At 38.7% G+C, this 106,584-nt stretch overlaps 3 protein-coding genes, 10 long non-coding RNA genes and 1 pseudogene across 15 annotated transcripts; all 14 read right to left on the bottom strand.

The window, feature by feature from the left end:
• Positions 1 to 11,434: 11,434 nt before the first annotated feature.
• On the bottom strand, positions 11,435 to 20,489 carry LOC129447886 (cell adhesion molecule CEACAM6). The gene is made up of 9 exons (XM_073872039.1): positions 20,429 to 20,489; positions 19,965 to 20,288; positions 14,628 to 14,900; positions 14,268 to 14,522; positions 13,765 to 13,885; positions 13,492 to 13,532; positions 13,246 to 13,268; positions 12,769 to 12,921; positions 11,435 to 12,590 (listed from the first exon to the last, which is right to left on the bottom strand). Exons 1-9 carry the CDS (start codon positions 20,472 to 20,474, stop codon positions 12,534 to 12,536), a joined length of 1,293 nt encoding a protein of 430 aa, XP_073728140.1. The 5' UTR covers positions 20,475 to 20,489; the 3' UTR covers positions 11,435 to 12,533.
• Positions 20,490 to 21,224: 735 nt separating this feature from the next.
• Positions 21,225 to 64,553, bottom strand: LOC141367377 (cell adhesion molecule CEACAM6-like). Its single transcript, XM_073872718.1, has 5 exons — positions 64,035 to 64,553; positions 63,072 to 63,347; positions 62,712 to 62,966; positions 21,397 to 21,510; positions 21,225 to 21,301 (listed from the first exon to the last, which is right to left on the bottom strand). The coding sequence occupies exons 1-5, from the start codon at positions 64,120 to 64,122 to the stop codon at positions 21,225 to 21,227; spliced, it is 810 nt and encodes a 269-aa protein (XP_073728819.1). The 5' UTR covers positions 64,123 to 64,553.
• Positions 22,974 to 26,317, bottom strand: LOC141367225 (uncharacterized). Its single transcript, XR_012371496.1, has 4 exons — positions 26,112 to 26,317; positions 25,333 to 25,544; positions 24,794 to 25,244; positions 22,974 to 24,278 (listed from the first exon to the last, which is right to left on the bottom strand). It is a non-coding gene; the product is annotated as an uncharacterized lncRNA (long non-coding RNA).
• LOC141367354 (uncharacterized) lies at positions 27,905 to 30,084 on the bottom strand. Its single transcript, XR_012371710.1, has 4 exons — positions 29,878 to 30,084; positions 29,099 to 29,310; positions 28,560 to 29,010; positions 27,905 to 28,044 (listed from the first exon to the last, which is right to left on the bottom strand). It is a non-coding gene; the product is annotated as an uncharacterized lncRNA (long non-coding RNA).
• Positions 30,505 to 33,851, bottom strand: LOC141367226 (uncharacterized). The gene is made up of 4 exons (XR_012371497.1): positions 33,645 to 33,851; positions 32,866 to 33,077; positions 32,326 to 32,776; positions 30,505 to 31,809 (listed from the first exon to the last, which is right to left on the bottom strand). It is a non-coding gene; the product is annotated as an uncharacterized lncRNA (long non-coding RNA).
• Positions 34,273 to 37,623, bottom strand: LOC141367227 (uncharacterized). The gene is made up of 4 exons (XR_012371498.1): positions 37,412 to 37,623; positions 36,633 to 36,844; positions 36,094 to 36,544; positions 34,273 to 35,577 (listed from the first exon to the last, which is right to left on the bottom strand). It is a non-coding gene; the product is annotated as an uncharacterized lncRNA (long non-coding RNA).
• Positions 38,040 to 41,384, bottom strand: LOC141367228 (uncharacterized). The gene is made up of 4 exons (XR_012371499.1): positions 41,179 to 41,384; positions 40,400 to 40,611; positions 39,861 to 40,311; positions 38,040 to 39,344 (listed from the first exon to the last, which is right to left on the bottom strand). It is a non-coding gene; the product is annotated as an uncharacterized lncRNA (long non-coding RNA).
• LOC141367229 (uncharacterized) lies at positions 41,807 to 45,152 on the bottom strand. The gene is made up of 4 exons (XR_012371500.1): positions 44,946 to 45,152; positions 44,167 to 44,378; positions 43,628 to 44,078; positions 41,807 to 43,111 (listed from the first exon to the last, which is right to left on the bottom strand). It is a non-coding gene; the product is annotated as an uncharacterized lncRNA (long non-coding RNA).
• On the bottom strand, positions 45,573 to 48,916 carry LOC141367230 (uncharacterized). Its single transcript, XR_012371501.1, has 4 exons — positions 48,711 to 48,916; positions 47,932 to 48,143; positions 47,393 to 47,843; positions 45,573 to 46,877 (listed from the first exon to the last, which is right to left on the bottom strand). It is a non-coding gene; the product is annotated as an uncharacterized lncRNA (long non-coding RNA).
• Positions 49,339 to 52,684, bottom strand: LOC141367231 (uncharacterized). The gene is made up of 4 exons (XR_012371502.1): positions 52,478 to 52,684; positions 51,699 to 51,910; positions 51,160 to 51,610; positions 49,339 to 50,644 (listed from the first exon to the last, which is right to left on the bottom strand). It is a non-coding gene; the product is annotated as an uncharacterized lncRNA (long non-coding RNA).
• On the bottom strand, positions 53,105 to 56,449 carry LOC141367232 (uncharacterized). Its single transcript, XR_012371503.1, has 4 exons — positions 56,244 to 56,449; positions 55,465 to 55,676; positions 54,926 to 55,376; positions 53,105 to 54,409 (listed from the first exon to the last, which is right to left on the bottom strand). It is a non-coding gene; the product is annotated as an uncharacterized lncRNA (long non-coding RNA).
• Positions 56,872 to 61,180, bottom strand: LOC141367233 (uncharacterized). The gene is made up of 4 exons (XR_012371504.1): positions 60,011 to 61,180; positions 59,232 to 59,443; positions 58,693 to 59,143; positions 56,872 to 58,176 (listed from the first exon to the last, which is right to left on the bottom strand). It is a non-coding gene; the product is annotated as an uncharacterized lncRNA (long non-coding RNA).
• A 22,774-nt stretch (positions 64,554 to 87,327) lies between the features above and the next one.
• Positions 87,328 to 103,221, bottom strand: LOC129447888 (cell adhesion molecule CEACAM6). 3 transcript variants are annotated; one of them, XM_073872041.1, is made up of 6 exons: positions 103,067 to 103,221; positions 102,581 to 102,901; positions 88,975 to 89,247; positions 88,615 to 88,869; positions 88,015 to 88,134; positions 87,328 to 87,922 (listed from the first exon to the last, which is right to left on the bottom strand). In XM_073872041.1, exons 1-6 carry the CDS (start codon positions 103,113 to 103,115, stop codon positions 87,867 to 87,869), a joined length of 1,074 nt encoding a protein of 357 aa, XP_073728142.1. In that variant the 5' UTR covers positions 103,116 to 103,221; the 3' UTR covers positions 87,328 to 87,866. The 3 variants fall into 3 exon arrangements, with proteins under 3 accessions (XP_073728142.1, XP_073728141.1, XP_073728143.1); XM_073872040.1 differs by having other exon boundaries at positions 87,351 to 87,922; positions 88,015 to 88,137; XM_073872042.1 differs by lacking the exons at positions 87,328 to 87,922; positions 88,015 to 88,134; positions 88,615 to 88,869; positions 88,975 to 89,247 and adding exons at positions 97,224 to 98,106; positions 98,306 to 98,560; positions 98,666 to 98,941.
• On the bottom strand, positions 99,211 to 102,118 carry LOC141367234 (E3 SUMO-protein ligase ZBED1-like; annotated as a pseudogene).
• Positions 103,222 to 106,584: the final 3,363 nt, after the last annotated feature.

Genomic DNA, 106,584 nt, shown 5'->3' on the forward strand with positions numbered 1-106,584 from the left:
TTTGAATAGTTCCTAACGTGGTAGGGAATGATTTGTGTTTTGTAAAAATTGTGGACAGTCAACACTGACAATGACGATATGATATATCACATGATTAGGATTACAGTTTAATGTTTTTGAATCACAATATTTCTGGATTCCCCCAACATGCATTCAGTGTAAGTTTCCTCAGTGATGTGTTTATGTAGTCGCTGAAACATAAAATAATTCTCATACAACATCTTACAAACCTTCCCACTGGTGAGATCTAATGCTGCTCCTATAAACAAATTTTATCCGGTGGCTTGTCTGATACACAGAAAGGAAAGTCACGTTCAGCATTTGCTTTACTATTGCTTTGTAAATTGACCTAAACTAACCCTTAACAGTACATTCACATGATTTCTTATAGGGCAAAAAAATCATGAATCAATGTTTTAAAAATCAAAATTACAATCGCTGGTTGTTATGTAATTAATAATATGTATGATGCCTTTTCTGTTTAGCTGACCTTGTGTATTAAACACTTAGGCTACCCTCACAACAATGACACAGCAATTACAATAAGATATGATCAATGACTAAATATAGGCACACAGTTTCAGTACAATCACTGATTAGAAATATGTTTCATTTGATCATGCTAGTATTACTCAACTGCAGTTACATAATCTAATACTGAGATAAGGAGCATCAATGTTTGATTTCAATTATTTGACATGACCGTACTCAATATTGAAGATAAGGGTATTTATATGGTTATATGTTTATATTTTCACAGAATGTTTTATGTTATGTAGGATGATACATTTATTTTCTCTGAAAATATTTCTTCAAAAGCATTCAATCAAAAAACTGGTTCAAACTGCCATCGTAAAGCACCTATTATCTTAAGATTGTTTTGGAAATTGGCTAAGGCTTTCTTATTATTCACTTTAGATGTTAGCAGCATATTCAAAACAATGACATCTTCCGGTTCACAATAGATGATGTAATGTTTAGATGCAATAAAGAAGGTAGGTGTGGTGTCATAGTCAGATCCACTGACTGTATAAAGTGAATTTGGGTGTGTGTTGTATGTTTAATTTATGTAAAATTAATGTTTTAAGTTTTTGAGTCAATGAATTCAACTTAAAGAGCACTACACTTTAGCAAAATCTCCAATTAACACTCTTACCCCTGATTTCAAAGACAATTGCTTAAGTCTAGTCCAAATCTAAGACACATGTTTGAGCTGTCTTAACTAAAAATAACTTGCACTGACAGATCTTGAAACAAGCCAGTGCTTGATTTATCTTAAGATACAAACCAGTAACGTCTTTTTGTAAGCATGTTTATAAAATATGCTAAAAGATATTAATTTAAATAAGGCCTAGTCCTGGGTTTAACTAAGCCTTGTCTGTGAAACCAGGCCTATAATCCAGATGGTGTGCATTGTAAAAATGTTGCTGTAATTATGCAGCTGGTTGCCAGTAACTTACTGTAGAAGATAAAGACTGAAAATGTTTCATGTTTATTTAACTTTGAACAAACTGTTGCCAATAAATAACTAATAAATGTAAAATCTACAGTAAGTTACAAGCAGCTAGTTAATACTGTAAATTCTACAGAATTTTTTTTACAGTGTACTGTAAAGATAAGTGTTGAAAAAGTAACATTGATTTATTGTTGAAGTTAACGAGATAATGATGTGATGAATGAACATTATTAATAAAGACCTGCTGCTAACAAACAAAAATCACTGAAGAAAAGATTAATAACAAGAAGTCACCCTACCATACAGGTTAATTTTTGTATCTTTATGGGTATGCAACACATTGAAATGTTGTACCTTTTGGTTATACCATAAGGACCTATTGTGTAACTTAAAGAAAAAATTTTTTACCATTGAAATGTTAGGAGTACAAAACAGTTAACTGTGTCTTTAAATATATGTACTGTACCTGGTCCAGTAATGTACCCAAAAAAGGTACAGCATTGGTTTGTTTTTTTTGTATCTGTAGAGGTACAAAACACTTTAGTACCAGCGTACCACGCCAATGACAGAAAATGTATAGTTTTAAACCTTTTTTTAGTGTAACAGTGATTAGTTTTACGTTTAGTTGGGCACTTGATCCTTGATTTCCTGTTTTTATGCAGCCTCACGAAATTTCGTTATATAGTCAGGTAATTTTTTTATTATTTTTTTGTGATATTTCACAACTGTTTTGTCCTATTTTCTTATCATTTTCACTTCGGTTTAGAGTTAGATTTACATAAAATGACATCCCTACCCAAACCCAACTCTAACCCTAACGTCAGGCGACATATATAAAAATAAATCCGAAAAAATAGTATAAACCAATACATGAAGTGACATTCTAATGCAAGCACCAAATCTAACCCTAAACCGAAGCGACAATGGTTTGAAATAGGAAAAAGCAGTTGAGTTACCAATACGTGATAATCACACGAAAACATGAATTCGTTATACGATCACGAAAAAACGCAAAAATTCGTAATAATAATATCACGAAAAAAATCAAAAAATTACGTGACTATATCATGAAACCTTGTGAGACTAGTTTTTATAACTGCCAAATCAGTCAAAATTATACACTGTAAAAATTTGCTGTAATTATGCAGCTGGTTGCCACTAACTTACTGTAGAAGATAAAGACTGAAAATGTTTTATGTTCATTTAACTTTGAACACTATGCATCCGTGTTATCATGGTTTCTGTGAAGAATACATCAAAATTACATTTTGTTTATTAATTTAACACTGGATGTTTAATTCTAATTAACTTCAAAATTTAAAAAGTTCTTGACTTAAAATCCACTTAAACAAATCAGTTTCAGTAAAAGCAAAAATTTTGTTTTGGATCACACATCTGACGTTTGGTCTGACATCATGACGCAATTTGTTGACTGTTTGAAACTGTTACTGTATCATGTTAAATGCAAAACTATAGAGAGTCTGTTTGAACAGCTGTGAAACAATGCCATTGTACAAAACAGTGAGCATATAGCCCTACACCCTTTTATTCCCTTTATCGAAACCTAACATTCTTTATATCTTTTTGTCATTTACTGCCACCCATCCTGCACACACCTTGGGTAAACTCACCTACCGTTCTGTCTCATGATCTCTTTCATATGTGCTAGTGCGTTTGTCTATAAAAAAAACCTTCTAAAAATGTACATCAGACATTGAGCGTTCAATGCCGTCACTGTGAGCTATTGGAGTAAACAATGGAAACATTGCTGAGAACTAAGGCTGTCTGTTTTCAAGCACTCCATAGATGAGGCTGCTATTACATAAGTAATGGGTGCTGCACCTTAACTGTGTGACTTGCAAACAAATAAGCAGATATAAAGTAATGAATAATATATTCAATGGGAAAATCAGAAAATACTCGAACACATTAAATGGCACTGGCCAATAGCGCCCTCACAAGACTACACTGATGATGACAGCACAATGATCCAAGACAAGTGCTATTGTTTATGAAATCTTTAAGAATTGGTCAGTCACAAGTCTTGATACAGATAAAGATCAGGATATCAAACACTGACCTTTGTAATTTCTTACATGTTATCTGCAATTAAACAACCTGTAAAAATATATTGTTGTACTTTAATTTCTATGTTTAATTAATTTAAAAATTACAATAATTTAAACTTTCTTACCTAGTGAGGAGTTGCTATAAATTCTAAAAATGAAGTTAAAAATATCTTAAGCTAATTTATTAATAATTATATAAATTATATAAACTTTATTTTGTAATTTATAGCAACTATTCACCAGTCAAGAAAGTTGATTTAATTATAAACTTAAGTTGATTCAACTTAAATATTTAAGTGCAACCAGGATTTTTTAACAGTAAAAATGCTGGGTCAAAAAGTTGAGTCAAATGTGGACATATAAATAACCCTATTTTGGGTTATTGTTACCCAACTTGAAATAACCCAACTTTTGGGTTTGTCCATATCTGACCCATACAACATCCAAACATTTTTTGTAATAAAGACTGAAATGCAAACAGCAAAAATATAAAAGGTAATGTACAAATAATTATTTTGGCTAACAAACGTAATAAAAAATCTATATATTTATGACATTTAAACACTCTGCCATGACATAAATGTACACAAGGTGGCAGCAGTACATTGTCAATCTATTCTTTGCTTATTAGTTCCCGTCACCTGTCACAGGTGAGATGGCCTGCTTGCTGATTCAAAGCAATGCAGATCTATTTCGACCTCACTCAGACCGTCACCACGGTCTTACCTTGAATGATGCCATTCTGCTAGCTCTCCTCGAGACCTAATGTAAACAATGTCAGATGACTGACCCCAAGTGGTTGGTTCCCTATAAAACATCCGGGTGAACCGAACACTTCCTCTTTGCCTTTCTCGCCTCTTCAGAGACCGGTTTTTGAGAAAATCTGCGTGTATACGTTGATATTGGAAATCTTTAACTTACCCCATTCAATCCGTCACTATTGTGCAGGCGCCTGGTGCCCCTGAGGATTGCGGTAAGCTAATTGTTTTTCCTTTCTTCTATTTTCAGGTAGGTGGTTGGTATTATTTACATTACAAATGAATGAACTTGATTCATGTTAACATTTGTTTTTGTAGGGTTTGTGTTCCGACGCTAATTAGCGTACGGATGTGGTGAGTATTTTTTGTGCTCTTGTTATTTACATCAGTAAAAGGAGTTTTATTGTTTACCCGCTGATCTGCTGTTCGCAACGGAGAGGGTTCTGTCGCCTGTTTTTGATCTGTGCGTTCGCGCGTAGATAGGTGATTGTACAATAAACAAATTATAAATAATAAGTTATTATATATATATATTTATATATATTATATATATTTATATATATTTATAATATTAATTTTCTTTGCAATTTATACATATATTATCTCACTGACTCCATTGTCTGCAGGGGTTCAGTGAAATTAGGTACACACTTTATATATAGTATTTGACAGACTTCTGTGCGCAGGAGTAAAGTATTAATATTTTTCTGTGTTATTTGAGCGACATCTGTCCGCAGTTGTCTTACAATCATGAGTAAGCCCGTGTGCCGTTATTGCCACGCTATCATGCATCCTCGGGATGGACACCGGGAGTGTCCATCATGTCTGGGTATGTCCCATTTGTTGGAGGACATCGAAAAACCATGTCCGGCTGCAGCTGACTTTTCTCTACAAGAGAGAGTGCAAAGAGCTTCCCTTTTTGGTCGAGCAGCTCATGATAGAGGAACATCAGGATCAGAGACTGATGTTCGCTCCCCTAAACGGAAAAGGGTGCATTCTCCTGTTAAAGGCCGTGATGGACCTAGCTGTTCTGATGGAAGGAAGTCAGGAGTTACAGACCCTCAAATGGACACCCAGATGCAAATTCTATCAACTTTACGTGATCTGGCTGGGAAAATGGATAATTTTAGGCCCCAAAATATGGGAGTAGGTACACAACAGCAGACAGTTCCGTCTGTTGTTTCTGAAGATGATATCTCTCTAAATCAGGGAGAAAGAGGTAACACCCCTGACACCATTTCTTTACATGCTCATGACTCTCTTTTTGGTAGTGATGATCATGATGAGACTGACGAAGATCAGGAAAATGAGTCCAGGTCTTCTGTTACTGACAGTACACAACCTGACATTCTTACCAGAATTCTTAGTGCTGCAAGAATTTTGGGTCTGGAAACCCAGGCTGAGCCATCAACGACACCAGCGGTGCAAGGAGTGTGGGCCGGAGTCTCACAGTCTCAACCACCTGTTTCGATCCCTGTTGCTGAGGACTATTTACAAATGCTAAGCAAAGCTTGGAAACATCCCAAAGCTGCACCCCAGTTCAATGCCGGTTGCAGACGTTTTGCTAACATACAATATGCTGCAGAAACAGGCATGGGGGGTATGCCAGCGGTAGAGCGTGAGATGGCATCTTTAACATCTTTGGGTCTAGACCGGGTAACGGATGACCCACGCTGTCCCCGGAAAGAGTGTGAGAAGACCGACAATTTAGTGTGTCGAACCTACAACTCAGCCACACGTGCAGCCCGGTCTGGTAATGCTTTAGCCATAATTCTAGCTTCTCTACGGAAACTTGTGAATCCAGAGGATCGGGACATTATGGGTTTGGTCGATGCAGCCTTGGTTACGCACGCCCAGCTTACTAGGGACATTGGGGCGTCTATGTCATCTGCAATCCTTTCTCGTAGACAGATTTGGCTAGCACAGACATCGCTGCCTGATACTATCAGGAAGGAACTGACCCACATGCCCGTCACACCAGGCCGTGTGTTTCATCCAGATTCCCAGACGACACTGGATAAAGCGGAGCAAGCGCGGCGTAGAAGAGATTCAGTGCAACGCACGTTTGGTTCCGTCAAGGCAACTAAACAATCATATCGAGGCTCTCAGCCCTCTTATCATCCTCATTTTGGTCGGTCAGGATCATGGGAGTTCAGCAGAGGGCAGAATACCTATTCCCAGAGGTTTGATAGCAGTCAAAGTGCCAGACATGCACCTCGGCATTCACAAATGTCTCGTTTTCGTACATCAGGAAGAAATGCACCCCAAAAGAAGCAAAACCCCAGGGGCTCTGGCCCCTATGGGGGAACTGCATAGCAATCCTGGGAGAGCGGCCGGAATCTGCTCCCAGCTATGCCTGGACAGTTGGGAGAGAAAAATTTCGGATCGTTGGGTACTCGCTACAATAAAAAGCGGGTACAGAATCCAGTTCCGGCGACGACCCCCTTCGTTTTCAGGGATTCACGTAACTGTGGTCAAAGACTTAGTCCAGGCAGAAATTTTATCCAAGGAAATAGCAACACTCCTGGAGAAGAAAGCGATTACTCAGCTACAACCCTACGAACAGCACACTGGGTTTTATTCGAACTATTTCCTTGTGCCCAAAAAGGATGGTGGTCTCCGACCCATCTTAGACCTAAGGCGCCTGAATGCGTACATAAAAGTGTTGCCGTTCAAAATGCTGACCACTGCCCAAATTCTGGAGGCTATAGAGCCAAACGATTGGTTTACAACGCTAGACCTCAAGGATGCATACTTCCATGTGCCCATTCATCCAGATCACAGGAAGTTCCTTCGCTTTGCTTTCCAAGCTCAAGCATATCAATTCAGGGTCCTTCCTTTCGGCCTTTCCCTCTCTCCACGTGTATTTACCAGGGTGGTGTCAGCCGCCCTTTACCCTCTCCAGGCTGTGGGTATAAAGATACTCCCATACCTGGACGACTGGTTGATCTGTGCACAAAGTCGGGACCAGGTTGTAAGAGATACAGCCGCTGTTATCAACCATATACAGGAACTCGGGTTTCGTTTGAACCACGAGAAGAGCCATGTCGAGCCACGACAAGTAACCATATTTGTCGGGTTAGTTTTGAACACATTAACAATGACAGCATCTCTGTCCCCACAGAGAGTAGCAAGTTTATCGGCCCTGTCGCAGTCGTTCCGTTTAGGCAAACGGATGGAGCTGGCACAGTTCCAGAGATTAATGGGGACAATATCGGCAGCGATAAAGGTTGTACCCCTGGGAATGCTCAAAGCACGACCACTGCAGTGGTGGATCAACAAATTCCAACTCCACCCCAAATTACACAGACGAGTGAAGTTGAAGATTACACGGAAGTGTGTTCACGCTCTGCGTCCTTGGATGAGGAGCAGCAGCTTGGGGCAGGGTGTTCCTCTGGGGAATATACCAGAGAGGAGAATGGTAGTGACAACCGATGCTTCCCTGACAGGTTGGGGAGCTGTCTGGCAAGGAAGATCGGTCAGAGGTTCATGGAAGTTCCCCTGGACCATGGAACACATCAATGTGATGGAGCTGAGGGCAATCTATCTGTCTTTGAGACAATTGATTCCATTCCTACAGGACAAGCATGTCCTCGTAAGGACCGACAACATGTCGGCAGTTTATTACATCAATCATCAGGGAGGAACCAGGTCATTGCGCTGTCTTCAGGAAACCAGGAGACTTCTCTTCTGGGCCCAACCGAGACTCGCCTCTCTCAGGGCAGTCTATATACCCGGAGTAGTGAACCGGGCTGCCGATCTCCTCTCTCGAACTGGACCTCTCCCGGGGGAATGGCGATTACACCCGGAGGTGGTGCATCTGATATGGACCAGGTTTGGAAAAGCCCACACAGACCTGTTCGCATCAGCCGAGACAACACATTGCAAGATGTGGTTCTCCCTGAACGGCCAAGGTGGGCCTTTGGGACTGGATGCACTGTCTCACGAGTGGCCAAAAGGCTTACTATACGCTTTTCCTCCTCTACCATTGATTCCTCATGTACTCAAACGAGTGGATCTGGGGTATTGCAGGATTTTACTGATTGCCCCGAAATGGCCAAAGAGACATTGGTTCCCACTTCTTTTACGTCTGGTACGAGGCCATCCGTGGCCACTACCAATCAGAGCGGACCTTCTCTCTCAAGTGGAAGGTCAGATCTGGCACCCGAATCCAGCCACGTTACAGCTTTGGGTCTGGCCCCTAATCAGCCCTTCTCTTGTCAATTAGAGGAAGCAGTAAGGAAAACCATAAACAATGCTAAAGCACCATCCACTTGGGATAACTACTCAAGCAAGTGGCGTGTTTTCTCTAACTGGTGTCAGGACAAAAACCTAGACCCCACGAATTGTGGTCTTGATTCGATTTTATGTTTTCTTCAGTCACTTCTAGACTCAGGAAGAAAAGTTAACACAGTAAGGGTTTATGTGGCGGCTATTTCTCATTTCCACAGTCTTGTGGAAGGTTTAGCAGTTGGTAAGCACGTCTTGATTACTCGATTTCTCAAAGGGGCGCGTCGACTCTATCCTGAAAAAAGGCTGAGGTCACCATCCTGGGATCTTCCCATGGTTCTCCAGTCATTAACTAGAGCCCCATTTGAACCACTGGCCCAAGCGGATCTTAAGTCACTAACATGGAAAACAGTTTTTCTTCTGGCTATCTGCTCAGCAAAACGTGTGGGCGAATTACATTCTTTAACAGTGAGTGAAGATTGTCTAAGATGGAAAGCAAACTATTCGGGGGTCTCTCTTTGGCCAAACCCGGCTTTCCTGCCTAAGGTTCTTAATGATCGTACGATCAATCAAGTGATTGAACTTGCAGCCTTTCAGCCTGAGCCTGATCCTTCTTGTACAGACCTTGATCTTGCCACCTTATGTCCAGTTCGAGCACTTCGCACATACATTGAGCGGACACAGTCATTACGACATTTACATACTCAGTTGTTCTTGTGTTTTGATAAAAAAAGTCTTGGAAAACCAGCCTCAAAACAGCGTCTATCACATTGGATAGTAGACACTATTGCACATGCATATACTCCAGTCAAAGCTTACCAGTCCCAAGGAATCTGGTAGCTCATTCTACCAGGAGTCTGGCCACTTCCTGGGCAGCACTTAAAGGGGTGGCACTAATGGACATATGCACAGCAGCATCATGGAGTTCGCCTTGTACCTTTGCCAGGTATTACAGAGTCAATGTGGCAGACCCTGTTTCGATTGGGTCCACAATCCTGCTCTCGGCTGCCAAGCAAGGAGGTGAAGAAGGACAAGCTTCCATCCTTCGTGACCTTGATGGCACTAGTCATCCAAGGTAAGACCGTGGTGACGGTCTGAGTGAGGTCGAAATAGATCGTAAGTTATGGCTATAACTATGGATCTATGAGACCGAACGATGACCGTCACCATTTCTTGTCACTCAGGATGAACTGAGGCGTTCCAGGCAAGAGGAAGTGTTCGGTTCACCCGGATGTTTTATAGGGAACCAACCACTTGGGGTCAGTCATCTGACATTGTTTACATTAGGTCTCGAGGAGAGCTAGCAGAATGGCATCATTCAAGGTAAGACCGTGGTGACGGTCATCGTTCGGTCTCATAGATCCATAGTTATAGCCATAACTTATGATATAGCAGTGGCGAACCTTGGGTACTTCAGCTGGGCCTTCAAAATATGCAATGAAGTGCCATCCATAATACTAGGCTATTCGTATTTTGTTAAATCATACAGTGAACGTGTAAAATATCTGAGCACGCAAAGTTATATAACAGAATGGGCATGTCTGCCTTTAAATGCAGTTTTAAAGTTTAAAATTACTTTAATCTAACTGATAAACACAAATACAGATTCTGCTGCTCTGTAATGACAGGGGCTCTGTAAATTTGCATTTAACAAGCTTAAATTAAGTTCTTTAATTTGTTTTTTATTTTTTGGAAATATATATTTAGCTGTAGGATACCTTGTTAATCTTTTTCATAAGGGGAAATATAGCACCCTGCGTTCTCAGTGCACCTCCTTGTGGCTTATAACTGTTGTCGGGTATAGCGAGGTAAAAAATATTTGAATGTTTTCGCATTCTCTCAGATTTAGTTAGGAAATGATATTGTATGTAATTCGGCGTCGTCTGTCAGTCATTACTATATCCTCGCGTAACAAGTGAATCTGTCAGGAAATAAAAGTATAATTGAACCCATTATTTTTCTCGTGTTCGCGTCATATGCAGGCAGCAGGCTCCTCTGCACGCGCTTCTCCCAGCTGTGCTCTTCACGAGTACGCGCTTAAGTTATTTCGTTTTTACCTCAGCCCTATCAAGCTAGCCACAACGTCAATCACGTTTTCCGCCATTTACCTCAACCAATCTCACCGCAGAAATTCGGGCCATTAGACTGTATTAATATTAACGGTCTATGATCTTCGTCTTTTCGTGTTTTATGGCAGCTCGCATCCAGTTTGTTGCATGATTAGGACTTCATGAAGGCTTACAATGTTTTGTTTTTTGCCCGCCCACTTGAAATCAAAACGTGATTGGTCGATTTGCCCGTCACTCTCCACACCAAAACACATAGCTTGGCCTTCCCTGGGATTCATGAAGTCCTAACCAATGGATGAGCCAGATAACCGGGCCTTAATAGAGACAGACGATTCTGATTGGATTAGATGTTTTCATGACATGAACCTGACAGTAAGCTTAACGTTAGAACATAGATGAGAGAAAATATATTACATGTATTGTATTAAATTGAATTAAATAGAAATAAAAAAATGTAAAAACATATTTTTATTGAATATTATTTATTTGTATTATTATAATAAAAAATATTTTTATAAATTTTTTAGGCCTTCTCTGAAGGCGTAGAAGGCCCTGAAGGTTCCCCACTGCGATATAGACATATTGTATCACAGTTGGGTAAATTGTGCTTGTTGTGTGAACACAATTTCACTCTTATTGTACTGTTTCTTTTGATGTTTTAGCTACTGTATAAAAGTGGAAATTATAAACTTTTAGGTTCCTGCTCAGCATTAGTCCATGATGAATACAGTTCTCTCATTGTTATCGCTAAACAAACACAGTCAGGGTTAAAGTTTAACTCATAACATCTGTTTTATCAGTTGTGTGTCATGTGTTATCATGCTGGCCTATAAAAAAGTATAGAAGGTGAAATGAGGAAGATGTGACATTACTCTTTATTTTAACAGACTGAAAAGGAAAATGGTGATGGTAACTGGCCTGACAAATGTCTCTCTAGTTTCAAATTATTAATTTTAAATTAAAAGACAGTAGTTACATTACATTCATTGCAAGAGATAATGAACAATAAATTAGGTAATACAAGCTAATATGGTACATGGACATTTTTTTATATATTATACTTTTTTACATTTGTTTTATTAAATAACATGTAATTTAACCAAAAACAGACTACTGACTACCAAACAAAATGCCATTTACACTGTAAAAAAATGTAGCATGAAGTTAAAACAATTTGGTTTTGCAAGTCAATTCAACCTGCTTTTTTAAGTTTGGACTTAAAAAAGTTAACATAACTCATAAAAACAAGTTGAAATTGTTTAACTTAATTTATTAAGTTAAAGTAACATAAAAATATATGTTGATTTGACAAAAATTCTGCATTTTGGTTTTACATTGTTTTTGCACATTACATAAGCGTTTACAATTATAGGTCAATTGAGTCACAAATGCAATCTCTGCTCTTTACTATCTACTATTACAGTTTTACATTCTTTTATCAGCAAAGTGCAAAAAGACAAAGAGGAAGATCTTTTCATTTCTGAAAAACGGTATGTGATTTAAAAATAAATAGCAGAATCTCAAAGATCATTTGGCATAAACACATTTGTAAATCTTTAACTATGAGGTCAAATTTAATCTTATACAGTAAAAATAAATCTTAATTGGCCATTCCAGTCCTATAGAAATCAGCATTCTGTAGGCACATATGAACACTTGAATACCAATAAAGTACATTTTAGATATGTATTATAGGATAAATATTTGTTCTCATGGTCTTCATAAAGACTTATAATATTTTCATATCATATACTGTATCATTTTAAAAATAGAAGATTTTATTTTTCAACCCGCAGGTCATTTTGCATTCAGTCAAATACAGTACCAAACTTAAAATGCTGTATTTCACTTTTACAATAACAACTTTAGGGAAAAAATGCTTTTACACAATATCTTAAATGTGCAATATTCAGGCATACTCTGTGAACTCAGATGGCGTGTCAGTTGAGTTTCATTTCCTCACCTGTGCATAGGTGATTCCTTCTGGTAATGAGGAGGGGTTTAATGGCTGAATGTAGACATTAAACAAACATGTCATAAAATCAACTAACCAAATGACTTCCTTATTACTTTACAGCCAGGCTAAAGGACAGAATATGTTCCACATATACAGTAAAATTTTACTGTAGCCAAAGCACATTAATGATTTTTTCCAAAGGGCTAGATGTGCATACAGTATTGCTCACCTGACTTCCATAGGGAGGTGGAGGAGCTCTTGGTTTCCCTGAGACTCCATGTGTTATTTGTGCATACTCTGTCCTAGATTCATTCATATTCCCTAGATTCACTCCTCCTCCACCAGCCTTCGATGCATGACTGATATCTACATAATTCAACTCCTAGGAGAAAAACACTGATCAGCTAGTTGTACAGTGTGCTTTTCTTAACATTACATCCTGATGAAATGATGATGTCACCAGAGATGAGAAATGCCATAAACTTTTTAATTATTATCTCAATGAGATAAAAGAGTCAAAAGACAGACCACGTTGAATAACTTTGATCTCAATCTACTACTACTTGAAAAACAAGAATAATTTAGCCTTTCCTGTGTGTTGTGAGATTTGCGATTTGGCAACAGTCTTACAAGTTTAAATTAGGTATCCATAAAAAATTAAGGTAATGTTATGATCAGGAGAAAACAAAAACTGAAAGTCACTTACAGCCTCTGGATTTCTATGAGATGCTGTTTAAAGAAAGAAAGAAATCATTCAATTTTTTTCTGACAGCAAAATATCTATTTAGATTTTGATTCGAACAGTCAATCTGAAATCTGTAATGTGTTGATTATCATTGTCAACTTGCTTTATTTATTGAAGATATGACCCTCAAGAAATCTAGTTTGAACCAATATAATAACTGAATTAAATGTGTCATATGTTAGTATTATGAATTCATAACAAACATACCTTTATTGGCTGGACCTTTAACACTCAGGCGTACTTTTGTACTAAAGTGAAAAAATTGTCACAAAAACAACTTTTGCATGTTTGCACTTATATCATGATCTCTTAAAATTAAATAATGTCATAAATGAATGTTATTGTAATAATTTAAGATTTGGTCTAGATTCACAAATCAGATGTCTGACTAATGAAGCTGGATAATAAAATAATTTATTCAAGTTGACAAAATTGCTTTTGTGATAATGATTAGAAATTACACAATGAGGTTTTACTCACCGTTTCTTTGTTTTTACAAAGTAGAAAATCAAACCACAAATGCTTGCAACTGCCACTAAAACTCCAATGACAATTCCAACTATTGCTCCTGTTGACAGCCCTCCACCTCCATCACCAACTTCTTCTATAGCAAAAATAGAAGAAACATCAGACAGACGTCATGAACTGCACACAAAAGTAGGATGTACAATAAACAAATAAATAATAGAAATAGCATAAATAATGTTCACACATTATGTTTACACATATGAATATATATTCTGTTCTATCCCAAGCCATGCTAGCAATATAAAATAATTCATAATTCTATTTTGCAGCCCCTGTTATCCAAATAAATGAATAGAACATTACAACTGCAAACTTGAACTGAGGTGTACACACAAAACAGAAAAAAGAGTGTTCTTTACTATACAAAAAATGTATGTAAAATACCTTAATATAAAAGGTGGAATATTGTCAAAGCTATGGTTAACATCACAGTTTTCTACAAAAGTTATTCTTACCTTTAACTACTAATAGATGTCTTTGAGAGACATTTATCTCTGTGACATCATTGTGGGCTGTGCAGATGTAATCTCCACTGTGTGTGATGTCACTCTTATCAATGGTAAATGTGTTTGTGGTTACACCGGTGTCTGATCCATTAAACCTCCAGGTGAATGAAGCAGAAGGTACAGAAGTGGCAGAGCAAGACAGTGACACAGGACGGCCTAAATCCACTTCATTCGGACCTTTAATAAAAACATCTTCTGGTCCATCTATAACACAGACAAGAGACTCATTGTTAGATGAGTAAACAGAGCATTAAAGAATTTAGATATTTCATCAAATTCAAACACAAATCTTGATGTTTAACTGCTCACAGTTGATGATAAGTCTGAGGTTTGCAGTATCAGAGCTGGCAGGGTTTCTTAATGTACATTGATATTCTCCACTGTCTGATCTGATCACTGGACTGATCAACACTGATCTGTTATCAGATGAAAAGGTGATGTTGTTGATGGATGTCAGTGGATTATTATCTTTCATCCATTCCACAGAAGTGATGTTGCCGCTTCCTTCACAGGTTATGTTAGCACTTGATTTGCCTTCAATTAATGATTCTTGTGGACCAATGATTGTGGTGGATACTCTTTCTGTTTGGATAAGAGAGAAAACACAAAACACTGTTTGTTTCTAAATAAAGCAAGGAAGTCTATTGTTTTGATGTGGTTTAATTCTAGTCATGGATTCCTGGTTTCTACAAATATTGGTAAATAACAAAAAGATCTGCATAATGGGCCTCCTCACAATTCTATTGACTAAGCTCAGTGTTACTCATTGGGTGGCTTGCGAGCCTCATGTGGCTCGGCAAGCTTTAATTTGTGGCTTGCATGGCAGTAAATAATACGGTGATATGATCATGCAAGGACGTGTTTTTTCTGTCTTTTCTGCTCTGGACGCAATCTGCATTGAATATTGTCACTGAAAAAAATATGCAGCATGAAGTTTAACCAACTTGGTTTTTGAAGTCAATTCAACCTACTATTTTAAGTTTTGGCTTAAAAAAGTTGACATAACTTCAAATAAATTAAATCCAGTTGAAATTGTTTAATGTTGATTTATGTTTCATTTATGTTAAATGAACCATAAAAATATTGTCACGGTAAAACTAAGGAAGAACCCAAACGCAGAAGATGTACAAAAATAAAACTATAAATTTATTAACAGAACACAAAAACCCACGTGGGGGTAAAACAGATGGTAAATCAACACTGTGGTGGAACACAAAACACTGGAACACATGAACACTAAATCAGGAACAGATCTCAGAAACACGGATGACATGAACACTGAATTTAGACAACGAACGCGCACACGACAGAGAACGAGAGGGCATTATAAAGACACCACATCAATGGGGAACAGGTGAATATAATTAATTACGTAAGACACGAGTACATAAGGGAGTAGGGTAAAAGTGACGAGACACTGGGAACACGTGACACAAATACATAATGTGAACACACGTGTCCCCACACAAAACACAATGCTGCCATTACCTTGCCCTTAGAAATCAGACCTGAATCTTACACCAAGGTCTGGCAAGGCCATGACAGCGACAAGACACTGGAAACACGTGGAAGCCACACACACAATATGACTCCCCGTGTCCCCACACAGAACACAATACTGTCATGGTCTTGCCAGATACACTCAGACCCGAGTCTAGTACAAAAGGTCTGGCAAGCCCATGACAAATATATGTTGATTTAACAAAAATGCTGCAGGTTTTTTACAGATTATGTTCAGGGATGACAGATTGAGAAGCAGACTGACTGGATGTACTTTTAAAAATTTGCGGTAAAAGTGGCTCTTCTACTTTGACCTATCTCATGAAAAAAAATAGTGAAAAACACTGGTGTAGTTTGTATTCAAGCACAGCTGTCATCTGACAATACATATTAAATTACAGTTTACTTGTTTTTCTCATTTTTGTCCACTAAGAAAATGTGTAATATAATGAAGTATTGGAAAGCAGTTGATATTTTTATCATGCATAACTGTTGGGGTAGGCTAGCAATGTAATCTTGGGCTTACAGTATCTTAAAGATATCTTAATTATTAAGCATTTTTCAGAATATAAAACCAACGGTCTTCTCCAAATGCAAGATTTTTGAGCAGCTGCCTGACCTCTCCTTTCCAGATATTCCAACCATTGCAAATTTGACAGAGACCATACAAGGTAGAGTTGTCAAAGGTATTGATGCAATCAGGTGTTAGTGCACCTCTCCCTGACAAATTTATATCCACCTTATTTTTAAAGTAACTGTGGGCGCTGCCATCTTTGAGCTTCTTTGTGTAAGACTTTTGGTGAGTGACCTTCCCATTGTAAAGATACTGGTATGCCGCTGTGCCACTTTAACACCTGAACACACAGGAAGACGCCCCTGCCCCGACAGAATGAGTGGCAAAACATAGAACAATATGCCTGGATTTTTAAAGAAAATGGCAGTATAACAGACAGTTATCAGCTTAAATTGAATTTAGATGGCCTTGACAGTGACCCAAACAACCATTAGTCCGGGGACCTTGGCATGTGACCAGACATCTCTTTTCCCAACATATATGTTTGTCCTGCCTAATACTATGGCCGCTACAAATTCTTCTCTGTTCTGTTTGCACAGTAGATCACACAACAACGTCCCCCATTTTAGATGCGTTTTCCACAATACATGCTAAGCTGTCGCTCAGACTTTTTGCCACTTGGCAGGTGTAACTGCAGTCACTTTCGCCGAAGATGATGTCACATGCATACCCTTTATTGAGAAGCACCCCCATTGTTTTATTCTAGGTAAGAGAATCCAAGCTATGAGCAGAGTGACGTAAATGTGACGCATTACATAGTTAACCCTTTAGTGTTAACCAACGGCACTATGGTGGGAAAGGCATAGGGCCCTATTTTAACGATCTAAGCGCATTGCCTAAAGCATACAGCGCAACATCTAAATGGGCGTGTCCGAATCCACTTTTGCTAATTTAACGACGGGAAAAATGGTTTGTGCGCCGAGCGCATGGTCGAAAAGGTCCTATTGTAATGGGAGTATTTTGGGCGTAACGTGCAGTAAACCAATGAGAGTCACAGCTCTCATCCCCTTTAAAAGCAAGTTGCGCTGGCGCTATGTCTAATCCCTATTTAGATGACGGACTTTGTAAACTCAAAAACTAAGCGGAGGTAGAAGATCCCCAGTTTAAGATTAATGTTAAATAATTGTGTTGTTTTTTACTTGTATTGAAATTGTTATTTTTTATTAAAACCTTTAAAACCCGTTTTCTTTTAGTCATGGAAGTAAAAAAGCAGGCTTGTAATTGCTTTAAATGTATGGCTATCCAATATCATCAAAACATAATTTACAAGTAGGCCTATATAAGATAAGGTTTTTACTCTAAAAATACTTTATTTGTAACAAACAGGAGATAAAGAATTTACAAACGGCTCTTCGCACGTTTCAGCACTTTGGACAGCGTTTTTTTAGCAAAGAGTTTTTTTTAAGCATTACTTAAAAATGTTTCTCATCTCACCATATCCGCAGGTACAGAGTCATCATATACAATAAATCCGTGATGTAGCATTAAAAAAAAACATTTAAAAACAGATGCATTTGTTTAAAGCAAAGCATTTATTTACTTACCAGGCTGCAGGTGAAGCAGCTCTTTGCGCCTTCTAACGTCTCATGATTAGTCCTCATTTATGTCCAAGAGACTCAATAATAATCTTTTGCATTCAATCCTTTAATCTTTCATATTTAAAAGCATTTTTGTGCTGCTGCGCATTCATGTACTTTGTGATTAGCAAACCCGCGTTGTCCTCCCGTTTATAGGCGCATATTACTGCGCTCTTTAAATAACAAAAGACATATTGCGCCATTGACTTTAGACTTTAGACTAGGTTTTTGTTGGTCAATGGCGTAGTCTATTTTAGTTGCCTCAAAATAGCAACGCGCCAACAATGCGCCTGAACACACCTCGTTTTCAGACCCGAACGCCCATGGGCGCAAAAGGGGTCGCAAATGCATTTGCTATTTAAACAACGCGGCGCTAAACGTGAAAATTAGGGTGGAAACTAGCGAAAGACACTTGCGTCGCACATTGCGCTGCATTGCGCCGGGTGTAAGATAGAGCCCATAATCTTTACTATAAACATGCACACAAAGAACATTTTGATGTTTTTAAATCAATGCATTTCATTTTAGTCTGCCTGCCGAAATCTTTTGTTTCGGGTTGCATATGATTACAGTATTATAAAAAATAAAGTTATATAATGTATTTTTTAATTATAATATTTTTATTTTTTATTTTTATTCTTCAATTTCTTTTTTTGTTGTTTTTGTTTTTATTAATATTGAATGTTTTATATGAATCTCACAAAATATGTTGTAGTTATGAGTTTTAAGTCAGTTTTATCCTAATTGTTAGACTATAAAAAAAGTCCTGTAAAACCTTAATCAACTTACTTAAAGCAATTTGTGTTGGTTTTTGCAGTGTGCAAATGCTTATGAACTCATATTAGCACGTATTACTTTCTCTAATAGAGAAATACACACTGTGTATGACTGTTTAGTTTAGTTTATTAGTTTATAATGACGTGGACAGTCCCTTTTGATAAAAAGAGCAGCTTTAGCCTTTACGACTAATTTCCAGCTGTAGTCTCCGGCCAGATTGTTAATAGGCATACATCAAATAAAATACATTACAATCATATTTACAGCAGGGCTAAGCAAGAGGGAGTAAGATGTACAAACGTGTGACACACAATTGAGGCAAGCACCAATTGCAAAAGCATAAAAGCAGTTCATGTATTTAAAACAGTAAACATTTCACATACAAAATAATCATACAGAGGCCACATTGAAACACATACAGACCTAACATTAAGTCAGGCAACAGAGATCTGATGGCAGCAGCATGACCATGTCAGATCAAATACATATCAAATCTGTCTGATTAATGTGTGCATTTATAATTAATGGACAGCCAGTTTTTAAGGTGTGTAGTAAAGTTGTAATACGCATGCATATCTTTCTTTATAGTGGGCAATGAGTTCCAGTTTTGTATTGCTGTGACAGAAAATGATAATTGACCAAATGTACTTTTCCTGAATGGGATTAGAAGGTCACCTTGTGCGGTGCTTCTGGTGATCTGATTGCTATTATTAGGTTGGATTATGAATTAATTAAAAGGAGAGGTATTATGCAAAATTTTGTAGACCAGACAGATGTTTTTGTATTTGATTACATCTTCCCGGCATAGCACTGGGCAATTTAGACTGTTCACTGAAAACATGAGCCTTTCATGTGCACGAGAAAGATGAATAATCATCAACTCTGTGTTTAAGTCTGAGTTGAAAGAGAAAGTTGATAACTAGAGTCATAAAACAGATTAACCCAAATTAACTCAGGTTGGATTTGTAGGGTTTTGTCAACCCAAAACTTACTCTGCAACTCAACTTGCTTTGTGCTCGCTTTGTATTTTTCCCACATCCTTAAATCTTGTTACATTTACAGCATATAAAACATTAAATAACCAAATATTTTTGTTTATTAAAACAATCCTTAAAGTACTAATCATAAAATATATCCTATAATATATTTTCATTATCCCTACCACTATCAATACATGCTTTATTAAGTCTGCTCAAATAATAGTTATAACAGACTCACCATACATTTTGAGTGAAGTTTGTCCTATATGGGTTTGAAAATCACTTGTTGCTACAGTCAGACTGTATGTTCCAGAATCATTCAGCCTCAGGTTCTTGAGCTCCAGTGCAGCAGTGGTGGGGTCCAGATCAACTCTGCCAACATATTCTGGAGATACTAAAGTTCCAGCAGCGTTTGAAAGAAGAATAGTAACACCTCCAAAACCCCATTGAATTGAAGCAATCTGTGAAGAAATATATGGCGGGTCTTCAGGGACGAGCACTACGCTTTTTCCTGTTGCCCCATTAAACTCAGGAAACTGCAGATTTTCACCAAAACATTGTCCTGTTTCCAACAAGAAAAGATGTTAAAACTTTTTGAAGATGTGTAGTAAAAGGCAGACTGACTTTTATTGTTCCTTGCAGTTAACTACAGCTTACATTATGTTTATCAACACAAATTATGTAGTTGTTTTAAAGGCTTACCAATGCACAAGATCAACAGAGTCCCACACAAACCACGAGGAAACATCCTGATTGAGGTCTTAGTCACATGTTATCTTTAATATATACATCTCATTTTTAGTTAATGATAAACTCTTGTTGTAAAACAAAGATCAAGCTTTGTGCCACCTAGAGCTATGGTGCTGTGGAGTTGACATGAGTCATGTTGTCTATTTGTATAAACAATAACTCACTTCTGGAAACCTCTTAAAAAAATCTGGATTAATTAAAATTAAATCATATTGTAATGTTTCAGTATTGCTTGAGGGGGTGAGGTTTTTAAATAATTACTTGGAAATAAAAGAAATCCATATGTTTTTGTTTGCATACAAGCCAACAATATTCAGAATCTCCTAAAATTCTGAAAACAGAGCTGAATTTGTTACAGTGAGCGTGTAAAATCTATATTTTTTAAAAGTAATACAAATTTAATTGAAAACAAAAAATACATAGGCAAGACTCCAGTATATATATTTACAGTGGGTGACATTTTGAAAGTCAATATCTGCATAGAGATCTTAACACCAAATTACTACCCAGCCCAGGAATACAAACAGCACAGTAACATGAAGATTCCTTTAGATCAGAGCCTTAAGATTGTGGCCCCACTCAACATTGAAGCCTCATACAATTCAGAGAACATAGCTTCAATATTCTTTATGTTTGAAATAAAATAACTTTAATTAATTGTTATAAAATTTGATCATAAAACACAGCTAAAAGATTTAATTAAAAATAAAATGAATATGGCAGGTTACTCTAGGTTAGTTTTAAATATTCAAGGTGGATTTCTACTTTTAAAGTCAACGTTTTCATATATCGTCTCAGCATTATTATTATTATCCAGCCCAGAACCTGTGGATTTAAAAAAGAACATATAAGATGTCACACATACTAACAAAATGTGATTATATATTACAAATTATACAGTTTGCCTCATTATTACTTACTTTGTCTTTGTTTTATAAAGTAGAAAATCAAACCACAAATGCCTGCAACTGTCACTAAAACTCCAATGACAATCCCAACTATTGCTCCGGTTGTGAGCCCACCTCCACCACCTTCTATAGCAAAATACAAAAAAAGCTTTTCTGTGCTCAGTGTCATGTACTGTTAACAATTGTTACACTTTATCCCATCAAGTAAAATGGCATTTTAAACCACACTTTAAAAAAAAGATTTCTGAAAGATTCTGTATCTGGCTGTATGGTTACAAGAAGCATCCACAAAGCATTGCACACAAAGTTCAGTGTATTAAAAAAAGGTCCCAGGCCAACGAGTAAAAACCTGACCGTGTGGGACTCTTGTCCGGTTACTAACGCGGTCAGATTCTCTTTTCCTTTTCCTACTCTCTTCCGAACGCGCTTTCTTAACTTTTAAATCGTTTAGCATCACGTCTCAAATTCGCGCGTGCAGTTGTTGTTATAGGCTTGATCGACTTCATGCAGCACTGCAAGAACCAACAGCCGGATGACGTCAAAGTGGCATCTCGGATCATTCTCACGGTACTTTGATGTCATCTGGCGGTCGGTTCTTGCAGCGCCACGTGAAGTCGAACAAGCCTAACGTGTGTGACGTCGTTGCTGTAAAGCAAGTCGTGATTCTCGTGAGATTTGTCAGGGGCGGATCTCTCAAGCTTGCATTGCTGGTTTTTCTAGCGGCGTCCTCCCCGAGCTTCAACAGGAGGATGATTCACCCTACTATGACTTTGTTTACCACCGAAATAACTTTGAAGCTGTTATATTAAGGTAAAATAACTGCATGGTGTGTCTTTAATGCTTCTTGTGGACCAATGAGTGAGGTGTCAGATGGTCAGGGGATCTCTGGATAATCCGTAATTTGTTTGTAATTATAAAACGAAAATACAGTTTTTATGTTTTTTGTTTCAAAATGGAAAACCAAATAACCGTTTTTGGTGTCAGAATCAAAAAAACGAAAAACGACTAAACCAAATTCAAATAACGGTCCGATTTTGGTTTTTGGAAATTCCTTTTTTATTTCTTCGTTTGAAGATCTACATTAAAAGAATGACAGGTTGACCATGTGACCCAGCAGCCATATCACCCTGTAGCCCAAGACGGCTTGCCCACTGAAGCTAAGCAGGGCTGAGCCTGGTCAGTACTTGGATGGGAGACCACCTGGGAAAGGCTCATGACCCCTGCAAGTACATATTGCTCAACCCTGGGATCGATCGAAAGTGATCAAAGCGGATGGCGCCAACGCTGGTTAACGTACTTAAGTGTTATTTACAGAAATTGTAAATTTACAGGCCTAGTTGATTAAAATCCACTAATCTGTTGAATGTGTTGTTTATTATTTTCATAGTTTGAGTTGATGTAACTGATGAGATTCATACAGTCAAGTGAAAAAGTTTTATTTTTTTGGACTGAATTAAGAAAGGTTGTAATGTATCAGTGCACTCTCTTTGTCTGGAAGACTTCTACTTGCTTTGATGTGTTTTATTTTACACTATCCCACCCCTTCTGAAACCCAAGCATACAGGACAGAGACTCCAACACACTTTAAATACCTTTACAACTTTTATTTTTCACCCAGAATGTGTTTCATTTAAAAAGCAATGCATGAAAACACAAGTAAACAAGATCTGTTTAGTTTAAAGCTCTCTCACCACAACAAGGTACAGATCTACGAGCGAGAACACGAGACAAGACGAGAGACAAACATTTACTACCATTTGCAAACATTAATTAAACATGGAGCTGACATACATAAATCACAAGGACACGCACACATAAATAACATTAATAATAACCAAAAACACTTAACAGTTAAAAACACAAACTTGTACTTAAGATAAAAATAAACAATTGGTTTGTACAGGCAAAAGCCCAATAAAGAACAGGATTATCCAAAGACTCAGGTCACCAATCAACAAATAAAGGCTCAAGCCATTCCTGTCTCTTAAATTTTTTTGTGTGTTTTCTTTGGCAAACTTTTGTTAAACATGAAACAGACAAAGACATACAAACATCACAAAGTCATGAAGCTGACAAAGACAAACAACACGCATGACAAAAACACAGATTATCTGAACATGAACAACCATTAAAGGGTATGTAAACTGATTAAGGTTAAAATTAATGAGGTTAGATTGGCCTTGACATTGAACATAGGCCAGAACATGTTTGTATAAATAAAGATACTATAAAGTGCACTAAAACAGCAACATAAATAATAATAAAAAACAAACACAAGAATATTCTTAAGTTAAACTGCAAAGTGCATTTTGTTTACTTTTGAACTATATAAATCAATAGATTGTACTTGCTGAAGCACTTTAAAACAACAAACAAGCCTCTTTCTCTCTCCTACAGATGGCACAGGAGAAGTGGCATCACACAGGTAAGTTATTTACACAGTTCTCCTCTTTTCCAACTCGTACAGCACATTGTTAAACCCAGAGGTGGTGGATTTCCTAGTGGATGGACAGTAGGAAAATATCTTCTGGGTGCTTACAGACACTTTTTCCTTGAAAGGTGTGTACCTCTTCCAATGTCCAACACAATTAGGCACGTGGCAAGCCCCACTGCAAAGACTTGTTAGGCATGAATCCCTTGACTGTTGGGGCTGGAGGTACAAAGCTCCGGGCTGCACGATGGCCCATGAAACAGGATGGAGGGAGCCTGTGGCTGTGCGGGGAGAACCAGCAGTATGGGTGCTGTCGACATAGGGGGTGATCATAGGTGGGCGCAGCAGGCTTTGGCTGGAGGTGGGTGGACGCAGCAGGCCTTGGCCGAGTGGAGGAGGATGATGCCATGGGCTGAACGGGCCGGTTCACAGCAGGCACAGGCTATGGCTCTTCAAAAATAATCTGGAAATATAAAATAAACATGTAATGAGTATTGTAAGGAGTATTGTAATTTCCTAAATAAAGATAGCTCCTCCCCAAAGAGCACAGCATGAGATCACCATGAAGGCTCGGGAAAACAACTCTCTACGATTCACAGTTGACTTCCCACCGAGACCATTTGGTTTTCAGAGATCACACTTTTAGGATGTCATACATTTGTATTCTCATTCTCTCAAAGCAAACTGTACATGAAATGCCACATGCACAAAGAATCTGAAACTGATCTTATTTGTTTTCACTCAATGCAAGTGGTTAATGGTCTCACTCACTCACTACAATGTTAAAGTTTAAGCAAACTTCATTCAATGTTGATAGACACCTCCCATCTTAGGCATAAATGTTTGTCGTTGGTTTCCACCATTTGGGCCTACGGATGGATGGGTGATATATCCCCCCCCCCCCCACAGTATTGTTATGATGTGTGCGATTTGCTTTCCACAGCCAACAGGTGAAACAAAGTGCTTATGACAACTTACCTCCGCTTCTCACCACGCCCATCCAGCCTCATGATGAACATGCTGGTACTGGACCTGAGGCCGGTCTGGTGTTGTGAGGGATGTTGGCAGCACAGGAGCTTCCGGGAACGGTGCATCCGACAGCACTTTCGGGTGAGGCATCCCCTTCGGCAGTACCGTCGCCCCGTAGTATTTTTCTCCTCCCTGGCAGTGAAAGATGAGATGGACTTGGTATTTAAGTTGGGCAGTGAAATGGCAAGACCGCCAAGGATGGGGACTTCTCGAACTCTGCAATCCTCTTATACTGTCCCTTCAAAGAAGCGGTGACCTGGCTGAGGTGAGCTGATTGGCTGGTGCTCGGTTCTTCAGGAGGAGGAGGTAGAGGAGGCGACTGTCCTTGGTCCCCTGTGCCGCCTGAGCGTACGTCATGCAGCCAAACTTGCTCTTCTGAGCTGCTCTGAATCCATTGTCACTGAAAATGATATTATGAAATGTTGTGTTGGTGTGTTAGATGTTTAATTATCTATTTCATCATAGGTTTCAACTGCTATTGAACTCACCGACCACAGTTGTTATCCACATACACACCCTTTGGATCAGGAGTGTTGGCACGGCAAAAGCGGGCGACCAGACCTCTGGCTATGCGTACGCAATACCTCTCGGACCCGGACAGCACCACTGTGGTCAAGAACTGACCCCACTCATTCAGCACGATGGTGACGTACTGCACGGTGCCCTCCCTGGCCGTTGTTGTAGATCCTACCTTGAGAATCTATAAAAACAAAGCAGAACATTCATTGTGTGGTGTTTATCAACAATCAGTCTGTTCCATATGATCACATTGATCATTAACATCTTTACACTTCTAAAGCATATTTACACATCGAATTTTAACTCCACACTATTGTAACAGCATCTCTATGGTCTTAAGACGTGAGCTAGAGTGTCTGATGACGTTTTTGAAGTATTTCCAGGGAATTTCAGGTCATTTCATCGGCGATTGGTAGCTCGTTAATTCATTTCCAATGCATTCGGTTAATATATAGTATATATTATTTAATATAAGCATATTTAAGCTCTACATTTCGAGTCCACACATTAGTAGTACATTTGTCAAGGTCTCAACATGTAAAATGAATAGTCTGGTCGCATTTAAAACGCATTTCAGAGATCAAACCTAGCTATTTTGATGTAAACAAGTGGTGCTAGCCTAGTCAATCGGTGGTCTCAGTACGGCGCTAATGAGATATTATCATGTAAAACCTTAAATATCAGGCAAATTATTAAAAAATATAACGCGTTTCATTTATAACTTAGCACATAATTATAACAAACGTACCTGCGAGTAAACAAACACAGTCCATCGGTCCTCAATGACAACGAATCCAAATGTGAATATTTACTAGTCCTGAATAAATTAGATGACGTTTTCCGATCCTCGCTCAATGATTGGTCCGTTGAGCGCCGAGCTCTGCTCAGCATTGCTCAACCATTGGCTGATCGCTGCTCAGCTCTGCTCAGCTCTGCTCAACCATTGGACGGCTGCCGATCGCTTAGGTACTTGGAGGGGAACTTGCTGGAATACCGGCTCATGACCCCTGCAAGTACATATTGCTCAACCCTGGGATCGATCGAAAGTGATCAAAGCGGATGGCGCCAACGCTGGTTAACGTACTTAAGTGTTATTTACAGAAATTGTAAATTTACAGGCCTAGTTGATTAAAATCCACTAATCTGTTGAATGTGTTGTTTATTATTTTCATAGTTTGAGTTGATGTAACTGATGAGATTCATACAGTCAAGTGAAAAAGTTTTATTTTTTTGGACTGAATTAAGAAAGGTTGTAATGTATCAGTGCACTCTCTTTGTCTGGAAGACTTCTACTTGCTTTGATGTGTTTTATTTTACACTATCCCACCCCTTCTGAAACCCAAGCATACAGGACAGAGACTCCAACACACTTTAAATACCTTTACAACTTTTATTTTTCACCCAGAATGTGTTTCATTTAAAAAGCAATGCATGAAAACACAAGTAAACAAGATCTGTTTAGTTTAAAGCTCTCTCACCACAACAAGGTACAGATCTACGAGCGAGAACACGAGACAAGACGAGAGACAAACATTTACTACCATTTGCAAACATTAATTAAACATGGAGCTGACATACATAAATCACAAGGACACGCACACATAAATAACATTAATAATAACCAAAAACACTTAACAGTTAAAAACACAAACTTGAACTTAAGATAAAAATAAACAATTGGTTTGTACAGGCAAAAGACCAATAAAGAACAGGATTATCCAAAGACTCAGGTCACCAATCAACAAATAAAGGCTCAAGCCATTCCTGTCTCTTAAATTTTTTTGTGTGTTTTCTTTGGCAAACTTTTGTTAAACATGAAACAGACAAAGACATACAAACATCACAAAGTCATGAAGCTGACATAGACAAACAACCAGCATGACAAAAACACAGATTATCTGAACATGAACAACCATTAAAGGGTATGTAAACTGATTAAGGTTAAAATTAATGAGGTTAGATTGGCCTTGACATTTAACATAGGCAAGAACATGTTTGTATAAATAAAGATACTATAAAGTGCACTAAAACAGCAACATAAATAATAATAAAAAACAAACACAAGAATATTCTTAAGTTAAACTGCAAAGTGCATTTTGTTTACTTTTGAACTATATAAATCAATAGATTGTACTTGCTGAAGCACTTTAAAACAACAAACAAGCCTCTTTCTCTCTCCTACAGATGGCACAGGAGAAGTGGCATCACACAGGTAAGTTATTTACACAGTTCTCCTCTTTTCCAACTCGTACAGCACATTGTTAAACCCAGAGGTGGTGGATTTCCTAGTGGATGGACAGTAGGAAAATATCTTCTGGGTGCTTACAGACACTTTTTCCTTGAAAGGTGTGTACCTCTTCCAATGTCCAACACAATTAGGCACGTGGCAAGCCCCACTGCAAAGACTTGTTAGGCATGAATCCCTTGACTGTTGGGGCTGGAGGTACAAAGCTCCGGGCTGCACGATGGCCCATGAAACAGGATGGAGGGAGCCTGTGGCTGTGCGGGGAGAACCAGCAGTATGGGTGCTGTCGACATAGGGGGTGATCATAGGTGGGCGCAGCAGGCTTTGGCTGGAGGTGGGTGGACGCAGCAGGCCTTGGCCGAGTGGAGGAGGATGATGCCATGGGCTGAACGGGCCGGTTCACAGCAGGCACAGGCTATGGCTCTTCAAAAATAATCTGGAAATATAAAATAAACATGTAATGAGTATTGTAAGGAGTATTGTAATTTCCTAAATAAAGATAGCTCCTCCCCAAAGAGCACAGCATGAGATCACCATGAAGGCTCGGGAAAACAACTCTCTACGATTCACAGTTGACTTCCCACCGAGACCATTTGGTTTTCAGAGATCACACTTTTAGGATGTCATACATTTGTATTCTCATTCTCTCAAAGCAAACTGTACATGAAATGCCACATGCACAAAGAATCTGAAACTGATCTTATTTGTTTTCACTCAATGCAAGTGGTTAATGGTCTCACTCACTCACTACAATGTTAAAGTTTAAGCAAACTTCATTCAATGTTGATAGACACCTCCCATCTTAGGCATAAATGTTTGTCGTTGGTTTCCACCATTTGGGCCTACGGATGGATGGGTGATATATCCCCCCCCCCCCCACAGTATTGTTATGATGTGTGCGATTTGCTTTCCACAGCCAACAGGTGAAACAAAGTGCTTATGACAACTTACCTCCGCTTCTCACCACGCCCATCCAGCCTCATGATGAACATGCTGGTACTGGACCTGAGGCCGGTCTGGTGTTGTGAGGGATGTTGGCAGCACAGGAGCTTCCGGGAACGGTGCATCCGACAGCACTTTCGGGTGAGGCATCCCCTTCGGCAGTACCGTCGCCCCGTAGTATTTTTCTCCTCCCTGGCAGTGAAAGATGAGATGGACTTGGTATTTAAGTTGGGCAGTGAAATGGCAAGACCGCCAAGGATGGGGACTTCTCGAACTCTGCAATCCTCTTATACTGTCCCTTCAAAGAAGCGGTGACCTGGCTGAGGTGAGCTGATTGGCTGGTGCTCGGTTCTTCAGGAGGAGGAGGTAGAGGAGGCGACTGTCCTTGGTCCCCTGTGCCGCCTGAGCGTACGTCATGCAGCCAAACTTGCTCTTCTGAGCTGCTCTGAATCCATTGTCACTGAAAATGATATTATGAAATGTTGTGTTGGTGTGTTAGATGTTTAATTATCTATTTCATCATAGGTTTCAACTGCTATTGAACTCACCGACCACAGTTGTTATCCACATACACACCCTTTGGATCAGGAGTGTTGGCACGGCAAAAGCGGGCGACCAGACCTCTGGCTATGCGTACGCAATACCTCTCGGACCCGGACAGCACCACTGTGGTCAAGAACTGACCCCACTCATTCAGCACGATGGTGACGTACTGCACGGTGCCCTCCCTGGCCGTTGTTGTAGATCCTACCTTGAGAATCTATAAAAACAAAGCAGAACATTCATTGTGTGGTGTTTATCAACAATCAGTCTGTTCCATATGATCACATTGATCATTAACATCTTTACACTTCTAAAGCATATTTACACATCGAATTTTAACTCCACACTATTGTAACAGCATCTCTATGGTCTTAAGACGTGAGCTAGAGTGTCTGATGACGTTTTTGAAGTATTTCCAGGGAATTTCAGGTCATTTCATCGGCGATTGGTAGCTCGTTAATTCATTTCCAATGCATTCGGTTAATATATAGTATATATTATTTAATATAAGCATATTTAAGCTCTACATTTCGAGTCCACACATTAGTAGTACATTTGTCAAGGTCTCAACATGTAAAATGAATAGTCTGGTCGCATTTAAAACGCATTTCAGAGATCAAACCTAGCTATTTTGATGTAAACAAGTGGTGCTAGCCTAGTCAATCGGTGGTCTCAGTACGGCGCTAATGAGATATTATCATGTAAAACCTTAAATATCAGGCAAATTATTAAAAAATATAACGCGTTTCATTTATAACTTAGCACATAATTATAACAAACGTACCTGCGAGTAAACAAACACAGTCCATCGGTCCTCAATGACAACGAATCCAAATGTGAATATTTACTAGTCCTGAATAAATTAGATGACGTTTTCCGATCCTCGCTCAATGATTGGTCCGTTGAGCGCCGAGCTCTGCTCAGCATTGCTCAACCATTGGCTGATCGCTGCTCAGCTCTGCTCAGCTCTGCTCAACCATTGGACGGCTGCCGATCGCTTAGGTACTTGGAGGGGAACTTGCTGGAATACGGCTCATGACCCCTGCAAGTACATATTGCTCAACCCTGGGATCGATCGAAAGTGATCAAAGCGGATGGCGCCAACGCTGGTTAACGTACTTAAGTGTTATTTACAGAAATTGTAAATTTACAGGCCTAGTTGATTAAAATCCACTAATCTGTTGAATGTGTTGTTTATTATTTTCATAGTTTGAGTTGATGTAACTGATGAGATTCATACAGTCAAGTGAAAAAGTTTTATTTTTTTGGACTGAATTAAGAAAGGTTGTAATGTATCAGTGCACTCTCTTTGTCTGGAAGACTTCTACTTGCTTTGATGTGTTTTATTTTACACTATCCCACCCCTTCTGAAACCCAAGCATACAGGACAGAGACTCCAACACACTTTAAATACCTTTACAACTTTTATTTTTCACCCAGAATGTGTTTCATTTAAAAAGCAATGCATGAAAACACAAGTAAACAAGATCTGTTTAGTTTAAAGCTCTCTCACCACAACAAGGTACAGATCTACGAGCGAGAACACGAGACAAGACGAGAGACAAACATTTACTACCATTTGCAAACATTAATTAAACATGGAGCTGACATACATAAATCACAAGGACACGCACACATAAATAACATTAATAATAACCAAAAACACTTAACAGTTAAAAACACAAACTTGTACTTAAGATAAAAATAAACAATTGGTTTGTACAGGCAAAAGCCCAATAAAGAACAGGATTATCCAAAGACTCAGGTCACCAATCAACAAATAAAGGCTCAAGCCATTCCTGTCTCTTAAATTTTTTTGTGTGTTTTCTTTGGCAAACTTTTGTTAAACATGAAACAGACAAAGACATACAAACATCACAAAGTCATGAAGCTGACAAAGACAAACAACACGCATGACAAAAACACAGATTATCTGAACATGAACAACCATTAAAGGGTATGTAAACTGATTAAGGTTAAAATTAATGAGGTTAGATTGGCCTTGACATTGAACATAGGCCAGAACATGTTTGTATAAATAAAGATACTATAAAGTGCACTAAAACAGCAACATAAATAATAATAAAAAACAAACACAAGAATATTCTTAAGTTAAACTGCAAAGTGCATTTTGTTTACTTTTGAACTATATAAATCAATAGATTGTACTTGCTGAAGCACTTTAAAACAACAAACAAGCCTCTTTCTCTCTCCTACAGATGGCACAGGAGAAGTGGCATCACACAGGTAAGTTATTTACACAGTTCTCCTCTTTTCCAACTCGTACAGCACATTGTTAAACCCAGAGGTGGTGGATTTCCTAGTGGATGGACAGTAGGAAAATATCTTCTGGGTGCTTACAGACACTTTTTCCTTGAAAGGTGTGTACCTCTTCCAATGTCCAACACAATTAGGCACGTGGCAAGCCCCACTGCAAAGACTTGTTAGGCATGAATCCCTTGACTGTTGGGGCTGGAGGTACAAAGCTCCGGGCTGCACGATGGCCCATGAAACAGGATGGAGGGAGCCTGTGGCTGTGCGGGGAGAACCAGCAGTATGGGTGCTGTCGACATAGGGGGTGATCATAGGTGGGCGCAGCAGGCTTTGGCTGGAGGTGGGTGGACGCAGCAGGCCTTGGCCGAGTGGAGGAGGATGATGCCATGGGCTGAACGGGCCGGTTCACAGCAGGCACAGGCTATGGCTCTTCAAAAATAATCTGGAAATATAAAATAAACATGTAATGAGTATTGTAAGGAGTATTGTAATTTCCTAAATAAAGATAGCTCCTCCCCAAAGAGCACAGCATGAGATCACCATGAAGGCTCGGGAAAACAACTCTCTACGATTCACAGTTGACTTCCCACCGAGACCATTTGGTTTTCAGAGATCACACTTTTAGGATGTCATACATTTGTATTCTCATTCTCTCAAAGCAAACTGTACATGAAATGCCACATGCACAAAGAATCTGAAACTGATCTTATTTGTTTTCACTCAATGCAAGTGGTTAATGGTCTCACTCACCTCACTACAATGTTAAAGTTTAAGCAAACTTCATTCAATGTTGATAGACACCTCCCATCTTAGGCATAAATGTTTGTCGTTGGTTTCCACCATTTGGGCCTACGGATGGATGGGTGATATATCCCCCCCCCCCCCACAGTATTGTTATGATGTGTGCGATTTGCTTTCCACAGCCAACAGGTGAAACAAAGTGCTTATGACAACTTACCTCCGCTTCTCACCACGCCCATCCAGCCTCATGATGAACATGCTGGTACTGGACCTGAGGCCGGTCTGGTGTTGTGAGGGATGTTGGCAGCACAGGAGCTTCCGGGAACGGTGCATCCGACAGCACTTTCGGGTGAGGCATCCCCTTCGGCAGTACCGTCGCCCCGTAGTATTTTTCTCCTCCCTGGCAGTGAAAGATGAGATGGACTTGGTATTTAAGTTGGGCAGTGAAATGGCAAGACCGCCAAGGATGGGGACTTCTCGAACTCTGCAATCCTCTTATACTGTCCCTTCAAAGAAGCGGTGACCTGGCTGAGGTGAGCTGATTGGCTGGTGCTCGGTTCTTCAGGAGGAGGAGGTAGAGGAGGCGACTGTCCTTGGTCCCCTGTGCCGCCTGAGCGTACGTCATGCAGCCAAACTTGCTCTTCTGAGCTGCTCTGAATCCATTGTCACTGAAAATGATATTATGAAATGTTGTGTTGGTGTGTTAGATGTTTAATTATCTATTTCATCATAGGTTTTCAACTGCTATTGAACTCACCGACCACAGTTGTTATCCACATACACACCCTTTGGATCAGGAGTGTTGGCACGGCAAAAGCGGGCGACCAGACCTCTGGCTATGCGTACGCAACACCTCTCGGACCCGGACAGCACCACTGTGGTCAAGAACTGACCCCACTCATTCAGCACGATGGTGACGTACTGCACGGTGCCCTCCCTGGCCGTTGTTGTAGATCCTACCTTGAGAATCTATAAAAACAAAGCAGAACATTCATTGTGTGGTGTTTATCAACAATCAGTCTGTTCCATATGATCACATTGATCATTAACATCTTTACACTTCTAAAGCATATTTACACATCGAATTTTAACTCCACACTATTGTAACAGCATCTCTATGGTCTTAAGACGTGAGCTAGAGTGTCTGATGACGTTTTTGAAGTATTTCCAGGGAATTTCAGGTCATTTCATCGGCGATTGGTAGCTCGTTAATTCATTTCCAATGCATTCGGTTAATATATAGTATATATTATTTAATATAAGCATATTTAAGCTCTACATTTCGAGTCCACACATTAGTAGTACATTTGTCAAGGTCTCAACATGTAAAATGAATAGTCTGGTCGCATTTAAAACGCATTTCAGAGATCAAACCTAGCTATTTTGATGTAAACAAGTGGTGCTAGCCTAGTCAATCGGTGGTCTCAGTACGGCGCTAATGAGATATTATCATGTAAAACCTTAAATATCAGGCAAATTATTAAAAAATATAACGCGTTTCATTTATAACTTAGCACATAATTATAACAAACGTACCTGCGAGTAAACAAACACAGTCCATCGGTCCTCAATGACAACGAATCCAAATGTGAATATTTACTAGTCCTGAATAAATTAGATGACGTTTTCCGATCCTCGCTCAATGATTGGTCCGTTGAGCGCCGAGCTCTGCTCAGCATTGCTCAACCATTGGCTGATCGCTGCTCAGCTCTGCTCAGCTCTGCTCAACCATTGGACGGCTGCCGATCGCTTAGGTACTTGGAGGGGAACTTGCTGGAATACCGGCTCATGACCCCTGCAAGTACATATTGCTCAACCCTGGGATCGATCGAAAGTGATCAAAGCGGATGGCGCCAACGCTGGTTAACGTACTTAAGTGTTATTTACAGAAATTGTAAATTTACAGGCCTAGTTGATTAAAATCCACTAATCTGTTGAATGTGTTGTTTATTATTTTCATAGTTTGAGTTGATGTAACTGATGAGATTCATACAGTCAAGTGAAAAAGTTTTATTTTTTTGGACTGAATTAAGAAAGGTTGTAATGTATCAGTGCACTCTCTTTGTCTGGAAGACTTCTACTTGCTTTGATGTGTTTTATTTTACACTATCCCACCCCTTCTGAAACCCAAGCATACAGGACAGAGACTCCAACACACTTTAAATACCTTTACAACTTTTATTTTTCACCCAGAATGTGTTTCATTTAAAAAGCAATGCATGAAAACACAAGTAAACAAGATCTGTTTAGTTTAAAGCTCTCTCACCACAACAAGGTACAGATCTACGAGCGAGAACACGAGACAAGACGAGAGACAAACATTTACTACCATTTGCAAACATTAATTAAACATGGAGCTGACATACATAAATCACAAGGACACGCACACATAAATAACATTAATAATAACCAAAAACACTTAACAGTTAAAAACACAAACTTGTACTTAAGATAAAAATAAACAATTGGTTTGTACAGGCAAAAGCCCAATAAAGAACAGGATTATCCAAAGACTCAGGTCACCAATCAACAAATAAAGGCTCAAGCCATTCCTGTCTCTTAAATTTTTTTGTGTGTTTTCTTTGGCAAACTTTTGTTAAACATGAAACAGACAAAGACATACAAACATCACAAAGTCATGAAGCTGACAAAGACAAACAACACGCATGACAAAAACACAGATTATCTGAACATGAACAACCATTAAAGGGTATGTAAACTGATTAAGGTTAAAATTAATGAGGTTAGATTGGCCTTGACATTGAACATAGGCCAGAACATGTTTGTATAAATAAAGATACTATAAAGTGCACTAAAACAGCAACATAAATAATAATAAAAAACAAACACAAGAATATTCTTAAGTTAAACTGCAAAGTGCATTTTGTTTACTTTTGAACTATATAAATCAATAGATTGTACTTGCTGAAGCACTTTAAAACAACAAACAAGCCTCTTTCTCTCTCCTACAGATGGCACAGGAGAAGTGGCATCACACAGGTAAGTTATTTACACAGTTCTCCTCTTTTCCAACTCGTACAGCACATTGTTAAACCCAGAGGTGGTGGATTTCCTAGTGGATGGACAGTAGGAAAATATCTTCTGGGTGCTTACAGACACTTTTTCCTTGAAAGGTGTGTACCTCTTCCAATGTCCAACACAATTAGGCACGTGGCAAGCCCCACTGCAAAGACTTGTTAGGCATGAATCCCTTGACTGTTGGGGCTGGAGGTACAAAGCTCCGGGCTGCACGATGGCCCATGAAACAGGATGGAGGGAGCCTGTGGCTGTGCGGGGAGAACCAGCAGTATGGGTGCTGTCGACATAGGGGGTGATCATAGGTGGGCGCAGCAGGCTTTGGCTGGAGGTGGGTGGACGCAGCAGGCCTTGGCCGAGTGGAGGAGGATGATGCCATGGGCTGAACGGGCCGGTTCACAGCAGGCACAGGCTATGGCTCTTCAAAAATAATCTGGAAATATAAAATAAACATGTAATGAGTATTGTAAGGAGTATTGTAATTTCCTAAATAAAGATAGCTCCTCCCCAAAGAGCACAGCATGAGATCACCATGAAGGCTCGGGAAAACAACTCTCTACGATTCACAGTTGACTTCCCACCGAGACCATTTGGTTTTCAGAGATCACACTTTTAGGATGTCATACATTTGTATTCTCATTCTCTCAAAGCAAACTGTACATGAAATGCCACATGCACAAAGAATCTGAAACTGATCTTATTTGTTTTCACTCAATGCAAGTGGTTAATGGTCTCACTCACTCACTACAATGTTAAAGTTTAAGCAAACTTCATTCAATGTTGATAGACACCTCCCATCTTAGGCATAAATGTTTGTCGTTGGTTTCCACCATTTGGGCCTACGGATGGATGGGTGATATATCCCCCCCCCCCCCCACAGTATTGTTATGATGTGTGCGATTTGCTTTCCACAGCCAACAGGTGAAACAAAGTGCTTATGACAACTTACCTCCGCTTCTCACCACGCCCATCCAGCCTCATGATGAACATGCTGGTACTGGACCTGAGGCCGGTCTGGTGTTGTGAGGGATGTTGGCAGCACAGGAGCTTCCGGGAACGGTGCATCCGACAGCACTTTCGGGTGAGGCATCCCCTTCGGCAGTACCGTCGACCCGTAGTATTTTTCTCCTCCCTGGCAGTGAAAGATGAGATGGACTTGGTATTTAAGTTGGGCAGTGAAATGGCAAGACCGCCAAGGATGGGGACTTCTCGAACTCTGCAATCCTCTTATACTGTCCCTTCAAAGAAGCGGTGACCTGGCTGAGGTGAGCTGATTGGCTGGTGCTCGGTTCTTCAGGAGGAGGAGGTAGAGGAGGCGACTGTCCTTGGTCCCCTGTGCCGCCTGAGCGTACGTCATGCAGCCAAACTTGCTCTTCTGAGCTGCTCTGAATCCATTGTCACTGAAAATGATATTATGAAATGTTGTGTTGGTGTGTTAGATGTTTAATTATCTATTTCATCATAGGTTTCAACTGCTATTGAACTCACCGACCACAGTTGTTATCCACATACACACCCTTTGGATCAGGAGTGTTGGCACGGCAAAAGCGGGCGACCAGACCTCTGGCTATGCGTACGCAACACCTCTCGGACCCGGACAGCACCACTGTGGTCAAGAACTGACCCCACTCATTCAGCACGATGGTGACGTACTGCACGGTGCCCTCCCTGGCCGTTGTTGTAGATCCTACCTTGAGAATCTATAAAAACAAAGCAGAACATTCATTGTGTGGTGTTTATCAACAATCAGTCTGTTCCATATGATCACATTGATCATTAACATCTTTACACTTCTAAAGCATATTTACACATCGAATTTTAACTCCACACTATTGTAACAGCATCTCTATGGTCTTAAGACGTGAGCTAGAGTGTCTGATGACGTTTTTGAAGTATTTCCAGGGAATTTCAGGTCATTTCATCGGCGATTGGTAGCTCGTTAATTCATTTCCAATGCATTCGGTTAATATATAGTATATATTATTTAATATAAGCATATTTAAGCTCTACATTTCGAGTCCACACATTAGTAGTACATTTGTCAAGGTCTCAACATGTAAAATGAATAGTCTGGTCGCATTTAAAACGCATTTCAGAGATCAAACCTAGCTATTTTGATGTAAACAAGTGGTGCTAGCCTAGTCAATCGGTGGTCTCAGTACGGCGCTAATGAGATATTATCATGTAAAACCTTAAATATCAGGCAAATTATTAAAAAATATAACGCGTTTCATTTATAACTTAGCACATAATTATAACAAACGTACCTGCGAGTAAACAAACACAGTCCATCGGTCCTCAATGACAACGAATCCAAATGTGAATATTTACTAGTCCTGAATAAATTAGATGACGTTTTCCGATCCTCGCTCAATGATTGGTCCGTTGAGCGCCGAGCTCTGCTCAGCATTGCTCAACCATTGGCTGATCGCTGCTCAGCTCTGCTCAGCTCTGCTCAACCATTGGACGGCTGCCGATCGCTTAGGTACTTGGAGGGGAACTTGCTGGAATACCGGCTCATGACCCCTGCAAGTACATATTGCTCAACCCTGGGATCGATCGAAAGTGATCAAAGCGGATGGCGCCAACGCTGGTTAACGTACTTAAGTGTTATTTACAGAAATTGTAAATTTACAGGCCTAGTTGATTAAAATCCACTAATCTGTTGAATGTGTTGTTTATTATTTTCATAGTTTGAGTTGATGTAACTGATGAGATTCATACAGTCAAGTGAAAAAGTTTTATTTTTTTGGACTGAATTAAGAAAGGTTGTAATGTATCAGTGCACTCTCTTTGTCTGGAAGACTTCTACTTGCTTTGATGTGTTTTATTTTACACTATCCCACCCCTTCTGAAACCCAAGCATACAGGACAGAGACTCCAACACACTTTAAATACCTTTACAACTTTTATTTTTCACCCAGAATGTGTTTCATTTAAAAAGCAATGCATGAAAACACAAGTAAACAAGATCTGTTTAGTTTAAAGCTCTCTCACCACAACAAGGTACAGATCTACGAGCGAGAACACGAGACAAGACGAGAGACAAACATTTACTACCATTTGCAAACATTAATTAAACATGGAGCTGACATACATAAATCACAAGGACACGCACACATAAATAACATTAATAATAACCAAAAACACTTAACAGTTAAAAACACAAACTTGTACTTAAGATAAAAATAAACAATTGGTTTGTACAGGCAAAAGCCCAATAAAGAACAGGATTATCCAAAGACTCAGGTCACCAATCAACAAATAAAGGCTCAAGCCATTCCTGTCTCTTAAATTTTTTTGTGTGTTTTCTTTGGCAAACTTTTGTTAAACATGAAACAGACAAAGACATACAAACATCACAAAGTCATGAAGCTGACAAAGACAAACAACACGCATGACAAAAACACAGATTATCTGAACATGAACAACCATTAAAGGGTATGTAAACTGATTAAGGTTAAAATTAATGAGGTTAGATTGGCCTTGACATTGAACATAGGCCAGAACATGTTTGTATAAATAAAGATACTATAAAGTGCACTAAAACAGCAACATAAATAATAATAAAAAACAAACACAAGAATATTCTTAAGTTAAACTGCAAAGTGCATTTTGTTTACTTTTGAACTATATAAATCAATAGATTGTACTTGCTGAAGCACTTTAAAACAACAAACAAGCCTCTTTCTCTCTCCTACAGATGGCACAGGAGAAGTGGCATCACACAGGTAAGTTATTTACACAGTTCTCCTCTTTTCCAACTCGTACAGCACATTGTTAAACCCAGAGGTGGTGGATTTCCTAGTGGATGGACAGTAGGAAAATATCTTCTGGGTGCTTACAGACACTTTTTCCTTGAAAGGTGTGTACCTCTTCCAATGTCCAACACAATTAGGCACGTGGCAAGCCCCACTGCAAAGACTTGTTAGGCATGAATCCCTTGACTGTTGGGGCTGGAGGTACAAAGCTCCGGGCTGCACGATGGCCCATGAAACAGGATGGAGGGAGCCTGTGGCTGTGCGGGGAGAACCAGCAGTATGGGTGCTGTCGACATAGGGGGTGATCATAGGTGGGCGCAGCAGGCTTTGGCTGGAGGTGGGTGGACGCAGCAGGCCTTGGCCGAGTGGAGGAGGATGATGCCATGGGCTGAACGGGCCGGTTCACAGCAGGCACAGGCTATGGCTCTTCAAAAATAATCTGGAAATATAAAATAAACATGTAATGAGTATTGTAAGGAGTATTGTAATTTCCTAAATAAAGATAGCTCCTCCCCAAAGAGCACAGCATGAGATCACCATGAAGGCTCGGGAAAACAACTCTCTACGATTCACAGTTGACTTCCCACCGAGACCATTTGGTTTTCAGAGATCACACTTTTAGGATGTCATACATTTGTATTCTCATTCTCTCAAAGCAAACTGTACATGAAATGCCACATGCACAAAGAATCTGAAACTGATCTTATTTGTTTTCACTCAATGCAAGTGGTTAATGGTCTCACTCACTCACTACAATGTTAAAGTTTAAGCAAACTTCATTCAATGTTGATAGACACCTCCCATCTTAGGCATAAATGTTTGTCGTTGGTTTCCACCATTTGGGCCTACGGATGGATGGGTGATATATCCCCCCCCCCCCCCACAGTATTGTTATGATGTGTGCGATTTGCTTTCCACAGCCAACAGGTGAAACAAAGTGCTTATGACAACTTACCTCCGCTTCTCACCACGCCCATCCAGCCTCATGATGAACATGCTGGTACTGGACCTGAGGCCGGTCTGGTGTTGTGAGGGATGTTGGCAGCACAGGAGCTTCCGGGAACGGTGCATCCGACAGCACTTTCGGGTGAGGCATCCCCTTCGGCAGTACCGTCGCCCCGTAGTATTTTTCTCCTCCCTGGCAGTGAAAGATGAGATGGACTTGGTATTTAAGTTGGGCAGTGAAATGGCAAGACCGCCAAGGATGGGGACTTCTCGAACTCTGCAATCCTCTTATACTGTCCCTTCAAAGAAGCGGTGACCTGGCTGAGGTGAGCTGATTGGCTGGTGCTCGGTTCTTCAGGAGGAGGAGGTAGAGGAGGCGACTGTCCTTGGTCCCCTGTGCCGCCTGAGCGTACGTCATGCAGCCAAACTTGCTCTTCTGAGCTGCTCTGAATCCATTGTCACTGAAAATGATATTATGAAATGTTGTGTTGGTGTGTTAGATGTTTAATTATCTATTTCATCATAGGTTTCAACTGCTATTGAACTCACCGACCACAGTTGTTATCCACATACACACCCTTTGGATCAGGAGTGTTGGCACGGCAAAAGCGGGCGACCAGACCTCTGGCTATGCGTACGCAATACCTCTCGGACCCGGACAGCACCACTGTGGTCAAGAACTGACCCCACTCATTCAGCACGATGGTGACGTACTGCACGGTGCCCTCCCTGGCCGTTGTTGTAGATCCTACCTTGAGAATCTATAAAAACAAAGCAGAACATTCATTGTGTGGTGTTTATCAACAATCAGTCTGTTCCATATGATCACATTGATCATTAACATCTTTACACTTCTAAAGCATATTTACACATCGAATTTTAACTCCACACTATTGTAACAGCATCTCTATGGTCTTAAGACGTGAGCTAGAGTGTCTGATGACGTTTTTGAAGTATTTCCAGGGAATTTCAGGTCATTTCATCGGCGATTGGTAGCTCGTTAATTCATTTCCAATGCATTCGGTTAATATATAGTATATATTATTTAATATAAGCATATTTAAGCTCTACATTTCGAGTCCACACATTAGTAGTACATTTGTCAAGGTCTCAACATGTAAAATGAATAGTCTGGTCGCATTTAAAACGCATTTCAGAGATCAAACCTAGCTATTTTGATGTAAACAAGTGGTGCTAGCCTAGTCAATCGGTGGTCTCAGTACGGCGCTAATGAGATATTATCATGTAAAACCTTAAATATCAGGCAAATTATTAAAAAATATAACGCGTTTCATTTATAACTTAGCACATAATTATAACAAACGTACCTGCGAGTAAACAAACACAGTCCATCGGTCCTCAATGACAACGAATCCAAATGTGAATATTTACTAGTCCTGAATAAATTAGATGACGTTTTCCGATCCTCGCTCAATGATTGGTCCGTTGAGCGCCGAGCTCTGCTCAGCATTGCTCAACCATTGGCTGATCGCTGCTCAGCTCTGCTCAGCTCTGCTCAACCATTGGACGGCTGCCGATCGCTTAGGTACTTGGAGGGGAACTTGCTGGAATACCGGCTCATGACCCCTGCAAGTACATATTGCTCAACCCTGGGATCGATCGAAAGTGATCAAAGCGGATGGCGCCAACGCTGGTTAACGTACTTAAGTGTTATTTACAGAAATTGTAAATTTACAGGCCTAGTTGATTAAAATCCACTAATCTGTTGAATGTGTTGTTTATTATTTTCATAGTTTGAGTTGATGTAACTGATGAGATTCATACAGTCAAGTGAAAAAGTTTTATTTTTTTGGACTGAATTAAGAAAGGTTGTAATGTATCAGTGCACTCTCTTTGTCTGGAAGACTTCTACTTGCTTTGATGTGTTTTATTTTACACTATCCCACCCCTTCTGAAACCCAAGCATACAGGACAGAGACTCCAACACACTTTAAATACCTTTACAACTTTTATTTTTCACCCAGAATGTGTTTCATTTAAAAAGCAATGCATGAAAACACAAGTAAACAAGATCTGTTTAGTTTAAAGCTCTCTCACCACAACAAGGTACAGATCTACGAGCGAGAACACGAGACAAGACGAGAGACAAACATTTACTACCATTTGCAAACATTAATTAAACATGGAGCTGACATACATAAATCACAAGGACACGCACACATAAATAACATTAATAATAACCAAAAACACTTAACAGTTAAAAACACAAACTTGTACTTAAGATAAAAATAAACAATTGGTTTGTACAGGCAAAAGCCCAATAAAGAACAGGATTATCCAAAGACTCAGGTCACCAATCAACAAATAAAGGCTCAAGCCATTCCTGTCTCTTAAATTTTTTTGTGTGTTTTCTTTGGCAAACTTTTGTTAAACATGAAACAGACAAAGACATACAAACATCACAAAGTCATGAAGCTGACAAAGACAAACAACACGCATGACAAAAACACAGATTATCTGAACATGAACAACCATTAAAGGGTATGTAAACTGATTAAGGTTAAAATTAATGAGGTTAGATTGGCCTTGACATTGAACATAGGCCAGAACATGTTTGTATAAATAAAGATACTATAAAGTGCACTAAAACAGCAACATAAATAATAATAAAAAACAAACACAAGAATATTCTTAAGTTAAACTGCAAAGTGCATTTTGTTTACTTTTGAACTATATAAATCAATAGATTGTACTTGCTGAAGCACTTTAAAACAACAAACAAGCCTCTTTCTCTCTCCTACAGATGGCACAGGAGAAGTGGCATCACACAGGTAAGTTATTTACACAGTTCTCCTCTTTTCCAACTCGTACAGCACATTGTTAAACCCAGAGGTGGTGGATTTCCTAGTGGATGGACAGTAGGAAAATATCTTCTGGGTGCTTACAGACACTTTTTCCTTGAAAGGTGTGTACCTCTTCCAATGTCCAACACAATTAGGCACGTGGCAAGCCCCACTGCAAAGACTTGTTAGGCATGAATCCCTTGACTGTTGGGGCTGGAGGTACAAAGCTCCGGGCTGCACGATGGCCCATGAAACAGGATGGAGGGAGCCTGTGGCTGTGCGGGGAGAACCAGCAGTATGGGTGCTGTCGACATAGGGGGTGATCATAGGTGGGCGCAGCAGGCTTTGGCTGGAGGTGGGTGGACGCAGCAGGCCTTGGCCGAGTGGAGGAGGATGATGCCATGGGCTGAACGGGCCGGTTCACAGCAGGCACAGGCTATGGCTCTTCAAAAATAATCTGGAAATATAAAATAAACATGTAATGAGTATTGTAAGGAGTATTGTAATTTCCTAAATAAAGATAGCTCCTCCCCAAAGAGCACAGCATGAGATCACCATGAAGGCTCGGGAAAACAACTCTCTACGATTCACAGTTGACTTCCCACCGAGACCATTTGGTTTTCAGAGATCACACTTTTAGGATGTCATACATTTGTATTCTCATTCTCTCAAAGCAAACTGTACATGAAATGCCACATGCACAAAGAATCTGAAACTGATCTTATTTGTTTTCACTCAATGCAAGTGGTTAATGGTCTCACTCACTCACTACAATGTTAAAGTTTAAGCAAACTTCATTCAATGTTGATAGACACCTCCCATCTTAGGCATAAATGTTTGTCGTTGGTTTCCACCATTTGGGCCTACGGATGGATGGGTGATATATCCCCCCCCCCCCCCACAGTATTGTTATGATGTGTGCGATTTGCTTTCCACAGCCAACAGGTGAAACAAAGTGCTTATGACAACTTACCTCCGCTTCTCACCACGCCCATCCAGCCTCATGATGAACATGCTGGTACTGGACCTGAGGCCGGTCTGGTGTTGTGAGGGATGTTGGCAGCACAGGAGCTTCCGGGAACGGTGCATCCGACAGCACTTTCGGGTGAGGCATCCCCTTCGGCAGTACCGTCGCCCCGTAGTATTTTTCTCCTCCCTGGCAGTGAAAGATGAGATGGACTTGGTATTTAAGTTGGGCAGTGAAATGGCAAGACCGCCAAGGATGGGGACTTCTCGAACTCTGCAATCCTCTTATACTGTCCCTTCAAAGAAGCGGTGACCTGGCTGAGGTGAGCTGATTGGCTGGTGCTCGGTTCTTCAGGAGGAGGAGGTAGAGGAGGCGACTGTCCTTGGTCCCCTGTGCCGCCTGAGCGTACGTCATGCAGCCAAACTTGCTCTTCTGAGCTGCTCTGAATCCATTGTCACTGAAAATGATATTATGAAATGTTGTGTTGGTGTGTTAGATGTTTAATTATCTATTTCATCATAGGTTTCAACTGCTATTGAACTCACCGACCACAGTTGTTATCCACATACACACCCTTTGGATCAGGAGTGTTGGCACGGCAAAAGCGGGCGACCAGACCTCTGGCTATGCGTACGCAATACCTCTCGGACCCGGACAGCACCACTGTGGTCAAGAACTGACCCCACTCATTCAGCACGATGGTGACGTACTGCACGGTGCCCTCCCTGGCCGTTGTTGTAGATCCTACCTTGAGAATCTATAAAAACAAAGCAGAACATTCATTGTGTGGTGTTTATCAACAATCAGTCTGTTCCATATGATCACATTGATCATTAACATCTTTACACTTCTAAAGCATATTTACACATCGAATTTTAACTCCACACTATTGTAACAGCATCTCTATGGTCTTAAGACGTGAGCTAGAGTGTCTGATGACGTTTTTGAAGTATTTCCAGGGAATTTCAGGTCATTTCATCGGCGATTGGTAGCTCGTTAATTCATTTCCAATGCATTCGGTTAATATATAGTATATATTATTTAATATAAGCATATTTAAGCTCTACATTTCGAGTCCACACATTAGTAGTACATTTGTCAAGGTCTCAACATGTAAAATGAATAGTCTGGTCGCATTTAAAACGCATTTCAGAGATCAAACCTAGCTATTTTGATGTAAACAAGTGGTGCTAGCCTAGTCAATCGGTGGTCTCAGTACGGCGCTAATGAGATATTATCATGTAAAACCTTAAATATCAGGCAAATTATTAAAAAATATAACGCGTTTCATTTATAACTTAGCACATAATTATAACAAACGTACCTGCGAGTAAACAAACACAGTCCATCGGTCCTCAATGACAACGAATCCAAATGTGAATATTTACTAGTCCTGAATAAATTAGATGACGTTTTCCGATCCTCGCTCAATGATTGGTCCGTTGAGCGCCGAGCTCTGCTCAGCATTGCTCAACCATTGGCTGATCGCTGCTCAGCTCTGCTCAGCTCTGCTCAACCATTGGACGGCTGCCGATCGCTTAGGTACTTGGAGGGGAACTTGCTGGAATACGGCTCATGACCCCTGCAAGTACATATTGCTCAACCCTGGGATCGATCGAAAGTGATCAAAGCGGATGGCGCCAACGCTGGTTAACGTACTTAAGTGTTATTTACAGAAATTGTAAATTTACAGGCCTAGTTGATTAAAATCCACTAATCTGTTGAATGTGTTGTTTATTATTTTCATAGTTTGAGTTGATGTAACTGATGAGATTCATACAGTCAAGTGAAAAAGTTTTATTTTTTTGGACTGAATTAAGAAAGGTTGTAATGTATCAGTGCACTCTCTTTGTCTGGAAGACTTCTACTTGCTTTGATGTGTTTTATTTTACACTATCCCACCCCTTCTGAAACCCAAGCATACAGGACAGAGACTCCAACACACTTTAAATACCTTTACAACTTTTATTTTTCACCCAGAATGTGTTTCATTTAAAAAGCAATGCATGAAAACACAAGTAAACAAGATCTGTTTAGTTTAAAGCTCTCTCACCACAACAAGGTACAGATCTACGAGCGAGAACACGAGACAAGACGAGAGACAAACATTTACTACCATTTGCAAACATTAATTAAACATGGAGCTGACATACATAAATCACAAGGACACGCACACATAAATAACATTAATAATAACCAAAAACACTTAACAGTTAAAAACACAAACTTGTACTTAAGATAAAAATAAACAATTGGTTTGTACAGGCAAAAGCCCAATAAAGAACAGGATTATCCAAAGACTCAGGTCACCAATCAACAAATAAAGGCTCAAGCCATTCCTGTCTCTTAAATTTTTTTGTGTGTTTTCTTTGGCAAACTTTTGTTAAACATGAAACAGACAAAGACATACAAACATCACAAAGTCATGAAGCTGACAAAGACAAACAACACGCATGACAAAAACACAGATTATCTGAACATGAACAACCATTAAAGGGTATGTAAACTGATTAAGGTTAAAATTAATGAGGTTAGATTGGCCTTGACATTGAACATAGGCCAGAACATGTTTGTATAAATAAAGATACTATAAAGTGCACTAAAACAGCAACATAAATAATAATAAAAAACAAACACAAGAATATTCTTAAGTTAAACTGCAAAGTGCATTTTGTTTACTTTTGAACTATATAAATCAATAGATTGTACTTGCTGAAGCACTTTAAAACAACAAACAAGCCTCTTTCTCTCTCCTACAGATGGCACAGGAGAAGTGGCATCACACAGGTAAGTTATTTACACAGTTCTCCTCTTTTCCAACTCGTACAGCACATTGTTAAACCCAGAGGTGGTGGATTTCCTAGTGGATGGACAGTAGGAAAATATCTTCTGGGTGCTTACAGACACTTTTTCCTTGAAAGGTGTGTACCTCTTCCAATGTCCAACACAATTAGGCACGTGGCAAGCCCCACTGCAAAGACTTGTTAGGCATGAATCCCTTGACTGTTGGGGCTGGAGGTACAAAGCTCCGGGCTGCACGATGGCCCATGAAACAGGATGGAGGGAGCCTGTGGCTGTGCGGGGAGAACCAGCAGTATGGGTGCTGTCGACATAGGGGGTGATCATAGGTGGGCGCAGCAGGCTTTGGCTGGAGGTGGGTGGACGCAGCAGGCCTTGGCCGAGTGGAGGAGGATGATGCCATGGGCTGAACGGGCCGGTTCACAGCAGGCACAGGCTATGGCTCTTCAAAAATAATCTGGAAATATAAAATAAACATGTAATGAGTATTGTAAGGAGTATTGTAATTTCCTAAATAAAGATAGCTCCTCCCCAAAGAGCACAGCATGAGATCACCATGAAGGCTCGGGAAAACAACTCTCTACGATTCACAGTTGACTTCCCACCGAGACCATTTGGTTTTCAGAGATCACACTTTTAGGATGTCATACATTTGTATTCTCATTCTCTCAAAGCAAACTGTACATGAAATGCCACATGCACAAAGAATCTGAAACTGATCTTATTTGTTTTCACTCAATGCAAGTGGTTAATGGTCTCACTCACTCACTACAATGTTAAAGTTTAAGCAAACTTCATTCAATGTTGATAGACACCTCCCATCTTAGGCATAAATGTTTGTCGTTGGTTTCCACCATTTGGGCCTACGGATGGATGGGTGATATATCCCCCCCCCCCCCACAGTATTGTTATGATGTGTGCGATTTGCTTTCCACAGCCAACAGGTGAAACAAAGTGCTTATGACAACTTACCTCCGCTTCTCACCACGCCCATCCAGCCTCATGATGAACATGCTGGTACTGGACCTGAGGCCGGTCTGGTGTTGTGAGGGATGTTGGCAGCACAGGAGCTTCCGGGAACGGTGCATCCGACAGCACTTTCGGGTGAGGCATCCCCTTCGGCAGTACCGTCGCCCCGTAGTATTTTTCTCCTCCCTGGCAGTGAAAGATGAGATGGACTTGGTATTTAAGTTGGGCAGTGAAATGGCAAGACCGCCAAGGATGGGGACTTCTCGAACTCTGCAATCCTCTTATACTGTCCCTTCAAAGAAGCGGTGACCTGGCTGAGGTGAGCTGATTGGCTGGTGCTCGGTTCTTCAGGAGGAGGAGGTAGAGGAGGCGACTGTCCTTGGTCCCCTGTGCCGCCTGAGCGTACGTCATGCAGCCAAACTTGCTCTTCTGAGCTGCTCTGAATCCATTGTCACTGAAAATGATATTATGAAATGTTGTGTTGGTGTGTTAGATGTTTAATTATCTATTTCATCATAGGTTTCAACTGCTATTGAACTCACCGACCACAGTTGTTATCCACATACACACCCTTTGGATCAGGAGTGTTGGCACGGCAAAAGCGGGCGACCAGACCTCTGGCTATGCGTACGCAATACCTCTCGGACCCGGACAGCACCACTGTGGTCAAGAACTGACCCCACTCATTCAGCACGATGGTGACGTACTGCACGGTGCCCTCCCTGGCCGTTGTTGTAGATCCTACCTTGAGAATCTATAAAAACAAAGCAGAACATTCATTGTGTGGTGTTTATCAACAATCAGTCTGTTCCATATGATCACATTGATCATTAACATCTTTACACTTCTAAAGCATATTTACACATCGAATTTTAACTCCACACTATTGTAACAGCATCTCTATGGTCTTAAGACGTGAGCTAGAGTGTCTGATGACGTTTTTGAAGTATTTCCAGGGAATTTCAGGTCATTTCATCGGCGATTGGTAGCTCGTTAATTCATTTCCAATGCATTCGGTTAATATATAGTATATATTATTTAATATAAGCATATTTAAGCTCTACATTTCGAGTCCACACATTAGTAGTACATTTGTCAAGGTCTCAACATGTAAAATGAATAGTCTGGTCGCATTTAAAACGCATTTCAGAGATCAAACCTAGCTATTTTGATGTAAACAAGTGGTGCTAGCCTAGTCAATCGGTGGTCTCAGTACGGCGCTAATGAGATATTATCATGTAAAACCTTAAATATCAGGCAAATTATTAAAAAATATAACGCGTTTCATTTATAACTTAGCACATAATTATAACAAACGTACCTGCGAGTAAACAAACACAGTCCATCGGTCCTCAATGACAACGAATCCAAATGTGAATATTTACTAGTCCTGAATAAATTAGATGACGTTTTCCGATCCTCGCTCAATGATTGGTCCGTTGAGCGCCGAGCTCTGCTCAGCATTGCTCAACCATTGGCTGATCGCTGCTCAGCTCTGCTCAGCTCTGCTCAACCATTGGACGGCTGCCGATCGCTTAGGTACTTGGAGGGGAACTTGCTGGAATACCGGCTCATGACCCCTGCAAGTACATATTGCTCAACCCTGGGATCGATCGAAAGTGATCAAAGCGGATGGCGCCAACGCTGGTTAACGTACTTAAGTGTTATTTACAGAAATTGTAAATTTACAGGCCTAGTTGATTAAAATCCACTAATCTGTTGAATGTGTTGTTTATTATTTTCATAGTTTGAGTTGATGTAACTGATGAGATTCATACAGTCAAGTGAAAAAGTTTTATTTTTTTGGACTGAATTAAGAAAGGTTGTAATGTATCAGTGCACTCTCTTTGTCTGGAAGACTTCTACTTGCTTTGATGTGTTTTATTTTACACTATCCCACCCCTTCTGAAACCCAAGCATACAGGACAGAGACTCCAACACACTTTAAATACCTTTACAACTTTTATTTTTCACCCAGAATGTGTTTCATTTAAAAAGCAATGCATGAAAACACAAGTAAACAAGATCTGTTTAGTTTAAAGCTCTCTCACCACAACAAGGTACAGATCTACGAGCGAGAACACGAGACAAGACGAGAGACAAACATTTACTACCATTTGCAAACATTAATTAAACATGGAGCTGACATACATAAATCACAAGGACACGCACACATAAATAACATTAATAATAACCAAAAACACTTAACAGTTAAAAACACAAACTTGTACTTAAGATAAAAATAAACAATTGGTTTGTACAGGCAAAAGCCCAATAAAGAACAGGATTATCCAAAGACTCAGGTCACCAATCAACAAATAAAGGCTCAAGCCATTCCTGTCTCTTAAATTTTTTTTGTGTGTTTTCTTTGGCAAACTTTTGTTAAACATGAAACAGACAAAGACATACAAACATCACAAAGTCATGAAGCTGACAAAGACAAACAACACGCATGACAAAAACACAGATTATCTGAACATGAACAACCATTAAAGGGTATGTAAACTGATTAAGGTTAAAATTAATGAGGTTAGATTGGCCTTGACATTGAACATAGGCCAGAACATGTTTGTATAAATAAAGATACTATAAAGTGCACTAAAACAGCAACATAAATAATAATAAAAAACAAACACAAGAATATTCTTAAGTTAAACTGCAAAGTGCATTTTGTTTACTTTTGAACTATATAAATCAATAGATTGTACTTGCTGAAGCACTTTAAAACAACAAACAAGCCTCTTTCTCTCTCCTACAGATGGCACAGGAGAAGTGGCATCACACAGGTAAGTTATTTACACAGTTCTCCTCTTTTCCAACTCGTACAGCACATTGTTAAACCCAGAGGTGGTGGATTTCCTAGTGGATGGACAGTAGGAAAATATCTTCTGGGTGCTTACAGACACTTTTTCCTTGAAAGGTGTGTACCTCTTCCAATGTCCAACACAATTAGGCACGTGGCAAGCCCCACTGCAAAGACTTGTTAGGCATGAATCCCTTGACTGTTGGGGCTGGAGGTACAAAGCTCCGGGCTGCACGATGGCCCATGAAACAGGATGGAGGGAGCCTGTGGCTGTGCGGGGAGAACCAGCAGTATGGGTGCTGTCGACATAGGGGGTGATCATAGGTGGGCGCAGCAGGCTTTGGCTGGAGGTGGGTGGACGCAGCAGGCCTTGGCCGAGTGGAGGAGGATGATGCCATGGGCTGAACGGGCCGGTTCACAGCAGGCACAGGCTATGGCTCTTCAAAAATAATCTGGAAATATAAAATAAACATGTAATGAGTATTGTAAGGAGTATTGTAATTTCCTAAATAAAGATAGCTCCTCCCCAAAGAGCACAGCATGAGATCACCATGAAGGCTCGGGAAAACAACTCTCTACGATTCACAGTTGACTTCCCACCGAGACCATTTGGTTTTCAGAGATCACACTTTTAGGATGTCATACATTTGTATTCTCATTCTCTCAAAGCAAACTGTACATGAAATGCCACATGCACAAAGAATCTGAAACTGATCTTATTTGTTTTCACTCAATGCAAGTGGTTAATGGTCTCACTCACTCACTACAATGTTAAAGTTTAAGCAAACTTCATTCAATGTTGATAGACACCTCCCATCTTAGGCATAAATGTTTGTCGTTGGTTTCCACCATTTGGGCCTACGGATGGATGGGTGATATATCCCCCCCCCCCCCACAGTATTGTTATGATGTGTGCGATTTGCTTTCCACAGCCAACAGGTGAAACAAAGTGCTTATGACAACTTACCTCCGCTTCTCACCACGCCCATCCAGCCTCATGATGAACATGCTGGTACTGGACCTGAGGCCGGTCTGGTGTTGTGAGGGATGTTGGCAGCACAGGAGCTTCCGGGAACGGTGCATCCGACAGCACTTTCGGGTGAGGCATCCCCTTCGGCAGTACCGTCGCCCCGTAGTATTTTTCTCCTCCCTGGCAGTGAAAGATGAGATGGACTTGGTATTTAAGTTGGGCAGTGAAATGGCAAGACCGCCAAGGATGGGGACTTCTCGAACTCTGCAATCCTCTTATACTGTCCCTTCAAAGAAGCGGTGACCTGGCTGAGGTGAGCTGATTGGCTGGTGCTCGGTTCTTCAGGAGGAGGAGGTAGAGGAGGCGACTGTCCTTGGTCCCCTGTGCCGCCTGAGCGTACGTCATGCAGCCAAACTTGCTCTTCTGAGCTGCTCTGAATCCATTGTCACTGAAAATGATATTATGAAATGTTGTGTTGGTGTGTTAGATGTTTAATTATCTATTTCATCATAGGTTTCAACTGCTATTGAACTCACCGACCACAGTTGTTATCCACATACACACCCTTTGGATCAGGAGTGTTGGCACGGCAAAAGCGGGCGACCAGACCTCTGGCTATGCGTACGCAATACCTCTCGGACCCGGACAGCACCACTGTGGTCAAGAACTGACCCCACTCATTCAGCACGATGGTGACGTACTGCACGGTGCCCTCCCTGGCCGTTGTTGTAGATCCTACCTTGAGAATCTATAAAAACAAAGCAGAACATTCATTGTGTGGTGTTTATCAACAATCAGTCTGTTCCATATGATCACATTGATCATTAACATCTTTACACTTCTAAAGCATATTTACACATCGAATTTTAACTCCACACTATTGTAACAGCATCTCTATGGTCTTAAGACGTGAGCTAGAGTGTCTGATGACGTTTTTGAAGTATTTCCAGGGAATTTCAGGTCATTTCATCGGCGATTGGTAGCTCGTTAATTCATTTCCAATGCATTCGGTTAATATATAGTATATATTATTTAATATAAGCATATTTAAGCTCTACATTTCGAGTCCACACATTAGTAGTACATTTGTCAAGGTCTCAACATGTAAAATGAATAGTCTGGTCGCATTTAAAACGCATTTCAGAGATCAAACCTAGCTATTTTGATGTAAACAAGTGGTGCTAGCCTAGTCAATCGGTGGTCTCAGTACGGCGCTAATGAGATATTATCATGTAAAACCTTAAATATCAGGCAAATTATTAAAAAATATAACGCGTTTCATTTATAACTTAGCACATAATTATAACAAACGTACCTGCGAGTAAACAAACACAGTCCATCGGTCCTCAATGACAACGAATCCAAATGTGAATATTTACTAGTCCTGAATAAATTAGATGACGTTTTCCGATCCTCGCTCAATGATTGGTCCGTTGAGCGCCGAGCTCTGCTCAGCATTGCTCAACCATTGGCTGATCGCTGCTCAGCTCTGCTCAGCTCTGCTCAACCATTGGACGGCTGCCGATCGCTTAGGTACTTGGAGGGGAACTTGCTGGAATACGGCTCATGACCCCTGCAAGTACATATTGCTCAACCCTGGGATCGATCGAAAGTGATCAAAGCGGATGGCGCCAACGCTGGTTAACGTACTTAAGTGTTATTTACAGAAATTGTAAATTTACAGGCCTAGTTGATTAAAATCCACTAATCTGTTGAATGTGTTGTTTATTATTTTCATAGTTTGAGTTGATGTAACTGATGAGATTCATACAGTCAAGTGAAAAAGTTTTATTTTTTTGGACTGAATTAAGAAAGGTTGTAATGTATCAGTGCACTCTCTTTGTCTGGAAGACTTCTACTTGCTTTGATGTGTTTTATTTTACACTATCCCACCCCTTCTGAAACCCAAGCATACAGGACAGAGACTCCAACACACTTTAAATACCTTTACAACTTTTATTTTTCACCCAGAATGTGTTTCATTTAAAAAGCAATGCATGAAAACACAAGTAAACAAGATCTGTTTAGTTTAAAGCTCTCTCACCACAACAAGGTACAGATCTACGAGCGAGAACACGAGACAAGACGAGAGACAAACATTTACTACCATTTGCAAACATTAATTAAACATGGAGCTGACATACATAAATCACAAGGACACGCACACATAAATAACATTAATAATAACCAAAAACACTTAACAGTTAAAAACACAAACTTGTACTTAAGATAAAAATAAACAATTGGTTTGTACAGGCAAAAGCCCAATAAAGAACAGGATTATCCAAAGACTCAGGTCACCAATCAACAAATAAAGGCTCAAGCCATTCCTGTCTCTTAAATTTTTTTGTGTGTTTTCTTTGGCAAACTTTTGTTAAACATGAAACAGACAAAGACATACAAACATCACAAAGTCATGAAGCTGACAAAGACAAACAACACGCATGACAAAAACACAGATTATCTGAACATGAACAACCATTAAAGGGTATGTAAACTGATTAAGGTTAAAATTAATGAGGTTAGATTGGCCTTGACATTGAACATAGGCCAGAACATGTTTGTATAAATAAAGATACTATAAAGTGCACTAAAACAGCAACATAAATAATAATAAAAAACAAACACAAGAATATTCTTAAGTTAAACTGCAAAGTGCATTTTGTTTACTTTTGAACTATATAAATCAATAGATTGTACTTGCTGAAGCACTTTAAAACAACAAACAAGCCTCTTTCTCTCTCCTACAGATGGCACAGGAGAAGTGGCATCACACAGGTAAGTTATTTACACAGTTCTCCTCTTTTCCAACTCGTACAGCACATTGTTAAACCCAGAGGTGGTGGATTTCCTAGTGGATGGACAGTAGGAAAATATCTTCTGGGTGCTTACAGACACTTTTTCCTTGAAAGGTGTGTACCTCTTCCAATGTCCAACACAATTAGGCACGTGGCAAGCCCCACTGCAAAGACTTGTTAGGCATGAATCCCTTGACTGTTGGGGCTGGAGGTACAAAGCTCCGGGCTGCACGATGGCCCATGAAACAGGATGGAGGGAGCCTGTGGCTGTGCGGGGAGAACCAGCAGTATGGGTGCTGTCGACATAGGGGGTGATCATAGGTGGGCGCAGCAGGCTTTGGCTGGAGGTGGGTGGACGCAGCAGGCCTTGGCCGAGTGGAGGAGGATGATGCCATGGGCTGAACGGGCCGGTTCACAGCAGGCACAGGCTATGGCTCTTCAAAAATAATCTGGAAATATAAAATAAACATGTAATGAGTATTGTAAGGAGTATTGTAATTTCCTAAATAAAGATAGCTCCTCCCCAAAGAGCACAGCATGAGATCACCATGAAGGCTCGGGAAAACAACTCTCTACGATTCACAGTTGACTTCCCACCGAGACCATTTGGTTTTCAGAGATCACACTTTTAGGATGTCATACATTTGTATTCTCATTCTCTCAAAGCAAACTGTACATGAAATGCCACATGCACAAAGAATCTGAAACTGATCTTATTTGTTTTCACTCAATGCAAGTGGTTAATGGTCTCACTCACTCACTACAATGTTAAAGTTTAAGCAAACTTCATTCAATGTTGATAGACACCTCCCATCTTAGGCATAAATGTTTGTCGTTGGTTTCCACCATTTGGGCCTACGGATGGATGGGTGATATATCCCCCCCCCCCCCCACAGTATTGTTATGATGTGTGCGATTTGCTTTCCACAGCCAACAGGTGAAACAAAGTGCTTATGACAACTTACCTCCGCTTCTCACCACGCCCATCCAGCCTCATGATGAACATGCTGGTACTGGACCTGAGGCCGGTCTGGTGTTGTGAGGGATGTTGGCAGCACAGGAGCTTCCGGGAACGGTGCATCCGACAGCACTTTCGGGTGAGGCATCCCCTTCGGCAGTACCGTCGCCCCGTAGTATTTTTCTCCTCCCTGGCAGTGAAAGATGAGATGGACTTGGTATTTAAGTTGGGCAGTGAAATGGCAAGACCGCCAAGGATGGGGACTTCTCGAACTCTGCAATCCTCTTATACTGTCCCTTCAAAGAAGCGGTGACCTGGCTGAGGTGAGCTGATTGGCTGGTGCTCGGTTCTTCAGGAGGAGGAGGTAGAGGAGGCGACTGTCCTTGGTCCCCTGTGCCGCCTGAGCGTACGTCATGCAGCCAAACTTGCTCTTCTGAGCTGCTCTGAATCCATTGTCACTGAAAATGATATTATGAAATGTTGTGTTGGTGTGTTAGATGTTTAATTATCTATTTCATCATAGGTTTCAACTGCTATTGAACTCACCGACCACAGTTGTTATCCACATACACACCCTTTGGATCAGGAGTGTTGGCACGGCAAAAGCGGGCGACCAGACCTCTGGCTATGCGTACGCAATACCTCTCGGACCCGGACAGCACCACTGTGGTCAAGAACTGACCCCACTCATTCAGCACGATGGTGACGTACTGCACGGTGCCCTCCCTGGCCGTTGTTGTAGATCCTACCTTGAGAATCTATAAAAACAAAGCAGAACATTCATTGTGTGGTGTTTATCAACAATCAGTCTGTTCCATATGATCACATTGATCATTAACATCTTTACACTTCTAAAGCATATTTACACATCGAATTTTAACTCCACACTATTGTAACAGCATCTCTATGGTCTTAAGACGTGAGCTAGAGTGTCTGATGACGTTTTTGAAGTATTTCCAGGGAATTTCAGGTCATTTCATCGGCGATTGGTAGCTCGTTAATTCATTTCCAATGCATTCGGTTAATATATAGTATATATTATTTAATATAAGCATATTTAAGCTCTACATTTCGAGTCCACACATTAGTAGTACATTTGTCAAGGTCTCAACATGTAAAATGAATAGTCTGGTCGCATTTAAAACGCATTTCAGAGATCAAACCTAGCTATTTTGATGTAAACAAGTGGTGCTAGCCTAGTCAATCGGTGGTCTCAGTACGGCGCTAATGAGATATTATCATGTAAAACCTTAAATATCAGGCAAATTATTAAAAAATATAACGCGTTTCATTTATAACTTAGCACATAATTATAACAAACGTACCTGCGAGTAAACAAACACAGTCCATCGGTCCTCAATGACAACGAATCCAAATGTGAATATTTACTAGTCCTGAATAAATTAGATGACGTTTTCCGATCCTCGCTCAATGATTGGTCCGTTGAGCGCCGAGCTCTGCTCAGCATTGCTCAACCATTGGCTGATCGCTGCTCAGCTCTGCTCAGCTCTGCTCAACCATTGGACGGCTGCCGATCGCTTAGGTACTTGGAGGGGAACTTGCTGGAATACCGGCTCATGACCCCTGCAAGTACATATTGCTCAACCCTGGGATCGATCGAAAGTGATCAAAGCGGATGGCGCCAACGCTGGTTAACGTACTTAAGTGTTATTTACAGAAATTGTAAATTTACAGGCCTAGTTGATTAAAATCCACTAATCTGTTGAATGTGTTGTTTATTATTTTCATAGTTTGAGTTGATGTAACTGATGAGATTCATACAGTCAAGTGAAAAAGTTTTATTTTTTTGGACTGAATTAAGAAAGGTTGTAATGTATCAGTGCACTCTCTTTGTCTGGAAGACTTCTACTTGCTTTGATGTGTTTTATTTTACACTATCCCACCCCTTCTGAAACCCAAGCATACAGGACAGAGACTCCAACACACTTTAAATACCTTTACAACTTTTATTTTTCACCCAGAATGTGTTTCATTTAAAAAGCAATGCATGAAAACACAAGTAAACAAGATCTGTTTAGTTTAAAGCTCTCTCACCACAACAAGGTACAGATCTACGAGCGAGAACACGAGACAAGACGAGAGACAAACATTTACTACCATTTGCAAACATTAATTAAACATGGAGCTGACATACATAAATCACAAGGACACGCACACATAAATAACATTAATAATAACCAAAAACACTTAACAGTTAAAAACACAAACTTGTACTTAAGATAAAAATAAACAATTGGTTTGTACAGGCAAAAGCCCAATAAAGAACAGGATTATCCAAAGACTCAGGTCACCAATCAACAAATAAAGGCTCAAGCCATTCCTGTCTCTTAAATTTTTTTGTGTGTTTTCTTTGGCAAACTTTTGTTAAACATGAAACAGACAAAGACATACAAACATCACAAAGTCATGAAGCTGACAAAGACAAACAACACGCATGACAAAAACACAGATTATCTGAACATGAACAACCATTAAAGGGTATGTAAACTGATTAAGGTTAAAATTAATGAGGTTAGATTGGCCTTGACATTGAACATAGGCCAGAACATGTTTGTATAAATAAAGATACTATAAAGTGCACTAAAACAGCAACATAAATAACAATAAAAAACAAACACAAGAATATTCTTAAGTTAAACTGCAAAGTGCATTTTGTTTACTTTTGAACTATATAAATCAATAGATTGTACTTGCTGAAGCACTTTAAAACAACAAACAAGCCTCTTTCTCTCTCCTACAGATGGCACAGGAGAAGTGGCATCACACAGGTAAGTTATTTACACAGTTCTCCTCTTTTCCAACTCGTACAGCACATTGTTAAACCCAGAGGTGGTGGATTTCCTAGTGGATGGACAGTAGGAAAATATCTTCTGGGTGCTTACAGACACTTTTTCCTTGAAAGGTGTGTACCTCTTCCAATGTCCAACACAATTAGGCACGTGGCAAGCCCCACTGCAAAGACTTGTTAGGCATGAATCCCTTGACTGTTGGGGCTGGAGGTACAAAGCTCCGGGCTGCACGATGGCCCATGAAACAGGATGGAGGGAGCCTGTGGCTGTGCGGGGAGAACCAGCAGTATGGGTGCTGTCGACATAGGGGGTGATCATAGGTGGGCGCAGCAGGCTTTGGCTGGAGGTGGGTGGACGCAGCAGGCCTTGGCCGAGTGGAGGAGGATGATGCCATGGGCTGAACGGGCCGGTTCACAGCAGGCACAGGCTATGGCTCTTCAAAAATAATCTGGAAATATAAAATAAACATGTAATGAGTATTGTAAGGAGTATTGTAATTTCCTAAATAAAGATAGCTCCTCCCCAAAGAGCACAGCATGAGATCACCATGAAGGCTCGGGAAAACAACTCTCTACGATTCACAGTTGACTTCCCACCGAGACCATTTGGTTTTCAGAGATCACACTTTTAGGATGTCATACATTTGTATTCTCATTCTCTCAAAGCAAACTGTACATGAAATGCCACATGCACAAAGAATCTGAAACTGATCTTATTTGTTTTCACTCAATGCAAGTGGTTAATGGTCTCACTCACTCACTACAATGTTAAAGTTTAAGCAAACTTCATTCAATGTTGATAGACACCTCCCATCTTAGGCATAAATGTTTGTCGTTGGTTTCCACCATTTGGGCCTACGGATGGATGGGTGATATATCCCCCCCCCCCCCCACAGTATTGTTATGATGTGTGCGATTTGCTTTCCACAGCCAACAGGTGAAACAAAGTGCTTATGACAACTTACCTCCGCTTCTCACCACGCCCATCCAGCCTCATGATGAACATGCTGGTACTGGACCTGAGGCCGGTCTGGTGTTGTGAGGGATGTTGGCAGCACAGGAGCTTCCGGGAACGGTGCATCCGACAGCACTTTCGGGTGAGGCATCCCCTTCGGCAGTACCGTCGCCCCGTAGTATTTTTCTCCTCCCTGGCAGTGAAAGATGAGATGGACTTGGTATTTAAGTTGGGCAGTGAAATGGCAAGACCGCCAAGGATGGGGACTTCTCGAACTCTGCAATCCTCTTATACTGTCCCTTCAAAGAAGCGGTGACCTGGCTGAGGTGAGCTGATTGGCTGGTGCTCGGTTCTTCAGGAGGAGGAGGTAGAGGAGGCGACTGTCCTTGGTCCCCTGTGCCGCCTGAGCGTACGTCATGCAGCCAAACTTGCTCTTCTGAGCTGCTCTGAATCCATTGTCACTGAAAATGATATTATGAAATGTTGTGTTGGTGTGTTAGATGTTTAATTATCTATTTCATCATAGGTTTCAACTGCTATTGAACTCACCGACCACAGTTGTTATCCACATACACACCCTTTGGATCAGGAGTGTTGGCACGGCAAAAGCGGGCGACCAGACCTCTGGCTATGCGTACGCAATACCTCTCGGACCCGGACAGCACCACTGTGGTCAAGAACTGACCCCACTCATTCAGCACGATGGTGACGTACTGCACGGTGCCCTCCCTGGCCGTTGTTGTAGATCCTACCTTGAGAATCTATAAAAACAAAGCAGAACATTCATTGTGTGGTGTTTATCAACAATCAGTCTGTTCCATATGATCACATTGATCATTAACATCTTTACACTTCTAAAGCATATTTACACATCGAATTTTAACTCCACACTATTGTAACAGCATCTCTATGGTCTTAAGACGTGAGCTAGAGTGTCTGATGACGTTTTTGAAGTATTTCCAGGGAATTTCAGGTCATTTCATCGGCGATTGGTAGCTCGTTAATTCATTTCCAATGCATTCGGTTAATATATAGTATATATTATTTAATATAAGCATATTTAAGCTCTACATTTCGAGTCCACACATTAGTAGTACATTTGTCAAGGTCTCAACATGTAAAATGAATAGTCTGGTCGCATTTAAAACGCATTTCAGAGATCAAACCTAGCTATTTTGATGTAAACAAGTGGTGCTAGCCTAGTCAATCGGTGGTCTCAGTACGGCGCTAATGAGATATTATCATGTAAAACCTTAAATATCAGGCAAATTATTAAAAAATATAACGCGTTTCATTTATAACTTAGCACATAATTATAACAAACGTACCTGCGAGTAAACAAACACAGTCCATCGGTCCTCAATGACAACGAATCCAAATGTGAATATTTACTAGTCCTGAATAAATTAGATGACGTTTTCCGATCCTCGCTCAATGATTGGTCCGTTGAGCGCCGAGCTCTGCTCAGCATTGCTCAACCATTGGCTGATCGCTGCTCAGCTCTGCTCAGCTCTGCTCAACCATTGGACGGCTGCCGATCGCTTAGGTACTTGGAGGGGAACTTGCTGGAATACCAGGTTGCTGCTGGTAGAGGTGTTAGTGAGACCAGCAGGGGGTGCTCACCCTGTGGTCTGTGTGGATCCTAACACCCCTGTATAGTGACGGGGACACTATACTGTCACAAAAGCACTGTCCTTCAGATGAGATGTTAAACTGAGGTCCTGACTCTCTGTGGTCATTAAAAATCCCAGGATGTCCTTCGAAAAGAGTAGGGGTGTGCCCCAGCATCCTGGCCAAACTTGCCCATTGGCCTACTAATCATCCCTCATACTAATTGGCTATATCACTCCATCTCCTCACCACTAATAAGCTGGTGTGTGGTGTGTGGTGGGCGTTCTGGCGCAATATGGCTGCCGTCGCATCATCCAGGTGGATGCTGCACATTGGTGGTGGTTGAGGAGATTCCCCATTCATATGTAAAGCGCTTTGAGCACTGAGAAAAGCGCTATATAAATGTAACTAATTATTAATTATTAATTATTTATTATTATAGTAAATACAGCCTATCAAAATAAAAGCCAAGGTTTTAGAACGGTCATAATATGCAGCAGTAGAGTAATGTTAGAAGAAAATTAATACATAGGTTAATATAAACCTGGACCGAAAGAAATATGTTTGCAACAGTTTATTACAGTGATTTAATATCGTGCCTATCCACGTACACATCACCAGTCACGTTTAATGAGCGCGCTGTTTGGTTCAATACAGTACTAAGAACTTATTATGTGTGCAGAGTTGTTACTGTTAGCGCTATACTTATCATTAAATTAATATTTAATGTGGTTTCCACCGTAATGGACCAAACTGTTCCCCCTTTCTACCAGCAGGTGGCAGTATTTAAACGACTGACTGTATTTTGTCTTTGGTAACTGTTTTAAATCAAGATTACTGAGACAGATGTATTTATGGTTGTTCATTTCATTTTATTTGCAACCTAGTTCTGCTGCACATGCAATGTCTTTGAAATGTCTGTGCTATATATGTTGAATAAATGTTTAAGATTTGTATGGATTATCTTCACTTGCATGACACAATGGGGGTGTAGTATACACACTGGAATGTGTAAAAAGAAGAAAGATTCACACAGTATATAGCACACTGGTAAATCATTGTTTTTGCCAGATGGCCTACATTAGGACATTTCTGATGTTAGTTTGATCTGAGCTGCTAAGAAGCTGATAGGAGTGTTAGAATCAGGTTAAAACAGAACGGCATGCAGGTTTAACTCTGGGCTGGGGTGAATGACGATGATGATAACATTTACTGTAAAGCCCTAAGGTAAGAAAATTTTACAAGGTCCTCAAAAGAAAGTCCAAAAACATAATTGCATTACTAAAAACAGCTGTCCACACGAGTACAGCAGCAATAATTGCAACATCATGCTTATTGACTTGGATGAATATTTGCCCATTCCTCTGTACAGAACTCAATATTGGTGGGTTTCCTCACGAGCTGCTTGTTTCCTCATCCTTCCCCAACATTTCAATCATTTTAAGGTCAGAACTTTTGACTTGGCCTTTCCAAAACATTCACTTTATTCTTCTCTAAGGTAGGTGGGTAGTTTTATTTTGTCACAATATAGCAGGTTATATAGTAGTTGGTTGGGTACTGCTGTCTAGCCTGATCTAATTCCAGGTTACATTTTGCTTTCTCAAAATGTCCATGTTATTGTACAGAATTGTGTAGCAGAAACAGAGACTTTTAAAGCATTTAGATTATTCAATATTATTTCTGTAAATACAGTAACATATAAGTATCAGCACTGTATCCACATCTCAACTTAAACAGGTTACATGTGATACCAAATAAAGACATTAGAATAAAACATTAAAACATTAGAATAGATTTTATGTGTTTGTTGTGTAACTACACACGTTTCTTTATTCCTAAAGAAATTACTAAGTGCAACTTATCTTAATGTAAATGAACCATAGACATATGGCCAATATTCTTAAAGTCAAATTTGAGATTTACAAATACAATTGATTCAACATTTTGTATCAATATTGGAGCCTCATAATATTCAAAGCTTAAATATTCTTTGGGGCGGTTTGAAATAAAATAACTTAAATTAATTATTATATTTTATCAGAAAACACAGCTAAAAGGTTGAATTAAAAATAAAATTAATATAGGGGGCTCCAGGTCAGTTTTAAATATTCAGGGTGGGTTTATTTTTACAGTCAATGTTTTCATATATCGTAGAGGTCTCAGCAATTTTATTGCCCGGCCCAGAATCTGTGGATTTACAAAAAAACACATATGATCTCACACATACACTTACTAACAAAATTTGTGATACTATATTACAAATTATACAGTTTGTCTCTAAATTATTCACGTTGTCTTTGTTTTATAAAGTAGAAAATCAAACCAAAAATGCCTTCAACTGCCACTAAAACTCCAATTACAATACCAACTATTGCTTGACATTACAGTTTTTTATAAAAGCAAAGATATTCCTCTTACCTTTAACTACTAATAGATGTCTTTGAGAGACATTTATCTCTGTGACATCATTGTGGGCTGTGCAGATGTAATCTCCACTGTGTGTGATGTCACTATTATTAATGGTAAATGTGTTTGTGGTTACACCGGTGTCTGATCCATTAAACCTCCAGGTGAATGAAGCAGAAGGTACAGAAATGGCAGAGCAAGACAGTGACACAGGACTGCCTAAATCTACTTCATTAGGACCGTTAATAAAAACATCTTCTGGTCCATCTATAACACAGACAAGAGACTCATTGTTAGATGTGTAAACAGAGCATTAAAGAATTGAGATATTTCATCAAATTCAAATACAAATCTTGATGTTTAACTGCTCACAGTTGATGATAAGTCTGAGGTTTGCAGTATCAGAGCTGAAAGGGTTTCTTAATGTACATTGATATTCTCCACTGTCTGATCTGATCACTGGACTGATCAACACTGATCTGTTATCAGATGAGAAGTTGATTCTGTTGCTGGGTGTCAGTGGATTATTATCTTTCATCCATTCCACAGAAGTGATGTAACCGCTTCCTTCACAGGTTATGTTAGCACTTGATTCTTCCTCTATTAATGATTCTTGTGGACCGATGAGTGCTGTGTCAGATACTCTTTCTGTTTGGATGAAAGAGAAAATACAAAACACTGTTTGTTTGTTTGTTTGTTTCTAAATAAAGCAAAAGATCCTGTATGTTTATGTGGTTTGCATATGTTTTCGGGTTTCTACAAATATTGGTAAATAACAAACAGATACAATACACTCCAAAATGCTGCATTGTTTCACCTTGTGTTTGGGTTAAATGTGGACGAACATATTGGATCTGTTGGATTCAAAATAATTAAAAAGTTTTAAAAATTAAAACCCATCAAATAATGCAAAAATACAATGCATTCATCCTGTAGTTTATGCTGGGAATTTGTGGACATTCTGCATATTTCTAAATTAAACATAAACTCACTGAAGTAAACTCTACACCAGAGACAACAAACATTTAGCACACTAGTTTTGTCCATCTGTTCATTTAGCTTTTACTATAGTAACTGACATTCATTCACAAATTAAATATAAGTCAATATAACATAAGCTTGACCTTCTGTTTGCCAAACATTCAACTGAGTGTCATTGCAATTTGCACAAATTATTCAGAATCCTTAAATCTTGTTAATAATAACCAAATATTTATGCTTCTTAAGAAATCTTCACTTTGTTTTTATTTTTAAAAGTATTTTTTCATTACCCCTACCACTATCAATATATGTTTTATTAAGTATATGCTCAAATAATAGTTTTACCAGACTCACCATACACTTTGAGTGAAGTTTGTCCTATATAGTTTTGGAAATCACTTGTTGATACAGTCAGCCTGTATGTCCCAGAATCATTCAGCATCAGGTTCTTGAGCTCCAGAGCAGCTGTGTTGTGGTCCAGATTAACTCTGCCAACATATTCTGGAGATATTGAAGTTCCAGCAGCGTTTGAGAGAATAATAGTATTCACTCCAAAAGCCCATGTAATTGAAATAATCTGTGAAGAAGTGAATGGTGGGTTTTCAGGGACGAGCACTACGCTTTTTCCTGTTGCCCCATTAAACTCAGGAAACTGCAGATTTTCACCTAAACATCCTGTTTCCAAAATAGAAAAATGTTGAAACTATTTTTTAAAGATTATGAGCAACAGACTTTATTGAAAGTCTGTTGATTACGTGTAGTAATCGACAGACTTATATGGTTATATTTGAAGCAGTTAACTACAGCTTGACTATTTATTAACAAACATTAAAGTGTTTTAAAGGCTTACCAATGCATAACATCAATAATATCCCATACAAACCAGTAGGAAACATCATGGCTGAGCTGTCAGTTGTTAGAAGTCAGAAATAATCTATAGCTGTACATCCAGGATTCAATGAATGTTAATGTAATAAAACCCATGTAATAAAATAAAGATTGAGATTTGTGCCACCCAGAAAATAAGGTCACTTGTGTAAACCTCTCATAAAGTCGTTTCAATCATTTACTTTATTGAAATCACTTCCCTAATGCTTCAGTCTTGCTTAAAGGAAAGTTTATCAAAAAAATAAAAATTCTCTCATCGTTTACTCATTCTCATGTTGTTACAAACCTGTATACATTTATTTGTTCTGATGAACAGGAAACTAGATTGTTTGTAATCAAACCGTTTATGAACCTCATTCACTTCGATAGTATTATTTTTCTTACTTTGAAAGTGAATGGGGCTAATTTGTAACTACAAAACTGGATAACAATAGACTGTTTCAACAATAACAACATAAACAAGCGCCTGTCGCGTTTAAATGTAAGTTTTTAAACGTAGTTTATTTATATAACAAGCAAAAAAACAACACACAGATTACCTAGGAAACCAAAACATTTGTTATTTTCAACGAGGCATTTGTTCAAGAGATCAGTTTAGCAAATAGTCAGACCATTAAAAAAACTAAACCGGAAGTAAACCGGTTCGGATCCAGACGTGTATCACGTGCGTCCGATGAAACCGTCTATATACCGTTGTCTCTGTGCAAGCCAATAATATTCAGGGCTTTATAAAATATTAAAAAAAAAAACGTATACAGTATGACCTTAGGATATGTTTATGGTTTGGGGTGTGTTAGTTTTCTTTTGTTCTGTCAGGTATTAGCACCACCCAACTTCAGTCCTCGGGCCCCCCCTCCCAGAACATATCTTATCATATCATGTCTCCATATATAAAACACCTGATTCAGTTCATCAGCTTGTAAGTGTGTTATTTAAGGAAAAGTTTCAAACATTCTGAAAGGAGTCTGATAAGTGGAATCAGGTGTTTTATATAAGGAGACATCTAAAACATTCTGGGGTGGGCCCGGGGACTGGAGTTACAGTTTTTTCCAATTGCTAACACACTAAAATGACATGAACAGCACAACTATTTAAACTGACACACAGAGAGCAACACCTCTTCTCAAGTCTCCAAAAGTCTAAACACATTTTCTGCTTTACACACATTTTGCAATTTACAATGACACTTTTTAAGTGCACTGAACACGATTCTCTGCGCAAGACACAACAATCTGACATAAAGTCACATGTTTGCCTTTTCAAAACACTACCATTCAAAATGACAATACATGAGCTAAATGGCCAATATATGTGCCACCTGCCCAAACACCTGAATGGTTAAATGTTAACACTTCAATCAGGATGTAAGCACTAGAAAAGACCACAGGTACATCATTGGCCACAGAGCCATTATAGATGTTCCTGGCTAACGAGGTGGGAACATCACAATGTGTGCTGCCATCTCCAATATGGATGGTGTCCTCCACCGTCATGCCAACCTTGGACCACAACACAGCCCATATTCTCACATTTCTAGAAAGACTCCACAACATTCTCATACCATCAGAGTGAATGAATGATGTAGACCAAAGAAACCGGTACGTTGCAGTATGGCACAATGTGAGCTTTCATCGTGTAGCTCCAGTCCAAAACTGGTTTGCTGACTACCAAACATTTATCGTGCAATACCTCCCACCATACTTGCCATTTTTGAACCCCGTAGAAGAGTTATATGGAAGGTATATGACCACCAGCCCTTTGTGCGCATGCCTCTTTTGCAGACTATGGAAGAGACATGTGATGAGATTGATGTTGGTGCAATTTAGGGATGGATAAGGCGCTCAAGGTGCTTCTTCCCTCGATGTCTGGCAAGGGAATATATTGCCTGTGATGGGGACGAGGCGTTATGACTTGTTTGGTGAAAAATAAAAAAAATTCAACAGCATGTGTGTGTATCTGCAAATATTTTTGTGCATGTGAACAATCTAATACATATTTTAGTATTATGGCAAAGCATACTAAAGAAAAGTGCACTTTTCATTATGCCCAACTGTGTGTAGTTGGTTAGACAAAAATCTGGTAATATGAATGAAGTGTGTTCCAATTTGTGTCCAAGTTTGATTTTGATAATGTTATATGTAGTTTCGGTTGGAGTGCTTCATTTTGCAGGATATATGTGGTATTTTGCTATTTGGGTGTGTGGTTTTGTAAATTGTGTTAAGTTTTTTGATAAAACCAGACTAGTTTGCAAAATTGTGTGTTAGCAAATGGAAAAAACTGTAAGAACCAATGGCCTACTGCATAGTCACACTGCATAGTGTGTGTGTGTGTGTGTGTGTGTGTGTGTGTGTGTGTGTGTGTGTGTGTGTGTGTGTGTGTGTGTGTGTGTGTGTGTACCGGGTAATTATCACATTGTGGGGACCAATTGTCCCCACAAAGATAGGAATACCAGTGTTTTTGTGACCTCGTGGGGACATTTTGATGTCCCCATGAGGAAACAAGCTTATAAATCAAACAAAATGAAGTTTCTTGAAAATGTAAAGTAGGAGAAGGGTTTAGGGAATGGGGTAGGTAAGGGGAATAGAATATACAGTTTGTATGGTATAAAATGCATTACGTCTATGGAATGTCCCCACAAAACATGGAAACCAGAATGTGTGTGTGTGTGTGTGTGTGTGTGTGTGTGTGTGTGTGTGTGTGTGTGTGTGTGTGTGTGTGTGTGTGTGTGCGTCCGTGCGTGCGTGCGTGCGTGCGTGCGTGGGTGGGGGGCATCAGTGGTGGCCGGTGACTTCTTTTTCGAGGGCACACGATGCGAAGTTCATCACAACATGTTTGTAGCCCGCCATGTGTGTGGCTCGTCATTTCAAAATATGTGCTTGTCGTGTCATGTAAACTTATGTACATCGCATCTAAATACAAGCCTACTGCAGACACCTCAAAGGGGTTTATGATAAAAGAGACGCTTGCGTTTCTCAGATACTTGTTTAATCTCATGTGTAATCAGAGTTTACTGTTAAGTGAGCGTCTTGCGAGAATTTCGTGAACGTCTCTTTTATCATAAAACTTTCAACGCATGTGCAGCAGGCACATATTTTTCAAGATGCATGATTCACATGGTTCACATGATGAAACACATATTTTGAAATGACAAGCAACACATGATAATCCTAACACCGGCCGCCACTTGGCTTGGCGTGTTGAAAGAGTACAGAGCAATCGCCATACCTTGGCATTCAGACAAAAGTTAGAACACACAGAAATCACATATACTTCATCAAGCACGTGCCTGATGAAGACCTGAGGGTCGAAACGTTGCCTTTTAATTAAATAAATGTTTGTATGGAGCAGTATCTTTCAGTGTGCGGACTTCATTTTGTATTAATTCAGACAAAAGTTAACAGGCTATTATGGCGCTCATTAAAAATAATTTGGTATATATTTCGGTGAAAATATCTCAACATTAGTACATTACATTAGTACATGAGTTCTGGGAAACAGTTCCTGGTGGTCCAGTAAAGAGTAACCAGTAAAATGCTCTCTTCATCCTCCCAGACTTTACACAGTGTTCATTTATGTTTTCGACACGTTGAAGATCGAATGAGCCATAATAAAAGAATATAACATCAAATCTTCTGTTTTTCTTTAAGCTCAGAATTAAGTATGCTAATGCAAACTCACACGACATGAACACACCTGGCCTTTTTCTGGATGACTGGTCACTAGCGAGCTAAGTTTTTGATTTAAAAAGAAACAGTGATTCTGCTGAAACCATTTGTACCATGGTTTGTACTGCAGATAATAGAAACCAGCAAGGAGGTAGCCAGAAAAAATATATTTTTAAGTAATGTGTTACTATTAATACGATTTTACAGTATTGGAAATATTTGTCTTTTGGTTTGCACATTATTCAGAGCTTTATAATATGCAGAGCACAGAAACATGTCTGTTATATCAGGGTGAAAGCAGATAAAACAGGAAACTTTAGCATTAGGAGAGAATGAGATGCTGATACCTGATGTCTTTCTTTCATTTGTGAAATATAGATGTCACAAGGTGACGATCTTTTGGGCGGAACCGAAAGTCGGGAAACTTTGGTTCCGCCCGGATGTTTCCGCCCAGACCGGGAAGAGGAAACACCGGACATCCGGTAGCATCGCAAGGGCTGTAATCAGCGAAATAGAGCGCAGCTGTGGGCGTTTAAGGAGAACGCCGGTTGATTGGAGGATTACAGCATACAGAGGAGTATTTTAGGACAGTGTAAACCACAGTTTGTTGCGTTAGTTGTGAGTTGAAGTACGGAGCTGTGCTCGTCCGTTACGTGTTGGCAGTTGGTTGCACTTTCTCTCTTTCCCTCTCATAGTTCTCAGCGGATGTTACCGTAAGCAGAAACCCTGTGGGTAGAAGAAAACAACGGTAAATGTGACACGTTTGGAGTAACCAAGGATTAAGGAAACGAAGCTGGTTGTAACTGTTTACCCAGGAGATCGCCGTGAGTATTGGCTCTAGATTTGATCTGAAACCATAGCTACCAACTTGTGTATTGTTGAACGCTCTAGGAAGAGGAAAGCGGCCCTACCCCCGATCGAGCGTGGTAGGTGAGCCGCAGGAATAAGTGGATTACATCGCCATAGCAGCAGACCTAGAAGCTCCGGCCGTAGTGTCATCGCCCCCATCTGCCCTTAGCGAAGTGGAGGACGCTGGGCGTCGCGTGTGTGCACCTGTAGAGTGGTGGGTGAGTCTATGTCCTTTGAAAACCTTTTCACGTTGAAGTGGTGCTGTGTATTTGCTGTGGGTTGCTGTGCAAGTGCTGTGTGTCTTGTCAGACGTACCCCGCATCATCCCCTCCACTGAGGAAGAGACGGAGAGGCTGACGGCTGTGTGAACATTAACTATTGTATGCTGTGTGCGATTTAAGTGAACAGTGACGGTGTGGGCCGTGGAAGTTGCCCCGTCGGTGTGTTGACAGTTGCAGAGTGCGGCGGTGAAAACCTGGAAGCTGGCAGTGTGTGTGTGTGAGTACAAACACGTACCTGTATATTGCTACTTTACCTGTGTGTTCCATCTGTGGCAGAGTGAAGGGCGAAGGAGTTCCGCCGCCCCGTGGTCTCTACAAAGGGGCGCCCCTGTCTGGTATTCGATCGGCCTACGGGCATTGAGGACAGGGCAGCGCTCGGCCCGGTGAGACGGTGTGACGATTCGCCCCCCCTGCTGACTAGCGGATTCGCCGAGAGGGTTTTTGCCCCCGGCGCCCCCTTAGGAAGATCGTCGCCGTTTGCCTTCTGTGCAGGCCAGTTGTCGTAAGCCGCCCTGAGTATTGTCGACCAAAACACCGTATAGCGAGCTGAGGAAAAGCTGCGCTTACCCAGAGTTGTAAACAGCAGAGAGGTGAGAAGTACCCAAGTTGCACGAACTGTGTTATTGTATCCAAGCTACCTGTAAAGGAAAAGAGAACGAGAGTGAACGTCAGTAAAACGAACTGTGGACAGTCACCCACGCCTGAGCTGTAAACAGCAGAGAGGTGAGAAGTACCCAAGTTGCACTAACTGTGTTATTGTATCCAAGCTGCCTGTAAAGGAAGAGAGAACAAGAGTGAACGTCAGTAGAACGAACTGTGGACAGTCACACACGCCTGAGCTGTAAACAGCAGAGAGGTGAGAAGTACCCAAGTTGCACTAACTGTGTTATTGTATCCAAGCTGCCTGTGAAGGAAGAGAGAACAAGAGTGAACGCCAGTAGAACGAACTGTGGACAGTCACCCACGCCTGAGCTGTAAACAGCAGAGAGGTGAGAAGTACCCAAGTTGCACTAACTGTGTTATTGTATCCAAGCTGCCTGTAAAGGAAGAGAGAACAAGAGTGAACGCCAGTAGAACGAACTGTGGACAGTCACACACGCCTGAGCTGTAAACAGCAGAGAGGTGAGAAGTACCCAAGTTGCACTAACTGTGTTATTGTATCCAAGCTGCCTGTAAAGGAAGAGAGAACAAGAGTGAACGTCAGTAGAACGAACTGTGGGCAGACACACACGCCTGAGCTGTAAACTGCAGAGAGGTGAGAAGTAATTAAGCTGCACTAACTGTGTCATTGTGTCTAAGTGACCTGTGAGGAAAGAGACAAGGCGAGAGCGAAGGTCAGGAGAGTGACCGGTGGAAGGAAGACCATACTTACCACGAGTTACCAGCAAGCCAACAGGCGAAGGCGATCCTAGCCCAGGTTGAACGAGTCTTCGCGTCCCAGTCAAACCCTGTGGAGAGAAACACCCAGTGGAGTGAGCAGAGGAGTATCGGCCCGACGTGGCGCAGGTATCACAGGAGAGAGAGAGAGATACAACCCCAAAATTCATACTGCTTGTCTTTTGCCTCCAGGAGAGAAGAGGAGGGCGCCACGGATAGTGGGATTGGCAGGAGCCTGTGTTCCCCCGTCCCCTCCCCCCTACACTTGGGTCACCAGTCCCTGGAGCCCCCGTCGCTCTTCCCCCTTTCTGCCCCTCTCCCGTGCTGTGGCCTGTCTGGAAGGCAGAGAGGAGTTAGTTTTAATTGCCCCTTTCCCCATTTCCCCCAGTTATTTTAAATATTTAAATAAAGTTTGTTTTAATACTTACCTGCTCTCGTGTTGTTTGGTCATTGGGTGTGGCTTTGGGGACCTCCTCGAGGTGGAAATTGAGAAGGGGCGTGGCTTTAGGTTTAGCAGCCAGCCCCTTGCCGTGACATATTCATATGATATATCATGATATTCATCAAAACGATCTTCTGTAAATACAGTACAAGTCAGAAAGTGCAGTAAGCAGTAAGACTACTGCTAAAATAATAACATAACTAACCAAGAGATAAATTGTTATAAATCACAATACGTAGTAAAATCCTAAAGATCTTTTTATAAATTATAAGGTTTATCACAAGAATCATATAGGTCAGTATACTGTAAAGGGCTCTTTAATGAATAATATAATGACATTTATTTACTGCTGATCTGTATTTACTCTTTTTACCTGTAGGGAGAAATCACATATGCTGTTGTCACAGTAAACTCAGGCAAAAACAATAAAAACACTTCACAGACCAGAGACATTGAATACGCTGCAGATTCCTTCATTGGTCGTTCAGGAATGACATCACAGCAAGCCTCAGCCACTCAGATTGCTTTTGCTGACCACAAAGGATGCATCTGTATACACAGAAGTGAAAAAGATTAACTTTAATTATTAAACTTTAGATCCACCACAGGTTAACACATTCTTTTACAAAACAAAGTGTATTTATAATTGTACAAGAGATTGAAATGTTTAATAAAAAATTATCTAGAAGCTGATCACTCAGTGTTTTAGTATAAAGGTTCAGACATGAACTTGATGACTACAGCAGTACATCTGTCTGTATGTGATCTGTGCAAGAGCTTCAGTCTGACTGAACTTCCCCAAAAGAAATAAACAATTAAATTAAGTAATGTACTACTTACCATTCAAACATTATATTCCTCATAACACTGTAAAGATTTCCCCACCTGTAAGTGCATGTAAGTGTTTGCATCAGGAACAAAGCCTAAGAAAATAATTAAATAATATAATAAATTTTTTGGGGCGGTGTTATATTTTCTGTGTGTGTCTGTAAAACCACCATGGGCCCGTATCATGAAAATGGCTAAACAAACTCAGGGTTACAGGATTAGTTTCAGGTTGACAAAACCAAGCCAATGTGCAGGCCTTGTTGGTAAAAGCTATTTTCATGGTACCCAAAACCCAGGATTTGCACAAACTAATCCTAAACAAAGCTGGCTAACCAACTAAACCAGCTTCATGGTATAGGCCCCAGAGCAGATGCTGAGTTTCTAAAATTGCTGCTCTCTGATGAACGCAGATTCAGACAACACAACCCAGAATTAAATTACACAGACAGTGAATTTAAAAATAAGTATAGTACAGAAAAGTAAGAATATCTGTTTAGAGTATCTTTACATTAACAAGTTTGTGTATTTCATTGTCCTCCATTGAAGTGTGTGCTCTCATTCTGTTGCTGTCTGACTCAATCATTAAAACAATGACATCCAAAAGAGTCTCTGTGCTACTTCCAGTGTGTGACATCACCAGAGAGAGAGAGAGAGAGAGAGAGAGAGAGAGAGAGAGAGAGAGAGAATTTGAATTTTAACAACCACTTTATTATAAAAAACAGTTATTTCAAGAAAAAACCATTAAAAAAAACAAAAAAACAAATTACATTAATTCAGCTATGAAATACAACTCATCATTTGTAACAGAAAACATACCAACATCACTGCACCATTCAATCTTAAAGACACTGATTGCATTCATCAATTTGTAATAGTTGAAATCAACAAAGATTCTTGATTTGAACATATTCTTAAAAATTGTAACTAAGTCTTGTGCATTTTTCTGTTCAATTTCATTTTTCCTAGAAATATAAATAGCCTGCTTAGCTTGACCAACAATGAAATTCATTAACTGACACCTGTATTTCTGTAATTTACTGTATTTAAAACCCAATATAAAACCTTGCTTTGTAAAAGAAACACTTAATAATGAAAATAAAAAATCTAAAAGTTCAAAAAGTGGAGAAAGTCTTTCACAATTCATAAAACAATGAAAAATTGTTTCTCTCTGTAAACAAAAAGGACAATTCTCATTTGTATTGGGATTCATTTTTGTCACAAAAGAATTTACAGCTATGGCACCGTGCAAAATTCTCCACTGGAGATCTCCTGCTCTTTTAGTCAATGGTGGTTTGTACAGTACTCTCCACTGTGGTTTAATTTCCTCTGTCAATCCTAAATTGTTTCTCCAAACTGTATCAGTTCTATCTTTTAACATGTTTTTATTAGTAAGCTTCACAATATATCTGTAAAGCACCTTTCCTTTAGCTGTGCAAAAATCTACAATTTCATTTTCTTTCAAGCACAACAAAGGACTATTAAAACTGAATTCTTCAAGATCAGGTATCAAATTGATGTCTGGAAAAAAATCATCAGCATCAGTGTAAATAAGACCCATGCTATATTCTTCAAGTATGTTTTTTTCTTCAAAATTTAAAACACAACTCAGTTTGTCTAGAAACTTTTTAGCAAATCTCACTGATCTTATACCCAGATGTAAAGCAAGATTTTCAACGTTTTTTAGTCCAGGTCCTGCTTTGTCAACAATATCTTTCAATTGAAACATATTTTTTGACACAAGTAAATCTTTAAGTCCTGGAATGTCATTTCCTGACACATCAAAGCGACTTCCAAAGATCACAGGTTCCTCAAGCAACCAAAAAAGAGAAGTAGCTGACTCAGTCCATTGATGTTTAAAAAGTCTCCACACTTTAAAGAGACTTTTATAAAAGGAAGGTAGTCCAGTTAAATCTAGGTAAATAAAATCCATCAAGAAAAGCGCAGCATGAAGTCCCATTCCATTCACTCTACGCAAAATGCTTTGAGCCAATGGCTTCCACACTACATTTTGAGGTCCCATGAGTAATCGTTGAATAAATTGTAACCGATAGGTCGCTCCTCTACTAACAAGATTTACCAAACCTTGACCTCCTTCCTCTCTTTGCAGAAAAAGAACACTCTGAGGAGTCCAGTGTAGATTGTCCCAGAAAAAATTAACCATTTCTCTTTGAAGTTTTGGTAAAAGTCCCACAGGTGGATCTACGCATGCAAGTTTATGCCATAGAGAGGACCCCACTAAGTTATTAATTATAAGTATCCGACCCCTGTACGACAGTTGTGGAAGTAACCATTTCCATTTCTGGAGACGTCCTCTTATTTTTCCTAGCATGCAATCCCAGTTCTTTTGAACAAAGTCTTCATTACCCAGAAAAACTCCAAGGTATTTTAAACCACATTTCTTCCAAGTTAAACTTCCAGGTAAAGTAGGAGGTCCTTCATTCCAATCACCCATTAAAAGGGCTTCACTCTTTAACCAATTGACTTTAGCAGAAGAAATTTTATTAAAATCATTAACAATTGTCTCCATTTTTGTAACATCATCAGCATCAGAAATAAAAACAATTATATCATCAGCATAAGCAGATAGATGCACAGAAGCATTACAGTGTGGTATATAAAAACCATTCAACTTTGTTCTTAATTTATGAAGTAGGGGTTCAATGGCCAGTGAGTATAGCATTCCTGACATAGCACATCCCTGTCTAACTCCCCTCTGCACTTCAAAAGGAGCACTCAAACCACCATTGACTTTAAGTATACTTTCAATGTTATTATACATGGCTTCAATCATATTTATAAAAACCTGACTAAAACCAAAAGCCTCTAAAACATCTCTCAAATATGCGTGTTCAACACGGTCAAAAGCTTTTTCTTGGTCAAGCGAAATCAGACCACAATTTACATCAAATAACTTTGCAACCTCAATGACATCTCGGACTAACGATATATTGTCAAGGATTGATCTATTGGGTATACAATAGTTTTGATCAGGGTGTATTACCTGACTCAACACTTTACTTAGCCTAGTGGCTAAAGCCTTTGATAATATTTTGTAATCGGCACATAAAAGCGATATTGGCCTCCAATTGCTTATATTCTGAAGATCCCCTTTCTTAGGCAACAAAGTGATAACAGCTCTTCTACAACTTAACGGTAACAATCCTTTGTTTAAACTATCATTAAGAACCAAATAAAAATCTTCACTAATCACTGGCCATAAAATTTTATAAAAATCAACGGGAATCCCATCAATACCAGGAGTCTTTCCATTTTCCATGCTCATCATAGCCATGTATAATTCGTCTTTTGACAGAGATTGTTCAAGCATATTGTTGGCTTCTTCTCCAATTTTTGGAAGGTCATTCAAAAAAACAAAACTTTCATTTTCTCTTTGAGACAACTCACATGTATATAAATCCGAGTAAAAATTAACAGCATGTTTACGTATTTCACTATGTTCAGTAAGTTCTTTTCCTTGGTTAGAACGCAAAGAATGAATAATACGGCTTTGACCATTTTTTCTTTCTAAGTTAAAGAAAAACTTAGATGGTGCATCCATTTGTGTAATACTTTGAAATCGCGAGCGAATTAATTCACCTTGTGCTTTCACACCTAATAAATCTGCAATCATTTCTTTTTTAGATTTACTACTTTCAAAGCAATTACCATCGCCTGTAGAAGCTGTTGTACACAAAAGTTCTACTATTTGATTTTCTAACTTTTTCATTGATTGGGCCATTTCTTTTGTAACATTGAACGTATATTCCTGACATAACTGCTTAATGTGGACTTTGCCACAATCCCACCATTGTTGTAAAGAAGTATAAAAAAGTTTTTGTTCTTTAAAATTTTCCCAAAATACTTTAAAAATCTCTATAAAATTCTTATCTTTCAAAAGTGATGTGTTTAAATGCCAATAAGCACTCTTTAAAATCACAGAATTAATAAAAAAAATTCCCAATAACTGAACAGTGATCAGAAAAACTAACTGGAATTATTTTACAATCTCTAACAAGATTTGCTTGAAAGTTAAACACATAAAGCCTATCCAGTCTTGCCATAGAAATAAGATTCTCTCTACTATGTGCCCAAGTATATTGTCTGTTTCTATCATGTACTTTCCTCCAAATATCACATAAATCAAATGTTTTTATTATTTGAGTAAGGGCTTTTTGTGATGCAATATGTGGCTCAAGGTGATTTCTATCTAATTTATAATTTATTGTACAATTAAAATCTCCACCTAGGAACAACATTTCTTCTGAATTTAGATCTTTCATAACTTCATTAATTTTTTCAAAAAAGACTATTCTTTCAGCTCCCCTTGTGGGAGCATAAATATTTAACAAATTAATTACAACATTTTCAACCTTAGCTTTAATTTTTAAAAAACGCCCTTTAACTATTTCCTCTATTTCACAAGAACTTGGTAAAAATTGCCTTGAAAACAAAATAGCTACACCTCCACTGTTAGAAGCCAGATGACTCATATAAATTTGACCATCCCATTCTTTTTTCCAATGTATCTCATTATTTAAATCAGTATGTGATTCCTGAACAAAAATGACATCAAAGTGCTTTTGTTTTATAAATTCAAACAAAACCATTCTCTTCTGACTGTCTCTAGCACCATTTAAATTGAGAGTTCCAATTTTAAAATCTCTCATAATAAATGATTTTTTAAAGAAACAAAAAATAAAAGAAACAGCCAGTAAAGCAAAAACGTTTACCAAAAAAAAGAAATTACACCATCTCTTGTTGTTCATCTTTAAGGATTTTCTTTTTGAGTTTGCTCACAAACTTCCTGAGACGATACACTTCTTTATCAACAAAAGCACCTTCTTTCATTAAAATCTTAGCATCATTAATAAAAGTTAATCGATCAGGAAAGTAATCTTCAACCTGAACTCCAGGTAATCCTTTAGTTTCTTTCAAAAATTTGCAAATGTCATCAACTTTATATAATGTTGTATTATTTTCATTTTCATTTTGCGATGAAAGATAAGAACAGTCAGAGGTATTTGAGTCTGTAGAATCAGCATCATTATCTGAGATTAAACTTTCATTTTCATTTTTGTCTTTTTTTACTTGTTTAATTGCCTTACTCTGACAATTTTTTTTCCTTTTTGTGGGGACTTTGAATATAGACTCTGTTTCCATCCCCAGTTCAACAACACCCTCACTGACCTGCACATCATTAGTTGTCATGTTTTCTGTACCTACAATAATGTCACTGTTTTTATCAGTAGTATCAAAAAACATAAGGTCAGGTCCAGAAAGAGAACCTGCAGTAATCTCAGCCATAGTGGGTTTATTTGGTTTATTCACAACTAACCTAGGGCCCTATAATTTCCGCGATCACGGAATCGCGGACGGAATCACGGAATTGGCTAATTAACACGGAATCTAGTATTAACGCGGAATTTTACATTTTTTGAATAAAATTATGTTTTTGTGTGGGAGACGAACGTATGTCTGGGGGAAATGCAGACCGGGGAAGTAAATCTGGGCGACACGCCCCTTCCCGTCGTTTCAGACCCCCTCCAAAACACTGAAACCATGGTGAAGCGGCTCTCCACGACTCTGCTTTCGTCAGCGAAAAAATTAAGAAATTCGACGCTAAGCACTTGGTTCCGAGCAGGTCTCACATGACTTTTATGTGACCGGAGAACTGTTATTTTGGAAGTTTTGTCAACACTCTGTTCACGGTGAGCGCAAAGATACATGCACTCTCTCATCCACGTCTGTCTCACTGTACCTCTCTCACATGCACACGCTCACGCATCTGTCCGAAGTGCGAACACAAATCCTCATGTATTTGTTCAGTTTTATGCATTTCAAGCGAGCTGAGGTGAACTAACTATCCCTCGCATTTAAAATATAATCATCTGCATGATGGCGCCGCTCTCTGTCTCTCTTTCGCTCGCACGTGCAAAGAGCTGCGTGCTCATGCTGTCATAAGTCAGATCACTATCCTGTGTATGTTTGTAAAGTTATATGCATGTCAAGCGATTGTGTATAAAATATGGATCGCGTTCCGCTGGATTGATGTGTTTAAGGCACTTTTGAAGGCACCACTGCTTTGACACTTTGTTGTAGCCTCCTGCAACAACACTAAACAATGCATTGAATTGAGTTGTGTGTGCGCGCGCGTGCGCGTGTGTGCGTGTGTAAATGCATCTTTTATAGTCATTAAGTAATCCTGTTATCCAGTTTTCCCCTAAATCATTTACATTTTAATCATTAACATTAAAGGCACACTGTTTTTATGACTAAAATAACAGTAAAGGGTAAAAAATATAATTGCCAAAAATTAAAACGGATAAAACGGAATTTGCAAAAATTAAAACGGAGAAAACGGAATTTGGGAAAAAATAAAACGGAATTTGGGAAAAAATAAAACGGATTTTATAGGGCCCTACTAACCCACCAGAAACTGATGGAACAACAACAGGAGCCCCAACATCCTCTGTAACAGACACAGCTCTAGCTTGATTATTCTCAGAGGTTGTCTGTACAGTAGCATTTTCTTCCATCTTTTCAGGACAAGCACGTATCAAATGACCAACTTCTCCACAACCAAAACACTTCATTATGCTTTCAGATGATGCATAGACTGTATAGTTAAAATTCTCAACTTTAACATTAAAAGACAGGTTAAGCTCATCGGTATTATTCTTCAAAATCATGTAGACTTGCCTCCGAAAAGACACAACATGTTTCAGCAGCGGAGATTTACAGCCAAGAGCAATTTTCCTAATAGGAGAGACTATTTTACCAAAAAAAGACAATTCTTTAGCAATATTTGCATCGGCAACAAAAGGGGGGACATTTGACAAGATAACCTTTCTGGAAGAACTACTAAGAGGGAGTACAGGTGTAAGCATATCATTAATAACAACTCCTGTTTGAACAACTTCATTAGCTTTTTCGATTGAGTTTAAAAACAAAACAACCGCGTTGTTCATCTTAGACGCAGAAACAATAGAGTTGCAACCCACCACATTGCCAACCGCTAAAGCACATTCCTCTACACTAACTTTGGACAAAATTTTAATCCCATGACGCCGTGTTAGATCATCGCTGCTCGTAACACCTGGGGTAGCCATGCTACCCGGCAAAAAAGAAAACGCGACGCCGGGGGCAGAACCCCGCAACTTTTCTCCAAGAAAACAACTATTCTTTTACAACGATTACCCACAAAACATATAAACAAAACACACAAACAACTATAGAAAAGTTAGAAAAAGATCGCATTCAAACTCACCACACGCTCTACTCAGACGCTCCACAAAACGTTCGCACATGCGCACAGAGAGAGAGAGAGAGAGAGAGAGAGAGAGAGAATTGAATTTTAAAATGCCTTTTATTTACAGTGGCTCACATAACTTTTACTTTACCACATGACAAAAGTGCACAAGTGCAAAAGGTAACAATTCCTACACATCAACAAAACAAATTAATTAACCCATATTTGTAAAAACCAACTCCTCTTCAACCACAGAACACAAAACATTATTATAGCACCAAATCATTTCAAAACTTAAAAGATCATTTGTAGACTTATAAAAACAGAAATCAATCAAAACACGTGACTTAACCAGATTAAAAAACATGAACACCACATCATCCCCCGACATTCTTTCAACTCTGTTTTTTCTGCTTAAATAAATAGCCAGTTTTGCCTGACCCAAGACAAAATTTAAAAGTTGACAGGTGTACTTTCTGCTTCTGGCAAACTTAAAACCAAAAATAAAAAGTGACATAGAAAAACATTCATTACAAGAACGGAAAACATTTTCCAGCAGAATAAATAAGAGTCGCAGTCTGTAACAGTTCATAAAAGCATGAAAAATGGTCTCTCTTTGCAGACAAAAAGGACATGTCTCAGTAACATCAGGATTAAGCACAGAGATAAAAGCATTAACAGCAATTGCACAATGAATCAACTTCCATTGCAAATCTCCTGCTTTTTTAGACAACGGTGGCTTGTATAATGATCTCCATTCAGGTTTTACCTCGTCTACAATATGCAAAACCTTACGCCATGGTGTATCAACCCTGTTACCCAAAACTTTTTTATTGAAAGCTTTTACACATTTTTTATAAAAATCTTTACCAGTGGCTGTACATAAAACCAAAACCAATGACTTTCCATCATTGAGAAAAGGGCCACTATATCCATCCAGCTTTGGTGATATAGTAAGGCTGGGAAAATCGTCCATTACATAGTCACCACTGACATATCCAGCATTGTTTGACAATAACAACATTTCTTCAGTGTTCATCATAGATTTCCATTTCATAAGCATTTGCTCAACAGTTCGTAGTGATTTTATTCTCAAACAGGAGGCTACTTCTTGCGATTTATCAAAATCTATTCCAGCTTTTTGAATAAGATGTCCAAATGTTATCATATGTGACTTCCGCAAAGTCTCCCCAAGTCCAAGAAAAGAAGAACAGTCAATTGTTAAATCGAAACGTGCTCCGTTGATTAGAGGCTCCTCCAAGAGCCAATACAGAGATGATGACATTTCAGCTCTCTGTAAGTCGAAGAGACTCAAAACCTTAAAAAGGTTGCGGTAAAAAATAGGTAGTCCATTCAGTATTAATTTGCTGGGATCCATGAAAAACAAACCTTTATCCAATCTCAGTCTTTCAACTTCATTAAAAATAGAACATGCAACAGCCCACCATCCTTTAGCTGCAGAACCATATAAAAAACGTTGCACAAATTGTAATCGAAAAGCAGCAATCCTGCTCTTCAAATGTATCAGTCCATGATCACCTTCTTCTTTTGGTAAAAACAGAACGCTTTGAGGGACCCAATGTAGTTTGTACCAAAAAAAATTAACTAAAATCTCTTGAATTTTATCCACCGTTTTAACTGGGGGGTCTAAGACTGCCAACCTGTGCCAGAGACAAGATGCCACTAAATTATTCACAATTAGCGTCTTCCCTTTAAATGATAACTTTGGCGTTAACCATCTCCATTTATCAAGTTTATTTTTAATTTTTTCCTCAATCCCTTCCCAATTTTTCTGGCTGTATATTTCATCTCCTAAAAACACTCCTAAATATTTAAAACCTTCTTTCCCCCACCTTAAACCATCAGGAAGGTTTGGTATGTTTTTTACCCAATCTCCAATTAAAATGGCTTCACTCTTACTCCAGTTCACTTTCGCAGAAGATAAAACTTTAAAATCATCTAAAATTTTCATTAAAACATTTACATCATTTTGCCCTTTAACTAACACCACAACATCGTCAGCATAGGCAGATACTGAAATATTGGCATTACAAGCATGTATATTCAATCCACAGATATTATCCCTCAATTTTTGCAACAGGGGTTCTATGGCTAGGGTATACAACATACCAGACAGGGAACAACCCTGTCTGACACCCCTGCGAACCTTGAAAGGAGAACACAAGCCACCATTTATCTTAAGTACACTCTCAACGTCACCATATAAAACCTTCACTTTTTTAATAAAATCTTGGGATATCCCAAAAGCCTCCAAGGTTTTCCACAAATAAGAATGTTCAACTCGGTCAAACGCTTTCTCTTGATCCAATGAAATGAAACCAATATTCAAGTTCAGTAACTTAGAGACTTCAAAAATGTCTCTAATAAGTGTGATGTTGTCAAAGATGGATCTCTTTGGAACACAATATGTCTGGTCAGAATGCACTACCTGATCTATAACTTTAGCCAACCTATTTGCTAAAGCTTTTGATAGCAGCTTATAGTCGGAGCACAAAAGTGAAACCGGGCGCCAATTTTTAACCTCCAACAGGTCTCCTTTTTTGGGGAGAAGAGTAATAATCGCCCTACGGCTACTAACAGGTAGACAGCCTGAGCTTAAACTATCATTAATTACCTCCAAGAGATCATCTCCTATATCAGACCAAAAAAACTTAAAGAATTCTATGGGAAGGCCGTCAATGCCCGGCACTCTTCCAACATTCATACCTTGAAGGGCAGTGTGTAATTCCTCCAACTTCAATTTACCTGAGAGCTCTGTATTGGCGCTCTCTGGCATTTGCGGGAGATTTTTAAAAAACACACTTTCAGAGTCACATTCGGAGTCTAATTCAGTCTTATACAAGTCTGTATAAAAATCACAGGCCCTAGCTCGTATATCTTTATGACAAGATAAAATCGCACCTTTCTCGGAGCGTAAAGCATGTAAAAAACGTTTTTGTCCATTTTTCTTTTCCAAGTTGAAAAAGTATTTGGATGGTGTATCCATGTACTCCATGTTTAAAAACCGAGAACGAACCAGAGCTCCTTTTGTTTTTAAATTTAAAAATTCTTCAAGTTGTGCTTTTTTATTTAAAATCAATTCTGTGCAATTTTGCATATTTGTGGTGTTTGCTATATTCTGTAAATTTAAAATTTACAATTCCATTGATTTATTTAGTTCACTGGTGACGTTTTGAGTGTACTGCTGACACAATTGTTTTATCTGGATCTTGCCAAAATCCCACCATTGCTGTATGTTTTGAAACGAAGCTTTACAATTTTTAAAATCTTTCCAAAAAAAACTAAAAACATCTTTAAAATCCTTATTACACAACAAATTTGTATTAAAATGCCAGTAAACACTTTGTGGTTTAATCTGATTCAAAAAGAAAGAAACTAAAACCATATGGTGATCAGAAAAACACACAGGTATTATAGTACAACTTTTATAAATACTCATTTGGTGCTTAAAACCATAAAAACGATCTAATCTAGCAAGGGACAGAGCATTGTCACGACTGTAAGCCCATGTATTACCTTTGTCCATCATGAAAATATCTCCAGATGTCACACAAATCATTGGCCTTTATCATCTTAGTGAGCCGCACTCGTGAAGGCATGTGAGGCTCAATATGATTTCTGTCAATAATATTCTCTGTACAGTTAAAATCTCCTCCTAAAAATAAATATTCATTTGTGCAACATTTTTGTAATGTGGAATTCAATGTTTTTCTAGAAAAACAATTCTTTCAATAACTGAAGTAGGAGCATAAATACAAATGAAAATAAAAACATAATCCTCAAAAACTGCTCTTAATTTTAAAAGTCTGCCTTTCACAATTTCATCAACCTGATACGAGATTGGACAGAAACTTTTGGAAAACAAAATACCCACACCACCACTAAGTGAAGTATTATGACTAAGAACAGAAAGGCCTTCCCACTCTTGCATCCAATCAGAAGCATTTCTCAAGTCACTATGTGTTTCTTGAACAAAAAGGGCATCTAATCTTTTCTGCCTTACTATTTCAAATATTTCTGCCCTTTTCTTAGCATCTCTCGCTCCATTCACATTCAGGGTAGCGAAACATACTTCAGTCATTAAAAAAAATAAAAATAAAAACGGAGTACAACCCATCATCATAAAAATTAAGATTTTTCAATACTCTCATTTAAATCCAGATCAAGTTTCCGGACTATTTTCTTTAATCTGTATACTTCTTTATTAGAGAAACAGCCTTCAGCCATGAAAGTCTTACTTTTGTCTACAAACTGCTCAATGTCTGGGAAATAATCATCCACCACGACTCCTCTTTTGTTCTTTGTGATTTTTAGAAACAATTTAATGTCCTCTATATCATAGTCACGCCTAGTAACTTCACTTTGTGACAAAACTACACTTGTGTCAGAGAGTTCACTATCACTTTCAGAATAAATCTGATCTGCTGTGTCTTCAAACTCAAATTTCTTAGTCTGTCTGTTTCCATCACCTTTATCAGACGTTTTCCTTTTCAATGGTACTTTAAAAGTATTCTGTTCTGAACCACATTCATTAGGCCCAAAAGCCATCTCTTGATTTGCCTCTTCATTTACATTTACATCATTTTTACCGCTTGACTCACCTTTGTCATCCTCGTTTTCACCTTTGTTAATAATCTCGATTTCCTCCTCCACTAAAAGAACATCCTCTGCAGGTTCGGCGCTTTGAACTTCACCGTGTATATTATCCTGGACCGCTGTTTGGTCCTCTCCGATTGAGGCTTCACCGGCCTCATCACTGTGTACCACAGCCAGCTCCGTGCCGTCAGCTGCACCGTCCGCGTCAGCTGGACGGTTTTCCGCCCCCAGATTGCTGGGGCATGCCCGGACCAAATGCCCAACATTTCCGCAGCCAAAGCACTTAATTTTGTCCGTGGTAACAAATACCACGTAGTTGTAATCATCAACACGGAAATTCAGCGCCAAGTCTAAATCAGCGTCGTTGTTTGTAATCATAAAGACCGAACGTCTAAATGAAACAATATGTTTTAGTAGAGGGGAAACACGGCCAATTGGGATTTTCTTAATCGAGGAGACTAATTTCCCATGGCGAGACAGCGCTTCGGTTAAAACCGCATCGCTAATAAATGGTGGTACATTAGAGAGAGTGACTCGTTTGGACGTTAGTGAAAGTGGTAAGACTGCGGTAAACAAACCCTCAATAACAATTCCTTTTTGAACGATCTCATTTGCCTTTTCAATTGAGCTCAAAAAAAAATAACAATAGCCCTATTCATTCTTGAGGCCGACAAAATATTATCGTACCCCACAACTTCTCCTACAGCCAAACAACAACTTTCTATGTTAACTGCAGAAGCCACTTTGACTCCATGGCGACGCGTGAGCAAGCTCAAAGCATGAGCTGCTGGAGTCGCCATGCCCCACGCTCACGCGGAAAAAAACACCCCCCCCTAAAAAATAAAACAACAAAAAAAACCTCAAAAAATATATATATATATATATATATATATATATATATATATATATATATATATATATATATATATATATATATATATATATAAATCAAACAGTAAAGTAAAATAAAAAACAACAACAGAAAAGAAAAAACAAGTAAATCAACACGAGCCACACGCTCACGCCACACTCCGCTCCACTCGCTCCCAGCATGCACTCACAGAGAGCAGTGGCGGTCCTGGCTAGATTTACGCCCTGGGCGAACCATCCCTTCGCCGCCCCCAGAAAAAAAATTACACCCAAATCCCGCCACCAACGTGTATTATTTTATTATATATAATCTTAAATACAAAAAGGTAACAAGAACAGAGAAAAACAAGATAAATAAATGTAATAGAGTGTATAAACACACACACAGTGGGTGCTCTAACTCCAAAATATTTCAGAAGTGCCCCTGAATTTACAATTAAGATCCAATATGTAAGTTAGATACACTTACATCACACATGCATCAGTTACCCAATTTAAATGACCATAACACATATTTTATTAGTTTATAGGATGTTAACAAATGCTAAGCATACACTACAAATTATTTAAAAAGCTATCACTGTGTAGCTTACAAAATGGCATGTCAATTTATGTTAGAAGTTATTTAAGTTCACATATAGTTTATATAGCAATAAAAAAGGACACAGTCAGGAGGTCTGTGTGAGTTTGCACTTGTTGTGTTGCAAACACAAACTAGACTGTGTGTTGCCTATGGGTGAATTTAGTTGCATGACATGGTGCCTCAATTCTAATAGTTGCTAGTTCAGCAAAACTAAAACCAAAAAAACAGTCGTGTTCTGTGGCTAATAGCAACATATTAGCAAGAGGGCGAGGCTAATATAAATAACGTTAGCCTATTTCCTACTGTCACTCATGTCGTCACTTATAGAAATAGGCATACCTTTATCTTTATAATTTTTCCTCATCTTCTTTTCTTCTTTTTCTGATCTGGGCAACTGATGGCTTCTTTGGTCTTTTAATTCGATCCATGGCGTGATGATGATGAAGACTCGACATCATTAACTGCATTACATTTTGCCAACAGCAACGTCCGTTCGCCCGTCAATCAACCGGTGTCACGTGACGTGGTCACTTAGTAGATGACTCTACAGATTTTTTTTTTCACAAAATCCAATTGATAACATGTTCGTAGGTATATGGGTCTATGTTAATTTTAGGAATGAAAAATACAATTTATTTGGAAGCAGACGCAGCAGTTTGTGTTGGATCAGTCTATCCCTCGCTCGCCCCACATAAGCCGAGCGAGCGATTTGCAGTCGCAAGTTGGCCCGCCCCTTTCTCCCGTGCTTCTTCTGACACGCACACAACCTGTGTATATGACTCTCAGCACTAACTTGACATGGAAATGAGCGTTAGTCTAAAAAAACGCTTTGATGTTTTTTTTTTTTTAATGCGCTCGTGCGCCCTCACATAGATTGCGCCCTGGGCGTTCGCCCACATTGCCCATAGCAAAAACCGGCCCTGACAGAGAGAGAGAGAGAGAGAGAGAGAGAGAGAGAGAGAGAGAGAGAGAGAGAGAGAGAGAGAGAGAGAGAGAGAGAGAGAGAGAGAGTTTAGTTTGGAAGAGATGAAGAGTCTCTGTCTCTCTATTTTAGTTTCTCATTTCTGTTCTCCTAGTAGTTCAGTATTGATGCTAGACTGAGGTGGAGGTAAAGTGCAGCCCTTTGCTGGTGGTGAATGGTTTATGGGCTGTGCTCACCACCCCCTTCACTGTCTGTATTGGACAATGGCAGTACTGTAGAACTACTAGGTTTCTCTTCTATTCCTCTTATAATTCATTTAAGATCTATAAAAACTGACATTCATAGTTTGCTCTTTGATCACAGCTGTGAATCACAATGTGAATGCACTGATCATAAAATCTTTATCTGAAGTTTCCCGGACAGGGTAATCTGTTTCAGGAAGCCATTTAACATAATAACTAAAGATTAGGGTCCACTTCTGAATTATTTTTAACCCTGTCAGGGAAACCACCTGATACTGCTCAGATTTACCAGATAGGTGTGGAAATTAAAACAGAAATCTGTACTGTAGATGGACGAGTGAACCCAGAAATAAATTAAAATCTGGTACTGCTGTCTATCCTGATCTTATTCCAGGTTACATTTTGCTTTCTCATTATCTCCATGTTATTGTATAGAATTGTGTAACTGAAGCAGAGACTTTTTAAAGCATTTAGATTAATCAATTTCTGTAAATACAGTAACATATAAGTATCAGCACTGTTTATACACATCTCAACTTAAACAGGTTACATGTGATAACAAATAAAGTCATGAATAAAATAATAAAAAATTAGAATAGATGTTATGTGTTTGCTATGTAACTACACACGTTTCTTTATTCCTAATGAAATTAGTAAGTGCAACTTATCTTAATGTAAATATGAAACATAGGCATATGGCCAATATTCTAAAAGTCAACATAAAAAATCTGAATGACCCTATTTACATTGTTATCTACAATACAAGTTAAAGCAAAACTGCAGAGAGAATATCTTACATCAGATCATAAATGCATTAAACCAACACAAAACACACACATGAACTTTTATCGGTTTTCAATGAAATCAAACAGCCACAAACTCACAGACTGAGACAGACTGGTTAGCTTGCTTATTGTCAATTAAACATTATTCTTTATTATTATTTACTTTAGGATTTAAGGTGTATGCCTGTCATCTCTGTTCACTCACTACACCGCTGCTTACATGTATAAACATTTATATAATCCATAATCCTTGCATCCTGTATCAAATCAAAAAGATATTTTTATAAAAAATGTATATACACTTAATTTAATAACAAATAAAAATAACAAAAAACACAAACCAGTTTCACAAGAAATAGCAGAGAACATGAAAATCTGTGATTTACAAATACAAGTAATTCAACATCTTTGTACACTGGAGCCTCATAAAATTCAAAGGACATAGCTTTAGTATTCTTTATGTTTGAAATAAAATAACTTAAGTTAATTGTTTTATAATTTTATCAGAAAACACAGCTTAAAGATTACACTAAATGAATATTGTAGGTTACTCCAGGTTAGTTTTAAATATTCAGGGTGGGTTTATTTTTAAAAGTCAACGTTTTCATATATCGTCTCGGCATTATTATTACCCGGCCCAGAACCTGTGGATTTAAAAAAGAATATATAAGATGTCACACATAACACAATGTGTTAATATATTACAAATTATACAGTTTGCCTCATTATTACTTACGTTGTTTTTGTTTTATAAAGTAGAAAATCAAACCACAAATGCCTGCAACTGCCACTAAAACTCCAATGACAATCCCAACTATTGCTCCTGTTGTCAGCCCTCCACCTCCATCACCATCATCTTCTATAGCAAAAATACAAAAAAAAGCTTTTCTGTCCTCAATGTCATGTTCTTTAAACAATTGTAACACTTTCTATCAAAATAAGTAAAATGGCATTTTAAACCACACTCTTAAAAAAGAAAGGTTTCTGAAATATTCTGTGTCTGGCTGTATGGTTACAAGAAGCTTTAACATCTGCAGGGCATTGCACACAAAGTTCAGTGTATTAAAAAAGGTTCCAGACTATAAACGGTAAAAGAGAAAATTTTTCTTGGAGATATTGCTATTTTGTTTCACCCACTGCCATTGTCATTTAAATAAATATAAGATTTCAGAAGTGTACATTTAAGAACTTAGATGTACATATAATAGCACAGCAATAAGAGTCATTATTTTGAAATAAATAGAAATGAAGTTTATTTAAAACAAAAAGCTAATTTAATAGTTAAGGCATTGCTTGACATTACAGTTTTCTATAAACGCAAAGTTATTCCTCTTACCTTTAACTACTAATAGATGTCTTTGAGAGACATTTATCTCTGTGACATCATTGTGGGCTGTGCAGATGTAATCTCCACTGTGTGTGATGTCACTCTTATCAATGGTAAATGTGTTTGTGGTTACACCGGTGTCTGATCCATTAAAGCTCCAGGTGAATGAAGCAGGAGGTACAGAAGTGGCAGAGCAAGACAGCAACACAGGACTGCCTAAAGCCGCTTCATTCGGACCATCAATAAAAACATCTTCTGGTCCATCTATAACACAGACAAGAGACTCATTGTTAGATGTGTAAACAGAGCATTAAAGAATTGAGATATTTCATTAAGTTCAAACACAAATCTTGATGTTTAACTGCTCACAGTTGATGATAAGTCTGAGGTTTGCAGTATCAGAGCTGAAAGGATTTCTTAATGTACATTGATATTCTCCACTGTCTGATCTGATCACTGGACTGATCAACACTGATCTGTTATCAGATGAGAAGGTGATGTTGATGGGTGTCAGTGGATTTTTATCTTTCATCCATTCCATAGAAGTGATGTGGCCGCTTCCTTCACAGGTTATATTAGCACTTGATTCTTCCTCTATTAATGATTCTTGTGGACCGATGAGTGTTGTGTCAGATACTGTTTCTGTGTGGATGAAAGACACAACACAAAAGCACTGTTTGTTTCTAAATAAAGTAAGAAGGTCTATGGTTTTGATGTGCTTTAAATCTGGTAATGAATTCCTGGTTTCTACAAATTCTGGAAAATAACAAAAAGATATCCATAATGGACCTTGTTTCCGTTCTATTGACTTAACTGATAAAAGCCCCTGCATATACATTTTTGGGAAATCACTATTACAACTTATAGTTAAAATAAATATTTACATTTACAGTGTAATGTGTTGAGACTGTCTCAACACAGTGTCTACGGTATGTGGTGAACAACAGGCATGATTGGATATCAGCGCTTATTATATACACGATTCAACAAAACATTTGCAAAGAAATCCTAAATAATGCAAAAATGCAATCACAGTGTATTCATATTGTAACCCCCATTAATTCCCCCCAAAAGATGTAAATTTGTGTGAAACCTCTTACATATGTATGTTTGTCATGTGATGGGAATATACTATTTATTATAAAGGGTATATTGGTGCCTGTTTCTTTAAGAAATCAATTGGTTGCAATGTACATTTGAGAGTGCATGGTTTTTGCACGCACATTTAAGTTGCTTTTTATTTATTGCTGTTTAAGCTCAAAAGCCTACTTCTGAGTGGAACGATACAATGCCTAATTGGGTGCTTTGACTGGGTACAGGCAAAAAAAATGGTACGCAGTTGAAAGCTTGGGCATGCCAAAGATTAGTAAAAACATTGGCTTTGGTGCATTTTTTGTTTTTGTGCAGCATCAGATTTGATTTGTATCTCCCTCATTTATGGTTATTGCCCGATTGACTTCCATTATAACATCATTTTTTTTATTGCATTGCCATGACACCTTATTTTCATGCATTCTTGATTGTTGGTGGTTTTTCCTTTTTTAAAGAGGTAAAAGTTGTCGTTTTTACTGTTGAACACAAAAAGGTAAAAGAAAATCCAGTCCACAATCACTTCTTATATTGAAAATCAGTGATTTTGTGTTTTTTCCCAAATCAGTGACACCACTTATAAACTTGGCAATGAAAGAGTTAAAATCATGGCATTTTTATAAACATTTGGTAGTTTTGCTCAGTACTTAGGTTGATTAACAGCTTTATGCAAAAAAAATTTTAAAAAAATCATCCGATACATTTTTACAGCAGTTTAATTTAGTGTCAATTTTTGGCCGCTAATAACACTTAAGGGTAGTAAATTTGCCCACGGTATATTGTTAAGGTTTTGAAAATTTTCAAAGCATTTTCTTAAAATATGTGTAAATATAAGATTTGTCACCAAAATCATTCCATTTGCTGAAACACAGAAAAAGTTGTGGCCAAATTAAGATAAAAAAATAAAAAAAGCCAAAAATGCCCCCAACAACACATAAGGGTTAAAAAGTCAATCATCTGACTGTACTGTGTATATTAAATTAACCACACCGTGAGAACAGCATCAGAGAAGAGCAGCCCCATTGGAGCTTACTCAAACCCATGCACCGCAATGCTTAGCAGTAGTACATATCACAATCCTAGCCCATTCGGCGTAAGCCAACGTAAAAGATTGGATGCCAGAGCCTCTAGAAACCCAACCGCGAACCAGGACAGAGTACTGTACATACAGACACAGCCAGCATATAGGTCTTAGCACAAGCACAATGCAACAATTGACCAAACTTTAGTCTTTTAAACTAAAGATACATTTAGATTTTATCATAAAATCACATATCACAATCCTCACCTTCTTTATAATCTTTATAGAAAGAGATAAAACTATATGCTTATATTGTATATGTTGGAAGGGAATACAGTCGCATTGTGACATTAATCACTGGATGAACCCTAATCTTTTATCATAAACTTCAGAGCAACAGAATGATCAGTAGGCTTTTATCATTTATTATTTTTACAGTAGGCCCTTTTGATTCTGTGCATGATCGCAACTGTTGTTGGACAGGGCTTTTTCTCTGATGACGACATGAACAGGGAGAATCTCAATCCATGCGCTTCAGCACATAGGTTTTGAATTATGCAAATTATTAAAAAAGGAGTGAACGGATCTATACTATTATATGCTGGTTGTTTACACACAATGCGGACACATATTGGTGTTCCAACACATTATAAAAGTGACTTTTGCAATAGGTCCCCTTAAAAAATTTAAGAAAACGTAATATAATGTGTATTTTATTGTGAATTTACAGTAAGCAGCTGTTATTTAATGCTGTAAACTTCACAACAACAAAAATGTATACAAGATTTCATTTAATAGTGTTGTCTTCTTGTTTAACGGCTTAAACAAGAGACCTTTTTATTACCACTATCAATACATGCTTTATTAAGCCTATGCTCAAATAATAGCTTCAGCGACAGACTCACCATACACTTTGAGTGAAAGTTGTCCTTCATGTTTTTGGAGATCACTTGTTGTTACAGTCAGAGTGTATGTCCCAGAATCATCCAGCCTCAGGTTCTTGAGCTCCAGAGCAGCTGTGGTGGGGTTCAGATCAACTCTGCCAACATATTCTGGATGTACAGTATTTTTACCATTGTTAAAGGTAATAATATTATCCACTCCAAAAGCCCATGTAATTATACTAATCTGTGAAGCAATGTATGGTGGATCTTCAGGGGCAAACTCTAAATTTTTTCCTGTTGCCCCATTAAACTCAGGAAACTGAAGATCTTCACTAAAACATTGTCCTGTTTCCAACAAGAAAAGATGTTAAAACTTTTTGACAAGTGTAGTAAAAGGCAAACTGCCTTTTATTTTCCTCTTGCAGTTAACTACAGCTTTATTGACACACATTATGTAGTTGTTTTAAAGGCTTACCAATGCACAATATCAACAGAGTCCAAAACAAACCATGAGGAAACATCATGACTGAGGTCTCAGTGACATGCAATCTTTATTATATACATTTCATTTTCAGTTAATGATAAACCTTTGTTGTAAAACAAGATGGAGCTTTCTGCCACCTAGAGCTGTGGTGCTGAGTTCACACGAGTCATGTTGTCTTGTCTAAGAACAATAACTACCACGTTACTTGTGGAAACCTCTTAAATAATCTGGTTTAATTCAAATTAAATCATATTATAATGTTTCATCTTGCTTAAGGGGTGATGTTTTTAAATAATTACTTGAAAAAAATCTATATGTATATGTTTTTGATTGCATTCAAGCCAACAATTTCCAAAATCACAGAAAAGAGAACAAAGAACAGAATGAGAACAGATTTAAAGTTGTTAAGCATGTGAAATAAAAAATCATTATTTAAAAACAAAGTAATAAAAATTTAATAATCCAATTGAAAACACATGGGACATAGGCAAGATTCCAGTGTATATTAACAGTGGGTGAGGCTTTGAAATTTAATGTCTATGAAATCTACATAGTTTTTAGTACAAAATAACTGTACAGGAATATATACACACAGTATCACTGTAAAAAATTTCTTGTTTTTACAAAAACTTTTTTGCAGCTGTGGTTGCCAGAACAATTTGGTAAAAATTACAGATTCTCTTTAAGAGGAAAAGAATGTAAAATTTACATGTTTTCACTTTAAGAAATACATACATTTTAAGTATATTTATTCAAAAATATAGGTTTATTTCACAGAAAAAGGCTGCTGCTTCATCAAAATGATTTTGTGAAATACCTGGTGAATTTACATGGTTTCACTGTAAGAAAAACATACATTTTAAGTATATTTAATCAAAAATATAGGTTAATTTAACAGAAAAAGGCTGCTGCTTTGCCACCATATTTTTGTAAAACACCTGATTAATTTACATGTTTTCATTGTAAGAAATACATACATTTTAAGTGAATTTATACAAAAATATATTATTATTTTACAGAAAAAGGCTGCTGCTTTCTCAAAATAATCATGAAAATGGCTTTGGAACAATTTATTCACATCAAATTAATGGACAAAACATCTGTCATTTGTTAACATACAAATTTGTAATGTGTACTGTACTTTTTTTTACAAACAACACAAACATCATCTACAAAAAAAATATATATATTATCTTGATCATCACTGACTCAAAGAGAAAAAGACAAAGAGAGTCAATGAAAGAAATAAGCTTTTCTCTTTAAACTATTCAATGCACAGAAGTTTTAACACCTTTTAAAGATCACTGCATTTTCCTCTTTACATGCAATAAAACAAATATACCAATATCTACAAAGTGCTCTTTAAATTGAGGTAGATGATGGCAAATCAGAAAATTTAACACCTATTAAAGTTATTTGTACACAAACTTGTCTGTATCAATTTTTTCTGAAATGATCTGGCCAATCCTAAGAACAAAACACAGGAGCTGAAACAAACCATATTCAGAGTTTCAGACATCACGCCACTCATGATCTAATGTTCCTGAATCAAGGTCAGAACTCTTGGGTTTACATGGAGAAGTGATGTGTTTGTCTTCTCCACTTTAGTGCCCTTCTCTGGGTTGATGGAAAAAAACACCTTTGGAGAGGAAAAAAGAGGCAAATTTTAAATAGGTTAGTAACAGTAACTTTAGAATTTCTTTTATTCAAGATATAAATAATTAGTTTTGGCCACGGTTTCACAGACATATTTAAAACTGTGTCAGTGCCATAATGTACTTTTGTCTAAAGATGCGCATCAGTAATGTTTTGTCTCCGACATATTTAACAAATTTAACCAAGGCATAGTACTGGCTTAAAGTCATAGTTTGGCCAAAAATGAAAATAAGCCCATGATTTTCTCTCACCTTCAAGCTACATATAGTATGTCACAAAATTGAGTACACACCTCACATTTCAGCAAATATTTTTGGATATCTTCTCAAGGGACAATATCACTGTAATACTGATCACTGTGATACTAACTTCTGTGGGATACACTCTAAAAAACAAACGGTGCTATATAGCACCAAAACAGTTGCTTTGGATCGTAACGATAGAAGAACCATTTTTAGTGCCATATAGCACCGGTGAAGAACCAGTGAAGCACCAGTGAAGCACCTGTGTAGAACCATATAGTGCTATGTAGAACCATATGTGGTGCTTGGCCCCTATATGGTTCTACACTGGTGCTTCACTGGTGCTTCACTGGTGCTTCACTGGTTCTTCACCGGTGCTATATGGCACTAAATGGTTCTTTTATATCGTTACGATCCAAAGCAATTGTTTTGTTGCTATATAGCACCGTTTGTTTTTTTAGAGTGTATTTATTCATAAATAAAAGACGGTACGTGAACATACAGTACAACACATGCAGCAATTATTAAAATGAAAGTCTAATATTTGCTCTCTTTAATTGATTTTCATACACTTTTCTGATGTCACACTGTAATTTCTGAGGCATCTTCTCAACCCCTGCTCCATTTCTGACCCAAGTGAAGTCTTTTAAAGTTAAATGTTTAATATCAGTATTTAGCATCAGGTTATCACAACAATACTCTCAACATTTCTCTTTTTATGTTCCTGCAGAAGAGCTGCTAGTACTTCTGTTAACTGTGAGTAAACATTTTTATGAGATATTAACTGTTTCTTCTACACTCTAAAAAAACAAACGGTGCTATATAGCACCAAAACAATTGCTTTGGATCGTAACGATAGAAGAACCATTTTAGTGCCATATAGCACCGGTGAAGAACCGGTGAAGAACCAGTGAAGCACCAGTGAAGCACCAGTGAAGCACCAGTGTAGAACCATATAGGGGTCATATAGCACCACATATGGTTCTACATAGCACTATATGGTTCTACACTGGTGCTTCACTGGTGCTTCACCGGTTCTTCACCGGTGCTGTATGGCGCTGGAGGTGGTTCTTCTATCGTTGCGATCCGGGGCAACTGTTTTGGTGATATATAGCACCGTTTGTTTTTTAGAGTGTATATTAGGAAAGAACATTGCACAAGATTGTACATTTAAGTTCATCAAATTGGGTACAAATATTATTTCAGTCAAACAATTAAAAATGTTTTTTTATATTTCACTGTCTTTGATTATTAAACTTTAGATCCACCACAGGTTATAACACATCATTTTTTTACAAAACAAAGTGTATTTATAATTTTACAAGATTTTTTACAAGATTTTACAAGTGTTTAATAAAAAATAATCTAGAAGCTGATCACTCAGTGTTTTAGTATAAAGGTTCAGACATGAACTTGATGACTACAGCAATAAATCTGTCTGTATGTGGTCTGTGCAAGAGCTTCAATCTGACTGAACTTTTACAAAAGAAATAAACAATTAAATAAAGTAATGTACTACTTACCATTCATACATTATATTCCTCATAATATTGTAAAGATTTTCCCATCTGTAAGTGTTTGCTTTTGTTTATTTATTCATGAGCTTCTTAAAATAAAATTGATGATACAATCGTCTGCAGGAAATAGAAAAACACAATTCAGTCTGGACAAAACTTAATGGGTAAAAAATAGCATAAAACACTGCAATAATTGCCCTTAAGACGCTAAAATAAATAACTACAGGCTAATGTTATAAATGCAATATGTTTTACATATATGTTTTATCTATAAATGCCTTTAGAAATATGTGACCCTGCCTGTAAGAAGTCTTTAGTCTTTATTTGTGATCTACTATACATAAAATCATCCAACATAATGTAAAGAACATTGTGTGAAAATATAACCTTGATATCTTAAATATTAAATTCAAACATCGAATTCATGGTCAAGTCAAAGATTGAAATTAAAGTTCAAAGTCATGAAAGATAAGAATGAGTTTGGAACAAAGCCATCAGGAACAAAGCCTAAGAAAAAATATTACATAATTTAATACAATTGTTGGGGGGTGTTATATTTTGTGTGCGTGTCTGTAAAACCACGAGAGCAGATGTCTTACACTTGGTTTATAATATTGCTGCTTTCTGGTAAACGCAGATAAGCAAATGTTTACGTGTGAAGATTCAGGTTGAAGTGTAAGATGTGATATACAGCACTATTTAAACACTCAAGTTCTTTTAAATGTCAGTTGATTTAAAGCAAAGTCCACATTTTAATGAACACACAGCTACTTAATTCTGATAACATACATATTCAGTCATATTCAGAGATGTTGATCTCCTCAGTATCAATAAAGGATCTCTATATTTAATTTTAGACAACACAACCCCAGAATTAAATTACACAGTGAATTAAATAAAAATGAGGTGAATTTTAAGTGAATAAGTGAAGTGAATTGTTTAGAGTATCTTTTCATGAACAAGTTTGTGTATTTCATTGTCTTCCATTGAAGTGTGTGCTCTCATTATGTTGCTGTCTGACTCCGATTTTAACAGCATCATTAAGACAATGACATCCAAAAGAGTCTCTGTGTTACTTCCAGTGTGTGACCTCATCAGTACCACAGAAAGAGAGAGAGAGTTTAGTTTGGGAGAGATGAAGAGTCTCTTTTTTAGTTTCTCATTTCTGTTCTCCTAGTAGTTCAGTATTGATGTTAGACTGAGGTGGAGGTAAAGTGCAGCCTTTGCTGGTGGTGAGAGGCCTTCTCTGGCAGGGGCTGTGCCAATCACCCTTTCACTGTCTCACCTCCCGTCTGTAAACAGAGGGAGAATGGCAAACTTTCCTGCTGCATTGACAACCTGCACAGGAGCCACAAAACGAAAGACATGTTTTATAACAACAACAGCAAAAACTGCCTGGATCAGCAAAGAGCAAAAACCCAAATGAACATCGGTAACTTTACTGCTTTACCATGAGATGCAAACAGCTGCAGGAGGCAAAGTGTCTGAAAGGGTCGTTGCACTGTTTATTTTGGTAAAGTAGGTACGTGATATGTTTGTATCGAGATTCATTCAGATATTCTACTTTGATGAAACGTTGTGTTGCTTATGAAATTTGTGTTTGTTTACGGATTAGCATAACGATATAGTTACTATGTCTACACAACCGAAAGTGTGTTTTAACTAATTCTCATGTAAAACAGAATCATGAATGAGACATGAGATGTGACCGTCTGATTTGTGCGTTTTCATGTGTTTTGAAAGAGGCGTGACTTTGGATGGCGATTTGAATGAAGGGTGGGATCGTGATTTCATTGCTAGTCGGGTACCGTTAGCATTTTTTAAAATGTACCCTACCTTTAAAGATTAGGGTCCACTTCTGACTTATTGTAAACCATGTCAGGAAAACCTGATCCTTTAAGCTTGGTATGGAAATTAAAACAGAAATCTGTACTGTCGATGGACAGGTTAACTCAGGAAATAAATGAGAATTTGGTACTGCTGTCTAGCCTGATTTTATTCCAGGTTACATTTTGCTTTCTCAATATCTCCATGTTATTGTACAGAATTGTGTAGCAGAAGCAGATACTTTTAAAGCATTAAGATTAATCACTATAATTTCTGTAAATACAGTAACATATAAGTATCAGCACTGTTTATCCACATCTCAACATAAACAGGTTACATGTGATAACAAACAAAGACATTAGAATAAAACATTAAAACATTAGAATAGATTTTGTGTTTGTTGTGTAAGTACACACGTTTCTTTATTCCTAATGAAATTAGTAAGTGCAACTTATCTTAATGTACTGTAAATATGAACCATAGGCATATGGGCAATATTCTTAAAGTCAAATTTGTGATTTACAAATACAAGTGATTCAACATCTTTGTACAGTATCAATATTGGAGCCTCATAAAATTCAAAGCTTAAATATTCTTTATGTTTGAAATAAAATAACTTAAATTATTTTATCAGAAAACACAGCTAAAATATTGAATAAAAAATAAAATTAATATAGATGGCTCCAGGTTAGTTTAAAATATTCAGGGTTGGTTTATTTTTTAAAGTCAACGTTTTCATATATCGTAGAAGTCTCAGCAATTTTAATGCCCAGCCCAGATTCTGTGGATTTAAAAAAGAACATATAAGATGTCACACACATACAAATTATACAGTTTGTCTCTAAATTATTCACGTCTTTGTTTCATAAAGTAGAAAATCAAACCACAAATGCCTTCAACTGCCACTAAAACTCCAATTACAATACCAACTATTGCTTGACATTACAGTTTTCTATAAAAGCAAAAGTTATTCCTCTTACCTTTAACTACTAATAGATGTCTTTGAGAGACATTTATCTCTGTGACATCATTGTGGGCTGTGCAGATGTAATCTCCACTGTGTGTGATGTCACTCTTATCAATGGTAAATGTGTTTGTGGTTACACCGGTGTCTGATCCATTAAACCTCCAGGTGAATGAAGCAGAAGGTACAGAAGTGGCAGAGCAAGACAGTGACACAGGACTGCCTAAATCCACTTCATTCGGACCATCAATAAAAACATCTTCTGGTCCATCTATAACACAGACAAGAGACTCATTGTTAGATGTGTAAACAGAGCATTAAAGAGGTGAGATATTTCATTAAGTTCAAACACAAATCTTGATGTTTAACTGCTCACAGTTGATGATAAGTCTGAGGTTTGCAGTATCAGAGCTGAAAGGATTTCTTAATGTACATTGATATTCTCCACTGTCTGATCTGATCACTGGACTGATCAACACTGATCTGTTATCAGATGAGAAGATGATTCTGTTGCTGGATGTCAGTGGATTATTATCTTTCATCCATTCCACAGAAGTGATGTAACCGCTTCCTTTACAGGTTAACTTAGCACTTGATTCTTCCTCTATTAATGATTCTTGTGGACCAATGAGTGAGGTGTCAGATACTGTTTCTGTGTGGATGAGAGAGAGAAAACAAAACACTGTTTGTTTGTTTGTTTGTTTGTTTGGTTGGTTGGTTTTTTCTAAATCAAGCAAAAGAGCCTATATTTTTCATGTGGTTTGCATGTTTTTCGGGTTTCTACAAATATTGGTAAATAACAAACAGATACTTTATAGACTCCAAAATGCTGCATTGTTTCAACTTGTGTTTGGGTTAAATGTGGACGAACATATAGGATCTGTTGGATTCAAAATAAATAAAAAGTTGTAAAAATTAAAACTAGTGCTGTCAATCGATTAAAAAAAATTAACTAATTAATCGCACAATCTTTTGAAATTAATCGCGATTAATCGCAATTAAAAGACAAACTTTTTGGATATGTAAATGTAAAACGTAAATAATTAATGTAAACTCAAGACAAAGAAACTATTTAAATTCAAAATATGATTGTTTATTGGAATTTTTGTTTAACTTGTAACACAGATTTTCTCATGTAAACAACATACCTGCAATAAACCATCAATATCCTCCAAATTAACTGTTGGCTTGAAAGCCATATTTATTACAGAAATAAAAACAGGCATGTAAGTGCCATTTGAATTTCAAAACAATCAATGCAAATAAAAAACAAAAATGATTTCCATGTTGAATTCTAAGTGGACTGCAAAAAAATTCCAAAGTATAGTCATTGCAAATATGGAAATTGGAAAATATAATAATAATAAAGGAATGAATACAAACAATTGTACTCATTGTAACGTTGTATTGCTGAGAGTTGAGAACATTAATTATGAAGTAGAAACTATTTTGCTTAGTCCTCCTTTACATTCAGCCAGTTGCTGAGACAGACCAGTCTGTTGACATTATCAGGGGACAATGTGGCCCTTTTCTTTTGAACGATGTGACCTGAGAGTGAGAACAGTCTCTCACAAGGCACCGTTGTAGCAGGGGTTGACAGATACTTGCATGCTATTGGTGCCAGCCTTGCATGTGTTGCTTCTCTCTTTTTCCACCACTGTAGTGGACAACCCTCCATGTGCAATTTGGGCTCTGCTTTGTAGCGGTTAAGACACTGTTCTATGGACTCTTCTTCTTCATCTGACTCTGAATCAGAAGAAACCAGCAAGACGGAGATCCTTCTCTTCTTTGGTGGCTGTTGGTCTGTTGTCTCTTTAGACTCTTGTTTTCCAGGACTCTGTGCCATTAACAGCTTGCTTAGTGAAGCCCACACCTCATTCCTTTCATCTTTGGGAAGACACTTTAGGTCTTTAAACCTTGGGTCAATTGCAGTAGCGATCTTCAGCCATGTGAGATTAGTGTTGTCCTTCCTTTTAGATAGGTCTGAAGTATTTTTGAATTTTACTACATAGGCTGGATCATCCTCTGTGGACTCCATAATTTTGAACAAGTGGCACAAGGCTGGCAATACCACTGAGCAGGAGATGTACTGCTCTCCTCCCAGCAGTTCAGTTACATATCTGTAATGGAAAGCACAAGATGTTGCTATTAAATGCAAAGAAACTAATTTTGTGCCAGTATGTAACATGTACACTTACACTCTCACACTCACTCATTCTCTCTCTCTCTCTCACACACACACACACACACGCACACACACACACACACACACACACACACACACACACACACACACACACACACACACACACACACACACACACACTCACACACACACACACACACACACACACACACACACACACACACACACACACACACACACACACACACACACACACACACACACACACTCACACACACACACACACACACACACACAATTGTATTTTATTTACATTACATTGTTCAACACCATATTTATTTCTTCTTCACCTTTAATAATGTTTAACACTAATCTTAACTTTTTTATTTTTGTTTTACGCAGCATGCCTTGGCAGCGGGCACACAGGCACACACAGATGGGGGATAGTGAAAACAGACAAGAGACGGAGAAAATAATATTAATCTACCTGCAAGGTTCAAGTAGTTCCTCCAGCTTTTGCAGTTTGGCGAGCTCCTGTGTAGTCAACATGGCAACATTGCTCTTTTGCTGAGCCAGGGTAGTGGTCAGTGGAGATTTGTTTCGCTGAATTCGCTTGGCCATCTCTAGGGTAGAATTCCATCTAGTCGTAACGTCCTGAACGAGAGATTCTTGTTTCTGTCCACATGCAACTTGCTGTTCCATTAGTTCGTGAGCGTTGGATGGACTATGCTTAAAGTCCCCAACGATCTTGCGACATTTAGCTAGGACACTTTCAAATCCACTGCCGTGAATGGAAACTGTGACAGTTCGTTGCAAAATGTGGGCCGTGCAGGGCAGGTGTTCAAATGGAAGTAGTCTCGCGGCAGCAACCATATTACGAGCACTGTCAGTGCCAAGTGTGCTTAACTTGTCCTCGATTTCCCATTCCCTTGCCACATCGAGAAAATGATCCGCACATGCCTCAGCGTACTGTCGTTCCTCAGTTTTAGACACGGTTAGTGCGAATGAATGCAATTTCCATTCTTTATCAACGAAGTGCGCTGTGATGCCTAAGTAGTTGTCATTGCTCACAGAAGTCCAGTGGTCCCCTGTCAGTGCGATGTGTGTCGCTTGCTGTAATGTGTTCATCCTCCGTGCCTTCTCATCGTCATACAAAGTGTGTATTTTTGACATGATGGTTCCTCTTGAGGGCATATTGTATGAGGCGTCTCACGATGCAGTTCTTATGATGTCCCGCAGTCCATCGTCATCTACTATGTTGATGGGTCGGCAGTTTTTAGCTATCCAACTAACCAAAGCATTCATTACCTTATCACTTACAGATCTTGTCATTTTACCACAAACGCACTCCTGCAATTTACATTGGCGAGGCCCCGTAGAGATGGTTTCGGTGGGGTGTTTTGCTTTTAAGTGATATGCCAAAGACGAATTACTTCTGTGGTAATTAAATTCGGCTTTGCAAAATGCACAGATTACTTTTGTTTTATCCACAGAACCATCCGGCAGAGTTTTATATTGAAACTTTCTGTCTAAAACTCCTTCCTTGGTCTTATCCATATTTCTTTGCACGTTGAACACACATGGGCCACAACCGGAAAAAAAAAAAACTGCAACCGCGTTAATTGCGTTAATTTTTTTTAACGCGTTAAATATTTCAAATTAATCGCATGCGTTAACGCGCTAATTTTGACAGCACTAATTAAAACCCATCAAATAATGCAAAAATACAATGCATTAATCCTGTAGCTAATGCTGGGAATTTGTGGACATTCTGTGTATTCCTAAATTAAACATAAACTCACTGAAGTAAACTGTACACCAGAGACAACAAACATTTAGCACACTAGTTTTGTCCCTCTGTTCATTTAGGTTTTACGATAGTAATTGACATTCATTCACAAATATAAGTGAATATAAAATAAGCTTGACCTTCTGTTTGCAAAACATTCAACTGTGTTAATGTCATTGCAATTTGCACAAATTATTCAGAATCCTTAAATCTTATTAATAACCAAATATTTATGCTTCTTAAGAAATCTTTACTCTTTTTTTATTTTTAAAAGTATTTTTTCATTACCCCTACCACTATCAATATAATGTTTAATTAAGCCTATGCTCAAATAATAGTTTCAGCAACAGACTCACCATACACTTTGAGTGAAGTTTGTCCTATATAGTTTTGGAAATCACTTGTTGATACAGTTAGCCTGTATGTCCCAGAATCATCCAGCCTCAGGTACTTGAGCTCTATAGCAGCAGTGGTGGTGTTCAGATTAACTCTGCCAATATATTCTGGAGATATTGAAGTTCCAGCAGCGTTTGAGAGAATAATAGTATTCACTCCAAAAGCCCATGTAATTGAAATAATCTGTGAAGATATGTATGGTGGGTCTTCAGGGACGAGCACTACGCTTTTTCCTGTTGCCCCATTAAACTCAGGAAACTGCAGATTTTCACCTAAACATCCTGTTTCCAAAATAGAAAAATGTTGAAAATATTTTTTAAAGATTATGAGCAACAGACTTTATTGATTACGTGTAGTAATCAACAGACTTACATTTGTTATATTTCCTGCAGTTAACTACAGCTTGAATGTTTATCAACAAACATTAACGTGTTTGAAAGGCTTACCAATGCACAAAATCAACAATATCCCATACAAACCAGTAGGAAACATCATGACTGAGCTGTCAGTTGTTAGAAGTCAGAAATAATCTGTATTATAGCTGTACATACAGGATTCAATGAATGTTAATGTAATAAAACCAATGTAATAAAATAAAGATTGAGCTTTGTGCCACCCAGCATATAAGGTCACTTGTGTAAACCTCTCATAAAGTGGCTTCAATCATTTACTTTATTGAAATCACTTCCCTAATGTTTCAGTCTTGCATAAAGGGAAAGTTTATCAAACAAATGAAAATTCTCTCATCGTTTACTCACTCTCATGTTGTTACAAACCTGTATACATTTATTTGTTCTGATGAACAGGAAACAAGATTGTTTGTAAGAATGTTTGTAAACAAACCATTTATGAACCTCATTCACTTCCATAGTATTATTTTTCTTACTTTGAAAATGAATGGGGCTCATATGTAACTAGATAACTGGATACTGTTGTCTCTGTGCAAGCCAACAATATATATAATATTCAGGGCTTTATAAATACAAAAACAAAAACAATATTCAGGGCTTTATAAAATATTTTTAAAAAACTTTATACAGTATGACCTTAGGATATGTGTATGGTTTGGGGTGTGTTAGTTTTCTTCTGTTCTTACAGGTATTAGCATTTCCCCCCCTCATGTTTCAGTTGCCTGAGTGAGTGGCAGCAGCCAGGTGTGCCTAATCAAAACTCAGTGCCTATTTCATACTATATAGTATGCGAAAAGCAGTAGGCGAGGCGAGTAGTATGTCCGAATACATATAGAGGAGTTATCCAACAAAGAAGAAGAGGCATGCGGCTGTTTTCGCGCTGGAATTACATGACGTGATGACGACGTATGTCACGTGATGTAGCAACATGGCGGATGTAGTACGTCCGTTTGCTTTGTTTTCTTTTGAGATCATGTATTGGTTTTCTTTTACCAATATTGTATACACTTTTCAGTTTTTGAACATGAATCTGACTTCCTGGTCATTTTTTGCCCTGGTTTATCTTTTTAAATATTGTTGCTCCTCCTCCCCCTGGACTTATCATAGGGAGGAATAACACAGTAAATTGTTTTATTCCATCCGATCAAGCCAGTAGCCTATACTGCAGTTGTTCTCAACTCCAGTCCTCGGGCCACCCCTACCAGAAGATTTTAGATGTCTCCATATATAAAACACCTGATTCAGTTCATCAGCTTGTAAGTGTGTTAATTGAGGAAAAGTTTCAAACATTCTGGAAGGAGTCTGATAAGTGGAATCAGGTGTTTCATATCAGGAGACATCTAAAACATTCTGGGGGGGAGGCCGAGGACTGGAGTTGAGAACCAATGGCCTACTGCATAGTCACACTGCATAGTGTGTGGTTGTGGGGGGGGCATCAGTGGTGGCCCGTGACTTATTTTTCGAGGGCGCACGATGATTATGTTCATCGCAACATGATTGTAACCCGCCATGTGTGTGGCTCGTCATTTCAAAAAATGTGCTTGTCGTGTCATGTAAACTTATGTACATCCAGGCGCGGAGCTATGGGCGGGCCTGGATTGACAGCTGGCCCGCCCAATCAGAAATGTAAAAAATACTACTCTGTATAGTTAGACATGTATACTACTTTATGTGGTGTAATTTATCTATTGCATGTTATGTTAAAAACAGTAAAATTATAAGTAAGCCTGATAACTATTTAAAAACTATTAAAGCAGTTGAATGTTGCGTTATAATGAAATATTCCCGAGCAGCTTTCAGCCATGATCACTTTGAGAACTTTTTTTGCAAGCAAGTAGAAAACGTATTTTGAATAACAACACGTTATAAATATGTGCTGCGCGCTTTCCTCTCAATAACATAAACACACAACAAATATGACAGCGGGGTAAAAAATAGAAAGAAAACATCTGATGTAGTTTGATATAGCGATATAGCAGCACTATATGTCACGCCACGTTTATTGCTACACTTTATACAATATAGCCTATTGCTTTTAAGCAACAAATAGCCTATCATAACAACCTATAAGCCTACTGTGTAATTGAGACATTAATTTAAGAAATGCATTAAAGCAGAAAGACGTAGGCTGCGGAAATATAGTGGGTTCACTTCAATCCACACCACAAACGTTCTTGGTTTGCTTCTTATTTATTAAATCGAGGCAATTGTTTGATCAAACATTGATTAATATTAAGATACAATTTATACAAAACGAAATTCATTTTAAAGCAAGTCTTTCTACAAAACAAACCTCGCAAAATCGCTTGCCCGACGTCCATTACGGGCTTTGCGAATTCATGTCGGGCAAAAAAAAAATGATGCGCCTTGGCCGTCGGGCGGAGGAAAAAATATTGTAATGTGTTTGCATTCTCTCAGATTTAGTTAGGTAATTATGTTGTATGTAATTCGGCGTCATAGCCATAATTATCCTCACTAACAAGTGAAACTGTCAGGAAATTAAGTGAAAGCATTAAATCCATTATTCCTTTCGTTCACGTCTGATAGGCGCGCTCCTCGGCTCCGCTCTTCACGAGTAGGCTTGCTCTTGTGCTCATCAAAAAGTATATTAAATGTTTATTTATTTGTCATTTCGTTTAACCCCAGAGTCTAACATTATTCTAGCAATTCCCTTTATCTTTCTTTATTTAGTAAGTTAACTTAAATATGTGAGAACGAAAATATATTTTTAGTGATTTGCATGAAGAGAATATGATGTTAGAAGCTTCATTTTAAGCATTTAGTAGCCGTATTTATTTAAACACTTTAATAGGTTATTTAAAAAAGTATAAGGTTTTTTTGGGTTCATTTATATTTCCTGTCACTGTGTGCAGGTTCTTTTTTGTAGGCTATGATAGCCCAATATTTAATAAATGTCACGTTGCATTACAATTTAAAGTATCAATAATGTCAAAAATGTGACGTGCAGTTCGGGTGTGTGTGTATGCTGTTTAAATTAGTGTTCTGAAGTTTTGACGAATTTTATAGACTTGTTATAGTTTCTTATTCAAAAGTGACACCCATAGATTCAGGCCCACCCGGACTTAATCCATGCCCACCCATATGTCACGTTCTGCATCCGCCACTGTGTACATCGCGTGTAAATACAAGCCTACTGCAGACACCTCGAAGGGATTTATGATAAAAAAGACGCTTGCGTTTCCCAGATACTTGTTTAATCTCATGTGTAATAGTTTACTGTTAAGTGAGTGTCTTGCGAGAATTTCGTGAACGTGAGCATCTCTTTTATCATAAACCTTTCAACGCATGTGCAGCAGGCACATATTTTTCAAGACGCATGATGCACATGGTTCACATGACGGAACAAACACATATTTTGAAATGACAAGCAACACATGACACTCCTAACACATATTTTGAATTCGTGCCTCTCGGAAGAGACAACACCGGCCGCCACTGCTTGGCTTGGCGTGTTGAGAGAGTACAGAGCAATCGCCATACCCTGGCATTCAGACAAAACAGCAGAAGTTAACAGGCTATTATGGCGCTCATTA

Source organism: Misgurnus anguillicaudatus, chromosome 10 (genome assembly GCF_027580225.2).
Source record: "Misgurnus anguillicaudatus chromosome 10, ASM2758022v2, whole genome shotgun sequence".
Taxonomy (NCBI): Eukaryota; Metazoa; Chordata; class Actinopteri; order Cypriniformes; family Cobitidae; genus Misgurnus; species Misgurnus anguillicaudatus.

Coding starts and splice junctions, on each gene's coding strand:
- LOC129447888 (XM_073872040.1), bottom strand. CDS start 103,115: ATGATGTTTCCTACTGGTTTGTATGGGATATTGTTGATTTTGTGCATT. Junction 88,870..88,974: donor CCTCAGACTTATCATCAACT/GTGAGCAGTTAA, acceptor TCTGTGTTATAG/ATGGACCAGAAGATGTTTTT. Junction 87,923..88,014: donor CTTTATAAAACAAAAACAAC/GTAAGTAATAAT, acceptor TTAAATCCACAG/GTTCTGGGCCGGGTAATAAT.
- LOC141367377 (XM_073872718.1), bottom strand. CDS start 64,122: ATGCTGAATGATTCTGGGACATACAGGCTGACTGTATCAACAAGTGAT. Junction 62,967..63,071: donor CCTCAGACTTATCATCAACT/GTGAGCAGTTAA, acceptor TCTGTGTTATAG/ATGGACCAGAAGATGTTTTT. Junction 21,511..62,711: donor ACATCTATTAGTAGTTAAAG/GTAAGAGGAATA, acceptor ATTTTGCTATAG/AAGGTGGTGGAGGTGGGCTC.
- LOC129447886 (XM_073872039.1), bottom strand. CDS start 20,474: ATGTTTCCTCGTGGTTTGTGTGGGACTCTGTTGATCTTGTGCATTG. Junction 14,901..19,964: donor AACTTCACTCAAAATGTATG/GTGAGTCTGTTA, acceptor TTATCCAAACAG/AAAGAGTATCCACCACAATC. Junction 14,523..14,627: donor CCTCAGACTTATCATCAACT/GTGAGCAGTTAA, acceptor TCTGTGTTATAG/ATGGACCAGAAGATGTTTTT.